The sequence below is a fragment of the Solanum verrucosum genome, unplaced genomic scaffold (assembly GCF_900185275.1).
Source record: "Solanum verrucosum unplaced genomic scaffold, falcon-dt-bn FXZP01000277.1, whole genome shotgun sequence".
Lineage (NCBI taxonomy): Eukaryota > Viridiplantae > Streptophyta > Magnoliopsida > Solanales > Solanaceae > Solanum > Solanum verrucosum.
The window spans coordinates 24,947-143,730 of record NW_026019945.1 but is presented as its reverse complement, the minus strand read 5'-3'; the positions used below and the strand labels follow the sequence as shown (position 1 = coordinate 143,730).

Here is a 118,784-nt window from a genome sequence, read left to right as displayed (position 1 = left end):
TATTGCACCCCATGCCGTACGGCAATTTCTTCAATTTTAGAAAAACAACGCCAGTACCACTATGTGGACTATCGAGTGACAAGTGCAATACATCTTTGATTCTTAATTTAATCTTCAAACATTTTGATAGAATGATTTTCTATCTTTAATCTTAAAATTTTTGAATTCGAATCATAAAAACTAAAGCTGTCTATACTAAAAAGTAATATACCTTGCAAAAGTGAAAATTCTTAATGCCAATCCAAATTATTAAAATTCCCAAAAATGAGTAGAGGACACCAAATGGAAAGACAAAAACATAAATTTCTTTATGCGTCGTCTGAACAGAGGACCATTTATATTTTGATTTAGACGGCTTTTGCTTTTCTGAATTTAATTTTCTAGAAACTAATAATGTATTGTGACTATTATTGGTCATCGAGTTAGGGAAACTGTCTTCATGTATCTTACAACTACTCTTTTCAAGCAAGTTAAATATTGTGAGATTAAAAAACACAGGTTAGGTGGATGATCCTGACAGTTTCTAATTCCTCATTGTTTTTCATTGTAATTAACACAATATATTTCCTTATTCAAATTTGAAATAAATGAAAACAAGGTATGAATGAGTGAATTAAATAATAATAATAATGGAGTTGAGTTTGGAGAATGGTCCTCATCAGCATGCATGATTATTCAAGTGGAAGAATATTGGTGAATTAGCGATTCTTAAAGAAAGATGATTCTAATATGATATATGTTGATTAACACGTTAAAATGAAATCAAACTTGATTCTTTTTTTTTTATTAAAACAGTAACATCATTAGTATAATCTCACAATTATATGAATATAAGAAAATAATCGTACGTAGACCTTATTACCTCTAACATTTTTCAATACAAGGAAAATATATAATGCATTCCATTGATTCTCATCGCATGATTTTGATATCTAAATATACAAATACAAATTAAAAATTTGAAATTAATGATATGAAAAATTAGCTCACTCACTAATCTTGTACAAAACTGAATAAAAACAATATGTATGTAAAAATCATTTCAACTTTTGCTTACGGTGACTGCAAAAGAAAACAAAAATGAAATAAAAAGAGGGAATGGAATAAAGTTCTTAAAGGCGGTGGGAAAGGACAAGAAAAAGAGAATATATGTTACTGATACACCAAAGGCACCATTATATATATAATTTTACTCAGAAAATGTCACTTTCTAAACAATTTAACTTTTGAATCTTTAATTGTTTAGATCATTCAAAAAAAATCTAAAATTTATTTTAGATGATACATTTATCATAATCAAATAATATCTCATAAATTAAGATAGAAGAGGGTGTGGTATTGGAAAAAAGAAAGCAGTAAATATATATAATTTTGATAAATTGGTGGGTTGACAAAGACTTGAAAGGAATATTGAGACTAGTGAGGCCAAATATTACGTGCGTCTTCTTTCCTAAGTTTGTGTTGTTTTCTTCTTTTTAGTTGTAAGTAACATCTCAACTTGTCCCTTGGTAGATATTTGAAGCAAATTAAGGCATAAATAATTAGAGGAGTTTTAACCTTATAATATTTAGCATATATATTTGGGGCCATGCATGCATCAGTTTATTAGTTAGTTGTTATAATATTGATAGAGGAAAGGAATTATAATAAAGGAACATTCTTCTTCACGTCGCCTAATTTGTGTTCGACGTACGCGTATATATATGAAACAAACAAAGAAAGGTGTTGATATCATGTGGAATGGGAGTTGGCATGAAGAAAATGTATACTATTAATTGATCAATCAATCATTTGTGCAGTTGAATGAAGATCTTATTAACGCATTTTAATTAATTAGTTTTATTTATTTATAGTGGTTTGTACGGAAGACCGATGATTGGATTACCCCTTATAATTAAAATTAAAATCAATAACCCTTAATTAAGGGAGCACATGCAATCTGATCTGTATTAATTAATAGTTCAACTTGGTCCTTAATTAATTCTGAGAGACTTGTTTGAAGAATTTTTGCTTTCCTCTAATTAACTTGTGTTGAAATTAAAGATTATTTCCATATTTACTACTGCTATTAATAATTTTGCACATGCCCAAGAAAATCTCTCTCAACACTAATTCTATTCAAACTCTCTTTTCTCTTCTTCACATAGTATATAATAACTAGGGAGTAGTTTAGTTTGTAACAAGGGAATACAAATGATAAATATAACGTGATTTGCAAATTTGATGTTATTGCAGCATGCATGTGTTTGAGTAATTAGTTTCACACACAAAAACAATCTATCATTTGTATTTAATTTCCAATCCAATTGCACTTGCATGGTGTAACAGGGTAATACATTTATGTATATTTAGTGAGTACATACTCCACTATATTTCGAAAGAATATTGAAATGGGACAAGTAAATAATTATAATGTGGAATATATAGGGTGATATATATACTAATTTAATTTACGTGCTCCGCCTACTTTCTTGTTACTTAAAAAAAAACGTACGTTTCATATTTGTGGGATGGGAAATCTCATAGTATGTTTTTACAGTCCTATAAACTAATAGAGTACAACAAATTAAGCTGAAAGGAGTAGTTGCTTTTCTTATTAGTAACTTTTCATCGACGGACCTCATAATGCTGCTTTCAACAAAACTTCATTAATGGGCTACACTAAACTCTAACAACAATTTCCTGGGCCTCACTCCATTTGCCATTTTGTTTCAACAAGTTAATGGGCCTATTTCACTACTACACTTCCAATTCCCTATTGAACGTCTTTCACATATAGCCACTCAAAAATTGTCTAATTACTCTCCATATATATAGTTTGATAATTACAATTCCTAGCTACATGTCATAGGGAGGAGAGAGGCGAGCGATACTGGGAGAGAGAGTATAGAGGTGAGCGAGAGAGGGCAAAGAGTGGGAGAGAGGTGAATTGTATATGTATATCAGTTAGATAATTGTATATTATATATATGTATTTGTATATATGGAAAGCGAGATTGGGAGGGGGAGGAGAGAGGCGAGCGAGATTGGAAGAGGGAGGAGAGAGGTGACCGAGATTGGGAGAGGAAGGAGAGAGGCGAACGAGAGAGAGCAGAGAGGTAAATTGTATATGTATATCGGTTAGATAATTGTATATTATACATATGCATTTGTATCTATGACAAGCGAGATTGGGAGAGGGAGGAGAGAGGCGAGCGAGAGAGGGCAAAGAGTGGGAGAGAGGTGAAATGTATATGTATATCGGTTAGATAATTGTATATTAAACATATGTATTTGTATTTTTTTGCGAATTATACATATACAAACGTGACTAATTATACAAACTCGAAGTCATCCCACGTAACTAATGTATAATGTTAGTCATGAGTGATAATTATAGCAAACTATAGCTATGATGAGTAATTAAGTAGTATAAATTTGCTTAACTGCGTAATTTTCCCTTCTCTATTTTCCTCTAATTTGGGATATGTTGGAAATATCGCAAGATTTTTTTATTTTTTTTTAAAAAAGGAAATATATTTCCATTTATCTTTACCTTAAAGTCAATTCCTCAGTTGCTTTGAGTAAATTAAAAGTCAACATTTTACTTCTAACAATTTTGACATTATGAACAATTACTTTTTTTTCTCCGTTTGAATTTCAATGTGGTTATCCAAATATGTTGTAAGAGGATTCGGAATGATTTTAGGTCACCAACCCTTTGAAATCTCAAATCATCCAAACTCATGAAAAAATCAATGATTCAATTCTAGCTCAAATTTTCCCATTTTTTTCCCTTTTCAGTATAATTCTTTTGTAAATGTTTTTTTCTTTTTTAATATTTATGGACTTTTTAGATTACAATTCAAAGATTATTTTTGAGCAAACTGACAGTTATATTTGTATAACTTATTTTTTTAAAAATAAAAATAAATACAAAATCTAAATGATGCCAAAAAAGACATTCACGGTAAAGCTTCCCATTTTGGCACTACCTTATTGACATGAATACATACCTACATGCTACAACAATTATAGCACACCCCAATTCCAAAATGTTTGAATCAGTTATATGAATTCTCATTTCTTTATTTAAGAACATATCATCGTTGTAATAAACAAAAATGGAAATTAAGTTAAAAATAATACTAATATAATATTACTACTACTACTAATAATAAAAGTTTCCCCAAAAGTCTAAAACAAATCTTCAGCCAACCGCTATCACCAATATTTTTTCTTTTATTAAAGTGCTCTAATTTTAGTTAAGTTTGTATTTACACCGCGCATATGAAAGTATTTTAAGACCACTTCCTTGTGTATTATAATTTAGGTTTATCATATCCGCTTTTAACACCTTCACTTACATCTACATATAGACGCATGACATATTCAAATCATCCCAAACAAGCTTCTCACATTTTATCCCAAATTGTGTTGCTTGCAACTGTTGGTACATATAATCATTTTTAATCTTATCTAATTTGGTATGTGCATACATCCATCTTTACATTAACATTTCTACATTACTCATCTTATGGATGTAGAGACTTTAACAAGCTCAACATTCGTTACCATATAACATACCATTGATCTAATTTCAACAATCCGATTATAATACTACAAATAATATATTCATCTATTATTTCATTCTCATGAAACAACAAGCATAAATATCTAAATAGATAAATATAAATAATTTTGGTCAAACAATGGTTATTACTATTTTCAAAGTTATTTGCAATATATATTGACATATTTTCGTGGAAGGCGAGTGGGTGAGCAACTTGAATTCAATACAAACCAACTCAATAAATTCATTTAATGTAAGTTAGAGCATAGTCGTAATAATTAATTTAAAGTTAGGTACAAAATGAATGCAGTATTAATTGCCATAATACGCACCTCGAAGCAATCAAAGTCATCAGATATAATATACACTTCAACAAATTAAAGGTCTTAGGTAAACTGACTTTTCAATCCTTCAATTCCAGTTACCCAATTATTCAAATGCGTAACCTTTTAGGATTCCTTAGTATTTACATCACATTTGCACACCAAAATTAACTTATGCTTTGAACTTAGATATATATAGCTCACCAACAATTTAAAATTGATATTATTCCAACAAATTTCTACCTAGTTACATTATGTATATCTAACTGACACACCTTAATTTAAAATTTGAAAATAATGCATGAAAACTCAGTTCAGCTGCGGGGCGGAACTAGCAGTTAGGAAACGAAATTAGAATTTAAAGTATATGGATTTTTTAATTTGCTATTTACCACATACTTTGTTTTAGTTATTCAGTTTGTGCATACCTAATTTCATCATAGGTGTTGAAAATTTATTACTGTATTTTTTTAAGGGAAAAAATAAATCTCTGAACTATCGTAAATGGTATGTAGATATCCTCCGTTTGGAATATTGGTGTCCCTGCCGTCCAAAGACTAGAGCATATATACTCTTCATACTAACCTACATACACGTGTCATAATCTTATCCATCGACCGATATTTATTAAATATTGAATCGACGAATAAGATTGTGTCACATGTCCCTATTTAGTCTTTCGTTAGAGTGAAAGGCATATATGCTCTAGTTTTTGGATGACAGAGGCACCAATGTCTCAAAAATATGACGGAGGATATTTGCATACCATTTACAATAATTCAAAGGTATATTTATCCTTTTTTCCTTTTTTAAATGAAAGACGTTCAACTTACTATATATATCTTCGGTGTATGTGACTCCGTCGATCTGCATTATGTATATATAAAATTAAATATTGTGGTATAATTGACTAAAAATCTGAATAAACAATTAGAATGTGGATGGTTTAGGATGAGACTGAATGATGGACGTACGTGCAGTTTTCATGAATAGTTGGATGTATTTAATGTCTTTGGGATGACTTTGTCACTATTCCTCCGTTTGCTTTTACTTATTTGCTTTTTTAAAAAATAAATTTTATTAATACTTATATTACTTTCAGGGAAAATTATCAAAAATGTCCTTAAACTATGTGAAAGAAATAAAAATGTCATCCGTTTTTAGTTTGGTCCAAAAATGTCCTTCCCATTAATATTTTGGTCCAAAAATACACTGACAGTCAATACTTTGGTCTAAAAATTCCCCTATAATTACTAAATGGGTCAAAAATGCCCTTTTCCGAATAAGTATATTATTTTTTCTTTTTAAACACATTTTCTTCTTCATTAAAATATTATTAAAGAGCCATGTTCTTGTTTTCTTTCTTTTAAAATCACTTTAACAAATAAAAATGCAGGAAGTATTTTTTTCTTCCTAATCTCATCTTATCAATTAAAATAGAATAACTTCATGTACTATTTCAACAGATAATATATTTCATATGTATAAGATCATAGTATATATCTTTAATTTATATTTATATAACGATAAAAAATAATTATAATAAAATAAGAAATATTTTGTTTTTTTTTTCTAAATTGAAGTAAGATAAACATTTGTTTATTTTAAAAATTATTATAAGAAAAAGAATGTGTTAAAAAAGAAAATAAATAATATATTTATTTGAAAAAATGAGCATTTTTTTTTACCTAAAATAACAATAAGGACATTTTTAGACCAAAGTATTGATGGGAAGGACATTTTTGACCAAACTACAAACGGAGGGCATTTTTGTTTCTTTTGCATAGTTTAAGGGCATTTTGACTCTTTTCTTTTACTTTTAACATATTAATTAAATTAATTGATTTTTTCTACCATCAATATTAATTACTTCTTACGTTCACTTTTACTTGTCATATTTTTTTTTTTAAAAAAAAATCATTTTTAGTTATCACTTTTGACATATCAAGAAAATACCATAATTTTTTTTCATGTTTTACCCTTAGCATTAAATATTTATTTTCCAAATTACTTTTCAAGACATTATTTAATAGAGGATAGTTTGGTATAATACATATATCACTAATTATTTTCTTAATAAGTTTGTCAAGTCAAACTGTGACAAGTAAAAGTGAACGGAGGTAGTACTAATTATTCAAGTCATTTTCTATGACTTAAAACTATACATCAATTAATATAAATATTATGATAATATATTCATATTAATTATTACTCACATCATTCCTATTTATATGTCATCATTTTAGATTTTACGTATCATTGTATATTTATTTAGTGTTCTCTTAATGTCGTATTTTAAATCAATAAATACGAATTAATTTAGTTTGATTAATTATTTTGACCAATAAATATGAAGTATTTACTTGATTTTTCTATGTTAATCAAATACGTATTTTCAAACCTAATACTCTAACTCTTCGGGGTAAAATAGAAAAAAATAGTGTCATTTATGCCTTGATAATGTGAAATGAAGTTGAACTTATGTTTTTTAGTTTGTACTTGAACAAACATTTTACTTGAAAAACATAGTCCATATATATTTCTCACAATCAGAGATAGATTTAAACTTTAAAATATGTAAAAATTTCATAATTAAATAAATATTTAAAATTTATGATAAAACAATAAGTTAGACTTTGATCGAACAAAGGGAAAAAAATGTGTGGCATTTAATTCCGGTCATAAATGATATCACTTTGACTGACGTTAGTCTTCAAGAAAAAAAGATTTAAAGTAAAGTAAAATTGGACACGAAACTCAAAGAATAATCACTTCTATTTTCGTCAATTTCACACCTAATAAAATGTCACCACACATATATATACGAGTTAAATTAAATTTTTGCCTATGGGTCTTTTAAGACAATTCTCTATTTTAGGTTACAATCAAAAAACTCTTTTTTAATAGTTAAAGTGAAAAATGTTATATCACGGTATAAAATTTTGTAAGCTATTGTAAATATGTTGTTCAATGTTATCCCGAAAGTAATTTTTCAAAAAACTATATTAAGGATAACAGTAAATGTTAAATTTAAAAAATGGATATATTATATAATTTCTCATACTTTTTCTATTTCATATTAAATGAATTTGAGAAGTAATATACACTTATAAAGAAAAACAATACATTCTAATCTTATTTTAAAATTTGCAATATGGACATTCCCATTTTAACAAGTCATTTTAGTGAACAATTTTATTTTTTTTAAAAAAATTAGTGTGATCCTCACATAGAAAAATACTTATAAAAGTATTAAAATAGGATGATGTCATGATCATGAGATTCTCCATGGAGATAACTCTAAAAAGTGAAGAAGTATTTTTATGTTAAAACTCTTAAAAGTCAAAGAGATTCATTAGGATTTACTCCATTATAATAAATGCAGAAATTCACGGCCTACTTAATAGTACACTTTTGACTGATTAGCTTAACTAAGACCAAATTTCATTTGGGAAATAAATCAATAAATGCAGCAATTTGTACAAAGTAGAAGAAAAAATAAAATGTGAAAAATATGAAAAAAAGGAGAAAAGATTTTAGATGATAAGAAATTAGAAGTTAGGGAGTAGGTGTGAGGTTTTAAAAGACGTAAGATTTGATATAATGTATTTAATGATCGTTAGGTGCAAAATTGAAAAAGAATAGTAAATGTGGCAATTAATTAGTTCAACCAAAGAAGCAATTAAGTCATCAGCTCTCAATGTAGTTGGATACCCCCATTTAATATTTTTTTTGAAGCAGAATGCTTTTATTATCCCACATCAATTGCAACTCCATTTATGTATTCTGACTTTAAGTTTCATCCACTCATAATTATGCTTTAACTTTTTTAACACTTCAACTCTTTTTTCTTTTTCCACAAATATCATACGCACTGAAAGTTTATTTTATATTTTATTTAACCATGTGATATTCAAAATTTAGGATTCAATGTCGTTGTATGTATAGAACCCTTTTTAAAAAGAAAGAAAAAACTTCCTATCAGAAATTTATCCATTTAAATAGCATTGTTTTATTGGCATATTCACTTCTTCTTTTTTCATATTGATTTCAACAATTAAGGAAGACATTTAAGAAAGTTACTACTTCATTCGTTCATGAGAAGCAACTACATTCACAAATAAAGTAATTAATATCGAATTTAATTGAAGGAATAGTAGTTTGGCTCTTTCTAAGAAATTAGGTATTTGTATTTAAAGTATGAAAGGTATATCATTGATAAAATCTCCATCAGCATTTATACTCTCTTTCAATAAACTAAAGTAAAATAGGACTACTTATTTAAGCTAGTAATAAAACTCTTTCAATATTACTCCAATTTAGGCCGTGCTAATTTAGAATTCTATTGTAATAAATTTGTCACCAAATGTCAATAAAAAATCACAAAGTCAAATCTTTTGAACAAGTCACAACTCAAGAAAACAAAAAGCAACTACTCGGTGTGAATAAATATTTACACTTATTGCAAAGATGTGTGATAATAGTTTCATTGTTATTGTAAGAATATGAATTGCATTTCTAAATTTGTCTTCAAATAAAAATTTGACCAATTAAAGCCTAAAGGGCCCATTCTTTGGTTGCATTAATGGTTAGAGTAGTAGATTAATGACAGAAACTTCATCGTTTTTATAACCCACAATTCACATTAATTACCAGCGCACCAATTTGATAAGTCCAACAACAATCGTACACTCAACTGCTTATTACTCCACTCAGGATCAATAAGTTTGGTCCATACCTGGTACTCTAATAGTATAAACTCAAAATTCTAACACATATCAACTATTACTATATGTTTGGGCCATACCTTGTGGTATAGATTCAAAATTTTCTAGTATAAATTGTAAATTCTAACTCCGATCAACTTTTACGATATGTTTGGTCCATACCCGGCCTCTTGTATAGATTCAAAATTCTAACTCAGACCAGACCGACTTTTACAGGAGAATAACAAGAACCCCTTCCCAGGCCGATTTTTTTTTTCTCATGTTATAGCAATAAAACAAGAAAATTTACACTGGAATATTGCCAAGCATATTATTAATCCAGACTTGTTAACAGATATAGGCAAATCAGTTTCTCATAATCGGCAACATTATCAGGAAAAAAAAGGGTATTCAATCAATTCTCCATTCATGACTTGACTGTTATGCCATCAGAAACATTGCCTAAATAACATTGACAATAGCACGCACCATTGCAACGTGAGCTGAGGACACGAATATACATACATATGCATATTGCCAAAAGACTGTACGCATGCATTTATCCTCAAAAAAGAGAGCGGGTAAGGAAGACAAGCCGAAGCTAAGAGGGAATTCATATACTACTACTCTGCCAAAGAAGGAACATACATGTATATACTATTCTATAACTTACAAGATTATATCTTCTCTTCTATCTTTACAAAGAAAAAATAAAATTGATTTCTTGGCTCTTCAATCTTTTCTTATATGGATATGTTGAGATCAATCCGAGGCTTTTTCATTGCTACAGGTAATGGAACGATGGTACGGCAACGAGGGCATTTAGGATCGTTCTTTGAAATTAGCACATAAAGCAGGCAACTAGGACATCCAGCAGCGAAAGAAGAGGATATGTGCTCTTGATTGATCTCTGTATCCTTGACTGAGGATGAGGAATTTGATGACATTGACACGGATATTGAACGCTTCCGGGTTGTTTCCTTCTCTGCCCTTTCCAGAGCAGATTTCACTTTTTCCAGGGTGCATACACTGTGATAACTTGATGATGATGGCGAAGAAGGAAGCAGCAGTTTTAGGTCTAAGTTTGGTTCATCAAAGAGGTTGAGCGGTTGCTTTGATGTAGGAGGGAAATTAAGGTCTTGAAGCTTTCCAACTGTTTGTTGCTTCTGTTCCAAAGTCTTTGATGTAGAATTGCACCTCTGTAAATATACTTTCCCTGACTGTTGTGCAAATGAATGTAAAATCAAATTAATATTAATTGAACAGATATTCAAATCAAATCTCTCAACCAAGCCTAACTCAGTTGTTGAGTCATTTTCACAGCCAACAACATAAAAAAAAAAAGGCTGATTGTTCGTCGCAATTAATACTGCAACCGTGTGATAATCAGGATCAGATAGACACGGTGAGTTATAACAAAGCAACTAATACCATCTGATTTAACGAATCACGGAAATTAAAACAAACAAACAAAAAGGGTTAGGGTTTAATATTAACCTTGAGGTCGAGGCGTTTTTCCCATCCAGAAGGAACCTGCAAATCAAGGTCTAATTCCTTAGAATCAAGTGAGCGGCAACCTCCGAGCAAGTCCATGGTAATTAAATTGGGTGATGAATCATTTAATGAGGCAGCAGTAGCAGCGTTCATAATCCTAACGAGAGAACTAACTTCAGCCGCCATTGATATTGATATTGATATTGATATGATAGAGAGTAAAAGAAAGGCAGAGTTGGAAAAGGGAGTTTTAAACAAACAAGTGAAATTGAGAGTTGGATTGATAAAATCTTTTCAGAAGAGTACTACTCACTCCTATATAAATATAATATAAAAATATAAATAAAATTGTTGATTGGCATTATGTGGATTAGTAATAAATGGGATTTGGAAGGAAGGAAAGGGCCGTCACCGTCAGTAATGGAGGCAATAAATGCAAAAATGGGACTCCGACTTTTCCCACCAGCTCTGCTTTTATTGCAAACATTTTTCTTCCTTAACACCTTTCTCCCTTTCATTAATTACAACCTCTTTTTTATTATTCTCTCCTTTTCTATTTATTTATTTCTCACCATTATACAATAGGAGTAATTATTCTCTTCAACTCTAATTTTTCAACATATTTTGATCAATTAACTACTTAATTTCTTTATATTCATCAAATGCATACTTTCACAATTAATAGCCTATTTGGATTGACTTAAAAAAAAATACTTAGCTTTTAAGTTGAATTTAAATAACTTTTAAGTCAAAAAAAAATACTTAGCTTTTAATTTTTAACTTATTTCAACCTTATCAAACACTTCCTAACTTATTTTAAATTATTTTTATATTTGTCAAACACATCAAAAGTCAAAAATGACTAAAAATATGTTTTACCAACTTTTAAACCAATTCAAATACCCTCTAATAACTTTCAAGGATAAAATAGAAAATATAATTTCATTTATGCATTGATTTTGTTAAATAATAAATACTGTTAAGAAACACATATTTTTAATAAAAACGACACATAAATAGAAACAATAAGAACTTTTTTGGTTTTTCTTCTTTTTACAAGTCCAAAATCTTTAAAATGTACTACTCTAATTTGATTATATCTTTTCATTTACCACCAAACTAATGTGTGTATGAGCTCGATAAAATTTAATACTGAAAATTTTCATTTTTAAGAATACATCATTCCCTAACAAAATAATTTCAAAAACTCAATCAACTAGGCCATTATTGAGACATTATACTGTCAAGAAAACAAAAGGGAAAATGGAATCGAAGAAAAAAGACATTGACATGGAAGCTATTATCCTTTAATATATATATATTGAAAAATCCTTTTTGCAAGAAAATTTGATCAAAATGATATTTTATCTATGTTATTTTACCTTTTTGAACATTTTTACTCTTTTAACTTTAATACCTTTTAACTAAAAAAATGGAAAAAAGATCAGTTTACTTTAAAATAAAAAAGATATTATAGACTTTCTAATTTTCTGGTCATTTAGCATTACCCGTATATATATATATATATATATATATATATATTTAGTTAAAATATATTTAAATTAAAAGGATAAAATATTTAAAAAGTTAAAATAACATAAAAAAACTATCGCCAAATTCTGATCAAATATTTTACCAAAAAGATTTTTCATATATATATATTGTCCGTACACTTTTATCTAGGGAGTTACAAGTAATTTTCGTTGGGATTCAAAAAAATCTTAATAAACGGTACATTAATTACACTACTTCACGTCCATGTATTTTAAAAAGTTGAAAGATGAAGCTCAATTTAAGGCTTTTTTTCATTTTTATAGGTTTAATTTGAACTTTTTGGTTCTTTCAGAAATAATAATTGATATGAGTATTTTATTTAATGTTTAGTATTAGATTTTAAAAAATAAGTTATCAATGATGAGGATAAAAAATAGAGAAGAATAATTATCTTTATATATATATATTTTGAAAATCTAGTTTTAGAATGCCAAAATAAATAAAAATAAATGAAGGAAGAAGAAGTTAATTCACCACATATAAATTATACTCCGTCCAATAATATTTGTCCATTATATTAAAAATAAATGTTCAACGATACTTGTCCACTTTATGAAATACATGAATAATTTTACACTTTGTTCCTAATTTACTCTTGTCATTAATTATAGTCATTTTCCCATTACATTTTTCAAGATATTGTATTTATTATATTCAAAGTGTGATATAGTAAAATTACCCTTCTATTTATAATTTCTTAAGAGGTGTGCCAAGTTAAAAGTGGACAATTATTATTGAATAGAGAGAGTAATCACATCGGTTGTTAATAATCTAGACGTACATCTATGACGATTAAAATGGTTAAGTACGACATTATAAAATTCATACTAAATTAAGAGTACACAGAACTAATGATTCTACATAGGGGTGTGCAAAAATCGATTTAACCAATAAACCGAACCGAAAAAACACTATTGATTTATTGATATTGAGTTATTGGGCTAACGATTTTTAAACGGTTCTGCAAAAAATTTTATTGGGTTATTGGTTTGGTTTCCTGTTTTATGATTTTTGTTAATGGTTAAACCGATAACCCAATAAGACTATACTAAATTTACTAATCTTATTGTTAATGGTTAAACGATTGTTACTTTCACACTTTTTCCTTTGAATGTGTCTAGTGTCTAAACTTGCAATAAAAATGATTGTTACTTTTATGATTATTACTTTCATGCCAAATGCTAGAAAAATCATATGGTTTATTTGAAAATTTTCTTATTGTGTATATAATATATATGAGTATTTTTTTATTGGTTAAATCGAAAATTGAACCGTTAAGTACCATAAACCGATCAGAAATATGTTATTGGTTTGATTATCGGTTTGACGTATTTACAAACTGAAAACCAATAAACCGAACCAATAACACTTAAAACTTAACCGAACCGACCGATGCGCACCCCTAATTCTACATCAACAAGACAACGAAAATTCAATAAAAACAGAATTGCGAGCCCCTACCTCAAGTCTCAAATAAATCGCTAATCTTTTCTATTTTGTGTTAAATAAATAAATTAAGTTGTTAACATGGGCAGCTAATTTTGATCTATTTCAAAACACACGTGTGGATGATCATGGGTTGCATATTGCAAATCGCTTCAACCCTCTTTGACTTGGTTTTGCGTGTGGCTCTCTACTTCTGACTTTTCTTTTTGTCAATTATGTACCCATTGGCCATTACTCATTCTGGGGTTCGGTTCTTCGGTTCAATTTTATCAAATTTTAATTTAATTTTTTATTTTTAGAAAAGTGTGAATCGTATTTCATATCAAATTAATTCAATTTGATTCGATTTAGTTCGGTATTTTTAATCGATTTTTCGGTACAAAAGAAAAATAAATTGAAGACAAAATCAAAGTGTAAGATACTTAAAAATTTAAAACTTTGTTAAGGATTGATGTGTCTCTCCGTGGAACACTTTATGCTAAATAAAAGAGACTATATTTATCTTTGTCAAGAACATTGTTTCTCCAACTACTTCTCGAGAAAAATAAGGACGAAGACGGGTTCCTTTACATAATGTACATTGATAAAAATATGTTTGGGTTCCTCTTGGTGATTAATATTTGAAGTTAACTATTGAATTGTAAATTTGTTGCTATTTTGATTGTTCATGAATGATTTAATTGTTAGTTGACTTTTTATTTTTAGTTAAGAAAATGCCCATATATATATATATATAAAAAAAAAAATTATTATTTTTAAAATTTTGAATTTTTTAAATAAAAGTTTGGCTCTTCAGTGCACCAACATTTTGAGACCCTTACACCAAATACTGAACCGAAGAATCGAACTTTAAAAAAAATAACAGCCACACTGAATCGAAAAATCAAAGAACCAAATTAGTTCGATTCAATTCAATTTTTCGATTTTCCAATATTGATGTCCACCCCTACTTACCAATATCTTGGGTGAATCTGTGTATATATAAATTTTAAATATTTGATGGTAACTTGGTTATTATTAATCCATCATGTTATTAGTATAAGTTTAACATAGTTATACTATATTTAGAAAATATTTTCATCTATAGTAATATATTTTTCTCACTTAACACTTATAATATATTACATAAAATAATTGATAAAACACATATAATACATGTTTAATGATAGATAATAGTACAATTTATCACACATTTCAATACACTTACAAATTACAATACACTATATCAATTTTTTACTAAACAAACATAATATATTTTAAAACACTATTAATATATCTATGTTGCATGCACAATTCACTTTTAATACATAGTGCAAATTTATTATATTATTGCTATAAATGATAATAAATAAATAAATAAAATTTATAAAAATCAATATTTATTTATTAAAAAGTAGTCACCCAAATAATTTTTCAATTTTATATCCTCAATTTACTTTTAACATCTTAAATATCCCAATGTATTCTTTCCCTTGAAATGACTCCCTCAATTATAATGAAAAGAAAAACATGTGACTCTCTTTGTATATGCACGGATGCTGCACCATGGCTACTGTTAGCTTAAGCCCTACTAGAATTGTAGAGTATTTGAATTCCAACTAATATATTTCACACTTGCAATATATTGCCATTTTTATTTATTTATTTTTCCTACAAAATATTTAATTTTGTACTTTTCATTATGTGGACGTTTCAGCTTTCGTTGAGAAAAAATCTACTAAAATTGAAAACAGATTTATAATTATAGGAGAAATTTTTATTGGATCTTTGAGAGTTAGGATTACTGATATTAAGAAGCTTAAAAATGATTACACATAACAAAAGCATGAATAATACTACAAACAGTTAAAACGAGACAAAGTACTAAATGGACTTATTAATTGGTAGAGGTCACCCAATATAATGTTGAAAAAAAGATGACAAATATGTACGATCAGAAAGTTGAACACTTTCAAAAGGATCGTCGGTGTGTCCTTTTTTCACTACCACATTTATCTATCTATAACTATAATATAAAATCCGATAATATCTCGATTAGGCTTTTTTCATTAACCATTAGTCTACATCTTTAAATATGAATATATTTTTTTAACATTAATTAGTACTGCGTAAAATCACTCGTTTTATGTATATATTGAACATCAGTATTTTATTTTGAATGGAGTATTAAATAGAGTTTATTGAAGGTTGAATAGTCATATGGAGAGTTGCATAATGCAGGTTCACCTTCCTTGTGTTGTGTCAATAAATCAAGAAATTAAATGGTGAGAGCTAATTTTTGGTACAAAAACTTCTTCTCCCATTACCTCTACGGATCAATTAATTAATTGAATACTCCTCCTATCTTTAAGATTTGCATTTAATGGATCATAGCATTTATGATTCAAAATATATGTGATCCCACTACCACTCACTTTGAACAAATTAAACTATTCTAATCCCATTTTCAATCTTATATTTTTATTTAATGTCTCTATTTTATAAGTATTGCTCTCAAAGTCTCTCTTCAGCAATTGTTTTTGTGTCTATATGAATTGTTCAATCATTAGGGGCCACGCTCTGCACCCTTCGTTCGGAAATTTCACTCAATATTCCACATTCAAATCACCAAGTGTTTTAACAATAATATGTTTGTTATATACTGTAGTATATAATTTATTCGACAAATAAATGTTCTCCTTCACATTGTTAAGTTTTGAAGGAATCATAGATCATTCAATATGGACTTCTTTTATCAAAATGAACAGTATATTCTTGCGACTTTTTCATTGTTTTGCTCCAATTCAATCAAATTCATGTTAAGGGTGTGATATTAATTTAGTGCAACATTTGGTATCTTATAAGAGAGGTTAATGATTGATTCCTTCATGTCAACGTTCTCAGTCGAGAGATCTCACTACATCAAACTTGTTTAATGCGATCGCAAACTACTGCATAATTTCCCCAATGCGTACTTAAAGGGTATATAGCGGGCTGTGGGAGTCTTTAAAAAAAAAGAGCAACTTTCACATATAGCAAACATAAAATTATATTTGTATCTTATAACTATAGTTTGCATAATTGCGCTCCATATCAAATTTTATGTTTGCTATGGAGTATCTGTATATTTCAGGATTCATTCGAAGCTATATACAATTTTATTTTCTAAATAAATTTTATAAAAGACTGTAAATTCTATTACAAAAAAGGAAGGCAGTTGCTTAACTCACGCAAAAAGATCTCTTTCCTTCTACGACTTCTTCATCAGTAGTGACTCCGTTGTAACTGGGTACAAGTTTGCCTAGAAATTTAACACCCTAAAAAATATTACATATACAGTTTTATTCAAATATACATATATACATAAGTATGACTTACTGTGTTTAAATATGACACAAATACAATTAGCGAATTGTATAAAATAAGATTTAATTCAATTTATCTATACAAGTTTTATAAATAAGATTATACATTATACAACACATTTCAATTGTATAATCGTTTATATTGTATATATAGTGAGATTATTGTACTTCTATTAATGGAGAAAGGTTGTATATTAAACCTAATGGCTAAAAAAATACAGATCTGTATAAATAAACATATAAAAAAGTACATACAGTCATTCTGTATAACACTAATTTTATCTGAATATAACATAAACATATTTTATATGGATATTATATATTATACAAAACATTAAAATTGTATAATTGTTGATATTGTATATATGGTAAAATTGTTATAATAACTACTGCTATTTATACAATAAGTTTGTATATTAAACCTAATGGATGTGCATATCTGTATAAACAAACAAATATAGGGTAAAATTTTACAGAGAAAATATAAGATTAATATACAATCGTAACATATACAAATTAATATTATACAAATACCTGAACTTCTTCATGTTCATCTTGCTCCAATGAGCCAGAAACAATTCTAATATGCAATTGCTTTATACAATAAGTTTGTATATTAACCTAATGGCTAATATACAATTGCTTTTCCTTTCCTCTTCTTACTTGAACTAGCATCGTACTGATCTTTGTCACCTCCCTCAACAATTTCAGATTGCTTTGATTTTGCACTAACTTCACCCAATCTGATTGGGTCATTCTTAAATTTGGATCTGATGTCTTTAATTTATTTGGATTTGGCTATTGAGCCTGCAACCTCTCCAAAATTCTTATTTAGACCCAAGGAAAATGTTCATCCATTGTATAAGTGAAAAATCTGTATGGATTATGATTTCATATGCAAGTTAAAGAACCAAGGAAAAAATTGGAAAAAAATAATTGATTTAGAGGTTTTGGCGGTACCTGAAATTTTTGAAATTGCGATTGAGAGCGTAGTAGTGAAGCTTTGAAATTCAAATTGATTTTGTGGAGAGAATTTAGGAGAAATTGAAGGGTATGGGAGAGAGGGAAGAGATGAAGTGAATTGTATAAAGGAAAAGACTTCCGTTTTTTTTTTTAATTTGTGGGACCATTAGTAGCAAGATATGCGAAACTGTAGCTACTCAAAGGAAATAAATGAAACAGTAGCTATATTATTTATTTTCAAATAATAGTTTGCCATTATGCACAATTCCCCCCAAAAAAACTCTATTAGTATTCGATCTCTAAGGAGGTTAAGGTCCAACTAATTTTTCGTGGTTTTTTTTAGGAACTTTCGCGTATAGTCACTCAAAAATAGCTTAATTACACTCCATAGCTATATTTTGCTAATTAAGATTTGTAGTTACATGTTATAGGGAGGAGAGTGATGAGCGAGACTGGGAGAGGGAGGAGAGAGGCAAGCGAGAGAGGGAAAAGAGTGGGAGAGAGGTGAATTGTATATATGTATATCAGTTAGATAATTGTATATTATACATATGTATTTGTATATTCTGGCGAGAGAGATTGGGAAAGGAAGGAGAGGGGCGAGTGAGATTGGGAAAGGGAGGAGACAGGTGAGCGAGATTGGGAGAGGGATGAGAGAAGCGAGCGTGATTAGGAAACGGAGGAGAGAGGCGAGCGAGAGGGCAAAGAATGGTAGAGAGGTGAATTGTATATGTATATCGGTTAAATAATTGTATATTATACATATGTATTTGTATATTCTGACGAGAGAGATTGGGAAAGGGAGGAGAGAGGCAAGTGAGATTGGGAGAGGGAAGAGAAAGGAGAGCGAGATTGGGAGAGAGAGGAGAGAGGCGAGCGAGAGAGGACAATAATTTGTATAATTCGCAGGTACATTGTATAATTCACGTGTTTTTATATAATAGGGTAATATAAAGTATGGAATTATACAAATATAATAAAACTTGAAATAACGAATTGATACAAACATAAACGTATGCCCACATAATTAATGTATAATGTTAGTCGGGAGTAGTAATTATAGCAAACTATAACTATAATGAGTAATTAAGTAATATAAGTTTGTTTAACCACATAATTTTTTATTTTTTTTTGAGCAACTTTCACATATAACAAACATAAAAATCATATTTGTATGTTTGTATGTTTGCTATGGAGCATCAGATTGTATAACTCGCTGGTAGGAACTTCAAATTTGTATAATTTCGTTGGCAGACCATTTGTATAAATCGCTAACCTCTCATTTGTATAAATCGCTGGCAGCCTCTCAATTCAATTTTATGTGTTTGTATATCTGCATAAAATTTGAATTTGTATACAATTGAGTCGAAATAAAATATTGGTATATCAAATCTCTCTCTCTCTCGCTTTATAGAACACAGATTATACATTGTAATTTGTATAATCTGTGTTTGTATAAAGCGAGAAAGAGAGAAAGGCAAAAGAGAACTGGGCAGGAAAAGATATGTATTTGTATAATTATAACTGTATATGACGAAAATATATGTATTCGTATTTGTATATACAGTTTTCTCTCGCTTTATACAAATACAAACGCATTTCATACATTTGTGTTTGTATAAAAGCGAGAGAGGTGAGAAAGAGACTGGCGAGAGTGGCAAGCGAGAAACCTAGGGAGAGAAGCGAATTACAATTGTTTGCTATGGGTTACAATTAAATCAAACTGTGGTTATAACATTTAATTTGAATTAATAGTTTGTTATTTTATACAATTTTCCCATTATTTAATTATGATACGTTAAATCTTTTGATATAAAATTTGTCATGAGTAAGTTTTGTAGCTTTGAAATTTGACTAATCTGAATTCACGCCTCAGATCAGACCAAACTTTTACATCCCTTTTATCACATAATTGTTTATTTTGTACTTGTACCGAACTATATTAATTGGGGTTCAAGTCAGTATAGTAGGAATGACTTCTAGGAAAATGTGGGTTTGCTACCCAAAATGGACTTTCGGCCCAAAGACAAAGGAAGAAGTTTATATTTCAAAGGGGAAAAAAGATAATGGTAGGAAAAATTACATAACCAAATTAACATATATAATTAATTATGCTTCAAAACTACAATTTAATTTAATTATAAATTACAATTATAGTTGACAAAAATGGTTATAAGGTGGGTTCCTATGTTTTTACATTTGTATCAAAACGAGTAAGTCTCTTCTTTCACCTTTTATATAAATTAAAACACACTCTCTCTTATCTAACCCACTAAATTATCTCCTAAAATCTCTCATATTCTCTTAAATGAATCAACTATATTAAAATTTAAAATTTGAAAATTTCAGATTCTCTCTCCTAATGGTGCATACCCAAATAAGTTAACCTCCATCAATTTTTTTTTTGTATTTGTATATTTTTTCCTGATTTTCCCATTATTTCATATTTTTCAATCACAATTTTGAAATATTTCAGTAAAATCAATATATACATTCAAATCTTGATAAACAATCTTCATAAAAAAGGATATCTAGAGATATACATTTGCATGCAACAAAATATGATGATCCTTGATTTTTTTTCGAGTCTTACTCAAGATTTTGGATGCAACAAATCATTCAAAAATGGAATTCAAAAGATGCACAGAAGCTATGGACGATCCAACAAGATGGGAAATATGTTGAGGTATTTTTAAAGAAATTGCATCTACAAGTAATGAATCAAAATCATATGTCAATCTTCTTCGACTTAAGGTATTTATATACTTATTTTTTTATGTCTGATTTGTATATGATTAAATTGGAATATAATTTATTTGTATTCCGTGGTGATTTGGCAGAACTAAGTAGTAGGTGAGTGTGAAGGCAATAAAAGACAAGTGTTTGGGCACTAGGCATTGGAGTTTTAAGCATATGATCACATTAGTCAAAATACAACAATTTTGATTGGAAACCGTACAATCATAAAATTTCTTTGATTTTAACTTCATCATATATACTCTGCAGGCTACACAATTACAACTTCCTCATAAAATGACAAGTTTTTATACATATATAGACGTTCAACATATATTTAACCATGCTTATATAATTAATATAGGTATGTGGTAAATTTACATGATCATGAATATTTGGTGTAAATATTAGCAGTAGTGGTGGCTCTCGTCAAAGATCATACATATATATATATATATATATATGAAAGCCTAGCTACTAGTGCAGTTGAGTAGTGAAGAAAACAATTGAGGAGCATGCATGATTTTGGATGTATAAGACAAATATATCTTTATAATTGAAATAAAAAAAATATACTAGTTGTTATGTATACAAACAATATATATACTTTGAAGAATGAATGTGGCCGGGTAGCATAAGATTGGTGCGTGTATGAATTTGAAATTCCTTTTGTCAAACACCCACCTAACTAAAATTACATGTTGCGACACGTACCCAACAATTCTATATTCTTTAAATTTGCAATTATACTACTGTATATATAGAGGCCAAGAGCATGACATTTTGCTGCGATGCTTTAATTTGGGTGAGACACACTTGCATAATGCACTCGTCATATCTACTTATAATATATAAAAAAAGAATACTTAATATTTTTCAGAATCTATCACTTCTTATTACGAGAGACTTGGTAAGACAAAAAAAGGTCAAATACTTTGTATATATATTATAGCAGAAGATGACTAACCCAGAACGTAAAGAAGTCAGTCGCAAGTTTTCAATAATATTAGGTTATAAATGCATTAAATGACTTTCATCTCAACCAAAATGGCTCACATTCATTGAAAAATTATGTTACATAAATATATAGAGCTAAAATAACGTTTTATATATATATATAAACTTTCACTTAAGAGATGTTTTCAACATCATGTCAAAAGTAGTATAATTTTAAAATTAGACTAAATTATTACACTTACAAATTTTCTAATCTTTTTATAAAATTTCGGACTCTGCCACAGCCCACATGTGGTAATGTTCTAGTCACCCAATTAGTTTAGGACGGAAATAGGATCTTATTTTAAGAAGGTAGTGTTTATATATATATATATATATATATATATATATATTATAACAGTAATGGAAAAGGCACTAATGTCAGCAAGCTGGTGACCTAAACCGGTAGCTAACACTCAATCTCTACAACTTGCAACGTATTATTAAATTTATTACACAAAATTAAACGATCGACTATATATTATCATGAATTAATTAATGTGATCAACCCTAGTGTATATATACTCCTGCTACAATATATATAAAAGTTTCCAAGAGAAATTAAAGTACTGGTCCTGCATCTTCAATAATCAATAATAATAATAATAATAATAATAATGTAAATGTGAGGGAATGCAACATGCTCCTTTTTCCTTATACTTGTCGAAATGCATGTCTCATGGCGCATGCGCGCACACCTAATTACAAAATAAATGGAGTACTAGTCTAGCTCCTATAATATACTAGTATATGTTTTTATTTTTTTGCCATTTTTGGTTAAAAACGATAAATTAAAGGTATCCAGGAAAAGTTAGAGAGGGTACAAGTTGTTAAAAAATCTGCTTAACAGTTAATTGTTGAAGGAATAAGTAGAGGACTAGGTCTGTCAATATATAGAACTAGGGGTGTACATGGTCGGGTTGATTCGGGTTTTTCAAATATCAAACCAAACTATTTGTGTCGGATTTTTAAATTTATAAACCAAACCAAACCAATAAAACTCGGGTTTTTCAACCTCGGGTTTTTTGGATTTTTTTGGGTTTTTCGGGTTGTTTCGGGTTTTTCCGATAAAGTATTCATACAAACATATAATTTACTTGTACTTCAAATATTTCTTTAGTTCTACCAAAATACAACTATCTAAGATGTTTCTTACAAATATAACACTATGATATGATTAATGACACTAAAATATCCAACAAAAATAATAATAATGAAATCGCGTAAAACAAATATTGCAAATTAACAAGTCATAATGAAAATGATCATAATTTAAAAGTACTAAATCATGCTAAAAATAAGTTTAATAAGTATTAGTTACATGACTAAATATTAAAGGAAATTAAAATTAGATTATGTATTTTAATTGTCTAAACCAATGTAAAACTAAAGAATAAATATTCAATATTATTGTCATTCTTAGTGTTGAATTGATTTTCTTTTTGCATTAGTATTAATTTGATTTTGATTTAAGCTTTATTATAATTACCAACATCTGTGGACTATAATCATTATTGGCTCATTATAATTCTAAGTTTCAAACTGGAAATAATATACTAAAAGATAAAAACTATGAAAAAGTATAAGAAATATTTTAAAATTATATCAAAGTAAATATTTTTATGTATAAAATAAAATTTTAAAATTATATATATAATGTCGGGTTGGTTTGGTCTCGGGTTGGTTTTTTTTAGTTAAAACCAAACCAACCCAAATATAGTTGAGTTTTTTTTTTTCAAAACCAAACCAAGTCAAACCAAACCACTAATCGAGTTTTTTTTTTTAAGTTGACTTGATTTGCAATTTGGTTCGATTTTCGATTCGATTTTGTACAATCCTATATAGAACAACAAAATTGGATATATATATGCACTGGGAAAATGGAAATCCTACCAAACTAATTAAGTGCGACCTTCAAAGTCTTTATGTGCTGAAATTATTTATTTATTTAATAATTGGTGTGTACTCATCTTGGTCTAATGGTAGGTAAGGTAACGAAGACTTATCTACTAATCAACATGAAATATAGATGACGTGTTCTTCTTTTGCATGATATCATGATATGGATTTCAAAGTATAAAGATTAATCAATGGCCATATCTTGGAAAAAACTTAGCTGCATCGACTGTTTACACCAAACTAATATTAATGTAATTTTCATTATTATGTGATTTAATGAAGTAAAACACATGTTAATTAATTAAGATTAAGTAAAATGAATTATAGATTTAAACACATGGCATGCATATATTGGATTGGTGTATACACCCGATGTGGATAAGTTTTACCCCATATCTGCTGTAATTTCTCCTTTTTGAGTTTTGACATATGTATGTACGCACGCTATTTAATGTCGTTGGATTTTCATTTAAATATTCACATTTATATATAAGTTACGAGAGAATTTATTTATTATTTTATAAATAAATTTTACATAAAATAATATATAAATTGCATAATCATAACTAATCTCTAGCTCTCTCTATATTTACTAGAAAAACACCAGCTACCAAACGACCTTATTAGTATGTTCTTAATTAGTCCTACAATTATTACATTGCATCTCTTCTGCTGTCAAAATAATGTATCGAAGTTGAAACTTTTTTTTTTTGGTAGAAAAGTATCGAAGTTGAACCGAAAGTGGGATGATATATACTTAATTGGAAAATGATATATGTATAAGAATGTCTATATATATAGTTTATTGTAAATTGTTTAGTGAGTATTGGTTGTGGTCCTATTTAATTAAAATTCTTTAACGTATATTAAAAAGAATTAGTTTGAGTTAGAAAATAAATTGGTAGCTACTTGTCGCATAGAAATTAATACCATGCATGTATATATGTCCAAGTTACAAGTGTTAGATATATCGATATATGTAGACCCCACCCCAACCAAACAATATTATCATATATAATGTTGTGATGTGTTGTGTATATATTTATAGGAGAAGATCATATAAATATAAAAAAGAGAGAAATATTGATCGATCGATGGGAAAAGGGAGAGCAGCATGCTGTGATAAGAGTAAGGTGAAGAAGGGAGCATGGAGTTGTGAAGAAGATCTCCGTCTCATAACTTTCATTCAGAAGCATGGTCACCAAAATTGGCGATCCCTCCCTAAACAAGCTGGTTATTCGATCTTCATATTCTTTCATTTCAATTTATTACCTAATAATATAATTAAACATGTTGGTATATTACATGCTTCAATACTAATTAATTAATTACGTACTGTACGTGTTTGTTGATTTTTGTAGGATTACTGAGATGCGGAAAGAGTTGTCGTTTGAGGTGGATTAATTACTTAAGACCTGACCTTAAGCGAGGAAATTTCACCCCTCAAGAAGAGGACACTATCATCAAATTGCACCAATCTTTTGGAAACAAGTAGGCTCGATCGACTTTTAACTTTCAACATATATATTATCAATCAATATAACTTACTAGCTAATACATCCCTCTAATTCATTTCAGGTGGTCAAAAATTGCTTCTCATTTGCCTGGAAGAACAGATAACGAGATTAAAAATGTATGGAATACACATTTGAAGAAACGACAACTCATACACAGTGAAGCAAAGTTAGATGATTCATCATGTGCCTATAATTCACCTTCATCAACTTCAGTATTGTCACATGCCAATACGATAATTCATGAGAAAGAAGAAGCAAAAAGATCTTGCTCTTCCTCCTATAATATTAATGCTTCTTCATCTAGTCTCTCCAACTTGAGCCAAGTTGAGATCATTTCAAGTCCAAATATTGTAGATATGGATTGGATATTCCAATTCAATGAGGAATCTAATAATTATCTTGAGTTGACAAGGGTGCTGCAAGATGATGGGATAATTGAAATCCCATTGGAATCATGTGATCATGTTGATATTTGGGACATGTTAGATATTATGGACCCTCCACTCCAAACTGGACAATGGACATGAATAAAGCATCTCAGCCACTTTTTGAAAATGAATGCCAAAACTGGTTCACGTACATACTTTGAAAATGAATTATTAGGTGTCGTGTGTCGTCTAAGCCACACTACTATACTACTACATCCAATTAATTAGTAGTAATTGTTACCATCAACGGCACTAATGCTATTAAAGCCCAACCTCTTACTAATAAGAAAATTTGTGTCTCATACAATTGTCTGAGACACAAAATAATTGTTTAGTATCTATTAGCTAGCTAGAGATTAATACACATCGATGAGTCTCTTCATGTTTTTATTTCTTTCGTTATGAACTAATAGTCCCCTGAAGCATATATAGGTTCAGAATTTTAAATTTAGGTTCAAATGTAATACTACTTGTATAATTGTATACTATAGAAAAATTAGTGTAATTTCACACCAGGTAGTGGTTGAAAAATCTGTTTTGTTTTTTCCTTTCTATTTTTAAAGTAATAATTACTAATAATTATACACTTGTTTATATGTAAGAGTTAATTAGTTAGAACGAAACTGATATGTACGAGTACGACTTAATTTTTACATTTGACAAACTCAGTGGATGAATCTATCTTTGAGTAATTTCGTTTTTTCCTTAATTTCTCTAACATAAAGAAAACTATATATAGAAATTTAGAAAAAAAAGCAAACACAACATCAATATGCATATATCTAACACAAATTCAAGTTACGTTGAGTGACCCTAATAGTAGTAAGAGTGACTAGCACGCTTTTTTTTTCTTCTTCTAGGAGTAATAATTATACTAAAAACTTTCTACATCCAAAATATATGTATACACAAGTGTACGTATACATGATATCGTTCATTTCCATATACATAGCAAATTATAGCTAACTAAACGATGATTACAAAAAAAATGTAATATTTTTGTTTGATGATCAAACAAGCAATAGATAAAACGAAGGGATATTAACTAAATTCTAGGAATGAAAATAAAAATTCCCCAACATGTCAATTAATGAAATGATCATCATATATCCTGACACTTAAATTGATCAATTAAGCCTACGTATAACCCAATTACTTCAATATGGATTGAACATTGACCTTGGTCACAAAGATATATATATATATATATATATATATATATCCTCAGAGAGTTGCATACAAGCCTTAGCTAAAATAGTCTACTTTTTCCTCATGCCTGTGGGATCAAAGCTAATTAGATTAAAATATCAATTCAAGCTATAATGTTGAAGCTCTAATTCATAAGTTGGGGTTGACATTATTTTCATCATTCAAAAAATTAACCAACCTGTGTTTAATTATCTTATAGTACTGTTCAATTTAAAGATATAGGGAAAATGATAATTGAGGGGCTGGGTCATTTAATTGACTAAATTAAGCATAAGATTGAATAAATAGTAAAGCAAGAATATAATTTATTTATGATTGTAATAAAAAAGTTATTTAAATATCATAAAACATATTCCATTATTTTATTTTCTCACAATGATTTCCTATGATATTGAATTGAAATTGTGTAGCTTTGAGTTACTAGTTGATTTATTTATTTTTTTAAAAAAGAGTTAGAGTACTAGTTGTTATGAAAAAGAAAAAAATAGGAGTATATGTTTACATATAAGGTAAAAATATATGACCAAAGTGAAAGGGGAAAAAAATGGGGGGACGAATTTGCGAATACGTTGCCTGAAGTTTATAGGACGCCGGCGGTATTACTGAGTTGATAGCTGCGGGAGGGAGAAGACATTGTATGAGTGATGGCGTCGGGGATATTAACAAGGTCTCTCTCTCTTCTCAAGTCTTCCACTTTCTTACCTTCCACAAAGCCCCAATTCATTTCTTCTGTAAGTTCCTCTCCCTCTTTCGTTGTGAATTTGTGTTTCTCGTTTTTGTTAAGTAAATATTACCAGTGTCTTTTCTGTATTCAGTAGCCGAGAAATTCATATCTACCTCCCAAAATTACTTACAACTTTACTCTACTTGCTCAATAAAATGAAATCACCTAGACTAGATTGTTAATTTCTGATGATAGTCATTTCCTCCTATCAGAAGAAAACATTCTACTCCCAAGCTGCACCAACCTATTTCTCTTACAAGCTGGTGGCTTCCCTTACATATCGCATGGCTTCATCAAGGGTGGCAACATTCTCAACACAATCTCTCTCCTCCAATGAACCTGTTGTTTCAGTTGACTGGCTCCACGAAAACCTCAAACAGCCTGATATAAAGGTTTTACTTGTTCCTCCTTCTTCCAGGGATGAATTCAAAACTTATTTAAGGCGGTGATGCTGTTCAATCTAGTCAATTAAGGGCAAAGCATTTCTCTTTCACTTCTTTTCCTATGCTTAGATTTTTCGTTTTCGTTTTTATTAAGGTACTGGATGCATCTTGGTACATGCCAAACGAGCAGAGAAACCCTCTTCAAGAGTATCAGGTGCTCACCCTGATTGATACCTATATAAATAAAACTACTTTATTCTCACTTGATGAAAAAACTAAATGGAACTAACTTTTTCTTCATTCAAATGCCTGCATTGCTTTTGTTGATTATATTCGTAGATGGAAAAATTTCATCCTCTACTAGACCCCTATGTGGTTTATAACTTTATTTGCTCAACTCTCTATCCTTCTATTTGAACAGGTTGCACATATTCCTGGAGCACTCTTCTTTGATGTAGATGGTATATCCGATCGTACTACAAATGTAAGACTTGTTCAAATTTATTTCTTCTTTTAAGAATAATTTGCTTCATAATGTAATCTTTCACATCATGTAACATCTAGTCTGGCGTCAGTGTCTCCACCACGCCTCCGTCCTTTTTTCATTTGAACTCATCTGGTTCTACAGTATCTATACCATAAGAGATGTTTCACCTAACCACACAACATGCTTTTGAGATTGATCACATCATCTTTCTGTCGTATAAAATGCTTTATTTCTTTGTTTATGTTATCAGTTGCCTCATATGCTGCCATCTGAAGAAGCATTTGCTGCTGCTGTATCTGCTCTTGGAATCGAGAACAAAGATGGGGTTGTTGTCTATGATGGGAAGGGCATCTTTAGTGCAGCTCGTGTATGGTGGTGAGTTAACTGATTACTGCAAAAGGCAGATATGCTCATTTTGTACGAAATGACTAACAAATTACAAAATGGATTATCAGGATGTTTAGAGTTTTTGGACATGACAGAGTTTGGGTTCTAGATGGTGGTTTGCCAAGATGGCGTGCCTCTGGATATGATGTCGAATCCAGTGCATCTGGTGATGCAATTTTGAAAGCTAGCGCTGCTAGTGAAGCAATAGAGAAAGTATATCAACGACAGGCGGTAAGTAAATGCTTATTTCCTGTGAGCTTCACTTACTTGTATATCTTAAAAACAGAAAATTGCTACAACAAAGTATCTTTCTATAACCTTGATAGCATGGCAGTGTTAAAGCAATAGGACTTGAATTTAGTGGTGGCAAGATCTTTGTGCAAAAATGCCCCCCTGGGGCTTTTGGTCCATTGGTACGAGCACAGAGTGTGATTTGTGAGTGAGTCGCGCGTCACTGAGTTCAAATTATAGTCCACAACCCTCAGGGATATCTCGGGTTAAAAAAAAAGGTCTCTGTAAGAACTTTAATGAGATAACTGTTTTCTTAAATATGGTTCTATCTTTGATAAGGAGAAATCCAATTGGCCAGGTCATGGTTTTTTTGAAAAGTAAAAGGGAAGTTGCTGCCTTTACATAAGAACAAATAAAGTTGAAAACGCTGAAGGCATTTATCCACTTGTTAAGTGGGATCACGGAAACTTTATGAAGGATTTGTTACCAAATGTAGATACGATGAGACAAAAGTTTCAACACAGGATTAAACGCGGCCACTGATTCTCTGTTGGTTATGTGGTAGAACCGTAGAAGTTCAATAAATCCTTTTTCTTTCATGTTTGTGGCGCACAGTGCCAAAAGGAGTTTCAAGGAACTTAAGGTTTAATTATGAGGTGAAGCACTACAAGCAATCAATTTGACAGTGTCCTCTTTCTTTTATCCTTTATTTATTTTTTATTTTTTTATGACAAGGGAAACCCGCAGCCGCTACCCTTTGGTGCGCACAGGGTAAAACCCCCTCTCCTATGCAATAGCTCGCAAACCACATAGGAGAGGTAACCCGCACTAGGCAAGCCCTATGTGACGAGCTCGACCCAGAAGGCAAACCCCTTGCTTTCGTTGGCAAGGGGTTTCGAACTTGAGACCTCCAACATGGAAGTCCCAAGCCCAAACCACTGGGCCACCCCAAAGGGTTTATGATGATTTGAGAGTTTCCCCCAACATGAATGCTTTATTGTTTCCCAGAGAGGTGGGATGTGTGAGCGAGGGAGGGATTGAGGTGTCTTATACTTAGGCATGCCACACTACATATGTCTTTTCAAGTACTTTTTCTACGGAGGAAATTAAGAGCCTCATTTTATTTATTTAATATCACCACAAACCTTCTATCTAATTTAATCCTGCTACTAATATGTATTACTTAATATTACCATAAGAACTTGTTGTTTGCAGGTTGCACCTATTACCTTTCAGACCAAATTTCAGCCACATCTCGTCTGGACCCTTGATCAGGTTGGTGTGCTTTCTCCTGCAGCTTTTGTCAGAAGCTTTGTAACCATATGCCTCTGAACTGGAGCTAATGGAATGGAAATCAATATTGAAGTTGTAGTCTCTTCACCAGCACTTAATCACATTAGTTCCTATCACGGTGCAATTTAAAACTGATGGCAGGTCTAGGAACAGATGGAGCATGCACAAAACTTACAAATTGTAATGTAGTGTGTTTCAAATTGCAAGCGTGCTCATTAATCCATGGATCTTTTGTACAACTATGTTCAGCCAACAAAAAGCACATCTACTTCCAAGGATGGAGCCATAGTGGTGGCTATGGCAGAACCCGATAGCGTTGGCTCAAACCTTATATTTATGTTAAAAGAATCATTTGATATGTACAAATAATTTATTCAGAACCCAGTAAACAAAACAAAAAATTCTAGCTCAGAAGTCGGAACCTATAAACTTGAAATCCTAGATCTGCCTTTGTCTACTTCCCTTGAATGAGATGTAAAACTCCACGAAGTTTGGAAGTAAATCTGGTCCATGGTTTTTGGAGGTTCTTTAGTGGATCTTTGTACAACACTTAGGTCTAATGGTTTTATAAGTGGGTGGTAGTCCAACTAACAATTTTTCTGCTGTCTGCTAGATTTTTCAAGTAGATTGAAGTTTCTGATTTACTTTCAACAGTAAACGAATGCAATTTTTTGTTGTCAATATACTTTCCCTAGTCAGCAATTGAATATGTGATTTTTTTTGTCAATGCTTCTACTTTTTGATGTGGAGTTGTAACGTTTATACTTTCAGGTTTGGAAGAACATTGAAGAGACAACATATCAACATATAGATGCTCGATCCAAAGCTAGGTACTTTAGTTTGTGGGAGAATTAATTCTTAATGATGCACTACTAGCTAAACTAATTTTTTTTCCAAATATTGTTTTGATGAGATGACACATGGGTCATTTGAGTAATACTATTAATTCTTGTTCCACAAACTTTAAGAAGTGCAACCTAGTTTACAACATTATTTATGACTTCAAGCTGATCATTTCTCTCAACAATTTGTTGAATATGCAAGTAATATTGGTTCTGCACCTTGTCAAATAATGTCGAGTAAATAGAGGGCATGAGTAATATCTTTTTGGCATGTCTTGTAAGAGGTTAGGAAGAGGTGTGTAGCATCACACTAGCATGTTCATGGTCAAGATGCTGATCTACCACATAGCCAATATAAGTTGGGGTAAGGACATAGCTGATATAGATCTGTACATGTACACTTATGCTCTATACTGAAATGAACCATAATGTTTGTTGGTTTTTTAGAAATAAGATAATGTATCTGTTGTTAGTATTATACAAAATGGATTCAAAATCCATTGTTCTAGTCAAGTACCGTGAGTTTGGTTATTTATACTGTTTTAATGTATGAATAGGATCTTCTAAAATTCATTCTACACAATTGAATTCATTCTGAAGTTCTGATTTTTGCTTGCCCCTTTTCAGGTTTGATGGTGTTGCACCAGAGCCTCGAAAAGGAATAAGAAGTGGTCATGTACCTGGGAGCAAGTGCATTCCTTTTTCCCAGGTAAAGGTTTATTATTATTAGTAAAAGAGATGCGATTTTTCAAAATTTCTCTCTACTAAAAGCCATTGTCTGCAGTAGAGGAATGGAATAGGATTTTGATTTAACTGGTTAGATTATTTGTTGAGGCATTTGATACCTTTTGATCTTATTTAGGTAGTTGACTTTAATCATTGGTACTCCAGATTATCCAACGCATGATATTGGAGGTGTCTCATGTTGATAGTGATTAAAAGCTATCACCCTTGACAATAATACCACAGTGACCGTGTGTAAGACCCTAAATAAGGATAATACTCCTGGTATAGAATTTGGGATTAACTTTATCCCACGTTTGGTTTGCATTATTTGTTAATTCTGATGTACTTTTACACTAGAATGGTGGGATTAGCATTCCCATATAGGTGATAGCTAATCCCATGGGATATCCCACCATTGTACCAAACGACCCCAACGGGTTTGCTAGATGTTCTCTCCATATCTTCCAAGGTTATTGTGAGCACATTGGGGTAACTGAATCCTACCTTCTGCTCATGCTTGAGTACAAGAATGCTTGAAAAATAAGCCATGCCTATCTTCATCCTCCTGAGGGGCACCTATTGCACATTGCACCTAATGCCTAAGTGTGTGCTTCCTTACATGTTCTTGTTTCTTTTTACCAACAAAAATATAGAGAGTGTTCTTTGTTTCTGAATGTTGATCTCTACTCTTTAATTCCTGGACTAAGCTCTGTATGAGTAGAGCTCTACTATTTGTTGAAGCCATTAATACAACCAAGGGTAATTATTCTGGCGTTAATTTTTAAAAAAAAATATTGATTCCTGCTCTGACTAATTCCTAGATTAAGCTCTGTAATCATATATTCATATCTGGTTCACTTTGGTGATTTCTTACAGATGCTTGATGGTTCTCAGACACTATTATCTAATGAAGAGCTCAAGAAAAAATTTGATCAGGAAGGTAAGAACAGCTTCCCCTTGCTTGATGGACTTGCACAGGGAGAGAAATGGTAAAGCATTTGCATATGTGTACATAATTGGATTTAGTACAGTCCCAAGTTTAAATGTAATGGTAAATTTGAAAAGGCGTCCCCTTTGAAATGAAGAGTTAATTTATATCATCCAACCTCATAATTTAGGCATCTTTGCATCTGGTCCTCTTTAACCATACTATAAATTATCCGACTTTCGCCATTGCGTGTATGATAACCTATTCTTCTATAGGTATCTCTTTGGACAAACCTATAGTAACTTCCTGTGGCACTGGAGTAACAGCTTGCATTCTTGCCTTGGTTAGTGAAACTCTCTGTTTCTCTCTTTCTTATGATCCATCCTTGTATGACTAATGTATGGCGCAGAGAGGATTTTGAAACTTTGTTCATCTTTGTAGGGCCTCCATCAACTTGGAAAGACAGATGTTCCAGTCTATGATGGTTCGTGGACAGAATGGGGAGGGCATCCAGATGTACCAGTCTCCACATCTGAAGCATAGATTCTACATGCTTTGAACAAGTGCTTCTACATATGACTTTACAAGGCCTACTTTGTCTGTTTAATTTCTTGTTGGTGAATATGACAGCAGGTGTTGTATCATGGAATAATGAAACAATATGATATTCAAAGTTAGTTATGACACATAAATATGTCCAGAGTCTCATAGGGCGGGAAGCCAAATGAGAGGGTCTGGAGACGAGTTGGCAATGGATTGTTATCCCGTCAGGACTTATTTGCAACGCTGTTGTGTTAGGACTTGGATGCTAGTAGTAGTAAGCAGGGGAAATCAGACTTGATTTTGAGAGAAAGAGATAGTGTGCCCAAAGAAAGGGGTCATTGGCCAGTTTAAAAGGTATTGTTTCCCAACTATTATTGGTCAAGTTGAAATTTGATGAGGAGTAGAATTTTTCTGATCTTTCATAAGCAACAAGCATGTGTTCCTAGCACCAATAACAAAATGAAGTGTGAAGGGATTGAGTATTTGTTTTTTCCAGACCACACTGAATTTTCTTTCTTTTCATTTTTTCGGTATCCATCCCCACTTACTATTCATTTATGAGGTATTGTTGCGCAGTTTGTGACTTGTGGTCTCATTATCTGTTGCGCAAACTAATAATGATTTTTGGATTAGCAATGTGAGTGTCGTGTCCCTTGTTCAATTTTCACTTGCACATACAATAATTTGATGACAACAAAAGTAGGTATGCAATGTATGAGAATTTACTAAACAATTAAGAAAATGAATGAATTAGCGAATCGGAATAGAAATCGTCATAGTTGCGAGTGGTCACTCACAACGTTTCAAGCAAAGAGATGCGCGCTTTCGTTCGAAAACCAAGTGCCACCGTTTCGTTAAACGTCTCTTTGACGTTTATATATATTTGTATTTGAATGCCCTACAATAGTAGTAATAAATAACATTTGTAGACTTACTTATACCCCCAATTAATCAACTGCTTGTCAATGGCTGACGCCGATGATAACCGCATATTGAAGGACAGTAATAATAATGATTTAAAGGCCAATAGTATTCTGGAAGAAGAAATTGAGGAGGGTGGTGCATCCAAAACACAAGTGGGGAATGAGGATGGTGCATCCAAAACACAAGTGGGGAATGAGGATGGTTTGAAGTCGACATGTACTGATGAAGAAGAAGACGTGAGTTATGATGATAAGGAAGCAATAGAAGACCTTATTTCAAAGCTTCACATTAATGGAGATCAATTACCTACTATAGGGAAGAATGTTTCAAGCCCACTAAATAACTTGAGATGCCGAGGCCGCTCCACCTTACTGTTGTTTTATCGTCTTTGGAGAGATCACCTAGTCAAGAAACCTCCTCTCTAGTTATTGTATATTAATTATCCTATATGTATGTATATTCCGTTATTGTGTAATGAAACTAGTATCTTCTTTTATGTATGTTCTTTTATATAGAAGTATATGTCGTTTGTTTGTTTAAAGAAGAAACATGTGATCGCGTGGCCTAATGGATAAGGCGCTCGCCTCCGGAGCGGGAGATTGTGGGTTCGAGTCCCATCGTGATCGGATCTTGTTTTTTGGTTTATTAGTTAGTAGACAACTATATTCTTTATAGGCAAATTAGTTACAAGCTTTATGGAGGTGTGAAGAACATCGATCTCTTTGAACGGGGGACGCTTGGGCCAAGGAGAAGAAACAAACACTATACTATGAATAGATCCTTCAGCCTCAACAACTTCTTCTTCTTCTACCCATTGTTAAGCAGTTTTTATAAGAGACCCGCAACACCAACAAACAAGAAGCATAGATTCCTTCCAATTGGTCACGTCACGGCAAATTAACCTTCCGTCCTCAAATCATTTAACCAGGGATTTCTATTTGCAAGTGTAAGATGGCAGTATTGTTTCTTGTAAATCTGAATAAACACTACATCTCCTTCCGTGTACCAAAAAACCAATGGCTGGCTCGAATAGAATCTCCTAATTGTGGAGAGGCAAAGAGGGCATATATAAGCTCCAATACAGAAAGAGAAATCAACAACTAATAGTTATTTCAAATTATCAACCATAGAAGATTCTCTTATCACAAGAGAAAGTACCTCAATGAGGCCCAGAAAGTGCTTATTACAGTTTGATCCACCACCTTTTACAAGACTCTACAGATCCAAACTCGCTCCAGATTAAAATCCAGAGATGAAAGCTAACAGAATGTGCAAAAAAAAAGGAGCATATATGGCTTAGGCGTCATCCAGGGCAAGCACCCCAGGAAGTGGTTTCCCCTCCAGAAGCTCCAAGCTAGCACCCCCACCAGTTGATATGTGGCTCATCTTCTCTGCAAGTCCTACCTTCTCCACAGCAGCTACAGAATCACCACCACCTATGATGGTGGTCACTCCCTTTCCGCTAAGCTCTGCCAGTTTCTTTGCAATAGCCTGGCAACAAAATGAACATTAGATGCAGTTGATCACCAATGTCAAAAGTGAAACATCTCAAAGCATCACTAGAAATATTCCTAGTAGAATAACAACTCCTAAATCTCTATCAGCTCAGCTTAAGAAAATCTCCATTTTATACCTCCGTTCCAGCAGCAAACTTGTCAAATTCAAACACACCCATTGGTCCATTCCAAATGATAGTCTTGGTGGTATCCAAGGCACTGCCAAAGGACTTGATGGCATCAGGTCCAATATCTAATCCCATCCAGCCATCAGGAATTTCAGAGGCTGGAACAATCTGAAAGTGCCAAAGAAAACCAAGTCAGCCAAGACCCTAAAACAGATATTGCTACAAAAAGAATTCATCTTCCAAATCAGGAAAGCAGTTAAACATATATTACAGTTAGTTCTTACTTTTCAAGATAGAAATGACCTAGTAAAACATTTATACAGATGAGGGTTGTACCTTGCTGTTCGCATCAGCAGCAAACTTGTCCGCAATCACTACATCAGTGGGAAGCAATAGAGATACCCCTTTTGTCTTTGCCTTCTCCATGAGAGATGTTGCCAAGTCAAGCTTGTCCTCCTCCACTAGTGATGATCCAACAGCATAACCTTGGGCCTTGTAGAAAGTAAAGATCATTCCTCCACCGAGCAATAACACATCAACCTTCTCCAAGAGTGACTCTATAACACCAATCTTACTTGATACTTTTGAACCACCAACAATAGCAGCAAATGGCTTCTGTGGATTTGACACAGCTCCAACTAAATAGTCAAGTTCCTACAAGCATTGATGATGCAGGGTAAGACACTACAACAAAAATATAAAGGCAACCACAATACGGTGAAAGAGTTTATGAGAGTATCATAACTGCTGAATCACAATTAACCATCCATACATGCAACACAATTAAGCAACCCTTGAACTAATAATTCTTCCTAGAACTATGCATAACTCCTCTATATTTTGAAAATGCTTTCCTATTTGACAGCCTGAAATCTTAGGTTAGTACCTTTTGCATAAGGAATCCAGCAACAGCTGGTTTCAAGACCTTAGCAACCCCTTCCGTGGAAGCATGGGCTCTATGAGCAGTCCCAAATGCATCATTGACGTACAAATCTGCAAGAGATGCCAACTTCTTGGCAAACTCGGGGTCATTCTTCTCCTCTTCTTTGTAAAATCGCACATTCTCCAGAAGCACAACTCCTCCTTCCGGTAGTTCAGCCACCAAGTTCTCAACTTCTGGGCCAATTGAATCATTTGCCATCTTGACCTGAGCAAAATCAGCAAATAATATCTTTCTTAAATTGAACTAGAAGAAAGAATGAGTCAACAGAGAATAATATGAGAACAACATACAGACCTCGATTCCCAATAGTTCTGAAAGTCTAGGCACAAGTGGCTTTAAGCTGTACTTTGGAGTGACACCTTTAGGGCGACCCTGAGAAAAAACTGACAATCAGAGAAAACGCAGATATGGGGGAAAAAGCACAAATAATTTACACTTGTGCGGAGAATTTCCTCAGCCATGCAAAGACAATGAGTAATAAACCCTAGATAGAATTTTCAACAAGTGAAATTCCAGAGTTAACAAAAACAGAGAAACAAAACTAGTTTCTCAATCTTCTGAAGCTATCAGATCTCCTCATCGAGGAAGACATACATCCAGAACACCATTTATGCTTGGTATTGTGCTGTGCAGCATATCTCTTCTATATGTATGTTTATAGTTCCACTTTGGATACTCAGACAGATCCCGCCCAACCCCTTCTAACTCAACTTCAAAAGTTCTTTAGCTTACTCATCTCATTGTCAAAAGCAGTATATGAAACCACAAAACTTAATCAGTAGATGCTGATTTAGCCAGAGTTCTAATCTCTTACTCTAACTTTACATATGCTCTTCCGTAAGACATAGTAGTTAGCTCCCAAAAAAGAAAGAAGCAATTAAACCACAGTAGAAAGAGCCATTTAACACAATGAAAATGCACAAGAGCAGAACAAATGCATGTTTAAAAATGTAAACCAACGGTCAAGCAAAATCTATCCTGGACTTGATGAAAATAATGAAAGAAAGAGGGCGAGGATATCGAAATGATAGCTAAGATTTAGAAAAGAGAGGGTGAAACTTACCAGATGAGAGGCAAGGATGACTCTGGCACCATTTTGCATCAAGTACTTGATGGTAGGTACAGCAGCTCGGATTCTGGTGTCATCAGTGATGTTGAAGTTATCATCCAATGGAACGTTGAGATCAACTCGGACGAATACTCTCTTCCCTTTCAGATCTGCTTCTTTCAGTGATCCGACACTCTTCTTCACCGCCATTCTTCAATCTGAAAAACACTATCTGTCTGTATTAACACACCAGACAGTCATCATTTAATAGAAAAAATCAGAGCTGATGATCAGAAACTCACCGTTAATTTCGTCGGAGAATTCAATGCTATGATCGGTGCGATGTCTACAAGTGATTGGAATGGTCGAGGATGGTGTAAATAGGGGATATCCTCGCGCGTTCTTCGCACTCGCTTTCCTTTCCGTGGCGCACATTGCTTTAGGGCAATATTATGGGCTTGGGCCACTAGTTTCCATTTCTATTTGTGTCTTTAATTTTTGTCCTTTTAAATTAAAAAACAAAATAAAATTGGCTGAAAATAAATAAAGAATTAAGGAAAAAGATTATTCAGTTTCAGAACATTTTATATCTTAAAAAAGTTTACAATCTAAACTTAAGTTTGAATCTATAAAATTATGCCTCAAGGGGCAAAAGTTCATGTAGGTTAAAGACAAAAAATCTCTAAAATTATACCTTTCAAATTAGATATTGAGGTGGGAGTTTCAACTTGTCTTTTTTCTATTGAATGAAAAAAAACAGGCATGAAACGTCTAGATCCAACATGCATATATTCGTGATGGTTGGTAGGTTGAAGCTTAAAAAAATACTAGTTGAACTGGTCCTCCATTTGATTCTCATTATTATGATAGTGTTATCATAGGCATAGCTAGGACTGTTTATCTTCAATTCTTTCTCCCAAAGAGGCTTTAATCTTTCCCTTTGATCATCAAGTTAAAGGAATTCACTTTCTTAATTCCAATTCAGTAACACTTGTAATCATTGGAAGGTGTTATACGTCCAACTTCCGTCTAAAAATATATTGAAAAAGTTGCACAGTAATAATGTAAATCCAAATTTGATCAATTCAATTTTCACAAGTTAAAACTTGTCACATGATAAGTCCGCGGACTGAACTGCACTGTATGCTTGCCCTTTTCTGCTCCTTGTTTAATTTTTCATCACAGTTTTCTTTTCATCAAAATTAATGTCCAATAAAACGACCGGTTTTCTCATAGTAGTAATTTAAATATGTGCTGAATCAATCAATGAACAACAAATATGTCATGAGCAGGAGGTGTCAAGTGAATATTAACACGCAACATTAGTTTGTTCAGATAACAAACTTCTTACATCTAAACAAGTTGAACCAAATCTGTTGAAAGACATGAAAGTTGTAGCTGTCTATAACTGATTGATATACACACACGCCCTTTATTTAGACAAAGAAAATAGCTGGGGAAAAAAGGACCTTATATGGCAAGTATCACCTGAAAAATCTACAACATCAACTCAATGTTTCCCAACTGATTAAGTTAAGTTGACCGAAAAAAGAATTTAGTACAAATTGTTTTACACTGCAACAGGGGCGTCAGCTTCATCTAGAGCAATGACACCAGGGAGCACCTTTCCTTCAAGTAGCTCCAAACTGGCACCACCACCAGTGGAGATGTGGCTCATCACGCTAGCCACTCCAACTTTCTCAACCGCTGCAACAGAGTCTCCACCTCCAATGATAGTGGTCACTCCTTTCCCACTTAAGTCTGCTAGCTTCTTTGCAATTGCCTATCACCACAATAGCATGCTTGTTACTATTTACTCTTCAGTTACAGAAACAACTCTATCGAAATGTACCAGAAAAATTAGAATAATAAATTCACACACTAAATGACATATCAAACCAGCTTACTCCTCTTCCTTTCAAATTTAAAAAACATGTAAAACCAGCTTTATTCCCTTTCCGTTTCTTTTATAGAACTCAGCATACGGTAAAACAAATATGAAGAGAAGAATGACAATTGGTACCTCCGTTCCAGTAGCAAACTTGTCAAATTCAAACACCCCCATAGGTCCATTCCAGATCACTGTTTTTGTGGTATCCAAAGCATCGTTGAAAGTCTTGATAGAGTCAGGTCCAATGTCTAGCCCCATCCAACCATCTGGGATAGCAGATGCCGGCACAATCTGGAATAACCAAAACAAAATTGTATTTTCAACACAATCCATAAGTAACAAATTCTGATACTAAGTGTCAATTACAGTACAGATGCAAGATCCAATCTAAAGAATCTCAAGAGATGAAAGTTCTCAGGTTAGATAGGTTTATACGAGAAAAGCTTAGAATGCAAACCTTGCTGTTGGCATCAGGAGCAAATTTATCTGCAATCACAACATCAGATGGTAACAAGAGACTGACTCCTTTTGCCTTGGCCTTTTCCAGGAGTGATGTTGCAAGCTCTAGTTTGTCTTCCTCAACCAAGGAGGAACCAACTGAAAGACCCTGAGCCTTGTAGAAGGTAAAGATCATTCCTCCACCCAAAAGCAATATATCACATTTCTCCAGAAGTGATTCAATCACTCCAATCTTGGATGAAACCTTTGAACCACCCACAATAGCAGCAAATGGCCTCTTTGGAGTTGAAACTGCCCCAACTAAATAGTCCAATTCCTGAAACAGATAAAGGAACAGTTAGACCAATAAATTTGCTAATGAGTGCAGTTTGCAATAGATTTGTTTTAAGTTTGTCAAAGAAAACAATATGCAAGGAAGTGACAATCAAGTAAGCCTGACCTTTTGTAAAAGGAAACCTGCAACAGAAGGCTTCAAAAATTTAGTAACTCCCTCTGTAGAGGCATGTGCTCTGTGAGCTGTACCAAAGGCATCATTCACATAAAGATCTGCCAATGATGCAAGTTTCTTTGCAAACTCAGGTTCATTCTTCTCTTCCTCCTTGTAGAATCTTACATTCTCAAGAAGAAGAACACCGCCCTCTGGAAGTGAATCAACCAACTTCTCAACTTCTGGACCAATGCAATCATCAGCCTTTACAACCTGTTAGTAAATTAAAGCATACATGGAGTCAATTAGATCATCACAAACTATTACTTTTGCCTTAATTATTTCTTTTTATCTTCTTGTATATCAAAAGCATTAAAATTGTAAGAGGATGTACCTGGATTCCAAGTAGTTCAGATAGCCTAGGGACAAGCGGTGCTAAGCTGTATTTAGGAGTGACTCCCTTTGGCCTTCCCAAGTGAGTGGAGAGAATAACTTTAGCCCCATTGGCAATCAAGTGTTTGATGGTAGGGATGGCAGCTCTAATCCTAGTGTCATCAGTAATGTTCTGTGCATCATCAAGTGGGACATTCAAATCAGCCCTGACGAAGACTTTCTTGCCCTTCAAATCGGAAGAGCTAAGGTCTCCAACGCTCTTCTTGGCCATGGAGACAACGGCCCTAACAGGGTTGGAGGAGGCCTTGAGAGATCGGAGCTTGGTTGCGACGTGGTTGGTGAAGAGAGGATCAGCGACAGCGCCGGCGAAACCGAGGCGGCGGAGAGGAGTTTTGAGGAGGAAGCGAGCAGAGGAATGGGTGGTAGACCTGTTGGTGGTAGAGGATGATGATGTGGTGGGAATGCCGCAGAAAGTGTGGGAAGCAGTAGCTGATGCCATATCTCTTTCTCTTTTGTGTTTGTGGCCGCAGACAGAGAGTGGCGAAGAGAGATGTATTATAAGTAGTAATACAAGAGGTTGGAAATGGGCGTCAAAAGGATTTTTCTTATCGTTGCGTTTGGGGTTGAGGTTTAATTTTCTCCCCAAACATATCTTCATTCTTTCCTTCCCCCACCACAAAATTCAACTCACTATATTACTCCTTTAACTCAAGTGTTTTTTTTTTTTTTTAACTAGTATGGATCGGATTGAATATTAACTAGGGTAATGCTAAGGACTTGTTTGACCATACGATATGAAATAATTTAAGCTTTACTTTACTCGTTTTCTAATACTTAATCGATAATATGTTTATTATTCTTCAAGTTCACCAATAGGAAATCATCATGACAAATTTATTTGTGGAATAGTGAATCCATCTCACAGATTATTCAATTTCACGTCAGTTGATTATTGAAAATCAATATAGATCCACAACCACAACAATATATTAATGTCATAGAGGAAAAATGTTTTTTTTTTTTTTTTTTGGAATATTACGTGCTTCATTCTATACCGCAACACAACATATAATGTAAAGCAAGTAAGGGTCGGAAAAAGAAGAATAGGATGAGGATGAAGGGACTTGTTTTTTGTCGTCCGAATTCCGGCATAACTCATTTGACGATTTACCGAAATGGCGACGACAGGAAAGGGGGTCGTCGTCACCTAAAAATTAGAGCTTTAAGGGAATACGAGCAAGCAGTTAAGGACAAAGATCTTTCTCGAGCTCTCGGCTACTTGAGAGAAGACTCGTCAATCGGTAAGTTGGATTGGTCCCCGATCGAAAGAGACTGGCAGGTTTTAGATACATGCTTGAATGCCGATGATATGAGGCTTGTTGGAAGTGCTTATGCTTTTCTCAAGGACAAAGGTCTCTTGCCTAATTTCGCCAAATACAACACTATTGGTAAAGTAAAACCTTAACTTCTCTTCCTTCGAATGCAAACACTCCACTTGTCTACATTTCCCTGTAATCACTCTACACTATTGGTTAATCAAGGATAGTAATTTTATGCTTCTTTCGTTTGTAATGAGACGACTGTTTGTGTTACTGAATAATGGATTGTGGATGATTGAACCTCAATCAAAATGATGTTGCTTGTTCTACCGCAGTTATTCATCTAAATTGGAATTTGGATGTAACTGCTTACCGGAAGCAGTGGTGCAAAACTAAATGATAGTCTGACTAGCATTTGTTGATATGCATGTGCTTGTTAAGCCAGACTTCTGGATGAAGCCCATATCTTTTTATCCTTTCACCCTTTTCTGTCCTAGAAAACAACACAGACAATTCTGAATAGGCCATGGAAAAGCAGGTGACGTTAACGTTAGCTATTTACAGAATCCCCATTTCTAATTAAGTGTGAGAATATTTCATCATTGTCTTATTGATGAAGTGCTTTATCTATTCTATTTCTACATTGCCATTTTCGAGTCAATTTCCTGAAACTTGCTGATTTCATGTCATCTATGTGTGAAACACACATTTGCTGGTTCCTAGAGTGAATCTTTTTCCGTATTTAAAGATATACCTTACCTTATCAAAAAAGGAAAAACAAACAGAATTCCATGTTGGAGCTGTACGCATAGGGAGAGAGAGAGAGAGAGAGTCATATATGTGTGGATATTGCCTTCAACTACTTCACTAAACTATAAAGCTGAAACCCTACTTCTGTATATTCAGTTTTTGCTGCACAAAAATCATTTCATCATTGGTTATCCCACATTCCAAAAGAGTTCACGTTAATATCATCGTTTTTGCAATATTCTTTGTCACAAATCCTGACAACAGTGCCTATATCTGCAGTTTTGGAAGGGCCACGGGATGTCACACCAACCGTCTTAAAGTCTTCAACTGGTTTAGATGGTCAGTGCTAATCCATGTCAGCTCTCTGAAGCACCTAAATTGTTTCAACTTGCATATTTACATGGAATATTCACAGAATAAGTTTCTTTTTCTGACTTTCTTAAGGAGAAAATGTACTGATTTAGTAACATGTTTTTTAACTCTTCTGTAGTTCAGTGACCAAACTTTCGCCAAAGAAGTGGGGTCTTTCTGGAACATCTAGCTTTCTTTTGGCAACATCGTTTGCTGGAGTCACGTTTCTGCTGAACCAAGGAATAGATATTAGGCCTAACATTGCTGCAGTTTTGGGGCTTGCCATGCTAGATGCTATATTACTTGGTGGTTCCTGCTTAGCACAAATCTCCAGCTTCTGGCCTCCCTACAAGCGTCGAATTTGTGTTCATGAAGCAGGCCATCTCCTTGTTGGTAAACCATGTTTCTGCAAACATTTGATGAATTTACTGCAATAGAATGAAAGAACTTCAGAAATTTGATTCATCCATCTTCCAGAGATTAAGTTAGGATAATCTGTACTTCTGAATATTAAAGTTTCGATGCGATGACTTGCCATAGATATCATCAGCTTGTTTACCCAACATCAACTGCTTAGAATATCAGTCTTGGCCTTTCTATTACTATCAGCACTTATTGTCTGTAACATTCGAAGGAATGTAAAGTTGTAAGCCTAACCTACCTCTTATAGTAATTCATTTATCCACTGATATGACTGCAGCATACCTAATGGGTTGTCCAATTCGTGGTGTAATTTTAGACCCAATTGTTGCAATGCAGATGGGCATTCAAGGACAGGTATGTCACTGTAGATCCTTCTTATTGTCTCTCTTGTTCAGAGTGTAATGCTGGATCACTTGTTAAAATAACGGCCAACAAAGACCGTTTTACATAGATAACTGTTTTTACCATTCTCCTTAAGTCTTTAAGGCGAGCAGATGGGAATTCAAGACATCTGTTTCTGTCTGAACATGCACAAAGAGTATTCTATTAGATGCCACACACTGTACAACAATTTTATCCATGACATTATACAACATTTTCTTATTTTCCAGACCCCACTTGTGGGATTACACTTGGTATGCTGTTGTTGCTTCTAGAAGCTTCCAAATTTATACCCTTTGAGAGGACCAGTTGTAGAACAAGTATCGGCTATGTGTTAGCATAGACTCTTGCAGTTGTCTTGTCAGTATTTTTCTATTGAAGAATAGGGGTTGAACGGCGTATAAATAAATTTTTTTCTACATGGCAGAGTGTAACATAATTATGTAGGTGTCCCTTATATTTTCCTTTTCCTCAGTAGTGGCTGTCCTTGTTCTGTGAGAAGAATTTACAATTAAAATAGTGAGTTCTTTCTTGTTTTCTTGGAAATCAAAGTTGTCCTCCACACGTAAGGTTGTGGACCCATTTTAGAACTATTTGAACAGTTAAAATTTGCTCATTTTGGCTTGTGATCTTCTTCTATTTTTCTTTCATGCAGGCAGGAACACAATTTTGGGATGAAAAACTTGAAAATGAGCTTGCTGAAGGCCAGTTAAGTGGTACCACATTTGACAGGTGGATTTCCTAGCCAGTCATTTTGCTTACATTTGTTCCGTGGACGAAATACATTTCTATGCTGGAACCAGCTCTCTGGATTTTCTGCAAGCCATATATTTAGTTCTTTGCTCGATGTCTCGTCAAATTTCCATTAAAAAGGAGATCAAGAAACCTTTTTTGACTATTTTGTTTGCTGCAGTTTCTTGCACCAAGGTAATTAAAAATAAAATTGTCAGGTACTGCATGGTTCTATTTGCTGGGATTGCAGCTGAAGCTCTTATTTATGGAGAGGCTGAAGGTGGAGAAAATGATGAAAATCTCTTCCGAAGCATCAGTGTTCTTCTGGAACCCCCACTCTCTGTGGCACAGGTCTTTCTCTGGTTAAAGTTGTTTGCTTGTCTAGTAACTCTTTGCTTTTATAATGCAACATTCAAGTTTTTCAACAGATGTCAAATCAAGCAAGGTGGTCGCTGTTGCAATCTTATAATCTTCTGAAATGGCACAAACATGCACATCGAGCTGCTGTAAAAGCTATTGAGAATGGATGCAGTCTGAGCATAGTCATTAAAAAAATTGAGGAAGCCATGTCTCTGAAAAAATAAAGCTTGGACTGCAGAAATATTGTACTAGAAGAGGTGATATTTAACCCTTATTCATGTGCAAAGTCAGGATACTACTTGCTCATAAATGAATGTAAACTAAGAATCATTTTTTGGACAATTAAATGCTGGGTGTGCTGAGACATTTAGCTGTGAGGAGATAGGAGATTCCTAGTGTGCTGAGGCACTTGGCTAAGCATATATTATACTGCTATGAAATGCCTCAACTGGAGCTAGCAGAAAAGGGATTGAAGGTTCTTGGGCCCATAAATATGCCTGACCTTTGATCTTGCAGCGTGATAGTTCCTCAAAAGGAGCTTATTTTTCTATGATTTTTTAGGTGAGCAACTTTTTGCTGCGAGCTTAGGAGCAGAATGTTAAAGTTAGGGAACAGAGAGAATCCTGCATCTAGCATCCTTTGATAAAGATTTTACATGTAATTATATAAGTAGCTTATTTATGTTGTGTAATAAAGGAAAAGTCTCATTGTAATTCGAGTGTAAACTATTAAGCAGTCCAGCAATGACCTCTTTGAACTTGTGTTTGCTGAAAAGAATAGAGGGAGGGAAGATATTTATCTTTTCGACCCAACATACTGCTGCTACTAACGACTCTGCACAATTTCAAGGCAACAGCCAAATGAAGAGGCTGCTAGGTTCTTTCCTGGCAACCTCAGCTATGAATGAGCTGTGATGGTTATATTATGTCTTGCATTCTTACAATTGAACTATCCATTGCCGTTTTTTTCTAAAAGAAACAATGCATATAATTCTGCCTGATGACGGGATTGTGAATAATAGGAAAGCTAGAACGAGATGAAGGTGCAAACGCGAAGTTTGCTCCAGGGTGCAGTGCTGATTTTATGACATGCGTCCTCCTACTGGACAACATTTCTTTTAATTAATACCAACTAACTTAACAATGGTTCCATATTCCCTTTCTCCAACCCGCTGCAGATGTCTGTTGATTGTGTAGCCCAGGAAATCTTGACTTAAAACTTGCTGGGTATCTGTCTTTATTGAATGGTACACAAAAACAAAAACAAAGTACTAACATAATTTGCTGTCCAATTGCTTAAACTGCTAATAAGCTCGTTTCCAATAGCCTAGTATATTTATTTATATGTATGGCAATGGACACTAGCCAGAAATAATACTAGAGTTTTTCAACAAGTTCCTTGCTGCGACTGCACTGTAATTGCTCCCATGTGCTGTTTAACCACAATGCCTAATAAGTATAGTTGATAAACTCAAAGCTTACTGGGAGGAACTCCTACTGGTGCATTTCTTGATTTCTTCTCCACTGTTCGAGAGAGCTCTTTAACTGCATCTTTAGGTAGATGTCGAGGTCTGCTAAGCCAGAGTCCTCCATCGACAGGCATGATGGTTCCGTTGATGTATTTGCCTATATACACAGGAAGCATAAACAAGAAAAAAGGAGATTACAACAAGCAAGAAGCAATTTGTGGGTTTCTAATTTGAAGTCTTGATTTAGCAAAAACTGCAGGTAGAGTGGATGTTCCACATTGCTGCACTAAATGAATGCACGATTCGGGAATTATGCATGCTCTTCAGGGAAAAAAGTATGTTTTCCAGTAATGTAATGAGCTTTCTTCAATTGCACTGTGTATAAACATTTTAAAACCAATACAATTGAGGAGGCATAGCAGTAATAACAGGTTTGCGAACAATGTAAGCACTACAAAGTATGGCACACTCTTATCTCACAGTAAAAACAGAAGATTGTTGAACAAGTTCCCTAGAAGCCAACAACAAGAGAGCACAACCTGTTTTAAGTACAGGATAAGCAATGGTTGCTCTCTCTCTCTCTCCTTTTCATTGGAAGCAGGAGCAGGTTCAGGATGTGTAACGGCGGGTTTGAAGCCGACATCACTGCATCATTTGCTTTATTGAAGCAGCATGCAAGGTCCTTCCGATTACCAATACTAATGAATTTTCACATACATATTCTAGGTCGGCTCTAAAAGCAATGTATTCAGATGTGAACTTCTGCACACATACTCAAGACCAGAGCTAAAAGCAATTTGGTTTAAATATGGAATTTAACATACATTTTTCAAGGTCGAAGATAAGAGCAATTGGTTCAAATATGAATTTCCATTAAAAAATATTCAAGATTGGAGTCAAAAGCAGGGGATTTATCCAGGCCCAAAGCATAAACACTAGGTCCACACTGATTGGCAGCACATATTGCCCGGAAGAACAATGTAGAAGTGGTAGTTGGAGTCAAGTCAGTCTGAACCTCCAGTGAGAGAAAAAGAGTGGAAAAGTGAGTCCTCATTTGCAAATTCAACCCAGTATAAGGAACAGGAAGAGAGATGCCACAAGTGGATAGCAAGAACTGACAATAACTGTTCATAGCAAGAAACTGACACTAACTGGTCACATTAGTAGAGAACTTAGACATGCACCTGGTGATGAGGCAAGAGCAGGGAGTAGAAGTGGAAAATGTCTGTCACCTAATTTGAACCATGTCACTAATGACAAGATGCATCTATCTCAATTTATATTTAATATCTTAAAATTTAACCAGATCATTTATGTGCAAGGCTAAAAAGCATCAGATACCAACCAGCATCTGACGCAAGGTACAGAGCAGCCATGGCAATATCATATTTCTCCCCAAGTTTGTACAAAGGCATGTATTCTTTGCTCTTATTGCTTATCTCTTCCGGTCCAAGTTTACGCATGCCAGCAGTATCACCTATAGGGCCTGGTGCAATACCATTGACCCTAATATCATAGTCCGTGCCCCATTCTAGAGCCAAATTTCTAGTGACTGCATCAACAGCAGCCTGTACAGAGAGATGATGTGAATGGGAGTTATAAATAACACAATAAAAATGAACACAAACTATGCTTGAAGCAAAAGTTCCAAACCTTGGCAGCAGCTACATGGATTTGATACCAAGATGCAGTGTAATGCAGAGTAGCACTGATGTTCAGTATCATTCCACCAGACGTCGAACTCCTCCCAGGTCCCCCTTTCTTGATATAGTTAAGTGCCTCATGGCACATAGTGAATGTACCAACAGAATCAATATCTAGTACTGCAAAAGCCATCATGATCATACAAAAAGAATCAGTATGTAATCTGTGAAAGCCTTCCCCTCACTTCAAATTTAAGAGAGGAAAGTGACTTGCTATACACTTTTACTACAAGCACTCCCCTCACTCAACCTTCTTTCCATAACCTCCTCAAGAAGCTTCCATAAGCCCAAGAGATCAATGGAGAAACAAACAATAAACTTTCCTCTTCTACTCTTGTTTTAGGAAAATATAGTAAGACAAGCTGACAACACAGAAGGTCTTAAAAGGAATTTTTCACTCATGACAAGGCAGTTTCTTTAACCAAGCTCTCAGCCTTTGAACCTTGAATCACCTTCAATATAGAGACTAGCCATTTTGAAGAAGCAGGTTAGAATATAATTGAGCAGATTCTAACGATTTCTAAGTCAAGCTACCCACTAGAAGAGAATATCTCCTACAACATCAAGGGTTAAACATTCGGAATGGCTATGATTATGTGAAGATCTTAAGAAAGCTGTTATGACTGTAATAAATAGTTGTTATCAAATCATGTCTGTTTTTCCTCTTCTTCCTACATCCTACTTGAATGGTAGTGGAGTGTTAAAACATACGAAACTGAATCTTATGAAACAAACCTGTCCTGAAGCCATTAGGAGACAAATCCTCAGGAGACACAAGGAAATTGCCAGCTGCAGCATTAACAAGAATGTCGAGCTTCCCAAACTGTTTGACAGTTAACTCTACAACTCTTTTTGCATCTTCTTGCTTGCGGACGTCCCCCTGCAAGCCAATTGCCTAGGGGATGTGCAAAGGAAAGTTAGACAAGTGAAGGAGAGGAGAGGAGCGGAGTAGAGCAGATCAGTGTTGAAAATAAAAGTGGTAGTCTCTAGTTGCCCCTTTGATGTTTGATGGTACATGGACTATAGCACCAAAAGAAGCGGTAACATGTTGTTAAGGGTTTCATGATGTTGGCAAAAAGGGGATCGCAGCTGTACAGGTATATTCAGAAGCAGGGATGAACAGATAGGTTTAATTTAGGGTAAATCAAAATGAGAATCATGTAAAATTTTGTGCATGTGATCAACGACCTAATTATAATAATTAGCATGTATGGATAAAAGTGGAGGAGGAAAAGTAGTTACCGGAATACCAAAGGATTGAAGGTAGGAGACGGCGGAGTCGAGGACGGCCTTGCGGCGTCCCATGATGGCAACGGAGGCACCATGTTTGCCGAACTGAGTGGAGATCTCAAGGCCGATGCCGGAACCGCCTCCGGTCAATAGTGCTACTTTCCCTTTGAGTATGTCTGATTTGAAAGGAGACACGCACTCCATTTCTCCTCTTTATTTCAATTCAATCTAAGTAAAACATCTCTTTGTGTCAGTGGTGTGGGCATATATAAGGTCTGTAGTTGTGGTCAACGCCACACAATAATGTACGGGAGTATTGTTTTTATCGACTATTTTTATTAGGTATAAACAAACAAAAATCCCAATGTCTTTCAACCATAATTTTATTATACAGCAACCATTTTTAATATTCCGTCCAACTGCTCTTTTTGGTTTCAACTAAATGATACTACTTTGCACATCATGCTCTTCACTGCCTTCCTTAATTAGGATTGAACAACCTTGAGGACGAGGTTGCTGCTACTTGTTCAATGGTTTTCAGTCTAATGGTTATACAATACTGACCTGCCTTTTTACAACTCTACTTATGGACAAATCCAAAGTAATACTGGTGGTTCCTATTGAGCATCAGCACCAATGGCATTTTTACAGCTCCCTCTCTCTACATTTACATCTAATAACATGCACTTGTTTTGACCCAAAATTTAGAGTTTCAATAGGATCATCACTTTTTGATACCCAACTGTGAACTTTCCCTTCCTCGGTAGCAGAAGATTAGCAGCATTATTTCTTCACTACAGGACAGACAGACGTGCAAAATGGGCCGTGAATTTTTCAATTGTGAAATGATTAGAATGCAAAAAGGGTTATTGTTAATGAATAAAAGATTTATTTTCTTGTTTTTCCAGAACAAGATACGCAAATATAAGTAGAGCAATTGTTTATATAAATGCCCAAGCATAACGCTTGTTGCTTCAACAAAATAAATTAATTTCCACATAAACAAGTGGAAGGTAGGTAGACAACTATTATTTAGTTGCCTTTTGACCGGTAGTTTTGTTCTGGGAAGCAGACGACAATAACCGTAATCGGCTGGCAATTTCTGTAAAAGAGGGCCTAGATGCAGGATTTGGGGCCCAGCATTGCTCCATCAAGCACCTCCATTCTGAATCACAGTAGTTAGGAATTGTTGGCCTAAGAGTATTGTTCACAATACCTCCTGCATACGAGGAAGAATGTATCAGAATGACTAGCCTGATCAAATAGCAGATCCACAAAAAGAATACAACCACTGAATCGCACTAAAGATCAACATTTATATAAAAGGTTCAAACGGGGACATAAGTTGCAAACAAGATTATGTAAAATCTAGAATGTATCAAAATGACTAACCTGATCAAAATAGCAAACTGACAGAAGAATAGAACTGGTGAATAGCATTAAGGGTCAACATCATATTAAAAAAAGGTTTAAACCAGGGAATAAGTTGCAAACAAGATTGTGCATAATGGTATCGACATCCAGCTTTGCCTTTGCCATTTGTTAATCCTCTGATGCTTCTAGCACTTAAGCAATTGCTTTCGGCCCTCAGGAATCACCGAATGAAAACCAAATAAATCTAAGAACAATGGGCCTTAGATTTGCCAAAATTAGACAGTAATGCATGAAAATCTGCCTGGTTGATTCAAAGTATTTGTAGCTTATCGAGTCAAGCAAGCAACACAGCAACAACCACATGCTGCAAACCATACAAACATGCCAATTTAGGAGGAACTTTAGTCTCACGGATCATCTTAGCCGGCCATTCATCTACTTTGTATCCTTGAACTTGCAACATTTTGGGGGCAGGCATAGCTGTATTCCTGAGCGAACTCTGGACGATTATGAAACGCATGGATACAAGTTATGCCTTGGAATGAAAGACAATTCCAAATCCGCTTTGACCTATAAACAAGGAAGCTACTTATAACAGGATTTAACAGAGAACCTCCCATCTTTACTGGCTGTCCAGTGTATGAGTCCTCCCTATCCTCAATGTTGAAGTGTGTGACCATCTCATCTAAAAGCTTAAGTTGTTCGATCCCAGGACCTCTGCCTGCTCTGGTACCATGTTGAAGTGTGTGACCATCTCATCTAAAAGCTTAAGTTGTTAGAGAGAACACACTTTTATTAGTTAATTATATTCTGAACACTCAACAATCACCACTGAAGTCAATTTTTGCAGCAGCGGGTTAACATCTTCAATCTCTCAATCATTAGACTGACTCCTAAACTGCAACTTTTATCCATTGTCAGAAGAGCAATTACCAATACTGCAATCCTTGTGTTCACGAGAGAAAAATTCTGGAAAAAGATCTTATAGTGTCATATCCTCCAACCATTTTTCACTTAATAGTTTAATCTTTTCTGCATTGCCCATTTTTCATTAAGTATTCTCATGTGACTCTTTCCAGAACCCTCTTATTTGCTGCTACACTGCAACACCATTAGGAGCTATCACTGGATTGGAACAACAGTCTCAATCCGTTACATAATTTGAGATTATCACTCCAAAAGCCACATGCACAATACAACAACAACAACATACCCAGTGAAATCCCACTAGGTGGGGTCTGGGGAGGGTAGAGTGTACGCAGACCTTGCCACTACCTCGTGGAGGTAGAGAGGCTGTTTCCGAAAGACCCTCAGCTCAAGTACATCAAATCCAAGTTAAAGGCGAGGTAAACAGTGTATAAAACATACCATCCAATAAGAAAGATAGTGAATAATCAACAGAGGAGACAATAGCCTCAATAGAACAATGAGAGAAGTGAAACGCAATAAACAACATAAGGCTATAGGTATCACATACAAGAACTGCAAGTGCAAGGCTAAGACTACTACACACGCTAACAACCCATACCCTCGCAAGAAAGGACAACACGCTAGCCCTACTAACCTTCAACCTTAATACGCGACCTCCACTCCTTCCTATCTAGAGTCATGTCTTCAGTAATGTGAAGTTGAGCCAAGTCCTGTCTAATCACCTGTCCCCAATACTTCTTAGGCCTACCTCTACCCCTCCGCGTACCCTCTACAACCAGCCCCGGTCCTCACTGGGGCGTCTTCGCACCGTCTCTTCACATGTCCAAACCATCTCAGTCTCACTTCCCTCAACTTGTCCACCACAGAGGCCACTCCCACTTTCTCCCGGATAACTTCATTCCTAATCTTATCACTCCTAGTGTGCCCACACATCCATCTCAACATCCTCATCTCCGCAACCTGCATTTTCTGAACATGTGAGTTCTTGACTGGTCAACACTCCGCTCCGTACAACAAGGCCGGTCTAACTACCACTCTGTAGAACTTACCTTTAAGTCTAGGTGGAATTTTCTTATCACACAAGACTCCAGATGCATTCCTCCATTTCATCCAAGCAACCCCAATGCGGTGTGTGACATCATCGTCGATGTCGCCACTTCCTTGGATTACAGACCCAAGATACTTAAAACTTTCTTTCTTAGGGATGATCTGTGTGGCAAGTCTTACTTCCATATCTGCCTCCTCCAACGCATCACTGAATTTGCACCCCAAATATTCTGTTTTGGTCCTACTCAACTTGAACCCTTTGGACTCAAGCATTTGTCTCCACACCTCCAACCTCGCATTAACTCTATCCCGCGTCTCATCAATCAATACTATGTCGTCCGCAAATAACATACACCACGGAACCTTCTCCTGAATAGACCGCGTCAACTCATCCATCACCAAAGCAAATAGAAAAGGGCTAAGGACTGATCCTTGGTGCAACCCCATCTCAACTGGGAAAAGTTCTGAGTCACCTCCAACTGTTCTAACCCGAGTCTTGGCTCCACCGTACATGTCCTTTATCGCCCTAATATATATCATCGGGACACCTTTTGCTTCCAAGCACCTCCAGAGGACACTCCTCGGTACTTTGTCATAGGCCTTTTCAAGGTCAATGAACACCATATGTAGGTCTCTCTTCCTCTCTCTATATTTTTCTACCAGTCTTCGCATAAGATGAATGGCTTCGATCGTCGACCGTCCCGGCATGAATCCAAACTGATTCTCAGAAATGGACACCCCTCTTCTCACCCTCATCTCCACCACTCTCTCCCAAATCTTCATAGTATGGCTTAGCAATTTGATACCCCTGTAGTTGTTACAGTTCTGGATATCACCCTTGTTTTTATACAACGGAACCATCGTACTCCACCTCCACTCATCAGGCATCTTTGCTGTCTTAAAAATAACATTAAACAGCCCAGTCAACCACTCTATACCTGCCTTGTCCGTGCTCTTCCAAAACTCCACCGGAATCTCATCGGGTCCGGTCGCTCTTCCCCTGCTCATCCTACTAATAGCACGTATAACCTCCTCGATCCTAAAACACCTGCAGTACCCAAAGTCCCGAAGTCTTTCCGAGTGTGCCAACTCACCCAACACAATGTCTCCGCCCCCTTCTTCATTTAAAAGTTTGTGAAAGTATCTTCGCCATCTCTGCTTGATGGAGGTCTCATCCACCAATACTTTGCCTTCCGCATCCTTGATACACTTCACTTGGTCCAAGTCGCGAGCCTTCCTCTCTCTTGCTTTTGCGAGCCTATACAATTTCTTATCCCCACCTTTGTCCCCCAGCTCGACATACAAGCGTTCGAAAGCTGCCGTCTTAGCCTTCGTAACTGCTAACTTAGCTTCTGTCTTTGTCGTCTTATAGACTTTCTTAAGCGTCCGCTTCTCTTCCTCGTCTACGCACTCTACCAACTTTGTGTATGCAGCCTTCTTCGCTTCCACTTTGCCTTGGACTTCCCCATTCCACCACCAATCTCCTTTATGGCCACCAAATTTACCCCTTGACACCCCTAACACCTTTGAAGCAACTTCCCTAATGCAACTAGCTGTTTTATTCCACATGGTGTCCGCATCCCCGCTACCACTCCAAGCCCCCATCCCACTCAACTTCTCACCCATCTCCCGCGAAAGGTCAGGGGTCAAGCCACCCCATTTAATCCTCGGTCGATCAGATACAATCTTCTTCCTCCTATCCCTCTTAATTTCCAGATCCATCACCAAAAGCTTGTGTTGAGTAGAACAATTTTCACTTGGGATAACCTTGCAGTCCTTAACGAGGCCTCTATCACCCTTCCTAATGAGTAGGTAATCTATCTGAGTCTTAGCTACCGAGCTACGAAAGGTAACCAAGTGGTTCTCCTTCTTCGGAAAGCATGAATTAGCAATCACCAACTCGAAAGCCTTAGCAAAATCCAGAAGCGAAGTACCACCCCCATTTCTCTCCCCAAAACCAAAGCCTCCATGAACATCATCAAAGCCATTAGAAGTTGCCCCGATATGGCCATTAAAATCTTCACCAATGACAATTTTCTCGGTGGTCGGTATACCTCTAACTACCTCATCCAAATCCTCATAAAAGAGCTTTTTGGCCTCCTCTCCCAAGCCCACTTGAGGTGCATAAGCACTAATAACACTCAAAGTACAACCTCCAATGACTAGCTTAATCAACATCAACCTATCATTGATCCTCCTAACCTCCACCACTTGCTCCCTCAAATCCCCGTCTACTAAAATACCCACTCCATTTCTATCCCTAGAACCTCCTGAGTACCACAACTTAAACCCATCGACATCCCGAGCCTTGGAACCTACCCATCTAGTCTCTTGGACACAAGCTATATTTATCTTGCTCTTCTTGAGAATTTTCACTAACTCTAAGGACTTCCCCGTTAGCGAACCTATGTTCCAAGATCCTACCCTCAATTTATGGGAACCCGTAACCCCCTTACCACTATTCTCCCTCGTCCTCGGCCTCAACCGAAGACATGACTCAAAACCACCATCAAATACCAAATCCACTTGAAAGCTACTGAATCTACTGTAAAATCTACACAGGAATACACTTCAAACAGAAAAAAAAAAAAATCTGCCACAGGTGTATACTCTAACAGACCAGATAGCAACTAAACTATAAGATCAAGTCTAGTGTATTCTCCAAAAGACACGATAGCACAACTATACTATACACTGAAGCACTGATCTGAACTACAAAAAAACAAGCAAGAACTGATCTGAAATATAAAGGATGGAGCCCTGATCTGAGCTAAAATGCTAATCAGAAACAGCCAAAAAAATTGAAACAATCCAAATAATTAGAGTGTATTGCACACTGCACAATCAGGTAACCCTAAAATCTACTCCTATGCTCTTCAAATAATTGAAATTAGGGTGTGATTACCTACCAAGCAATACTAAAATACCTAACAAGAAGGGTTTCAATGTAGAAAACAAGATCACAAAATCTGCAAAAAAAGGATCGATAGAACCTGGTCGGTGAAGATGGAGGGCTTCGGTGGTCTTTGGGTTTTTTCCGGCCAGATCTGGTCGGACTCACCTGTGACTGCCTTGCCTGCGCCGGAGTTGGCTGTTCGCCGCTCGCTGCTCAGAGCAGTTGGAGGTCCTGTTTGTTGTTTTCGTCCTCACTGGAACAACGGAGGACAGAGAAAGAAGCTCACCGGTCGGAACTGGTCCTCGCGATGCTTCTGGCCGGCGTCGCCTTTGCTTGCTGGCGAGAAGAACGGATTGGCGGCGGCGCCCGGTTTCCGGCAGGTTTTCGCGGCTGCTCGCTGACCGGCGTTGGTCGGTGCTTCGCCTGAGGGATCGGTGAAGAAGAAGAAGAAGAAGGACGTTGGTGCAGTAGAAAAGCCACATGCACAATAAGCTTCTTTTTTTTTTTTTCAAGCAACGTAAAGTTGTATTCCTCAGCAATGTGGGTATGCTGTCAACCATCAAAAAATCACAGTGCAAGTAATCATTATTACAGAGAGCCTAGGAAGTCTACTAGCTGTTCTACCTCATCTATACCCTCTTCTTTACACCAAAGATATAAAGTATTAAAGCAGTTTTCTTTTACTTTCTGCATTGGATTAGTAATATTCTCAAAACATCTATAATTTCTTTCCTTCCAGACTGACCACCATATGCAAGAAGGGACTAGGCTCCACCATTTTTTCTGTTTTTTACTCCCTCCTCTCCTCATCCAGCAGGTTAGAAGATCTGCCGTATGCTCAGGCATCACCCATGGTTTTTGGAGGAGATTAAGAAACATATGCCACACTTGAGAAGTCACTATACAATGAAGAAACAGATGACTTTTTGTTTCCTCCTTTCACCTTCAGACAATCTCAAAACCTCTCTTTTTCAGTTTCTCCTGAGTCAAGACATGCTCTTCTACATACCTTCCATGTGAAAAACTTGATTTTCGTAGGGATATTAGATTTCCATATTTGTTTCCCAAGGTCCAGGGATGTTCCCAGGCTGTGAGGACAATTTTTTTCTGTACAATCTTCCAACTGAAAATTTCCCATCCCTATCATGCACAATAAGTTTTTATTGTTATGTCTTGGATACTTTACTCCCATTCCCCTCTCTCTTCATCTTTCATAATAGTGGACCATTTGACTAAATGTATTTTCCCCCTTCCAGAATTTTCTTCCCATAAGAAATTACTCTTCAACATGTTTCATCTCTTCTCCACCTTTGTTGGGACTGGAATAAGAGATATAACATATGTTTGAATACCACCCCATACATTATTTAATTTTTTGAAATTGTCATCCCATACATTATTTATCAAAGTCAATCTCCCACCAAATGACAAGTACTGCCTTTTCCAAGATGCTTACTTCTATTCCATAAGATTTTCCTTATTCAGTACAATGAATCTAAACAAATAGAATCTTGACATGTATTCTCTTGATATTGTAATAGGCCTCCTCAAATTTAAAGTGAGAAATCAACTTGAGTTTGCTTATTATGAAAACATAAAAGTTGACACCAAAATCTTGCTGGAAAAGAGAACTGTTACTATTCTCAAAAAAAAAAAAAAGATCTTGCTGGAATAGCGCACAATCATCAAAAAGAAAAATAGTGTGCGAAATTTTTTCCTCAAGAAAGACATTGATAACTGCACAATGAAAAAAGTGTTTCTTGCACTATAAACCGAAAGGAATTCTTAATCATAAAAAAGAAATATGGTTTTGTAAATCTACCCAACGTTATTAGCACAACTTGAATTGGCAGAACAACAAGACATTCAATGTTTAACTTGGGGCAAAAGTAGAGCTGTTTGCTGGAGAGATAGGAACACTAGAATGATAACTAGAGGCATCGCCTAAGCAATTGCTAGTGAGGAGCTTATGCACAAATAGTTGCCGGAGAGATGACTGACGGATATACAAATTGGTTCAAGACACTATAACCCAGCTCATAATAGTCAAGATCCAACTTCCTACTTAGCATGCTGATTTGCAACCAAAAAGAAAAGTAGTTTCTGCGCTGATATACAAATTGGTTTAAGACCTATCCTAGTTCATAACACGCCAATTTGACAGAAGCTAAAACTTCAACATGGAAAAGTAAAGAGCTGACCTATAATAGCTCCATAATGCATATTGGCATAAGGTTCCTCTCCAGTGAGAATCTCCCACAGGACAATACCAAAAGAAAACACGTCAACCTGTTGAATAGTCAAGAGCAAAGAAGATCGTTCAAAGTTCCCATAAGCAGATAAGTACCTAAATGTAGGAAGTACAAATGCCAACTCTCTAACTATTTATCCATGAAAAAGGTAGAAAACATCAGAAAAGACTATTGAGACTTCCCATGATACTATCAAGTCCACAAGGATTGAAATGGAGACAAGGATGCGGTCATATTAAGAGCAATTAAGGAGGAAATGACTTCCATCCTTAAAGCAAGACAAACAAACTGTTATTGCTTTAGCATTTTCTATTGTTTAAGTAAAATATCAAAATTAACACAGGAGAACGGCTATCATTTTATAAAGCGATAAAATTGTGAAATTGCACAGGGATTGTTTTTTCCAAGGACCAAGAAGTGAAATAGTACAGCACATACAGTTTTGAACTTAAGCGGTCCTCGAAATCCCATAGTAATCTGTGCAGGCTTCTCATTCGTTAAAAAAGATATGCCTCTTCCTTGAAATGAGGGGTATCTCTGAATTATAAAAGATACTACTCCATCTGGAATTATCTCGAAGGCTTTCGGAATTTGTGGTCTAAAAAAAAGACTTAGACATTTATGTGGATATAAATCGCCTCATTAAGGTAAAACTGAAATTTTAAAATTCAGTAGTTTCTAATTATAAAAAGGTATTGGATAGAGTAAAAGGGAAGTGTGCCACATAAATAGGGACAGACGGAGTACAAGTTAAAGATTAAAAAAGAAAACGCCTGGTTCAACACAGCCAGACTTGAAATTCTCAGTTTCCTAAAGTGAGATAAATAGAGAAATATGATATGGCATCTTACTTTTTCAGAAACTTTGCTGCTGCTACCATTTAGCAACTCTGGAGCCATCCATGGTAGCGTTCCTCTCACACCACCAGAAACCAAGGTGTTCCGCTTTATCTTTGACAAACCAAAATCACCTACCTAACAAGTCCATCACAACAATATCAGATACTGATTTTACAGTTGCTGCCTTGCTGGTAGATACTTTATTAGGAAATCTTAACTCGAACATTTTTTTGGGATAGATAATTCAATATCATTAGAAAAAAAGAAAAAAAGAAAAAAAAAAGGTTAAGAACATGTAATCAAAAACTAATACTATCACGATTAGACCTTGCAGATTGGTCGTGATGGATCTTTCAAATTCACCAGCAAATTGTCACATTTCAGATCAAAATGCACAATATTCTTAGAATGCAAGTACTCCATACCAAATGCCGCATCCATTGCTATTATGAGTCGTTTACGACGATCAAGATGCCTGTAAAAGGTGAGTATAATATCATAACAGGGGAACAAGGCTCAAAATAGGAGAGTGAATACTAATTTGCGTGTTCATGGAGAAACTAACGATCCAGGTATTGATTTGTTTGGAATGAGTGAAAAACATCTAAGAGCTAATACTAGTGGGGTTCTACCTATCTTTGCGGATCAAAACATGTCTTAGTGAACCATCAGCCATGTACTCCGCCACAGTAGCTAGTGTACCCCCTGGTCCATCTTGCACCACACCATAAAATGCCACAACATTTGGGTGGTGAAGCTTTGACAAAATCTCAGCTTCTCTCCAGAACTCTATGGCCTGGAAAGTGGGAAGATATAAGTAGCTAATCAAATAGAGTTTAACGCATGCTTTAGGCACTAGACCTATGAAGAGAAAGAAGGGGAGACCCGCTTGGATCAGTAGTAGTTAAGAAAGGTTACCAGTCTCTCTAGTTCCGATAATTGCCCAGTGAAGCAACTCTTCTTTATCCGCTTAATGGCAACATCTGTTCCCCTCCATTTTCCATGATACACTGTGCCAAATGTACCTGAACCAAGTTCTTTCAGTTCCTCAAGGTCTTCATTCTTAATGATCTGCAAGTAAGCCACGTGAAAATGAGGACTATTGGAACTCCTTTGTCCACTCCCCCTTTTCTTTAGTACAAATTATGAAGCTTAGGCTTCTTAAGCAAAGAGTTCATGGAAATGAATTGCTAGCATGTATGACTTAGCAGATCCTACACCTACTTGTCTTCCCAGTTTATAGTGGTATGTTTGACAGTGGGAAATAAGAGGGCCAGTAAAGCGATGGTAGGATATCCAAGAGACCATATCAATTCAGAATCTGAGCAATAGGAAAGGAATGAAAATTCAATGAATTTGAAGCTTCTCCCTAGCACATGAAAAGCTTCCAGCTGCTGACTACCCAAACGTTCATCCTAGCAAATGTACAGAATATTCGTAGTTAGACATATCACTGCTCTCCCACAGTGGAAAGTACATTATATTCCCTTCCTTTCCTCCCTTCAGGATTACCTAAACTCATTTCCTTTCTCAGCCTTTTAACTTCAATAACAATATCTAGTTCTTTCCTAAACTGCACCTTCTTGCATGTAATAGCATGCAACTGAACGGAAAGGTAAGTCGTCCCCTGCCTCTCCTCCCTTACTGAGAACCCAGAAATCTTTCATCTCCCAGCCTTTTTACTCCAGGAACATATCTATTTCCTTCCCTGAATCCACAATTGCCAGCATTTAAACTACACCAGACTGGTGCAAATAGAAAATTCCAGCACAAGAAATTAGATCCAAACCTACAACTGTTAGTAGTTTTCATCACAATAACCACCCTACAGGTTGCAAGAGCCGCATAAATTAGGCATTTCTTATGTGCCTCGCTAATATATAGATTTAAGAATGAAAAATTTGAAAGATTACCTGCAGAGAGTTGATGTCAATTTCTGCAAGTGTACGACCTAGAGGCAGTCCAACATTTTTAAACCCATCCTAAAGAGAAGAAGAGATTTAAGAATTCTTAGGCAAGCAATATAAACTAAGAAAGGCTCTATTAAATAGCATATTGGCAGAGAAACGCACCTCAGAATCGATGTCTAACACCTTAGATTTATCCATCATAACATCATCATGGATGTCCTCGCTAACTTCTGTCTGGGTTGCACCAAACCCTAATTGAAGTTGACTATCAACATCACCAAGTGCATGAGGCAGCTCTTTGGGACCATCCCCACCACTATCTCTTTGCGGATCCAAGTTGATTGTTGAAGGAGGCTCTTCATCAACTTTCTGGAGACTGGGTGAGAATGTAATGTGATCTTGGTCAATTAGCGAAATATCTTTCCTAACAAATTCATCCCCTGCCAATTTTTGAAAAAATGACCAGTGCTTTGGTTCCTCATTTTGCATGTTTAAACTCATACCAGCTCCATCCTGCTGCACTGGAGAAATATCGGATGAACTATTAGAAAGTATAGCTTTTGCAAATATATCAGATAGGATATCACGAGGGAACCGGTCATTAATATCAATCAAGATATCTCCTTGCTCAGTCCTGGGTAACACAACAGATGGTTCCCCTTGAAGAACACACACTCTGTAATTCCCTGTCCAATCTGAAGGTTGAGATTTCTCGTTAGAGTTACTGCCATCCCTATCGCCCTGATGAATTTTAAGATGAATATCCCCCCCATCTTCATGGTGATTCTCAGCATCCACATGGGGCAGTGGGTTTGGCCTTGATCCTCTATCCTCTGTCTGCTTGACTAAGAAGTTCGTATACTTATTGTCCGTGCATACTGTTTGATGATTAGCTACGGGAACCTGATCCACATGCACAACATTTTTCATATTTGCAGCATTTGGAATAACCTGCTTCAAATTCAGAGGCACTCCAAGATCATGTGCTGCAGTTTGAGGAGCACAGCATAATGACTTTTCAGTAGAAACAAGCTGCTCGTTCATGTTCCGATTTTGCATTTTGTCAATGGATTCTTTAAGAATTTCTTGTTGTGCAAAATCTGCACGTGAATGAGTTGCAAGAAACTGTGAATTGTGTGAATCATCCGACTTTGATAACCTGCTGAGCAACTCTACCTCCCCTCTTGGAATTTGCATAGAACAGAAACCCCTCTGAGTTGGTGGAACAGGATCAGAGAAGCTTAAATCTGTTGAATCAACTGCTAAAGTGACAGACTCAGGAACAAAAGCTTTATTATACATAGCAGGTCCATATTGTTTTGCTTGTGTTTGGGAGCCTTGACCTTCAATATTATTTATGAAATGAGAATTAGAATTGAAACCAAATTGGAACTGCTGCTGCTTACTGTTATCACAATTTTCCTTCTGCCCATAATGAATGCGTAAATCAATGTCATAAGCACTGGAGGGGATAGGGACATTAGGATTAGCAGATTTAGTGATCAATGATGAGTCATCAAAACCAGCTGAAGGTAAGTTACTCGCACCAATAAACCCCATAACAGATCTACTCGAGTCCTCAATGTTGTTTCCATCCAACTCAGCTAAGTTGTTTGAAGAAGAACCTAGATAATGCAAAGTTGAGCTATTTCTTGATCCCATTTCCAAGCCATTGATTGCCACTACATACTGAAATTCAGAATCAGCATCTGAATTCGTTAAACTAGAATGAGCATCATCCAAGTCAGAGATGGAAAACAGGAAAATCCTAAGTTTTTTTGAAATATCTCCATCTTCTAGGACATTGCACTCCTCCAACATATTCTGCAAATCCTCGTCACAGGACACAGTAACCAAAGCATCAAAATCCTCTCCAGGTAGTTGATATTTTACAATATGAGTTAGATCATATATTGCAACAGCTTTATGCCACAATACTTTCCATGTAATATCCTTCCTGATGCAGATAACCCGTGTTTCCCCACCAACATACCTGAGTTTCCCATCACTAGGCCGAGGTAATATTTTACCGCCAAAGCTACACATTGCCTTAAGCTTTGCCACAGAATCATCACATATTCCAGATGAGGTATACATAAGAGAACCAAAACTATTATAATCTGATGATACTTGTTGCACTGATACCACTGACCCATTGTAATTTTTGTCATCATGTAAGGAAGAGTTGTGTTTCTCAAATTCTTTTGGACCTTTTTCAACCATCGCTAGCATGGAAGTGTCTGAACCATCTTCACATACAGTATGACTGATGCCTAAGATGCCTTTTAGCTCCAAGTGACCTTGTGGAAAACTAGGATCACCCGAAGTACTGGGAACATAATTTTTGCCGGGATTAACACGATCACGCATGAACTCAAGTACAAACTCTTCTCCTGTTTGTAGAGAGAAATTAAGCACAGGCTTAGCCTCGGAACAATTATTGTTTGGAGCCTTTAAATTATGATGTGTATGATCTGGAGGGTCCATTGTAAGAACCTGAGGCTCAGGTTGAAATTCTGCATTTGACTGTTGAGCAGAAGCAAAGTGAATACAGTTCTGATGGTTTGATTGTTCCATAGCATATTAAACCACAGCCCCTATAACTTCAACCACAATGGTAACAGATATGGATGCCAGACTACTTAGCTACGTCTTTAAAGGATCACCATGAACCTAAATGCAAATATCAAACACTTTGCTTAGAACAAGTTTATCCAAAGCTTCCCAAGAAATATGCAGTGGAAGGGATGGACATTCCTAGCTACTGAAATACATTGCTCTAACAAGATTCGAATCTCAATTATTTCATGAAAGGAAACTTCTCTTTCAAGCGACAAACCCTCTAAGTACACTTGTTAATGCTGTGCACAAAAGGAATAAAAGAATTGTATATGAGGAGATTTGGTGTTACTAACAGATATCAAAGAAATTATTAACAGAGTAGAAACTTGTGAAAGTTAAGAAGAAGTGGAGTTTTCTTACATAAGCTTTTTCAGTGATAACTCATACAGATATTCCCCGTTTAGCTTGTGCTTTAGATGTTTTCAGTTTTTCTAATTTACTTGAGGGTAGGGTATGGTATGGTATGTATGTCATTCAATTCGTGCACATAGCCCATACCCTCCAATAATTTAAAAAATTTACGTTCACATTGCAGTGAAGAATAAGTTTGAAGAGATAAGTCCTAAATCTTAGTGCAGAAGGTTGTTGCGATTATTGTGTCAGAAAACTGGATTGTGTTGAAGAAGTTGTTATAAGTATTCAAGAGGATGTAGCAAATGCATAGTCTGGAGACAAACCTTTGAAGCGAAGAATATAATAATGCGATCCAAACTCAAAACCTGAAAGGGGAAAACTCATCATCATTCATGTGTTGCATAAATGGAAGTCAGTCCAGACAAAAAAAGAATTAAGGAAATACTCAGCGCCATTTTGACATTTGAATATCTACTCTACTCAACTCTCATCTCACTCATTACACTATACTACTACATCTCTTCCCATCTCTGTCCCTATCTCTATCTATTCTTCATTCACCACTGCACTGACTGACGGCATCATTCCAAATTTGCCTCAAACCCCTAACCTCTTCTTTTAAATTATTAATAATTAATTATTTCCTTTTTATTTTCTCTTTCTAATCTAATACTCAAATCTATTCTTTTCTGAATAAAACAATAATTTTATAATATATGATTATTCAGGGCAAGTCATTTAAATATAAAAAAATAAAACTAGTACTATTTAAACTAGACAAATATAATATTTGTATTTTCAATATACTCCATCTATCCAATAATACTCGTTCATTATTGACTTTGTACATTTTTAAAGAATTTTACCATATCACTCGTTTGAAAATAATAAATATAATATCTTAAAAAATTATTATAATTAATTAAGAACTAAATATAAAATTGATTTCAGCGGTAGGATAATATTTCTTTGTTTATTGGATACTGGAATTCGTGCATCTTTAACTCATCACTCATTTATTAGCTCCACTCCCAATTCCCATTTGGACTGATTTTTAATTCTTAGATCCACCTATTGTTGTGCAGCTTCATAAGTAAGTAATAAATATTTCACAGTTCATTTAAAATTTATATAAGAGAATTGAAAAGATAAAATAAAGTTGGGGATTTTTAAAATGTCTCTAGACCTTCTTTTTATTTATTACAGTATAATATTATATTATATATATAAATATAAAGCAAAAGCTCTATTTGAACATACAGTAGGTAAATCAATTGAACCTCCTTCCCACATTGTAATAGCATTTTCTGAGCATAATAGTAAATGAAATTATATTTTAGAGCGGTACAAATAAATACATAGAAGGAAAATTTACATAACAATGTAAGACTGGATGGAATATTGTACATTGGAGTGGTGGTGCTGTTGCAAATATTTACTTTCTATATTTTTACGCAACCATTCAAGGATTTGGTGAAATAGTTGGAGTTGCACGAGCTCACAAAATATTACAACTACCTGCTGCTTCCCTGAAAATACAAACCACCTTCATCAGACATTTGGTCAGTCAATCAGAAATAGTCTTATAACTAATGAATGCCTACTTTTTTAAATCTTCATAACGGCTCAGTGCTTCCTCAAATCTAAGCCACATAGGACCAGTCTCCTGCAGGTTCACGTTCTGGGGTCCAGCAAGATAAGCCTGGACAAGAAACTGGAGACTCCTTTCTCTAACAGTAAAAGTAATCAAATCAAATCGATCAATTATATATTAGTGGTAATCCATAGTTCCAATTCAGTAAGAGAGGACTTACCTTCCCTCGTACTCTGATAGCCAAGCCACATAGGCTGCGCCAAAGTACATGGAAACAAATGGCTTTGTAAGATCCTCAACTGACTCCACTTTGTAAGTCTTGTATCCCAGGTCCCTAGTTTTCACGTTTGGAAGACGCATTAGTACTAAAACTATTTTATCTCTTACTTCAACTGTCAATTCAGTTAAGCAACTCTGACCGAATAGATTTTGCAAGTTTAAAATTAGTGAAACTTAGCCAAAGTGAGCATAGGTTACCATATTGCAAAAGAATTAAGAAAAGCAAAGTAAAATACACCAGACCAAACCAAAATGACATTTTATTACAGGAAGGTATTGGTCTCATACTTGTAAAGCCAGCGTGCCGTGGGATAGTCAATTCCCATTAATCCAGTACGCTGTCCAATTCCCTCAACAAAACGCATGGTCACGATCTCAGAAACAGCACATAGGACAGTCTGCAATAACAAGGAAATAACCTCATTACGCTTCCTCTTTATACCAAGTGGTGGAAGAGGAAGAACAACCACAAGCATTCTTCTAGCAATCCTTTTAGATGGTCGAAAAAATAATTCCTTTAGATTGTAAACTAACAAATACGATATACTAAAATCGCCAGGTGTGGCATGAAATTTGAAATTTCTTTCTATCAACAAATCTCTCTAGAGTTATAAAGGTGATTACGGTTTTACATCCAATTTTTCCTGTTTAATAGTCCAAAATTGAGCTTAACCGCTGTCTTTTACGTTCGTAGATATCTCTTCATTCTCTGCAGAGCTTTTACGAAAAATAACATTGTATCGTTTTTAACTTTAATCACTTCAGTAGCTTCTTGCTCAAAAGAGATGTACCCACTTACAGGTTTCAGTCCTCTTGTGCTAAAGTATTTTGAAACAATTACTTCTGCAACTGCCTGCAACAAGATAGGTATGTCAGAAATTCGGATAATTTAGAAATTAAGAACTTGCAGAAAATTAATATCCAAACAACTCTAGTAATGAGTTAAGTTAAGGAACCTGTTTCCATCAAAACTCAAAAGCTATACGTTAACCCTTCAACAGATGCAACAGGCATACAAAGTTCCCAAAAGGAAAACACTCAAAATAGAAGTAAAATGGAGTTTACAAGCTGCAATTAGTATGGATAGTTTAAGCTGGAAAACACAGCTAGTTTTAACAATTGAAGCAAATGGCATAATCTCCGAGACTGGAAGCATCCAACGACTCTTACTAGACTTTACAGTTCTACACATACTGACCGTGCATTCTTACCCTCAGTTCTACCCGAGAAAGATATGGTCTCTTTTCAGTATCATGAGAAAACCGTACATGGCCTCTTTTCTCCCCTGACTTGCTCCACTCCTTGCTCACGCAGGGATGATTCCACATTTCTTCCATGTCTTCTGCGGAAGTTCTAGAGTCCCAAGTTGTATTTACTGGACCTTCACCAAATGAAAAATATATATAAGAGATTGTTACCCTGCAGAAACAATTGAGTGGTACTTTTGGTTGACACAGGACAGAGAAAATATCATAATAATAGTTACAGAATTTGAGACACAGTGTTATACGCTACAGCCAATTAGTATCACCCAGGTCACGGAGGATGAATTTCACATTAACCAAAAGATATGCAGAGTAATTCACTCTAACCAAAATATATACGGAACTATAGATCCCACTTAATATACTAACTAGCTATGTAATGAAATTCGTCCAACAGCTAGACCTTTCTCTGATCTAAAGATATAGATTCTCAATTCCTAATTGTTGTGACGCGTAAAATAGAATATTAAAAAATAATCATAAGCAAAATACTGGAAAGAAAAGAGTAGACAAGGAATGTACAAGTTTATCCTAACACTTCTTTAATATTTCTCATGAAGTCTACTTAAAACTCTCTCAACTCCTCATATTACGAGAGAACTCTCCCCACCACTCATTTACATTTTTTTACTTTTGAATATTATGGCTAACAACGGTAAAGGTAAGGTCTGCGTACATTCTACCCTCCCCAAACCCCACTTGTGGTACTACACTGGGTACGCTGTTGTTGTTGTTAATCCCATGGCTAACAATGAGGAAAGGGTGGCTATCTATAGGTGATTCCTTCACCAGTTCGAATTGTCAACTTGATCACTTGGGTGTGAGGTATTGACATTGAAATCAAGTCACAAACTAACTTCAGATTATCGTCATCTTACTCAAAGGTCTATCAAATTGTAAACTTTCTCAAAGTTGCAACCAAGCAACTAACCAAATGCTAATAGAAAAAATTATACATATTTTTCTGACAAATCCCCACCTTGATTTGAATTTTCTAACACAATAGAGTACTCCACCTTGGATAACATCGACTAAGCAATTTCAACAAGGTTAAGATCTCACTTTCCATCCATTGTAACCCTACAAATGATTAGGTACATAGGAGAACGCATTGCAAACTCACAAATGGCTACGGATACAGGTGAACTTGACTCACATCCATGATCCACCAGAACCCCCATGCTAGGGCATACAAGAGAACTCACATAATCACACCTTATTCAGTGTCAACATTCTGAACTTATGGAGACACAATAAAAATGTACAAATAAGTGTGTACCATACCTCTATGTGGACAAAGTGCCTCTAGGTTTGGAAACAATTTGTTACACTGTGGAGGATCAAGTAATACTTTTGATCATAGAATGATAGTCAAAATACAATAATACATGAAGAGAAGTAGAAACACGGAAAGTTACATGGTTCATCTAGTTATGCCTACGTTAAAGGGGGAGGAGGAAAAATCTCACCATAATTAAAGTGTGTTTATAGAGCACACAAATTAGAGATCTCACTCTAATCTATCCATGAAATAAACTCAAAAGAATACCTGAAAAATTCACTTCATGTCTTAAGGCACTGAATGAACTGATATGGAGAATGTAATCAAGCTTCATGCCCTTCCCATCACATTTAAGTGATGCTAGCTATTTCTTAACATCAATGATCAACTATCTTTCAGATAACATAAAATATTCGTCCATAAGTGTCGCATGATGACCATGCTAATTTTTTATTATTCTCTATAGCTGTAGAATCTCCAAGCATACAAAGTGTTGCATGACAAATATGCTAATTTTCTTCTCTTTAAGTCTCTTATAGCCATTAAAAGATTGTCATACACTGAATTGGAAAAATATACTAATTTTTCACATGCTTAAGGCACTGAATGAAGTGATAGAGAGAATGTAATCAGGCTTCACGCCCTTCCCACAACATTTAAGCTATCATACTGTACATTCTCACATAAATGGTTATACACGCTTTGCAAGAAAACACACACACATACACACACACACACACACACACACATATATATAGAGAGAGAGAGAAAAAAAATGAATGTTTTATTAGTTATGCTCACACAACCTTTCTTTTCAGGAACTCCAGTAGCAGATGCTGTAGGGGGCAAAGGATTGACGTCAAAGATTTTCCTACAAAAGTCAATTGTAGTATAGCATATATTAGGAACAATACATAATCCATTTACTTATTAACAAATGGCAGTATGGACAAATCAAAAGCATCTACTCAGTTCATGTAAATTGTCAAGAAGATAGTCATCTAATCATGTTGCATAATAACACAATCATATACCTACAGTAGTACTTAACCTTCTCATAAACCTAAGGTGCCTAATAAGAGTATGCCTACCCTACACTAGTATTTAACCTTCTCATGAACCTAAGATGCCTAATAAGAGTATGCCTACCCTACACTAGTATTTGCCTTCTCATGAACCTAAGGAGCGTAATAAGAGTATGCCTTCACTTTGTCACTAGTTTTCAGATGACCCTTTTGACCATGAGCATGACTTTCCCTGCTGCTTACTATGACAAAAATGGTGATCATCAGTGTTATCAATCAAGAAAACTGATGAAAGATTCGTAAATTTCTCACGCATAAGATGGTGTCACAGGCTGCCCCTTTTACCAAGATTGCATCGTCATCAAGGATTGACAGGTAATCAAACTCTAGAGATGGCTCATGAAGGCTTGAGACTAGAGAGATGCTCCCATCATATCCTTGCTATTTTAACTCCTAATTTTCAAATAGCACTCTCTGGAATACCACGTTATCAGAAGCTAGACATGATAAGCAGACTGTTCATATGAGATTACAACAATTCTAACTTCATTTCCACTTGACTCTAACCCAACCTTATTTGATTTGTACAACAGATTCTTTATATCTTTCGAATTGAAGATCAAGTCTCTGTGTAAGACTCATCAGGATGTCACAATATACAAGGACCTCCATTTGAAATACTCACAAGACTTTACAGTATTCTTCCAAATTAGTCCAGCAATGAAGATTTTGATCAGGCCACTTCCTCAAACTATGCCTTCCTCTGGTCTGGTAAGACCTGATGTTCTTCTAATAGGGAGGTTTATGAACCCTAGTAGACCTTGATTTCTCTCTGGAAGAAAATATGTTTAAAGTGGTACCTGAGTATCAGATGAGATTATACTATTTTGTGCATTGAAGTCCTAAGTTGGCATCATGTTGGGTCATTTGGTATCATATGTAGAGAGTTGTGGACAATACTAGAGCTGACTGAACTCAAGAAATTAGTTCACTGAGAAACTTCTGTAAATAGTATATTCAATTCTTTTAGTATTAACCACAAGCAATAAAATTACAGAATGTCAATAGATGATAAAGACCATAATTGTTTTTCTCAGAAAAGGTATATACCTATGGCAGCATTCTTCTGCATAACAACTTACTTATTATGATATAAAGCTCACTACATTAAACCATATAGTACCACAAGGGTGCACTCTCCTGTCCTTGATTCCATTTTAACTCAGAAAAAATAATGATCAAACTGAAATGATATCATGGCATGTGAACAACTACCTCGATGGTAGGGTCTCTTTGACGGAGAGATAACTTCTCCAAAATGGTAAAGTGGACTTGTGAGTTGCCTTCTTAGTACCACCCTTGTAAGCTCTCACCATGAACTCTTCACTTCTCTCTCTGCTCATAAAGCTCCACAGTTAGGCATTTGGGTACAAGATCTTTAGGATTCCTTAGCACTAATACATGGAATTGAAAGAAGATACTACAAGAACAAATAACCATATGAACTTACTTTTGTTCATAATTTGATAACCACTTAAGATATACATTTACAAAAGGCTTGTAAAGAAGTTTTGAATCCATTGTCACCTCATATGTTCGGTAACCCAAATCACTGAAACAAATTGTAACTTAATCTTATTTCAATCAAAAAAGAAAAAGAAGACATGTCCACAGTTTTTGGTAACATCTGCATAATTCCCCAGAATCTCAAGAAGAGAAAAGAAAATCAAATACCTCACCAACCAGTCTGCGGTTTTTGGCAAAATCTGCATAATTCCCATAGTAATCTCTTTTGACTTTTTATTGTACCGTGTTGCAAGAAGCTGCCGGTCACTTTCAAGCTCAGCAATAGCGCAAAGCATATCCTGAAAATATGGGAAGGACACTCATAGGAGAAGTACGGAAAAAATGTTGATAATTTCTAAACTCAATTGATTCATCCTCTGACTGAGCAACCTAACAATAATTGCAGGTTGAGACAAAGAAAGGTCCTAGTGAAGAAAATCATGTACTTGTAAAAAGTTCCAGACGTGGACTCCAAGGAATGCAACTTGTGCAAAGCGTGTAGTGGTAGAAAATTAGCAACATAGCATACACCCAAAACTCTCCATCAAATATATATGTTTCAGAACTCCATGCGGTGAACAAGAAGTAGTGGCATTCAAGTTTGAGGAGAAAACAAGGGCATCCACAAGTTAACAGGAGCTCCAAGATCAAAATTTACAAAAAAGCAATAAGGATCCAGTTGAAGAGGAAATTGGAAGAAAAAAAAAGCTGCGAGTGTTTCGGTTGTTGATGATTAAAAAGGTCTGATGTACTAAATGATGAGAGTTTGATGTTATGTTTAGATGGCTCGTCAATTTATCTCATCCACATTTAAACTATCATAACCCCTTGAAAATAGGGAATGTATGTAGTGACTCGCTATCCCCTCCAATTGAACAGAACAATAGTTTGAAGAATTAAATACATACCGAATCAATCTGGGATAGAAAATGCCTTCGGACAATAATACCTGCTACTGCCTGGAGGAATAATATATATATACTAATTGTCAAAATTAAAATAGGTTTTGCAGGCAAGAGAGGAGAGAAGAATAGTTTTGTGTAAACAACCAACCTTCATTTCTGTTTGTGTTAGATAAGGCTGACCATCAGGATCACGTGAGAGGTGGACTTTTGATCCCTTAGTTTCTCCGGCGTTAAGCCATTCGGCTCTAACTTCTGGATCGAGCCACATAGCTTCCAGATCAAGAGGATCGACACAATCATCCCAGTATTTGAAGCTAACCGAAGCCATTAATTATCCAACAATGTAGGATGATCTGCACGTAAGAATGAAAAATATTAATAGAAAGTCGTTGCAAATCAAGACATCTTCAATGAAAAAAGCAGAGAAAAAGGTAGAGTACCAGATGAGGATCGGAGGAAGAGAGGAGAGCCTCTTTGCCTCCGATCAATGACAATTAAATTTGATTTTTCCCTCTTCCCTCTATGTACGTAACGTAGGAAAAGAGGGCTCGGGTCGGGTCATCTAAGTTTGTTAGTTAGTTAGTTAGACGGACTCTCACATATATTTCACTTGCTTACACGTGTTTAGGAATGTTTCCCACACTGTTAAATGTGCCTAAAGTGTACAGATGTAAATTTGTTGGATTTGAAATATTTTATTTTAAACTTATTAAAATGGAAAGAGAGGAAAGAGAGAAGATGTCACACCCACAAAGATTTAAATTCTTATATTAATTTTTCTGTTTTCTTCTCATAAAGTTGTCCTCACAAAGTGTTTGTATTTGTTCATATATGAAATTATTTTTTGATAAAATTTAACCCGAGAAATACATATATGTAAGATGTAATTGAATCTGTTGACTAACCATTTGAATGGAAGATGTATATTATTTGGGTTATTGTTGGTGATATTTTTATTTATCTTGATATATTTATTATTTTTTTAATCAAATTCTAAAAATCTATATATTTATATGTGTATATATAAAGTTAAGAATAGAAAAGGTAACGTAACACATCCAGAAAAACACAATAATCTCTTTTCTCATTTTATTAGTAACCTTCATCTATTTTGTTTTTATTTATGTGCTAGGTTAAAAAACTCAAAAGTAAACTTATTTAACTCTATTAATGATATCAATCATGCTACAATAAAAAATCTGTACATAAAATAATAACTTATGACTTTAATTTGTTGGAAGTCATCCAAGTATATATTAATCAAATGTTTTCCTCAATGAAATCAATTATGCATCTGACAATATATGTGAGTATATACATATTGTGAATAAATATCTCTTCTAACTATATTATACTAGGTAATTTGCCCACGCTTCGCGCGGTCATAAGTAATAATTGCATTGAACTTGCAAATAATCCTTTACTAATATCCATATATTAAAAATAATGAAAAAAATAGGTTCTTAAAATATTAGCAATATTCCAACATGAATTTGATTATTTGTCATTATCACATTACTCAAGAACCTCTAATGAATGAATTATTTAGAAAATAATAAATCATTGGTTCTTTAATCAACATTAAAAGGAAAATAAAGAAGAAAATAAGAATATATATACAAAGGCATTTCGTAAGAAAAGGAACACATTTAAGTTGCATAAATTATACAATTGTGATATATGTCTCAGGGGAAAATTCAACAATTTGTTAACAGATTCAAAAAAAAATTACGCTTGAACATGAAAGCAATTATAACTTTTGAACTTGCATAATGAATTTCTTCAATTGATAAGTGAGAAACTTCATATCTATGTAAAAATAGATAATATGACAATAACTTTGCAGAAATATAAACAACAGAGTTTAAAACATGTACTCAAAAACAACAATTAATATCATAAGCATAAATTAATGACTGTAAAAAAAATACCAAGATATGTAAAAATAGAATGAAATAGAAAGGAAAAAGTTACCTCTCCTATGTGGTTTGTGAGCTATTGCATAGAGCGGGGGTTTTACCTTGTGCGCACCCAAAGGGTAGCGGCTGCGGGTTTCTCTTGTCATAAAAAAAAGATAGAAAGGAAAAATTGAGTCCACTGCAGGGTCCCCTTAAGAAAATTATTCCCCTCTAATACCTGAGGTTTAAAGAATTAAATCCTCTCAAGATGGAACGATTTTATTCACCAACATATTGATACAAAACAATTGTGTCAGTAAGCCACTCAACAGGAGCAAAGTACACGAATATTTAATTGTGCAGAAGAAGAAGAAGAAGTTCAGAATTTTCGTTGTGTTAAAATGAGAGGAAATCCCTCTATTTATAGACAAAAAAGGATAGTGTGAACAAATGTTTATTGTGTCTTATCAGAACGGTCACAACTCTTTGGGAAAGTCACAACCCTTCGTAAAGGTCACAACCTTTCATAAATGTCACAACCTTTCATAAAAGTCGCAACTCTTCATAAAAGTTACAATTTTTCTTAAAAGTTTCAGAAAGATCGCAACCTTTCATAAAAGTTGCAATTCTTTTTCATAAAAGTCACAACTTTTCATAAAAATCACAACTTTTCATGAAAGGGGAAGGCTAGTTTTGGAAATAAGATAAATTAAAAAGGAGTCATGATTTATGGTAGCGCCACGTAGGCGGGCCTAGGGTTCTCTCTTATATATATATATGATTGAGTAAAATAATTGGTATTTTATCATCAGTGGAAGGTGGTATTTCTATCCTTGACGACCACAAACATGCATGCATAAGCGCATCAGCTGGTACTGGAGCTGAGTTACAACCTTCTTCATGGATAGATATATATATATATATGTATGTATGCGTGGGGGGGGGGGGGGGGGGGCCTTGCCAATTAATTTAGGTTTGGCTTTATAATTGGCATCACTAGGTTTGCTTGCATTTGTCTGTTTGGTGGTTCATGATGAGGAGTTTGGTATTGTTGAGGATTTAATTTAACATTTGCTAGCGCCTAGGCGCCTAGCAGAGCACATACACTCCCTGCTCTGATTTTGAGCTACATTTGCACATTATATTCTCAATCACACTTTGAAATAGCGTTCCCTGGTTAATTTTATCTAACAACCAACATACCAATATCTACACCTGAACAAGTTGAAGATGCAATTGATATCTGTAGTTGGGCAATAAAATTCATCTATTAAAGCAATTCCAACATAACAAACATTTAGTTGGAAATATAAAAAGCAGAGATACTTATCGTAATCTTGTAGTATCACATAATCATGAACATTATTTATTCTTTTGGACCCTTTTGTTTTTATTCTGCAGTAATCGAGTGTTGGACCTCATAGAGCACGTGGCATTGGTTGTAGCAACCAAATGAAATACAGGAATAACAGCCAGAAGATGTTGCAAAATTTAGTGCAAATAAGTCCTTTTATTTGACATGGCTATGGAGTTTTGGTTTTCATCGCAGAGTGCAATTTAGTTCAAGTACCTCATGATACAGGTTACTGTAGCAACTCTTTTTTTTTTGGATGAATCAACCACCAGAGAGACAAATAATAGAATATGGAAGTTAGCTTGAGATTCTTACATTGTTAGACAAGTGTCATGAAATAACATTGGCTTCTCCATTTTTTACTTCTCCGGGGGCTCGTCCCATGTACAAGTCTTTAATTTATCCAAGAAATCCAAATCAAGTCAACAATAACTTTGCATTTAGAGTAGTCATTTCCTCGCGTATTTTGTACATGAATTTGTTCATGAAAACTGAAAACAGTTCAAACAACAAACAATAACATTACACAGCACAGTAGCAACTGGGGAAAACCATCAGCATTTCTGGCTCCAATCACTCATTTGACCAATTTGGACAATACTATTTTCAGTCAAGTACTCAACAAATTCATCTATAAGATATGGCCAAGCTCCTTCAGCATCATAATTTGATAATGCAGGGTCCACATTCTGCATTGATAATTACAAATGTCAATTTAGGTAATATATACTGATGTAAAACTTTAACATGAAGACAGCCGCGAGAGATGGAAGATGGGGAGGTGGTAATAATGGATGTATGGTGGGTGAGTTCAAAAGCTAATACTCTAAAGTAGATGAAGAGTAACTTACCCTTGCAAATTCCAGGAGCTGAGACCAAGTATCCCGTGAAATAGCCTTGTTATGCCTTGCCTGAATTATGTGGGGAAGATCAAAGTAGGGAGTAGAGGTGAGTTATAGCATCCTCTTTAAGCAGACGATCACTTCTAAGAACAGATCAGATTAAGTTTGTGGTAATAAAGACCAAAGATAGATACAGAAGCAGAAACAAAGGGAAAGAGAGAAATCATTTGGAGACATGCATTTCAACAGAATCCAGTGAACAACAAAACTCAGCACTTCCTGTCCTTTCAACTACCTGCAAAAACTGACACCAATGCTCAACCAATGGCCACTCCTTTTCAGCAAACAGCAATTGCCACATCCCAATAGCCGTGTCCAAGGCCAAAGATTTCTGACCCTGAAATTTAAGAAGACGAGGTTCTTATCTAAACAAATGACACTGTACTCCTACTCCCTTTCAATTACAAAAGCAAACTGGAGAAACTTCAGAAATTCTCCTCCCAAAACACCACAATTTAATAATTTAGACATCAGGCTAAATACTGAGAGCTTCCTGGTCGAAGAAAGCAGTAGGTAGAACTAATATAAAGCAACGAAGAGCAGAACAGAAAAACAGGTGCTGCAAATTGGATTTGAGATTTTTCATTTTGCAGTTTTGATCATCCCAGCTATCTGTTACAGAGTTGTTTTAACTTTATACAGTTTCTTGAGAATTGGTAAACAAACTTTATACAGTTTCTTATGCGAAGGACTGCAAACATGAGCATTTTTTGTAAACATCTCTGACTGACCAATGTTTGTTTTCCATTTTCCCCTTTACCATCATTGAGATAAAGAGAAAAATTCACAGGCAACACTATTTCTCATATATATTAACCCTGCAGTTCTCATCTACCAGGATATACCTCATTGCATATCACATCACCCGGGATTGAAATATGTTTTTCCTTTTGAGAATGGTAAACATATGTTAAACTAGAGTAAACATCTTCACAATGCAAAACCAGAAGGGTGTTAAAATGACCACAGGTATGGGGCACATTTGCTTATCTTAGATACATATCCAGGTTCTCTATCCAAAAACATTGGAGAAACAATTTATGGATAATCCATCCAGGGCTCCAATTACTAACTTTAGATGACATAAAAAAACAACTATCGCACCCAAGGGTGTGGCCTAGTGGTCAATGAAGTGATTGGAAGTCATGAGGTCTCAAGTGGACAGAGTTAACTGGTACACCTATTGCTGGAGGGAGATGCCAGATATCCTGTGGAATTAGTCGAGGTACACAGAAGTTGACGTGGACACCATGGTCATTTAAAAAAATAACTATCAATATCTGTCTTCTGAATTCTGCTAATAATTTTAAGTTATTCATCCAAGAAGTCAAGGAAATGTTAGTGGAGTAATCAAACCTTTATACTTTTTCTTGGTTTATTAGCAAAACACAAGCTTTAACATTGACCAAAAAGTCATTATTCTCCCATGCTTTGTCTTGGGCTAGCATGCATTGACATGTCATCCACTGATAACATTTAAAACTTTCAAGGCAGTTTCCAAAGAAGTAGATCTCATATTGGGTCTTTTCTCACCAAAAAAGGAAAAAAGAAAATAAACAACTGTTAAAGCAATGTGTGGTTAATAACAATTTTCCTTTGGAATTCAAAACTATTGGAGAATAGTGACAGCCCTAGAAAAAGGTAGTTTGATTTGTTTAAGATTCTCTTATGCGTCTGAACCCGCATCAAGAGTTAAAAGCAATCATACCTAAAGATGCTTGGAACAAGCTAAGACACCAAGTAGCTTTTGAATACGGCTATTCAGACTAAGTGGTATACAGGCTTAATTATCTCCAGTACTGTGGTACAAAATTGAGAAACTTAGATTGGATCTTGGTTTTAACTGAAAAGAGAAAAGAGAAAAGAAAAGAAAACACTTCAAAATGGTCATTAAACAAGTGACTTGTTGCTGTTTCATAGATACCATTGTCAATATTACTGGTATTTAACAAAATGAAATGAATGCACAAAAGAGGGATTTAAAAAAAGGAAAGGAAGCCTAAATATTCTTAACTCAAACGAGCAAAAACTCAAACGGCCTTTGAATTAGCAACGGGAAGGTGAGGGATCAGCAAGACAAACCTTCTCCTTTGCCCAGCTGAAAGCAAAGTTGTAAATCTCACGGAATTTATCTGAACAAAGTAAAATAAAAAAATTAAAAGTCAGAAACCTCTCATCTGATTAAACAAAATAAGATCAAACGTTCAAAGAGCTTGTATCTAGATTTAGAGTTGATATAAGAAACTATCAAAACAAGGCAAAAACTTCTTTGACAACATAAAGAAAATTCCATGTCATCACATACGTTCATCTTTCATCTCTGATCGCATAAATGGCAATTTCTCTCTGAGCTTTTCCAATGAATCTATTCTGCCATTCAGGAGACAGCTTCATTAGATCAAACATGACAGCGTAAAAGAGATAATACTATAGAAGTCAACAAGTCTTAACCTAGGCTTACCCGAGAGATTGTAATCCACCAATGAACTCCTGCTTGGAGAATTCACACATGGTTGCAGCTTTCATGTGCCATGAAAGAACCAACTGTAGTTGAATTCAATCTTTAATGTCAATCAAATATCAGGCAACTCCTAAATGTCTTTTCCCTTTTCCCTTAATCTTTCTCTGCTTTTATTACTCCCTCTGTCCCAATTTATGTGACTTACTTTCTTTTTTAGTCTGTTCCAAAAAGAATGACACATTTCTATATTAAGTAACAATTTAACTATAAAATGTTTATTTTACCCTTAATAAAATGATTTACATGCCACACAAATTTCTATCATTCATTATGGACCACAAGTTTAAAAGTTTTCCTTTCTTTCTTAAACTCCGTGCCGAGTCAAACTACCTCACATAAAATGGGACGGAGGGAGTACTTGTTTGGAATAAGCAGGAAAATTATTCTACGATGATTCTTGTTATTATTATTATTTTACTTTTTTTAGTTTTTTTTCTTTTTTTTTTTTTAATTATTACAATTATTATTGTTGTTGTTATTATTTTCAGACTTTTAAGATGCTTGCATAAATTATAACAATACGGAAATTCAAAGCATGTTTGTTAAGTGAAAAATCGCCATTTTAATTTATTTATTTTTACAGCTGTGATGTCCGGGACAGCCTGCACGTACCCCAGCTAATTTCACGAGATACATGTCACCTCCCACCAACATGTACTAGAGTTTGTACTAGGTCTGTGCACCAAAGCTAGGACAAATGGGAAATAATCACCTAGTGTTTTTGTCTCTACTGGGATTTGAACCTGAGACGTCATGGTTCTCAACCCACTACATTGACCACTAAGTCATACCCTTGCGTGAGATCATCATCTTGATTCAAAAAACATAATTGGCTGTTTGGCTTCAATGTTATGCCATTCTTTTGGTTGTGAATTCGTCCGAAAACAGGAACAAGTACCGGGTTTGATTAAGTCAAGGTTAATTGCATCACCAAGAAATTTAAAAGCCATATGTAACCACTCTATGAGTTTGGCCATAGATTTTGGAAATTTATTTTCAGCAATTTGTTTGACCATGAAATGTGATCAGATTTTCAAATCTGGTCTTCAAATATTTATTCCAAGCAAAATACATGTCCAAACACTACTTCAAAAACTCAAAATTTCAAGTTTCAACTTCAAATTCTATGGTCAAATGGGATTGGTAGTTTCTTCAATGCAGTTACTTATTCACACAAATTCTACTGATAAACATCTTCTTTGAGCCAAATTCTCCCTACAAAATGAAACCTTAAAGGGGAATAGAGAGATAGAAATAGAAAAGCAGACAAGAGGGTAAAGTTAATAGTGCATACCATAACTATATCTTGAGGATCAACCTGACAATAAATCAAAAGAGTAAAAATTTACTCAAACATAATAAGAAATTTAGTTAACAGAAAATGGGTAGGAGAAGCTAAAAGTGCAGTATAACTACACATCATTAATACAACTTAAAATTTAGAGCAAGTTTGAATGGAAAATTTATACAACCAACTTGAAACCACAAACATTATAAAAGGGGCCTTTTTTTTTAATTTAAAGCTCCACCATGATGGTGGTGCGTGAGGCTTCGGCCCTTGACTCATTAGATTAACCAACTAGACTAACCCACCTGCATGTCATTGCAGAGGAGGCTAATCCCATCAGCCAAAATCATGTCAGCATACGGGTCTGCCAAAGAAAAGAATGTCCATCAAGAAAATGATGATTGGTAAGCAATGCAAGGCGAAACACAAACCAGATGTTCCGTGATAGTCATAAAAGATGCATGTGGATGCAAATAGTCTACTTTAAATTTCCAGTAACACTCTAAGCTGTTTTTGTTTACAACCATACAACTTTATATATAGCAAATAGTGTCCATTTTCCAAATATGTTTTTAAGATTGTTTAGTGAGGGTCAGAATCTACCTATTTGATTGATAGTCACAAGGCTAAAAATGCTTTCCATAATTTCTACACCTGGGAACATATACAAAATCCACATAGAAGGCAACACATTCCCAACAAAAAGAACACCAATCCCTCTCTGCTGCTCAACTTTCCACTAACCCACACCCCTCCGCTTCTTCTCAGTGCAAACCCTCCTCTTTTTTCTTTTTTTTAATCAGGTAGACAGTTATATTAATCAAAAGCCAAAAGTAGTCGTATACTTCCAGTATACCAAAAATAAAGAACCTACAAAACAATATGGTTCTCTACAAAAGACACCTAATTATTCTCTATACATCCCAGAACCATATGGGTGCAGCAAAAATAAACGAGGGATCTGAGGCTGCTACTCCACTGCCCAAAGCTCATTTCTACTCCTTCGAAAGCCCCATCTCCCTCTCTCCAGATGATCCACATCAACTGCAAGCCCTTCTCTTATTCCTGACGCGAGCATCAACTCATTGTCCCCTTCTTCAGCCCCAAGCACCCCCAAAAACCAACACCCACTTCCTCTTTCCTCTTCCATTGCAAGCACATCCTGACAGCTTCTTCAATATCCCCTTCCCAATTGTTTCCAACAAGGAGAACCCGTCCACCTTTACTGATGACATCCTCTTCCTTTTTCGCCTTCTTTAACCACAAAGAACCTATTGTGCTCCTCCCATTGGCAGCCACAAAAGGAAACTTATGCGTGATACGCAGATCCATGTACTTCAGGAGTATGGTGGGCTTCAACAATGGCTTGTAAAGTGATCCAAACAAACGCGGTCGATTCATTTAATCTCAACTTTTGAGGAGTTGGATTAATATCAGCATTGTCGTATATTGGATGTTGATATTAGTTACTTTCTTAGAGGGAAACTCATGATATTAATTATCTTAATTGCAATATAATTAGATAATATAGATGAATGATAGAATATCATATTCAAACATAAATTGAAGGAACTATAACACTCATAACTATCTTAGACAGTCATGAGTTGAGCTCTAACTATTGGGATTGAAGTTTGATACGTGGTGGGTTGAATTTGGGCTGCTACATGGATTGAGTTTGGGCTAGCTTTTGTCATGGGTTAAGATGAGTTGTGCCCAAATATAACCCATTTGTAACGTAGCACATGGCCAACCCATTAAAACTTGGGTGGGGCATGAGTTTGGGCTGAATTTGACGCCCCTAGAGACTAGCAAGCATGGCTGTGTTACATGACTAGCAAGCATGGCCGTGTTACATGTCACGTTATGCTACTTAGTCTGGCTTCTAAAGCAGATGCAGAACCCTGATATCAAGATAATAATAATAATAATAATAAGACATCCAAGGACTTCTCTCCGTAGGATATTCTTTTTTTTGAATTAGCTAAACAGGGTCATCATTCATTATTTTCAAGAACTTACACATTTTCCTTTACTTAATATTTTGCAACTCAAACACATTTTCCTTTACTTAATATTTTGTAACTCAAACACATTTTTAATAATATTTATGGGACTTCCAGTATTTTCACTCATTGACATGACCGGGTACACATGCAAAAACTAATATTGAATAAAAGAAGAAAGTTAAATCAGAATAGCTCAAATCTTTTGGTTCTTGATATAGCATATCACGACTACGTAATATCAAAAGAGCAAATTATAAATTGCAAAACCAAAAAAGTGGTATCTAGTTAAGGAATAGGTATGATACTAAACTTGCCTTTGTATCTATTGTAAAGCTCCTCCAACCGCCTTGTATCAGCAGATGACTTGACTTGTGACTGGCTGTAAAATACATCAAATGCTCCTTCAAGATTCCAATCACTGACCTTCAGAGCCTGAAGAGCAACTTTCTCACTGTGTACAAATATGATGATGGAGAGTTATCACTGGGTACTACACAAACATCGCAACCTAATCCACAGAACTTTTGGAAATTAAAAACTTTAAACTGCTCAAGCATAAACGACTTTGATGTTCCCCATGGAATCCAGTGACAAGAGAGGGGACATATGGTGAATAAACACTTCCAGAATTTAGATATTTAGAGTTAACAGAATTAGGAAAATGACACTCCTCCAACACAAATCAAACTCTTAAACTTCAAAATTAATTAAAAACTATGTACGGTTTTCAATATGAGCTGAAAAGTTCAAGTGTGGCGTTGCACAAATTTATGAACTAAGTTGAAGGATGAAATTCATAACTTATAAAATCCAGGGCAAAAAAGAATAACATCAAGGAACTTTATCTTGTCTTATGTTGACTAATTAAATGATGCTAAAACCTTTCTTGGCGTTCCAAATTTATATCTAGGATTTGTAAAAACACTAAATGATTTCCTCCGGGCAGTCCAAGTATTGGCGGACAAATTTACCTGATACCTTGCACCTAAGCGGTTGATAAAACAGGTTGAAAACCATGAGGTCTCAGGTTCAAATCCAATACAGAAGCATTAGGTGATTTTTTCTTATTTTTCCAAGCTTTGATAGACAGAGTTATTTGGCACCTTTTGCTGGTGGGAGGGGGGAGGTATATTCCATGGAATTAGTTGAGGTGCGCGCAAGGTGGCTCGCACACCCGATTATTTAAAAGTTACATGATACCTTTACTGGTAGAAAGTAGTTGTACCCCATGGAATTAGTTGAAGTGCAGGAGTTGGGCCGACAACACGGTGTATCATTATAGAGCTAGTAAACATCATTGATTCCTTAAAGTTAATCCTTTTGCAATTTGTTACTTAAGGGTCATTTGGTAGCTGACTTTAGTAATGCATGTATTAGTTATACATGAATTAATTATGAGGAAATTTATGTACTCCCTACTCCGTAATATTTTATGCAGGAATTAGTTATGCAAAGTTCAGTTTTCCATGTATAGTTATTTCATCTTCTATTCTACATAAAATTATACATACATTTCCCCATAACTTCCATATGTATTAGTTATGCATGTTTCTAAATTGCAAACCAAATACCGGATTAATTTTAAACATAGTCCTAACCAACTACCAAACATGGTACTACTTATGTAGGATCTTATACATGTATAATATTTCTCCTAACCAACTACCAAACAACCGCAAAGTTAATATCCATAAGTTGTTAGGGTTGAATTCTCATTCCTCACTCCTCCCAAATGATTGATTGTATTGAGAATGGTTAATTAGTGATGAACTTGCACTCTTATTTTACTTAAATTCAGTTCTTAGATACATTGATGTTCAAACAAAGATTTAGTGTGCTCTTGCATTTTAATCAGCTCTTTTCACCGTCGGAAAGGACCGATTTCTGGGTGTTACTGTTTCACACCGCCAGCAATTACTAGATGCTGGTTTCATATATAACTTACCTAACTTACTTTTGTGTCTAGACTATTAGCTGAGTCATATTTGCCTACAAGTTCATGTCTTCAACATTAAAAAAAACAAGAGACATTTCCAGCTATGGGCACTAAGAGAACAAAGGAAATTTTCATCTAAATGATTCATTATGTTCATTTGAAATGATGTCATCGCTAAAATACTTGGGTGCCAAAAGTTTGCAAGATTTTATACAGGTTCATGATCTTTAGAGTTAAATGAGTTGCCCTCGCATTTGGAAAGTTTCAGAAATGAAACAAACAAGATTTGTTTCAGCGATATTATATCTAATACAACCAATGGTCCATAGTATAAGTAACCACAATGAAGGAGCCTAAAAAATAGCTTACTAACCAGGAGTTGCAACCAACTATGATACTTCAACTATGATGACAACGTTATCATATCCACAGTGTCTGTTTTCTAGAGATTCCATTAGATCTCTTGTTCCTTGAGCACAACACCAGACACATATCTTGTTTAAGATAAGCCAACAATAGTTGACCTGCCTCCATAACTTTACCATTCTCAAAAAAAAAGATACTCAAGTCATGATTTCTCATAGGGAATGTTGCCATTAGAACTTAATTTTGAGCATAAATCTTGGGCCGTGTTATTTAGCAGAGCAGGAAGTTGATGGTAGGAATCTCATGTACGGAACAATGAATTTTTTAAAATTTCCACGATAGAGTTTGAACATCAGAATCTATCAGCATAGAATATGGAATATGATCTACAAAAGTTGGTTGTGCGAAGTTTGTTGTATGATTTTGGTATCTTTTGTTTGCTCCGCAAGGTAAACAGAAACAAACATGATAATCTTCAATTGCACAAAAATTGTGGCAAGAACTAGTAAGAATTGTGCCTCAAACAAACTACAAGCACTATAAGCAAATGTGCTAAAAGACACTGCAAGCCAGCTTCCAACAGAGTCTATAGAGTTGTAAACCTACAATCACGTGTTTTTGCTTATCACCTTTTCTTCCTTAACAGGTTTATATGATTGATAAATGAATTTCCTTGATTAGACAAAAGAAACCATGAAGTATGAAGTTGAGCTTATGTAGGCAACGGAGTCAGAAGTCAGCTGTGAAATTAGAGCAGAGAAGTTAGCGAAACAAGATACTTAGCATTTTCAAAAGATACCTTGCCCCAGTTATGGTCATAAACTGCTGAACTTTGTCCCGGCGCCCTATTCCTAGCTTATTCTGCTAAGCAAATGAGAAAATAAGGAGACTCGCAATTGGACTCAGTTAAATCAAATGAAAAGACATGATAAAGCAGCACTGCTTTCGATTACTTGGAGGAGAACTCCAATAATTATCAAAACTGAACAGAAGTCGAACAAACAGCTAGCACTGACCATCTTTTCTGGGGCGGATGGAAGAAAGCCAACGATCGATAACTTGCTCCCGCAAACTGGGAGAGCTTCTGTTGCTAGGGTTTCGTCGGTGTTCCAATCTCCCCCTCTATGCTCGACGCCCGCTACTTACGTTTTTATTTTTCCTTTTATTATTAAGTAAAAGCCAGAAAAAAAGGAGGATCAGGTCCACGAGTCTAAGGTGTGAGGAAGCCGGATTTGGACACCAATCTAATGTTGCGAGGATCTAGCTTTGATTAGTCAAACAAAAGTCTTAACCATATCAAATGTTTATTCAATCAAAAATTTCTTATCAAAAATAATTTAATTATCAGCTATTACCTAAAATGGTCATCCGACCAAATTTTATTGTAGGTAGGAATGTACACAAGGCAGGCATGTTGGTTCGATTTTTCGGGAAAGGGTCGTATTTGTCCTTATACTCTTTGAAAATGGTCATAGTTATCTTTATTTTATTTTTATTTTTTGATATATTTGTCCTTATCATTCAACTTTGAACACATATTTAACATCAGTTAAGTATCATGTCACCACTTGTATTGTCCTATGTGGCACTTGCATGGCTCCACATGTATATATTTTTATTATAATAAAAAATTTACTTTTTATTTTGTATTCTATTCGACCCATTTAGTAAAATTCGACTCAACCAATGTGAAGACCCATTAACCCTAACTTCAATATACATCTTCTTGCATCACTTTGTCCATCAATACGTCATCACTTTGCCCATCAAAACATCAGAGACAACTTAGATCGAAGGCTTCTTAGAGTAACAGAATTTCAAAACTTCTTAGAATTTTGGATTTAGGGTGTATAAATGTGGGTAGTGATTTTCCAACTGAACTTGAAAAGATGATCCTGTTGAAGTACTTGTATAGAAGTTTAGGAGAAAATGACTTTAATCCCATCTTCAATTGGCAGCATCCGTCAATCGAAAACTTTTGTTACAATGTGATTAAGAGGAGAAGTTGCAATACCTGATAGTTGTTGGAGTCTGATAAATTTGAGGCATTTGCATATAAACGATCATTCTTCTTTAGGTGCCTCTATAGAAATTTCGCTGAATCTGATAAACGACCTGCAAAATAAAAAAAAAATCTCAGGTTTTGGGTACTTGCAAAATTTTCTTCTGAAAAAATAAGCAGTCTTTGAAGTAAGGTTTCACACAATTCACCACAATGACATTTCTTCATCGAATTTCAACCACTATTAATACAATATCTAGAGTACAAAACTGGATTGTGCAATCTTAATAATCTAGAGTAGGGGCGGAGCTAGATTTTTGTCTAATGGGTGTCAAAATATAAGAAATAAAATCGTGTAGAAGCCAAGGAGTGTCAATATGTAATATATATACATAAAAAAAATAATTCTAACTACATAATGTAATTTTCCGACGAAGGGATGTCAATCGACACCTTTTAACTACACGTGGCTCCGCCAACGATCTAGAGTACAAAACTGAACAAAAATGTGAAGACCTCAATCGCATTGCTCAATGTTTTTCAAGTATAAATTGATCTTTTTTAATATTGGAGGCTAACATTTTGTTATCTGAGTTGTATCTATATCATCGATGTTTTGATGGATAAAGTGATGTAAGAGAATGTGTATTGGAGTTAAGGTTAATGGGTCTTCACATCATTTGGGTCGGATTTTAGTAAATGAGTCTGATAGAATACTAAATAGAAAGTAAAATATTTTAATTATAATAAAAATATATTCATGTAGGTGTCAATATAAGATAATTAAAGTGGTGATATGATATTTAATTGTTCAAGGGAAAATATGTGCCCAAAGTTTGATAGTAAGGACAAATATATCAAAAAAGTATAAGGAAGGATAAATATGACCCTTTTATAAGAGTACAAGGACAAATATAATCCTTTTCCGTTGATTTTTTATTAAAAAAAAATATTGGATCAATTATGTCATTTATTAATTGAGATAAGTGTCAAAAACACACCTAAGCTATTTTTTATTTGAGTTCATACCTAAACTATCACTTATTAGTTTGAGAAACACACCTAAGTGGCGTGTAATACACATTTTTTTCAGAAAAAACCTTGATACATGATATTCCACATCGATAAAATATTCACTTTGACAAAAATTAAATAATAAACTATTAATATTAATTAAAAATTAAAAATTAAAGTATATATTACTATCCCCAAATGATTTTATTTTTAAAAAAAAATTAACTTATTTTTCTTATCCCACTCAACCTCCCCCCCTTGACAATCCCCCATCCTTTTATTTTTATGATTTCTTTTATAATTTTTTTTAAAAAAAATCATACTTCACCCTCTCCCCCTCCCTCAAACCACCCACTCATTCCCCAAGATAAATTGATATTACTTTATTTTAAAAAAAAAAAAATTCTACCCCACCCCATTTAACCCTCCGCTCTTATTTTTTTATAACATTTTTCTCTTTTTATGTTAGATATGTACATATATTTTAATTTTTTTTCTAATTGTGTACCGAATATAACATAAATAATATTTTTTTTAAAGTCTGCGGCGGCAAGTAAGAAATACTTTCCTAAAAAGATATGTATATATCTAACACAAAACGAAAAAAAAAATGGAAGCGGAGGGTTAGGTGAAGTGGGGTAGAATTATTATTTTTTTAAATAAAATAATATCTAAATTATTATTTGACGGGGAGGGGGGGGGGGGGGGGAGTTGAAGTAAAACAAATTAAATACTTTTATAAAAGAATTTTAAACAAAAAAAACTAAAAAATGGGGGGGGGGGGGGGGGCGGGGAGTAAGTGATGGAGCGAGATAAGAAAAATATTTTACATTTTATTTTATAGAAAAAATATTATTTTTCTGGGATAATAATTCTTTACTTTAATTTTAACTAATACTAATAATTTATTTAATTTTTGTTGAGGTGGAATGTTTGTCCATGTGGAGTGTGATGTGACATTTTTTAAGAAAATAAAAGAGAGTGTGTAGTACACACACCATGGATAGAATGTAATAAAAGAGAGGGATGTGTTTTTCAAATTAATAAGTGATAATTTAAGCATGAAACTTTCACTCTCAATAATTTAGTTATGAAATTAAAAAAAAGATAGTTTAGATGTGTATTTTTGATACTTATGTCTTTATTAATTTTATACACACGATTACACATATTTCGATAGACATTTGTTAAAACAAATATAAAAAAAATGTAAATAAGTCAAATCTGAATAAATTTACACGAAATTGTTGTTCACTAATTCTTTTTGCTTTTTGTTTCTTTTCGTGTGAGAACAAAATTAATAAGATTTGGTTTTATTTTGATTATGTATTAAGTACTATGGTACATTTTCTTAAAAGAGTATTCAGTTTGTCTTTATAATTTTAGATCCTAATACCATCTCCAATCGCACTCTATTTTACTCTCCATTCTTTATATTTGGAGAGTAAAATAGAGATATGGGTCTCCAACCACTCTCTAAAAAACTCTCTATTCTTTATTTATAGAGAGATGAACAGTAGTTCTCCAATTTTCTCTATTTAACTTTTTCATTATTTTAATATTATTTCTACTATTTGTAACTAACATATTATTTTTCATATAAGGCTATTAATTAAATTTCTAATATTCGTAATTCTTTTTAAGTATAATACAATATTTAAAAAATATATTATTTAGTATATACTACTTTCATCCTAAATTAACAATGTTTTAAATATATTTTTTCAATTTTCATCACTTTAAGAGATAATTTGATATTATTATTGATTTTCACTATGAAGAATGCACAAAATTTAAATGATAAAATGAAAATTTTAATTTTAAAATACAATACATGACATAATAATTTAAATACAAGATAACAATATAATACATAGCATAAAGATTTTTAAAATCACAACAATAATTTAATAATCTAATAGGTCGTTTTCAGATTTAACAATATTCGAAAAAAAGATAGTGTATGATCTAGAGAATTGTTGTGTTTGTGATTGCGGTTGTGCTTGTTGATTTCTTTTTTCAATTTTCCGTAGCTATTCTTTAAAATTTAGAATAAAATATAATTTTATACTAAATAAAGAATTTTTTTTAAATAATAATTTTATATTACATGAAAATTATATAGAATGATTGTTTTGAAAAAAGAAAGAACGAGTTTATATTATGAAATAAGAAAATGAAATAGCAATAGAAATAATAATATAATATTGAGGAGAGAAAAAAATATTATTTTTTAGAGAGAAATAGAGAATTGAATTGGAGTTGTTGTCTGAAAAAATAGAGAATTATATATTTGGATTTGGGATCTCAATTTATATTTTGATTTAAAATTAGTACTTGTTTATCTATGTAAAGTTTTAATTTTAATTTTAAATCTTAAATTCTTTAAAAAGTAGAATACAAATTTTAATTTTAAATCTTAGATTCTTTAAAAAGTAGACTTTTGTATTGTAATTTTAATAATCTTAAAAAATATGAAATCTGACCCGTAAATTTATATGTTGTTAAAAATGATCCATTATTTTAGATTTTATGTACAAACATTGCATTTGTCAACGAGAATAGATTGTTCTTACAATGCAAATGATTATATTAGGAATAACTAGTTACTATTGTTTTTTTTTTTGAAGTGATGCATATTTTTTAAATTATGTGTATTTAAAAGCTTGTAATAATATATATATTTATAAATAAACAGTTACTTATAATTGAAACATGAAAATACCAATTAATTAATGTGAAGTCTTTAAGATATTTTGATACTTATATATAAAATACTATGATTCGTTTATCGGTAAGGCAGTGTAAAGTTAAAAATATTTTGATAGGAGTTGTTGTATTTATAAATTGGAAAAGGGTCATATTTGCCCTCGTACTCTTAAAAAAGGGTTATATTTACCCTTCGTCATACTTTTTTGATATATTTGCTCTTACCATCTAACTTTGGGTACATATTTGCCCTTATACAATTAACTTATCATGTCACCATTTTTATTAATCCACGTGGCGCCTACATGGCTCCATGTGTATATACTTTTATTATAATTAAATTAAAAAATATCTTTTTATTTAGTATTATATCCGACCCATTTAGTGAAATCCGACCCAACTAATGTGAAAATCCATCAGCCCTAATTTCATTACCCATTAATCCTAATTTTATACCCATCATCTTGGGTCATATTAGATGAACGGTTCATATAGTAAGAAAAGGCATTCATGTCTTGATTGAGAGAGAAAGATCCAACAATAGGTAAGATTTCTATCCTTAAATCATCTCTTTATCTTTTTTATATAGTATTAGCTACTGCTAATTAAAAATCCACAAAAGAACAAACAAAAATCAAAATCCAAATCGAAGAACATTTCTTTTCCAAAATTTCATTAGAAAAATGTCAGAGGTAAGGGAGGCAAAGGATTGGGCAAAGGAGGAGCCAAGAGGCACATGAAAGTGTTGAGAGTCAATATACAGGGAATTACAAAGCCAGCTATTCGAAGACTCGCTTGTAGAGGTGGTGTGAAGTGTATTTCTGGGTTGATTTACGAAGAAACTCGTGGGGTTCTTAAGATATGCATTATCTATGTTTTCATGGGTAAAGTGACGTGAGAGAATGGGTACGGGTATCGGGTTAATGGGTCTTCACATTGGTTGAGTCAGGTTTTACTAAATGGGTCAGATATAATACTGAATAAAAACTATTTTTTTTATTATAATAAAAGTATATACACATGGAGCCATGTAAGCGTCGCCACGTAGACTAATAAAAATGGTGACATGATAAGTGAACTGTATAAAGACAAATATGTACCCAAAGTTAGATGGTAAGAGCAAATGTATCAAAAAAATATGACGAAGGATAAATATGACAATTTTCTAAGAGTACAAGGGCAAATATGACCCTTTTCTGTTTATAAATATAAATTAGAAGATTTTCATGTTTTTATAAAAAATAAAAATAAAAAAATGCAATTTTTAAAATTAAAACTATATGTAAATAATAAAATAAAAAATTAATTTGGATGAGAAATGAGATTTGTGTTTTCATTTTATTGGTGGGCAGCAAAGAAAGGACAATAGCGTAAAAAGGCACATTAGCAATTCAAACCCGTGGAAAGCCCTCTCTTCATCTCCTATTCATGTAAGCATAAAGCACTTGTTCAATTGAATTTCTCAGATCTGAGCGACAGTTCAGCGCAACTCATACAACTTCAAACAAGGAGCTTTCATGGTACATTATACTAATCTCTTTCATTTGTGAGAGTTTTGGTTTTGTTACTACTGATATATTATTATGTAAATTGATGTGTTTTAGGGTAAACTGAACTCTCAGAAACATAAATCCATCCAAAACGGTGCTTCTTTCAATTTCCTCGACTCTTATCTCATTTTTAGTTTTACTTTTTTTCCCCTAAAAAAAAAAGGGCTTATTTGAAGCTGCTTTATCTACAGGTGGAGTTAGAGAACTTAAGATTTACGAAGAGGCAGATAAGATAAAATTCCAATGCCGTGATTCTCTCAGCAGTCGGTGCAAGTAAGCCTACTAGCTACTGGTCTTGTATTAAATGATTTACCCTTCGGTTTCTCGATAGCATATACCGAATATCAGCCATGGTTTGTTTTGTTCGGTTCATTGGTGGGGACGGGTACCTAATATGTTGGGTCCCTGCTTTAAAAAAAAGAGAGTCTATTTTCCGAATTACAAAATTGCATCACATTTGAAACTTTTGTGGAATGCAAACTATATATACAGACTCTAAACTCATTAAACAGTGGTTTCATCTATTAATCTACCTAAAAAAAATTTAAAGTTAGACATTTCTTAAATTGGCTCAATGGTTGAGCAGATAGGATCCAAAATTTTTGATACAGCAAAAATATATGGTTCTGAGCCTGCTATGAAAAAAGCATTAAGAGCTTAAAACGAGCATTTTCTTATTTGAGAATCTGTTTCCTCCATTGAAATGACAAAAAATCAGTATTTCGGTCAAACTGAAATACCAAAATCTTAAAGCCAAAAACTGAAGTTTTAAAAAACCAATACTTTAAGATTGACTGAAGAAAATTGATTTGGTTTGGTCCAATTTTTCAGGTTTTATGCCCACCTTTACCATTAGTACTTGAAAGCCAACAAAAAGAATTATCTTTTTTGTTTTTACGTATATGTGACCATCTCATGTTCTTAGGGGAAAGTCTGGTGTGCTTAGCATGAGTGATGTGCAGACCAGTCAGAAGAGCTTGAAGGTTGGTCCTATTTCGTTTCCTTTTTTATTTTTTGTTAATAAGTTGCATATCTAGGCAGATGGATTATATATTTTGTTAGTAATTCACATGTATTTTATCTCGTAGTTCACAATTTTCACAACCATTCAAGGAACACATCCAAAAACCACACATCTTATTTAAAGTGTTATGATTTTGTTATGAAAAAACCAATAACTTAGTGATTTTTGTTAAATAACAACACCTCTGGTAAAAGACTACTGTGGTGACAATTGATTTTTTAAAAAAGGTACTGTGGTGACATATGGTGATAGATTGCGGTCCTCATAAAATGCACCTATAGCCTAGACGCCTGTCTTGTCAAGGCTCACTGGTCACAATTAAGCACTGGAACTAGATACAAAACAAGCTGAGTGTTTTGCCTCGCTTAGGCAGTGCTTCAGTTCCGTCACTGAGACACTAAGATGTGTGTCTTATCACCATGTGCCTTAACTGGAAATGTGAAGCACTGAACATATATATTTCTCTATGATTTTCCAAATTCCTTTTTTCCTATAGTTTTCTTATTTGTTTATAGTTGTCATTCTTGAATAGTGGAATTACATGTATATCTTCTATTTCTATTTGTGCCATTTTCACTTTATCCGCTGTTTGAGCATAAAGCCTCAACACTTGTGCACTTCTTTTTTCTCGCGATTCTCCTTTGATAATATTGCTAAGGATTGGTTCGAGTTCCACACAAGGTTCTATAGTTAATAGTAAGTGTTGGCATTAAAACAAACCACCTTACTTATTTAGACTTCTCTAAGTGTGCATAGGAATTCACCTCTCTGTACTTTGTATTTTGATGCATCTGACAGTGCATAAGTCATAGATTATATTGTATCCTGTGAGTGTTATGCCTAAACTCGTTAACAGATTTCATGTGATGGTAAAATAAATCAATTCATCATACCTCAAAATCTTGATTTCTTACTTTCTTTTTGTCCATCCATCTTCATTTTTTCAACAGAGTGATATTAAGAACGAAGAGAAGATAAAAGAAAAATGCATCACTTCTGGTAAGTTCAGGGAATTTGTTTGGTAAAGTTACTAATTTTCATGTTTCAGAACCGTTCTCAGTATGCACTCATTGTATTTGCAGTTAAGATATTTGTCAAAAGAAAAGTATTGACTGATATCAGCAATATCAGGGGCAACTCTTTGAGAACCAAATCATATAATAGTTCCAAACTGGTGTAAGTGATTAATTTACATCCTGTCAAGTCTCACCTGACAGAGGTTTTCTTGTGTTTTGTGTTGTAGTCCTTAGTTATACTTTTACAGGAAAGTTGTGATAGGGCAAACTAAAATTCTTATGGATTTATATGCTTTCAGCAAATGGGAATCTGTGAATGGTTCTCCTAGTTCATTTTTTCTGTTCTCACATTAGATCTGGATATGAAATGGCAATGATGCTTCTTCAGGAGGCCACTGTAAGCATGCACACAACTGTGGTTAACGAGTCAGCAGACACCATGCAATGAGATAAAAGGTTTATGACATGATGATTAGTGTGTATGGAGTAATTTTTGTGAGGTAAATTGTATCCGTCATTTTGGAATCGTTGAGAGAAGAAAAGAAAATACATTGGCTTCATGCGGCATGTCTAATTTCTTTTTTTGATGAAGTAAATAATTGTATTAATAATGGGGAAATCCCATGTATACAAGTAGTCTAAAATATAGTATTCTTCCCAATGGAAGACACCCAATCTTCTAAACATGCTGGAACCTCATAATTACACCAAAAAGAAACTAGAAATGAAAGGGTATTTATAAAGTGTTCATAGGCACTCTATGTTGTCAAAAGATCTCGTGTTTGTTTCCTTCGATAGGACCCACATGAATTCTAGTGGCAACATCCCATGGTCTCGATTTTTGCCTCCACCCAAGAGGTTGGCTCCAAAATTTTGTCAAGTCTTGATCTTAATTTTCAGTTCTCCGCCTTATCCTCATGAAATATATCTTATTAAAGGAAGACCAATAAGAAAATGGTTATCAATGAACTTCGAGAACTCCTAGTTGCACTTGACATCTACAACCCATCCTTTCCTTTGTGAGCCCAATAGTATTTGAGTTCCCCCTCTAACATCCATGAACTATCTCATTCCATATAAAAGTGGACTACTCCCAAAATGTCTCCTTCGACTCCTCCCACTAGCTCATATACTCCCTTAAGGCCCCAAACATCCCCTGTTCCCATGTTTTTAATGCAAGATGTTATTATGAATTCTCATTTTCTTACCTCTGTTACTTCCAACTTTCTCTCTTCCAGCAGAAGTTGTATGACCTTGACATTCTCATGAGTCAAACAACCTCCTACCTGACCCACCTTATCCCCAACACACTTCTTGCAATAAATACTGATATAACCATCATTTTAGTTTTCTATAAGCATTGTAAGTTTGACCCTCATTCCTCTCATATTCCAAGATATAGTGTAAGATCCATAAACTGTCATTTTATCCTTCCTACCGTTTTAATAATGACCTTTTTATTTAGGTCATTCATTCCTCTTATGTTCCAAGATATAATTTTACGATCCATTTTTATCCTTGCCCCCATATCGCCTCTCCATCCTTCCCTTCTTCCCCCTTATACCTTCTCTCATGCACCACATTGTTACCTCTTCGTGAGGTTCCACCACCTCATTTCCCTCCCACCATCCTATTCTTGTTTCCATATCGTTTGCTCTTCTAAACTCCTGTTCAGTGTCATTTAAAAGTTCTATGACTTTGTCCTCATTTCCCTTAAACAAATCACCTTACTATTCTTGTTTCTCAGTACTGTCTTCCCCTATTCGTATAATTTTGTGTTCCCATCAAGGCTGCATCATTGATTCACTCCCTTTGACCCAACTAGTCCCATCTTGATCAATAACAACACCACTAAAGTTATGCTCCTTGATTTTCGACTTGGCTAGAGATTAGCCCACAGATTCTTCGTCCAACGTACACATGCAGTTTATTTGCCATTCTTCCCTTTGTGTTTTAGCTGACCACTTCAACCTATTCTCCATGCCAATAACCTTATCCAATGGTATTTTCATGTTTTTGTCATACTTTTCACATTCTTCATCTACTTCAGTTTCGATTTTGGAGTGCCTCTCAACCCTATACAAACCCGCAGTTCTTCCTCCCTCTCTCACACACTACTTCCCTCCCTCTCTCCCTCTCCTCGTACTCCTTTCTTCCGCCCCTTCCTATTCAACAGGAAAGGCCTCAGTGTGTGGCTCTTTAATTTGGTTTGTTCTTTGCAAGGTTAATGCACACTTAATAAGATCTTCCTAAAAACGTTAGATTAATTCATCTTGCTCTTGTGATAATAGTGTTATTCTTCTTTCTTAGCATTTTCCTTTCTTGTTTTCTTTTTCTTTTGGCCCCAAAACTGTAATCCTGGACTTCTTTGATTAATCATTGTAGTCAATGTAGGAATATCAAAAATATTATAATTTGAACTTTCTGTGGTTTATAATCTCTAATCGCTTCCACTTGGTTGAGCTTAGTTTGGCATGATCTGATTCCATCTACTGATATTTTGATGCTTTACTTTCATTTTTGTTTGTGATTCATGATGACTATCTTTTCCTCTTTTAGATCTTTTATGTCCCTAGATGCTTAAATTATCTTAACACAATTGTGTAATATGTGCTTATACTTGCCTTTAGGGATTCAAATGATAAATGGTCAAGAATAGCAAACAATTCATCAAGAAACTTTATCATGGTATGCAAACATAACAATATTTTATATGAACTTTTTATTTCTTGTTTAGCCATTTGATGTCTTCTTCTAATCATCAAGTTTTAAAAATTTAGTCATGTAGGGAAAGTAGTTTATGACGGGATTCTTTATCTATATTTGTAATTTTATTTAAACAATAATAGGAAATAAAAAGGAGTCATCCACGATGTGGCTTTTCATCAGGAATCGACATTGAGCCATTTTGCATTTATCCTAGTTATTGATGAGCTTATTTGCTTTATATGGGATGAGGTCCCATGGTGTAAGTTATTTATAAATGATATTGTGTTAATTGAAGAAAGTAACAAAGGTATAAACCAAAAGTTTGAACTATGGAGAAACACTCAATAGAGTAAGGATTTTAGAACTAGTAAAAGTTAGATTAAATATATGCATTGCAATTAGCTAGCATAAGAAAGATTAAGTTGAGGTGACAATAGATGAGTTGTGGTGCATATACAAACAATTTATATATCTAGAGTCGATGGTTCAAGTGAAACATATGATAGATAGATGCTACACATAATCAAAATAGGATGGCTAAACAGTTGAAAAACCAACAATGTTGTATGATAGTGAATACTTGGTCTTTGAAGTCTAGCATATCCACAATTTGAGTGTTCTAGAGATGTGGATGCTAAGATGGATATGTAATCGTACAAGATTAAAAATGATCATATTCGACAAAAAGTGCAAGTAGCACACAGAGGATAAAATGAGAGAATGTCTCCTAGATGGATGTCTTGTCCTATGCTGACCTCCAGATGCACCGGTCATGGGTGTGAAACCATGACAAGTACAGTTGTTAATAGTGTAGGCTTAAATCACATGGAAGGAAGTTGTCCCGAATGTCTTTTAGTCTCTTGGAATCCAAGTAGACCTTGCGAGGAACGTAAAGAAATGGAAGAAAAACATCAATATAGGCAATACCAATTTGTTACGAATAAGTTTGAGACATGCTAGTACACTTACTCATTTTTTTCCATAATCGTGGTGTTTGGGCCAGGTTGCGCGCACATCAACTAATTCCATGGTGTACCTTCTATCTCTATCAACATAGATACTGGGTAGCTCTGTCCACAAAGGCTTGGATAGATGGGAGGAAATCACCTAGTGCCTTCGCTGGATTTGAACTTGACACGTCATGTGTGAGAGTGGGTTACAATCCCACATTGGTTGTGGACTGGACTAGTGACCCTTATAAGGACTTAGGAAAATCTCCCCTTATGAGCTAGCTTTTGGGGTTGAGACCAAGTTAGGCCCAAGGGACATATCTTACTTGGTGTCAAAGCCATGTCCATCCGTGTCTGGCCCATGTTAGATTGTCCACGCTTCAGTTGACGGGTTGGGCATGTGGTATTTGAGTGTCTTAGAGTCTCATATTGGTTGGGGGTGGACTAGTGGTCTCCTTATATGGACTTGGGCAAACCTCCCTCATGACCTAGATTTTGGGGTTGAGTTTCGCCTAAGGGCCTTATCAAAGTTCTTAACCCACTTCATTGGCCATTATACCACAACTTTTTTTGCTAGTACATAATTTACGTCCAATGTCTTCGAGGAGTCCTTTAGTCTAGCTAAGAAATTTATATATGGTAGAAAATATAGAGAACTTCTAGTATTAGAGAGGCTAACATTCATATAGCCAGCTCCAACTTGCTTGGAATTAAGTGCATATTGTTATTTTTGTTGTATCTGAAGGACACAAATTTTGTTTCTGGTCCTTCGGGAAGTGAGGGTCTGAACTTTTGATGTTGTTGAACAAGAACCCTATCATCATCTCCTTATCTTTTCTTTGCTTTTGATAATAGCTATGGCTAGTAAGACATGAACAAAACTTTGTTGTTAGGATCTCTTTATGCACATTTATTTCTGTGACTATGAGACCTATCTCAAGTGGTAAGGTCTAGACTCTAGCCCCACCAACCCAAACCTCTTGAGATTACTCCCCTTAAAATTAACTGTGTAGTTATTGATTTTGTGTATATGGGTAATTTTATTATTTGCAGTTTGAACTTGTAATCATAATATTGTAGCAGACATAAGCTGGTCCTGGTGAGTGGTGATATTACAGCATCTAAACAATTAAACCATTTTTGTTTAAGACATTCTCCATTAAGGGCAGAAATGCAGAAGAACGGTGTAGTCTTTCACTGGAGAAGAGCACAAAGTCTAAGTAGGTGTAAATGCTTACCATTTTTAAAAAAAGTCTTAAGTAGATGTAAAAAAAATCGATTTGAACCTATCTATGCTTGTGATTTGTGAATATCACATGTCTATCTTTTTCTTTAACCTGCTTGTGATGATCTCTAAAAAGGTAATTAGGTATTTTGGTATCACTAATTTTTTCTGCTCAGGTTCTTGTGATTTTTCTTAGCTTGCACTAGGTGCTGAATAGATTGTTGTTTTTTCGTACAAACTAGGGAAATGTGAGGACAAACTTGAATGGAGCTACTGGTGACGAGGAAATCTCGACACGGGGTGAGAATTTTGTCCCAAAAGGATAAAGAAAAAGAATTGTCTGTCACAAAATAATGTGTTGCCTTTTTGTGTATGGGTAGCACCATTCAAAGATACAAAAGCCTCCTTTGAAGGACCTAAGACCAAAATTCAAGGCCGTAAATCAGTTACCATTGGAATCAGGTATTTTGGCATCTTAAACATAGTTATATATGCTCTGGCTTCCATGATGAAAGTAATATTAACTCTCTGTAGTTGTATAAGTTTTATCCCTTTCTGTTTGATTTATTGAGGCCAACTAGAAGGAATGCTCTACCGCCATCAAGGTGTTTAGCTTGTTCCATTTATCTTTCATTAATGTTTTCTTAGCTCATTACTTGACACATTTGTGTTATTTTCATGAAGGAGGTCTTTACCGATACTACAGCAGGTGAACGTTGATGATACAAACAATAAAGAGAAGGTTGTTGTTACATATTTATACTTTTGACTCAATCATGTGCTGCGAGGTTTGGCATAAGAAAAAAGTCTTGTCAATGTAAACTGGTTTAGTCTTTCACCGGAAAAGAGTGAGAAGGTTAAGTAAATTTAAGAAGACTGTTTGAACTTGTCTAAGTTTGTGACTATCAGGCAACCCTCTTTCTCTTTTTAACCTGCTTGTGATGATAGATCTTTAAAAAAGATGCTTAGGTATTTGAAGTGTTAATTTTTTATGCTTAGGTTCTTATCTTTCTTAGATAGCAGTAGGTGCTGAAAAGATTGTTTTTTTTTGTTTGTAAAAAATAGGGAAACTTGAGGCGACACCTGAGTGGAGTTACTGGTGTCAAGCAAATTTTGACAGAGGGTGAGAATTTTTCCACTAATAGGATAAAGAAAAATAATTGTCAGTTACAAAATAATGTGTTTCCTTTGTGTATGGGTAGCACCATTCAAAGCTATGAAAGCCCCCTTTGATGGGCCAAAGACAAAAACTCAAGGCCGTAAATCAGTTACCATTGGAATCAGGTATTTTGGTATCTTCAACATAGTTATATGTGCCCTGACTTCTATGATGAAATTACTATTAACTGTCTATAGTTGTATTAAAGTTTAATCCTTTCTGTTTGGTTTATTGAGGACAACTGGAAGGAATGCTCTACCGCCATCAAGGTTTTTAAAATCTCCCGTATATATTTCATTAACGTTTTCTAACCTCATGACTTGCCTTTTACTTGACACATTTATGTTATTTTCATGAAGGAGATCTTTACCAGTACCAGTGCAGGTGAACACCAAGGGTACCCACAATAAAGCGAAGGTTGTCATTAAATATTTATACTTTTGTCTTAAGTTTTTGTCATGCGCTGCTAGACTGGAATCTTTGGCATCAGAAAAATGTTTTCTTAATGTAAAAATTGTGTACTTGTTCAGGAAAATTCCAAAGAGTTGGAGAAAGGCAAAGGAATAAATGGTGTTCCAGGTTAGATGCTCTACTTTGAGTATGTGATTTTCAGTAACATTAACTACCATAACTTCACTGATGAATGCTATGCTTCCTATCTATTTTCAGTTTCGGCAAAGCTTAAGGCCGCAGGGGATGTTTTACCACAGCTGAGCAACCACAACAACATCCGGAGTAATCGAGTTAGTGATGCCTCGGCAAGAATGTAAGTTCTTTTACTGATCAACTTCCTATACAACTTAATTTTTTTACCATTATTAGTTTGGACTTGAATGTGATGTTAGTCCACCAAAATCCATATATGAAAGAGATGCTCAAGTTTCAGCAGAAAAAATAATCTTCTTCTATCTCAACTTGTATCTAAGCTTTTCTGGTTGCACTTTACTATTTTTCTGGTGAAGAATTGGAAATCTGTCTATAGCATGTACCATGTGAGGTATATGTGCTTCAAGAAGAGAAGATGGGGAAGGGGAACAAAATAAGTACTTTGCTGAAAAGGTCTGAAGCAGCAAGTAATATACTCTTTAAGGGAGGCATCATGTCTCTAGGAAATCATGAAGCCAATACATATTTTGGTGATGCATATACTATTTGAGCAATTAAATAATTAATATGAGCATGTATGCCAAACTTCTCATACAGTTATGGGGAGATTATTATGCAAGGATAGTTTATACGCTGATTAAAAATGAAGAAATTGTTATGTTGTGATCGATAATGAAGAATTGTTATTCATGAATTACTTTAAAAGGTTTTTGTTCTTGTCTTTAAGTAGTTTAATCCTCAGATTGCTAATACATGTATTCTTTTTTGGCATTCTATCCCTCATAAATTTCATGAACTATACCACCAAGACTCACACAAAATAGCAATTCAAAAAAAGGGGTGTAAACTCTTGATTAAACACATATACTATCTAGCCATCAGTAGTGTAGGAAGGGTCCTAAGGGTTGCAAGTGAAGCTATTTGCTTTTACAGAATCGCTTAGCAAAAGAACAAAGTTGATTATTTGCTAAATCTAAAGCTTAAACTTGTCGAGCTGGAAATACAAGTAACACAATTACAATTAAGTTAAAATTGATAATACAAAAGAACCGACTGCTTGCTCTTACTCTGGTGACTATAAGTCTATAATACTGTGCTCTATTTGTTAATTTCTCTGCAGCAACATTTTTCATATTACTTCGTTTCAAAAAGAATGGCCTAGTTTGACTTGGAACGGAGTTTAAGAAAAGAAAGAAACTTTTTAATCTTGTGGTTCTAAATTAAAGTTATGTCAAATGTACCAAAATGTCCTTTAATCTTGTGGCCTTAAACATGCCAGGTGGAAAGTTGAAGTTAAAGTGTTGACAAAAAAGGAAAGGGGTCATTCTTTTTGAAACAGACTAAAAAGGAAATGAGGCCATTCTTTTTTAAACAGAGGGAGTAACATACTAGTGCTTAAAATTCTGTCTTGCTCCTTAAAGATTATAGTACTTTGCTGGTTGAGCTCTTAGGTAAATGTTGTAAATTGTAAATTTTATTGATTAAAGCCCTTTGAGTAAGAAGTATAGGTTAATAAGGCATGGTTTCTCAAGTCATCATAGGTTGAGGTATGAGCTTGCCGTTTTTTAATTGAATTGGAATAAATGACGCTATGTTCTTAATTACTTTGTGGCGTATCTCTCATCAGGGCTCCGAAGGGTCATGCTAAGGTGGAAATTGGAGCATTAAGAAAAAAATCAGTCAAGGTAAATGGTGCATTTGTCATGTTTCACCCTCTTCTCCTTCCTCTATCTCTAGCAGGAAATGATACCATGAATAGTAAATTGTGTTCATCATTGTTGAATACCGTCTGGAATGCCAAATTTTGCAATCCAACAAAAATAATTATCCTTCTCTTTTGCATTTTAGTAGCTACTTTTCCATGCTCTAACTTTAGAAAGAGTGTGACTCCATTAATCTTTTTGTAGCAATTTTACCATTTATATCTTTCAAAATTTACTTTAACTTAAGAAATTAATAATACTTTCATTTTGTTGTATATGACCTTATTGGAAGGGCATGGATAAGAAGTTATTTGCCTTGTCCATTATATTAGTAGTTCTGGAAGAAAATATTAGGTCTCGAATTGCAAGTTCCTCCTGTTGGAACAAAGCAATTTTTCATATTAGATCAAATTGTCCGGACTTAAGTGGTTTCCTTTTCTTATCCAATATATCAATCATTATAATACAAAGTTATATATAACTTATTTTATTTTCTATAGTAGTACTTTTAGTTTGTAGTATCACGTTAAATTTCTTAGTAAAACAAGTGGAGGCAATTATTTCAAAATAACTACTGGAGCTTTTGACTCTCAAAGTCCAATTGCTGATGTCTGTTTCCATAGGATAATCTCATTTCTTTGTGTTCTCTTGGATGTTCCAGACAGTTCTGAAAAGTACTGCCAGCGGTCTCAATTCACAAACATTTTCAAAGTCAAACTCCATGTCAAATTTGCACAAATGCACCTCTCGAGTTGCAATTCCATATAAAAGGCTGGAGGATGTTAGTACCTCTTCCCTGTCAAAATATGCAACATCAGATATTTCAGCTGAGCAACTTCATCAAAAGGAAGTTGCTTCTAGTAGTAATGGCAGCTTAGATACACCTGAATGTTCAATTGCCAGGAGGAAATCTGATCGTACGAAGTCTTTTACGTGTTTACTGATGGCAAGGTCAAAGGTTGGTGTAAAATCTATGTTCTTTCAGATCATTCATTTCTTCTGTTCTCTTTTTATCCATATTAGACTGCTGACATGAGAGTGGACAGCTTCTCAAGGAGCAACGTGGAAGTGTTAAGCTGGAAAATTTGTCAAACATTTACGATAATTGCAATCATCTTGAAGTTACTGAATATGTTGATGACATCTATCTGTATTATTGGGTTATAGAGGTGAGCTAATAATATACTTTCATCTGTCTCATTTGAACTAACAACACAAGTTTCCCTCTATTCTTCCAAAGAAAGACATGTTTTTTGTATTTTTGACCTCCAATTGCTTAAGCTGATTCTTACTGCAGACTCAGAATCAGCCTATCAAAAACTACATTGATATTCAGAAGGAAATAACACCCCAAATGCGTGGCATATTGATCAACTGGCTTATTGAAGTATGTCTTGGTTATTCTGCATCTATGCATTTTCGTTTTGCTTGTGCATACTTCCTTGATATCACTTTCAGGGTTTTACTTGTCTCGTCTAGGTTCATTTGAAATTTGATTTGATGCAAGAAGCTCTATTTCTTATGGTTACACTACTGGACTACTACTTATCATTAGTGAGGGTCAAGAAGAATGATCTGCAGCTAGTTGGCCTTACTTCACTGTTTTTGGCATCAAAATATGAAGACCTTTGGCATCCGAGGGTAAATGTTTATGCATTTACTTCTTTATAGGATTTCTCTTTAGGTATATCAAGGAGTTAATTGCGATCAATATGTGGCTCAAATGTTTTCTATGAATAACACATTTAGTAGGTAACGTTCTGATTGAAATATGTAACTGCTCTTTCACCTCAAAATTCCAATTGCTACAGATCATGGACTTACTAAGCATCTCTGGAGAGTCATATACTAGAGATCAAATGCTGGAAATGGTGAGCATGCATCTTCTTTAGTTTCAACATTTTTGTGATTTTCTTTTCTTCTTTTTTTTTTTTTTTGGAGGGGGGGGGGAGTCTATTGTAACATGGGCTTTTAGCTATGTTGCTGCACCCGTTGACATTTGTTGTGAAGAGTTCGAGCAGCATAGGCTTTTAGTGGTATTTGACAGTGTTGTCAAGATAGGGGGGTAAGGTCTGCGTACACTCTACCCTCCACTTGTGGGATTACACTAGGTTTGTTGTTATTGTCATTTGACAGTTTTGCACATCTTCTTTTACAGGAGAAGGATATCTTAAGGAAATTGAAGTTTCGCCTTAATGCAGCAACTCCTTATGTCTTCATGCTAAGGCTTCTTAAGGCTGCTCAAGCAGACACAAGGGTAGGGAAAAACTTTTAGAATGAGTAATAACAGAATTCCCTCCTCTCAAGTTGGTGATCAGTTCAATGTCAATCATATTTGAAAATGGACAGATTCCCCCACCCCTGGCTAGCTTTTCCTCAAATCCCAGTTAATATTTCTGCATATGTGCTGAATGTTATTCGGGTGACCTATAAATTTCCTCAATCAAGCAACTAACATGTTTCTAAATTTATGAAAATCTTCTGCTAGTTTGAACATTTGGCCTTTTACCTCATCGAGCTGTGCTTGGTTGAATATGAGGCTTTGAACTACAAGCCATCTATGCTTTGTGCATCAGCTATTTATGTGGCAAGATGTACGATGCAAGTGATGCCAGCCTGGACACCACTGCTGGGAGTGCATGCACGTTACCAAGAATCCCAACTCAGGCAAATTTCTGCATAGTATTTGTGGCTCTTTTCTCTTTGCTCGTTGTCATCTACTGATACATAAATTCTTTGAATGTTCAGACAGTGTGCGGAAATGATCTTGCGGTTTCACAAATCTGCAACAACTGCCTTGCTGAAAGTCACACATGAGAAATATATGTGTTCCAGCAACAGCAAAGTTGCATCAATAAGACCTTTGGAGAGTCTCCCTTAAGACTATATGAATTGTAGGGACATTTCTTTGAAATCTAAGCTGCAAATGAAATGTTGAGACTCGATTCTTGTGCGTTGAAAAGAAAGGATTGATTGCTTATGCAATCCCTCTGTTATATCTGCTGATTTTAGTAGTGCAAGTACATCTCTTTCTGATTTCATTTTTTTTTTTTTTGAAATTATAGATCTTCAGCATATGCAATCCTTCCATTCTGTTCGTCTAAGTCAAAAAGCACACATTTTACACGGAAGAGCATTATGTATTCATTTTGTCATAATTTTGTGAGATAGTGGTATATCTCAGTAGATGGGCATTTGTCGACTTGCGTGATTTCAATACGACAATATTGTATTCAAGTGCAAAAATGTTATTGAATAACTGAAATCACTAATTCAATAATTACTCCCATCTTTGTGGTAGAACTGGCCAACCCCACCCATAGAAGTGCAAAACCAAGATAATTTTGAAGCAGGAGATTGTGCAATGTCAATATTTGTCTTCGTAATTGAGATGAATGCTGGTGTGATTTTTACTATTGGAGAAAACGGAAACGGTCCCATCCACTCTGCCATCTCGTTTTTTGTTTGGATTTTTACAAAATTGCTCACAAACTCCATATTTTTGCGGGTTAAAACTTGTATAATCGTGTAGAAGTGTGTGTAAATACATTTTGTACGTTATTAGACATTTTTATGCAAATTTGATAAAAGTGTATAATATTAAAATTATAAACCAAATATATAGATACTAATGTATGCATGTTTCACCACCATTGAGGACCTGTTAGAGAATAGGAAAATGTAGCTGTGGAAATCAGTATGAGTAGGTGTTATCTATGGACAAGTAAGCAAGAAATCTTGAACAAGGGAGGGAGTTTGGTTATCCAAAGAGACCTTGACAGAATGATAGAACTGAAGGAGGAGACGAAAATGAAGATGGCCAATGAAAATGTAGGTTTAGGACTTGGGAGTGGCAGGAGAAGTAGTGACCAAGTCCAAAATGGAAGCAGCTCTTCTGAGTTGCGGAGATAAACTGAAGCTAAGTGATCAACTTCGTGCTCACAGATTGTGTCAAATGGATCCAACTTATAGGTGGAAGTACCCATGAAAGCCTTGCTTCCCAAGGACGGGAGGGACAAGTACAGCTATCAAGTTCCATCAAATCAAGATGACATGCTCGAAATCAGTAGCAGACATATGCTGAAGTGTCCGTGTTCACACACCACAGAGTATGCATAGTAACACCAAAAAATTACAAGAAAGGTCATGATATTAACCTGTTTGCACTATAAAACAGAAATGGTTGTGGATGCACTGGCTAAGGAGAGCACGAAATCTAAGGGGTTGAGACCTCTTAATTGTAATCAGTAATTAGTTTTGAATCCCCAAGGTAGTTAAGAGTTATAGGTTCATGAATAATTGCCTTCACAGTATTGGCCATCCCCATTGAACTGAAACCATCGTCCTTGATGTAAAATTGATGCAACACTTTGCTCATTTTCCAAAACAAATCCTTGCAAGCACTTGGAACTACGCTGCCCTCTCTTTGCAAAACCAATTTCAGGAGTTCTTTCCTTTGCATTTCAACTCTGTGACTCAATCCTTCAATGGCTGCTTCCTCACTTATTCTGCCATTTCCATGAGTGACGCTCAAGGTTACAGCATTTAGTTTTCCATCCTTCGACTCTCTCTGCAAAAAAATAAATTAAGAGGTCAAGAAACTTAGGGAATGACGAACCAGCACAGGATTTTTTTAGTGCAAAATGATTAAGCATGTATATACCTCAAAACTCCTGATATCATTAAGAAGACGTCCGCAAGTGCTCACTAACTTGAATAAACTGTGGTATTCAGGATGTTTCACAACATCATCTGGGAGTTTGGGCCCAACAAAATAAAGTGCCGGAAGGACAATTGGTCCTAGGGCAAATGATACATAACCGTTGGCCATATATTTGTCCAATGTTGGCACCGACATATCTCTAGCCCATTCAGCTTCTCTTAACATAGCATTCAGTAGATTCAACCACTGCAAACATAATTTTATCTTAACTCATAAATAAATAATAATAAAAAAATCAACTGCAAGAATTTTCTACTTGATTTTCCAAACACAAATTGAAATTAGACATAAGCACTTGTAAACAAACGATATTGTGTGAATCTTCAGATATAGAAAGGACCCAATAGCTCTCATTGCAGAGGGATATTGTTTATGTGACAGAAAGAGCATCTTGAAGTCGACCCTATATGGTAACTTATGGTGATAGTAGAACTGCTGTCAACGAAATCTGGATGATGCATGGTTGAAGGTAAATATGCTCTGAACAGCAAGGCAGCTATGCCAAAGGTACAGTAACCGTGTATGCCTAACAAACACATCATCAAAGAATTCTCTTCCCAGCACGAGTAGTGGGGCATTTAGAAAATAGAATAAAGCATGACTAATAGATTAATGAAGGTCCACTTCTTAAGCTCACTGCTGAAGAGAAGGGGTTGATGCCATCATGTTATAAATGCAATAGGTGGTATTAGTCTGGGAAAGTTATAAAGGCCAACAAAAGTTATCCTTGAATACATATGTTGTTGAATTCATGAGTCGGACCAAGTTTTACAAGTTGACAACCAGTCAGGTAAAATTGTAAATGTTAAGGGAAGCGAAGTCTACTGAAGAAAGATGATACTGCATTAAGTGGCATACTTTCATCTTTCACACTGCTTCTTCTAGCAGTTTTTTCTTAGGCCTAACCACATCAACCTCCCTTTTACATACTCAAAGTCCAGGAGATCTCCCTCTAAGTTAAAATTTGCAATAACCTCCCTCCTACTACAATTTTCATTGTGAAATTCCACGTACGTTGGTAAAGAGTTGGACTGACGGTCATACCAACTCTTTTTTTAAAATATTTCAAAAAAAGAGTTGGTTTGACCGTTGGATTTGAGTAATCGGACCAACCACTTCAAAATACCCAGTTGTCCTTATTTAATCTTTATATCCCATTCGATTAACTCTGCCATTTATTTTGAAAAATAGTACCTTGGGATCAGCTCATCGTGTCAGATGCATTTGATTCATGAGTCATGACAGATTATAAACATAATGAACAGGAAATATTTAAAATATACATTCTTAAAACTACACAAAACAGGACTACTTATTAAGAAATCATACATTTGTGAAAACATATGTATATTTATAACTTACTTTATGAAATAGTTATTCAGGTGGTAAATCAAATATGCAAGTGTTAAAGAGTCTTTTTCTCTATTTATACACTCCTCTAAAGATTACTCCGTCTATTCCTTAAGACCTTAACACTTGACCCAGTTGCTATCATATGGTCGACAATACTCTTCCTTGTCTTTTATGATATTAATTATCCTTTGATCAGTTTAAGTTAAGAAGAATATAGTTAGTTTACGTGGTTCTATATTTGAAATATTTGTTTTCAAAAGATAGACAAACCAACGTCTGAAGGTAGACCAAAATTTAACCAAGTCAACCATACGAATTCTAGTATTATAGGACAAAGGAGTATAAGATTGTAAGGGCAAAGTAATTTAACATCATCAATTACCAAGATCCAAGAGTGAGCTGGTAGATATATATTTGAAACTAATTGGAGCTCAGTGTGGTTGAACGTCAGGGGTATTTGGGGGCCGAAAGGTGGATGAAGGGTAGTTTTGTACCAATCAAATAGTTGAGGGGCATTTTAGGCCCTTCTTTGTTTTTGTTTTTACACTTCAATTTGGCATGTCATACCCCACATAGTAAATTTCTTCCCTACAATCCCTATGCAGAAAAAATAAAAAACCTCAATTGGCATGCCATGTTGTAAACAGTGTAGAATATGTGGGAGAATTATGAAATATGAATGTCAGAGTGCAAAATCTCTATTAGTTATCAAAAAATGCAAAGAGACTTTTTTGGATAAAGAGACTAACAATATCAGTTATGTGTCTTGTCACACTACGTGCTTGCCACTTTGATGCTTTGTCTCCAATCTCACTAATAGTACTGTGAAGCGCCGAAAATATAATGCCTACTCTCTCCGAACAGCAGTCAGTGCTAACATCTACATCCCACCTACCAAAAAGACCAAGGCATTTGAATAAAAAGACACAGATGAAATCACCAAGGAATATTAAGAACAAAGGAAATATGAACGAAAACATGTACTTCTTAAACAACAAAATTAGATTGTTCAATTCTTCCATAGAACCTCCTACATCAAAGAAATCATCAATCACTGTAGTAAGTACACCATTCTTGGCCCATGACATGCGGGCATCAGATAGTTCAGGTTGAAAAATTGTGGCTGCAGCAGAAAAGTAGCAGTATGCAGATCTCTCTCTGGCGAACTTCAGCTTGTCCAATCTGTTTTGCATTAACCACCTGATATCACATAACACTTAAATCTGCACATCACGAAAGCTATAGCAAGAAGAAATCTCTTTGCATTTTGATATCATAACTTTTTCAACAGGATAGAGTGGCAAGCAATGAGGAAAACAAAATCAGAAAACTTATGAGCCAAAGGTTACATTTGAGTTGAAATCAACTTCCACTTTTGTCATGTACAGAAGTTATTGTTGAAAGACAAGAAGTCAAACAAGGAAAGAAAAAACATTTGGGAGCAGTAGTATTTGCTTTAAGTTTTTCCCGTTTTCTTCAATAAATATACCACCTCTGATCTAACTATCATAAAACAACTCAGGGACAACTGGCTCCACCTAGTTATCAAGGTTCAAAGAGATACGAACCTCTCAAGTTGTTTTAATTCGTTGCGGTGGATAGATTGGCAAAGGTTGAAGTCTTCTACCGCCAGGGTTAAGAAATCTTTGTTGCCAAAATTTGATGAACTGTCCCCAAAATGCGATGAAAAAGAGTAATTGACGAGAAGGAGCACAAGATAACCAAAAACTCACAAAATCAGTCCTCAAAAATTTGAAGAAGTTACCTATATGAAGTTTTTAGGACTCTTGTATTATCTACATCATAGTGCTTTATATTTCTCCTGTTGGCTACCCGTTCTAAGTTCGCATGAGAAGGAAACTTAAGAACATCATCCACCTAAAAATAAGCAACACTAGCAGTTGGCCCTAGATCAAAGAGACTATAACAATAGTATGAGCTAAACACAATGCAACTTATGGCAAGTACCTGTTCATGGATCTGTTTGGTGAGTCCGTTTGGAGGATAAAACTCACCTGATAGTCTCTGTATCAATGATTGTAAGGATGATGAGTTCAATTTCTTTGAAACTGGTTGGTCTGTAGCAATAATCATTTCTAAAGCTTGATATAAATCCAACATAGTATATATGTCATTCAAATGCCCACTACATTGCTCTTGCTCCAGAAACTGAGCTACAGGATCTATAATGTAGACAAACTCGTCAAAACTATTTGAACAACAAAAAACATTATAAGAGAACAAACTGATATGATTACAAACGAGTGAAGTACCAGAGGAGATATTATATCCATATCCGCGCAATATCCGGAATGCCATGGAACAAGTGCCAGCACTTGTGAAGATTTCGTCCTCCCCCTGCAGCCAGCATCTTTTTTGTTTTGTGGCTAATGTCATGACTTGTAAAAATAAAAACTTACATATGTGTAGGCTTGGAGAGAGTCAATCTAACAGGACTAATTTTTTTCTACAAGCCCAAGGGTATCTGTGGTTTTAAAGGTTACCTGTACGTTTCATCCAATACATTCTGAATTTCCACAGCAAAATGCCGACAAATTCCTAGTTTTTTGAGATTATCGACCATACAAAGGCGTGCATGTATATTTATTGGATAGATAGTTGGAACTGTGAGAAAGATAGGCATTAGACAAGTTGCTTCAACATGCCATCCTAACTTTCACAAATAAATAAATGTGCAAATCTTTTACCAGCATTCCCAAACTTTTTCAATGCACCGCGAAGGTAATCGAGGCAACCAGAATCATGAAGGTGAATAAGAGAAGCAGCTGTAGTAGATGGTGAATTGAATAGTGAACCATTCTTCCTCTGATATTTCATAACCATTTTCCAGTCTTGAAGTTCTCCCATTCCCTCTGACACATAAGCGAGGTAAGCATTAAGCTCCAATGAGCTGCTGTCATACGACCTAACATGAAGAAGGAATCTTCAATGAAAATATGGATAAGCTGAGGTCAATATGAATCAGAACCCAATAATGTTTTCTTTCTTGAAGACTTTAATTTTCTCATTGAAGCATAGTAAGTTAGTCACGAGAATCTATATGATACCCAAGTTTGAACGATTCAGTTACCCTCTCAAATTGCACTATATTTTTAATAACTTAGCTAGGCCCCAACCACATAAATGCTACATCAGATTTATATAACTAGACTAGAGTAGGAACCACATTTAGCTCATACAGAAATAATCTAGAATATACCTTGTGAGCTGGATAGCCCTTTTATGAAGCAGTTCATTAAAGACTCTTGATTCTAAATGAAGCTTCAAAGATAAGTGTTGAGCATATTCAAGCATGCCAGGGAATATGACATCAAATCCAATTGGAGAATATTGGTCCTTGTCAGTAGCGGAAGCAAAATTTAACTCGATAAAACGTAAACCTACAACAACAATATGCAGCAGTGTGAAGAAGATAAAGGGGAGAGGGGAGTTTTAGGTAAAGAAGATTATAATCCATACCCTTGCTAATTAATTGTTCACCAATACCCCATCTTTTAAGCGCAAGCACACAAGCCAAAGTAGAGGAAAGAACATCTTTAAGTAAGAGGGGTTGGTGATGCGGAAGGCCCCATGATCCATCTTCAAGTTGATTATGCAACACCCAGTGTAGGCACTCAGGGAAACATGGGACTTTAGCAGAATGTGGAGAAGGGACCATTGCAACCCAGGCAGTATCGTATGAAGAAACGGAAAATTCAACTTTATGGAACAGTTTCCTAATTCTTTCTTTGGTCGCCTCATTGCACTGCATTAATTCAATTTAGTTTTACTACAGGATTAATCATCTGAATTCAGAACCAAACCAATATATATTAATAGCTAGCACAGATTAGGGGAATCATACTTGAAGAGCAAAATCCGGTCCTCGGGTGGCATCAACTACACAAGCTGCTAAAACAAAGAAATGGACATTAAGAGAGAGAGAGCATATATAATCACTTCCAACGTCGTAGGACTTACCGGTGGAATGGGAATGCTGGGTGAAACTCAAACCCCCATCCAGGCGGCGACTGGGAATAGTGTTGGTTGTGAGTGTATTTGTGTCACGAATCGTTTGATGCTTAACAACTACATATATATATATATATATATATATATCCAAAATTAAGTGGGAAGAAAAAAAAAAAAAAACTTGTTGATCAGTTCATGAGTAGAAGAGCGCAAACCTGAAAGATAAGAAGAGGAGGAGGAGGAGGCGGCAGGAAAAATAAAGGTAGCAGACATGATTCTGCCAGGTGCTGTTGCTGTTTGCTAAAAGAGGAGGAGATTATATATACTCCATCACTTTATTACAAACGGAAACGGTATATAACAAGCATTGTGCTCCCGCATCTTACACTGGTTACAAGACAAGTTTTTTTTCCTTTTTTGTCACCACCTTATTTTTTGTTTTTCTCTCATACCCTTTTTCCTCCTACAAATAAAATAGTACATCACTTAAATGCATTATTAAGGGTCTTTTGAATTAATTTATTTTTAGGTATTTTTTAATTTCAAGTTTTGAAAGTGTTAGAAAAAGCTGTAAAAGTGTTTTTAAGCATTTACTTTTCGATCAAAAAAATTTAAAAATCAAAAGTAAGATAAATAATTTTTTATAAATTCATCCAAACACCCCTAAGTTTTTTAAGCTTCTATTTTTAATTGTTTAGAAAGTTGAATTTTTTTTCTCATCATTTAGGTTCTGGACTCTCCCTTTCTCGTTACATTATTTATTTTCTCATACTCTTTTTTATTATTAATAATATAGTTGGGTAGTAATTTAAATGACTTTTGATAATATTTACTCTGGCAAATGTACCACGGAAAAAGTCATTTATAGAGTTGTAACAATACAATTAAGGAAAGAATTATCGAAATGCGCAATTTAGTTTATCATGTTTTCTAAAATTTTCTATCATTTGAAAAAATTACAAAAATTATTATTCTTTTCTATTCGCAATCGGAGTGCGATATATTGAGACATGTATATTTTGTATCAACAAAAATAATGTATCGGAATGTTGAGCGATGTATCGGGAATGTTGTGTCTTGTATAAGCAAAAGTAATATATCAGAATGCGATGTAGCGAAAGTTGAGTGATGTGTCTAAAATTGGGACGTGATGTATCAGTACGTTGAGTGATGTATCCGAAAATGAGACACGATGTATTGGGACGTTGAGTGATGTATCCAAAATCCTTAAATTTTAAGAAGTATCGAAATTTGAGTGATGTATCCGAAATCGGGACGCAATGTATCAGGACGTTGAATGATGTATCCAAAATCAAGACGTAATGTATTGAGACATTGAGTGATGTATCCGAAATCCTTAAATTTTAAGAGATTTTTGTAATTTGAAAAAAAGTAGGAATATAATGTAATTAGCTCTTAAACGTTAAAATTATGGAGTTTGTGTAAAATATACATTAATTAAACAGGGGATAAAGTAATGCTGAAATTATCTATGCTAATAATATTTCTTATCTACTACTATTTACTTTGATGTATTCAAGGACGAATCTGTCTTTAATTGCCCAATCGACACATATGAAAGAATCAATCTTGAATTTATTGGATCTTTAACAATTTACATGTGAGGATTGGTCATTAATATTTCTAGAAAGTCTTTTTAATGAAATTAATGAAAACAATTATATACCTAGTAAAATTACATAAGTAGTTTTAAGTCAAAATAATTTTTAAATATTTTTATAATGTATATTTAAGCATTTGTTTATAAGTCAAAAAAATAATTCATAAGTCAAAATTCTTTTAACTTATAAATTTTGTTTTATAAGCTCATTCATATATATTTTTAGTAGTTTTGTAAAGACAATACTTTTGATTTAATGGATAACTCAATATTTTTCTTTCCTTTTTTTAAGCACATCTTTTTCTCTGTCTTGAAAAATCATATATCATATATCATATATATAAATAAAAGAGAATTTTAGGTCCGCCTAAGTGGCGCCACCACAAAGAAGAATTCCCTTTGAATTTATTTATTTCCTAAACTAGTCTTCCCTTTCATGAATAGTTGTGACTTTTACGAAAAGTTGTGAATTTTAGAAAAGTTGCAACTTTTATGAATAGTTGTAACTTTTACGAAAAGTCGTAATTTTTACGAAAAATTATGACTTTTATGAAGAGTTGTGACTTTTATGAAAGGTTGTGACATTCTGAAGGGTTGTATTCCAAAGAGTTGTGACATTTTCGATAATGCACAATAAACATTTGTTCACACTATCATTTATTGTATATAAATAGAGGGATTTCCTGCCACTATTATTTGTAGGTTTTTTCCGCTATAGGATAGTTGAATTCAAATACATGAATTAAGCTTCTTATGAAGTTTGTTTCATTCTTCAAAGTTTTCTTCCTCCTATTTCATAAAGCTTAATATTTACTATAAGTCATAGTGATTCATGTAACTATGACAATTTCTTTTTGCTATTTTGGTGACTTTTTTTAAAATATGCTAAAAATTTCAGCAAGGATATTGAAAATTGATCTTCACTTTTATCCCTTTCTACATGTTTCTTCATATAAACAAAGAAAATTGATTTTAATTGCAACGCGACATTACTGCTCTTGCACCTCTCAGTCCAAAACTCATAACGCTGCTGAAATGGTTGAATTCATTACATTTGGTTCTTTAATAAACAAAACTTTTATTTTTACCACTATTATTTGTAGGTTTTTTTCGCTATTGGGGAGTCGAATTCAAATACATTATTCAAGCTTCTTATGAAGTGTGTTTCATTCCTCAAAGTTTTCTTCCTCATATTTCGTGGAACTTAATCTTTTACTGTAAGTCATAGTGATTCATGTATATTGCAATTTCTTTTTGCTATTTTGGTGACTTTTTTTTTAACTCTGTTAAAAATTCTTGTGAGGATGATTGAAAATTTATCTTCTCTTTTGTCCCTTTCTAAAGGTTTCTTCATATACTTTTTGGGAAAATTGATTGTGGGTTGTGCTATATTTGATAGCGCACAACAACAAATATGTGAAAACTAATACGGAACCAATGATGAAGTTTGTTAAAAGAACCAAACAGATCGCTCTCTAGAGTTAGTATATTATTTGATTGTTTTTTCTTAGGTACAAGCATTTTGTACGTCATTGCACTCTTCCTAGAGTATTAGTATAGAGACAATTAGTCCACTACTTTTACCTCAAGTTAACTAATTTGTCATATTTCTCCGTCTCTTCTTTTTAGGCATAATAAGAGATCAAGATTTCTTGAAACTAACAAATGTTCAAAATACACTATAACAAAAATAATTTTTATCGGCAATAAATATGCACATTAACGAAGAGTGCTAGAATCTTTACCGACATTAATTAATTGTCATTACATTCAATGTTGCTATGGACTTTAGGGACATATATATAGAGTACCAATTGCCTCGGAAAATTCATATTTAGCGACAATTAAGCTATTAATTGTTGTTAAAAATAATTTTTGTTGTAGTGGTAACTCTTTCTTTTGATTAAGTTTTTTGTTTTTTTTTTTATAATGAAGTAATAACTCTTTCTTTTAGCTTCTTTCAATTTAATTTGTCAAATGTAAACTTGGATACGGCTCGACATACTATCTTTTTGAAATATATGTTGAGCAACATACCTTTTTCTTCTTGATTGTTTGGAAAGTAAGGTCGTCTTTATTATTATTTGTGGATATATATTTGTGAGTTCAAGTGCTCACAAAATTATCCTGTAAAATTTTAATATGTTATGTGTCAAGATTTTGATTTAGAATATCCAGTTGTTAACAATTACATTTAGATGTCACTTACTGCTTGGTTGATAATTGCATTAATTCTTTGTAACTGCATACTATAATCATAACAATAACTATGGTTCAATTCCAAATAAGTTGGGGCTGGTGATATGAAACCTAAGCAATAATAATGACTATTCTGAGATAATGAGAAAAAACATTTATGATACTAACAATTTTAGTGTCATTTTAAACATACATGATACGACATACTATAATAAAAAAGAGAATGATGGAGGTTCATAAGAAAGGAGCCGAAATATTTTCATTTGAATTTAGTTATTATGTTCTTGACAATATAGTGTATGTATCGAAAACACGAATGTTACCAAATGATCATGTGTAAGCTCAATAAAATAGTTCAATTCGCACGAATAATTTACCTAGTCATATAATAAGCCACAAAATAAACTAGCTTCGTGATCACCAACCTATACAAAGTACTCTTCGAGTGTTTAGATTGAGTTTTTAAAATAAATTAGTTTAGTATACAATTTTTTGTATGTGTGATTCACATTAATCAATAAATTATATATAAGAAAAGTAAAAACATATTTTTAAGAAAATAATTGATAATAAAATAAATGTTATATTAAAAGGTTCAAAAGTTATTTTTTAAAAATGTGAACCTCTTTTAAAATATTTTTAATTCTTTTATTTTGTTTATCATAAGTTAAATAAGCTTTAAATAATATAAATTATTGATTTTAAAGTCTTTAATATTACGACTTTTAATTTATTAGTTTCAATAAGGAACGATGTAAAATGCAAAATTTAGTTAAAGTTCAAAGTACTAAATATTAGGACTTAGGAGTTCTTACCTATTATAAATAAAAGTAAAAATTTAATAGGTATAATTTTAATTAATTTCAAAGTCTTAAATATCATTATAATAATTTTGTTAAAGAATGACAAAAGTCCCACATCGGTGGTTAATGAGATGGGTGGATTCCTTATAAGGCTTTAACAATCCTCCTTCCTTTGAGTTAACTTTTGGGGTGTGAGTTAGGCCCAAGACCTAATTTAACATGGTATCAGAGCAGGGCCCATCTCACCCGATGTTGGGGCCCCCAAAATCAAAAATTGCCCATGCACCAGATGCTAAGCACTGGGCGTGAGGTGGGGTGTTAAAGAATGACAAAAGTCCCACATCGGTGGTTAATGAGATGAGTGGACTCCTTATAAGGCTTGGACAATCCTCCTCCCTTTGAGCTATCTTTTGGGGGCGTGAGTTAGGCCCAAGACCTAATTTAACATAATTAAATGACAATTATTTGAAATTTTTTTAGTAAATAACAATTTTATCTATTGTAAAGTTTTTTAACGAAGAGTTCAAATCAATCAACATTTTTAAAATCTTTGTGGTTCTCCTCCAAATTTTTGCCTATTTTTTTAATGTTGATTTTGTCCACAATTTTATGTATGACATGTTCAATCGTCTTTCTATGTATTTAATAAATAATAAAAATAATAACTCCATGTAGCAGAAGGTGAGAAGAACACCCTGTTCTATTCAATAGGAATATTATTGCAGTTAAACTAAGAACACCTTGACATATGATTTTACAAGAAAAGTAAATTTGTACTATAAAGAAGGTATATGTATATCATTTACGATAATTCGGGGGTATATTCGTCTTTTTTCCTTAAATCAATGTTAAAAGGCGAAATGGTCTAGGGGACCCTTAACTTGTATGTGTTTATATTATAGACTCTTTTACTTAATTATTTATCGACTAAACCCTTGACTTAATCAAAAGAAGATTTTTAAACCCCACTTATCATGTGTGTAGTTCACTCGCCCTCAAATGAATGATATGTCAAATCCATGTCACCTAAATTAATGACATGTCATAATTATCCTTATTAACTATTTTTAAAAATTATTATCCAAAATTATTTGATAAAAAGATAAAATAATATATTTTTAAATTTATTCTTTAAAATAAAGTTTGAAACTCCGTACATCATCTCCTCATTCCCACAAACAACCAAAATCTAAAGCCACCATCGCCGTCGCCGATGTGGCTCTTGCCGCCTGCCGGCGACCACCTTTACTCTCTCTTACTCGTCTTTATCTCCACTGCACACCCTTATCATTTTCATTTCCTCCTTCAAGAATGTGTCAATGCCAAAATTCGTTAAAGAAGATGACAAGAACGTGGAGAAGAAAGAAAAAGGGGTCAAGCAGGGATAGAGATGATTGAAAATGGAGGTAGAGTGGGTGAAGAAGGAGTTTTTTAATTGATTTTTTTTTAAAGTTCTATTATTTTATTCTTTCAATATTTTTAAAACTTAAATAGGATAGTCACTCGCCTTCACGTGCGTGAATTCACACACTTTTGCCAACTCATCCATTTTGATGCCACATAAAATTGGTGTCTTGGTCAATGGTCGAGGAGTTTAATAAATTGTGTTTTATTGAATTTTAAAAGTTTAATTAATAAAAGGTTAAGTAAAATGATCTACAATATAAACTCGTTCAAGTACATAACTCCATAAGACCATTTCACCATGTTAAAAGATAGGCAAAAGTTGGAAGGAAGACAAAAAATACACTAATATTACAAACATAAAAAAATATTAGTGCTATATGTGAACATTAAAAAATGACCTAAATCTTAATCCAAAAAACAAGAGATTATTTTTAGTTTTTTCTCATATATATCCAAGACCAAGCAAGAGGTCAATTGGGCCGTTTGAA

The 118,784-nt window shown here is 34.4% G+C and overlaps 12 protein-coding genes and 1 non-coding gene across 16 annotated transcripts; 5 read left to right on the top strand and 8 right to left on the bottom strand.

Moving 5' to 3' along the window:
* Positions 1-10,176: 10,176 nt before the first annotated feature.
* LOC125806967 (uncharacterized) lies at positions 10,177-11,322 on the bottom strand. Its single transcript, XM_049486718.1, has 2 exons — positions 11,079-11,322; positions 10,177-10,801 (listed from the first exon to the last, which is right to left on the bottom strand). The coding sequence occupies exons 1-2, from the start codon at positions 11,259-11,261 to the stop codon at positions 10,325-10,327; spliced, it is 660 nt and encodes a 219-aa protein (XP_049342675.1). The 5' UTR covers positions 11,262-11,322; the 3' UTR covers positions 10,177-10,324.
* A 13,785-nt stretch (positions 11,323-25,107) lies between these two features.
* LOC125807257 (transcription factor MYB63-like) lies at positions 25,108-26,057 on the top strand. The gene is made up of 3 exons (XM_049486974.1): positions 25,108-25,246; positions 25,375-25,504; positions 25,592-26,057. The coding sequence occupies exons 1-3, from the start codon at positions 25,108-25,110 to the stop codon at positions 26,055-26,057; spliced, it is 735 nt and encodes a 244-aa protein (XP_049342931.1).
* A 1,707-nt stretch (positions 26,058-27,764) lies between these two features.
* On the top strand, positions 27,765-33,862 carry LOC125840798 (thiosulfate/3-mercaptopyruvate sulfurtransferase 1, mitochondrial-like). The gene is made up of 12 exons (XM_049519772.1): positions 27,765-27,898; positions 28,104-28,283; positions 28,429-28,488; positions 28,696-28,758; positions 29,012-29,136; positions 29,217-29,379; positions 30,595-30,654; positions 31,444-31,502; positions 32,142-32,223; positions 33,117-33,180; positions 33,444-33,511; positions 33,610-33,862. Exons 1-12 carry the CDS (start codon positions 27,812-27,814, stop codon positions 33,709-33,711), a joined length of 1,113 nt encoding a protein of 370 aa, XP_049375729.1. The 5' UTR covers positions 27,765-27,811; the 3' UTR covers positions 33,712-33,862.
* A 1,326-nt stretch (positions 33,863-35,188) lies between these two features.
* Positions 35,189-35,261, top strand: TRNAR-CCG (transfer RNA arginine (anticodon CCG)). Its single transcript has one exon. It is a non-coding gene; the product is annotated as a tRNA-Arg (tRNA).
* Positions 35,262-35,757: 496 nt separating this feature from the next.
* On the bottom strand, positions 35,758-38,708 carry LOC125839145 (phosphoglycerate kinase, cytosolic). The gene is made up of 7 exons (XM_049518126.1): positions 38,553-38,708; positions 38,266-38,468; positions 37,497-37,574; positions 37,146-37,406; positions 36,596-36,913; positions 36,269-36,427; positions 35,758-36,126 (listed from the first exon to the last, which is right to left on the bottom strand). Exons 2-7 carry the CDS (start codon positions 38,458-38,460, stop codon positions 35,932-35,934), a joined length of 1,206 nt encoding a protein of 401 aa, XP_049374083.1. The 5' UTR covers positions 38,461-38,468; positions 38,553-38,708; the 3' UTR covers positions 35,758-35,931.
* Positions 38,709-39,774: 1,066 nt separating this feature from the next.
* On the bottom strand, positions 39,775-42,131 carry LOC125809452 (phosphoglycerate kinase, chloroplastic). The gene is made up of 5 exons (XM_049489087.1): positions 41,422-42,131; positions 41,040-41,300; positions 40,599-40,916; positions 40,274-40,432; positions 39,775-40,033 (listed from the first exon to the last, which is right to left on the bottom strand). The coding sequence occupies exons 1-5, from the start codon at positions 42,076-42,078 to the stop codon at positions 39,821-39,823; spliced, it is 1,608 nt and encodes a 535-aa protein (XP_049345044.1). The 5' UTR covers positions 42,079-42,131; the 3' UTR covers positions 39,775-39,820.
* Positions 42,132-42,512: 381 nt separating this feature from the next.
* Positions 42,513-46,561, top strand: LOC125808207 (uncharacterized). Of its 2 annotated transcripts, XM_049487932.1 has the most exons (7): positions 42,513-42,868; positions 43,769-43,828; positions 43,985-44,233; positions 44,541-44,617; positions 45,300-45,376; positions 45,595-45,727; positions 45,805-46,561. In XM_049487932.1, exons 1-7 carry the CDS (start codon positions 42,529-42,531, stop codon positions 45,958-45,960), a joined length of 1,092 nt encoding a protein of 363 aa, XP_049343889.1. In that variant the 5' UTR covers positions 42,513-42,528; the 3' UTR covers positions 45,961-46,561. The 2 variants fall into 2 exon arrangements, with proteins under 2 accessions (XP_049343889.1, XP_049343897.1); XM_049487940.1 differs by lacking the exon at positions 43,769-43,828 and having other exon boundaries at positions 42,528-42,868.
* A 414-nt stretch (positions 46,562-46,975) lies between these two features.
* On the bottom strand, positions 46,976-50,436 carry LOC125840302 (peroxisomal 2,4-dienoyl-CoA reductase [(3E)-enoyl-CoA-producing]). Its single transcript, XM_049519267.1, has 5 exons — positions 50,150-50,436; positions 49,643-49,802; positions 48,858-49,027; positions 48,550-48,772; positions 46,976-47,361 (listed from the first exon to the last, which is right to left on the bottom strand). Exons 1-5 carry the CDS (start codon positions 50,339-50,341, stop codon positions 47,207-47,209), a joined length of 900 nt encoding a protein of 299 aa, XP_049375224.1. The 5' UTR covers positions 50,342-50,436; the 3' UTR covers positions 46,976-47,206.
* A 722-nt stretch (positions 50,437-51,158) lies between these two features.
* On the bottom strand, positions 51,159-63,888 carry LOC125808815 (uncharacterized). 2 transcript variants are annotated; one of them, XM_049488479.1, is made up of 8 exons: positions 61,548-63,888; positions 61,389-61,457; positions 60,394-60,546; positions 60,108-60,271; positions 59,803-59,950; positions 59,488-59,610; positions 58,586-58,673; positions 51,159-51,356 (listed from the first exon to the last, which is right to left on the bottom strand). In XM_049488479.1, exons 1-8 carry the CDS (start codon positions 63,870-63,872, stop codon positions 51,166-51,168), a joined length of 3,261 nt encoding a protein of 1,086 aa, XP_049344436.1. In that variant the 5' UTR covers positions 63,873-63,888; the 3' UTR covers positions 51,159-51,165. The 2 variants fall into 2 exon arrangements, with proteins under 2 accessions (XP_049344436.1, XP_049344444.1); XM_049488487.1 differs by lacking the exon at positions 51,159-51,356 and adding an exon at positions 57,535-57,703.
* Positions 63,889-65,781: 1,893 nt separating this feature from the next.
* Positions 65,782-72,647, bottom strand: LOC125808797 (uncharacterized). Of its 2 annotated transcripts, none has more exons than XM_049488461.1 (12): positions 72,426-72,647; positions 72,281-72,331; positions 71,541-71,671; positions 71,317-71,418; positions 71,082-71,201; positions 69,588-69,652; positions 67,446-67,615; positions 67,034-67,087; positions 66,523-66,632; positions 66,176-66,289; positions 65,966-66,091; positions 65,782-65,890 (listed from the first exon to the last, which is right to left on the bottom strand). In XM_049488461.1, exons 1-12 carry the CDS (start codon positions 72,603-72,605, stop codon positions 65,860-65,862), a joined length of 1,254 nt encoding a protein of 417 aa, XP_049344418.1. In that variant the 5' UTR covers positions 72,606-72,647; the 3' UTR covers positions 65,782-65,859. The 2 variants fall into 2 exon arrangements, with proteins under 2 accessions (XP_049344418.1, XP_049344425.1); XM_049488468.1 differs by having other exon boundaries at positions 67,446-67,609.
* A 3,299-nt stretch (positions 72,648-75,946) lies between these two features.
* Positions 75,947-85,827, bottom strand: LOC125839492 (uncharacterized). Its single transcript, XM_049518469.1, has 11 exons — positions 85,568-85,827; positions 85,351-85,412; positions 82,564-82,700; positions 80,546-80,604; positions 80,247-80,270; positions 78,893-78,975; positions 78,737-78,801; positions 78,514-78,563; positions 76,667-76,768; positions 76,381-76,440; positions 75,947-76,218 (listed from the first exon to the last, which is right to left on the bottom strand). The coding sequence occupies exons 1-11, from the start codon at positions 85,568-85,570 to the stop codon at positions 76,084-76,086; spliced, it is 780 nt and encodes a 259-aa protein (XP_049374426.1). The 5' UTR covers positions 85,571-85,827; the 3' UTR covers positions 75,947-76,083.
* A 5,849-nt stretch (positions 85,828-91,676) lies between these two features.
* Positions 91,677-105,322, top strand: LOC125840211 (putative cyclin-B3-1). The gene is made up of 26 exons (XM_049519177.1): positions 91,677-91,796; positions 91,881-91,920; positions 92,018-92,099; positions 92,752-92,809; positions 93,801-93,849; positions 93,933-94,026; positions 96,497-96,554; positions 98,993-99,050; positions 99,131-99,212; positions 99,323-99,355; positions 99,435-99,492; positions 99,816-99,873; positions 99,953-100,034; positions 100,146-100,178; positions 100,269-100,326; positions 100,440-100,488; positions 100,579-100,675; positions 102,143-102,200; positions 102,880-103,176; positions 103,265-103,387; positions 103,516-103,605; positions 103,698-103,859; positions 104,030-104,089; positions 104,377-104,475; positions 104,707-104,885; positions 104,967-105,322. Exons 1-26 carry the CDS (start codon positions 91,794-91,796, stop codon positions 105,097-105,099), a joined length of 2,193 nt encoding a protein of 730 aa, XP_049375134.1. The 5' UTR covers positions 91,677-91,793; the 3' UTR covers positions 105,100-105,322.
* Positions 105,323-106,430: 1,108 nt separating this feature from the next.
* On the bottom strand, positions 106,431-112,539 carry LOC125807247 (ent-kaurene synthase, chloroplastic). The gene is made up of 15 exons (XM_049486965.1): positions 112,482-112,539; positions 112,276-112,383; positions 112,160-112,203; positions 111,775-112,060; positions 111,515-111,695; positions 111,003-111,220; positions 110,799-110,919; positions 110,568-110,665; positions 110,263-110,477; positions 110,060-110,172; positions 109,863-109,961; positions 109,279-109,494; positions 109,044-109,185; positions 106,882-107,127; positions 106,431-106,788 (listed from the first exon to the last, which is right to left on the bottom strand). Exons 1-15 carry the CDS (start codon positions 112,537-112,539, stop codon positions 106,453-106,455), a joined length of 2,481 nt encoding a protein of 826 aa, XP_049342922.1. The 3' UTR covers positions 106,431-106,452.
* Between the last annotated feature and the right edge of the window lie 6,245 nt (positions 112,540-118,784).

What these genes read in the sequence shown, in the direction of transcription:
- LOC125840798 (XM_049519772.1), top strand. Translation starts at nt 27,812, where the DNA reads ATGGCGTCGGGGATATTAACAAGGTCTCTCTCTCTTCTCAAGTCTTCC. An exon ending in AAGTATATCAACGACAGGCG is followed by an intron (nt 29,380 to 30,594) that starts GTAAGTAAATGC and finishes TGTTGTTTGCAG; the next exon opens with GTTGCACCTATTACCTTTCA. An exon ending in GAAAAAATTTGATCAGGAAG is followed by an intron (nt 33,181 to 33,443) that starts GTAAGAACAGCT and finishes ATTCTTCTATAG; the next exon opens with GTATCTCTTTGGACAAACCT.
- LOC125808815 (XM_049488479.1), bottom strand. Translation starts at nt 63,872, where the DNA reads ATGGACCCTCCAGATCATACACATCATAATTTAAAGGCTCCAAACAAT. An exon ending in TTGACATCAACTCTCTGCAG is followed by an intron (nt 60,547 to 61,388) that starts GTAATCTTTCAA and finishes GCTTACTTGCAG; the next exon opens with ATCATTAAGAATGAAGACCT. An exon ending in CATCACGACCAATCTGCAAG is followed by an intron (nt 59,611 to 59,802) that starts GTCTAATCGTGA and finishes TGGACTTGTTAG; the next exon opens with GTAGGTGATTTTGGTTTGTC.
- LOC125806967 (XM_049486718.1), bottom strand. Translation starts at nt 11,261, where the DNA reads ATGGCGGCTGAAGTTAGTTCTCTCGTTAGGATTATGAACGCTGCTACT. An exon ending in AAAAACGCCTCGACCTCAAG is followed by an intron (nt 10,802 to 11,078) that starts GTTAATATTAAA and finishes TTTGCACAACAG; the next exon opens with TCAGGGAAAGTATATTTACA.
- LOC125839492 (XM_049518469.1), bottom strand. An exon ending in ATCCTCAAGATATAGTTATG is followed by an intron (nt 78,976 to 80,246) that starts GTATGCACTATT and finishes ATTCAACTACAG; the next exon opens with TTGGTTCTTTCATGGCACAT. An exon ending in ATTGGTGTCAGTTTTTGCAG is followed by an intron (nt 76,441 to 76,666) that starts GTAGTTGAAAGG and finishes CACATAATTCAG; the next exon opens with GCAAGGCATAACAAGGCTAT.
- LOC125840302 (XM_049519267.1), bottom strand. Translation starts at nt 50,341, where the DNA reads ATGGAGTGCGTGTCTCCTTTCAAATCAGACATACTCAAAGGGAAAGTA. An exon ending in TTCAATCCTTTGGTATTCCG is followed by an intron (nt 49,803 to 50,149) that starts GTAACTACTTTT and finishes CACATCCCCTAG; the next exon opens with GCAATTGGCTTGCAGGGGGA. An exon ending in TCCATGTAGCTGCTGCCAAG is followed by an intron (nt 48,773 to 48,857) that starts GTTTGGAACTTT and finishes CTCTCTGTACAG; the next exon opens with GCTGCTGTTGATGCAGTCAC.
- LOC125807247 (XM_049486965.1), bottom strand. Translation starts at nt 112,539, where the DNA reads ATGTCTGCTACCTTTATTTTTCCTGCCGCCTCCTCCTCCTCCTCTTCT. An exon ending in GACCGGATTTTGCTCTTCAA is followed by an intron (nt 112,061 to 112,159) that starts GTATGATTCCCC and finishes GAATTAATGCAG; the next exon opens with TGCAATGAGGCGACCAAAGA. An exon ending in ATGATATCAGGAGTTTTGAG is followed by an intron (nt 106,789 to 106,881) that starts GTATATACATGC and finishes ATTTTTTTGCAG; the next exon opens with AGAGAGTCGAAGGATGGAAA.
- LOC125839145 (XM_049518126.1), bottom strand. Translation starts at nt 38,460, where the DNA reads ATGGCGGTGAAGAAGAGTGTCGGATCACTGAAAGAAGCAGATCTGAAA. An exon ending in CAGAACTATTGGGAATCGAG is followed by an intron (nt 37,407 to 37,496) that starts GTCTGTATGTTG and finishes GATTTTGCTCAG; the next exon opens with GTCAAGATGGCAAATGATTC. An exon ending in AGTTTGCTGCTGGAACGGAG is followed by an intron (nt 36,127 to 36,268) that starts GTATAAAATGGA and finishes TTTTGTTGCCAG; the next exon opens with GCTATTGCAAAGAAACTGGC.
- LOC125809452 (XM_049489087.1), bottom strand. Translation starts at nt 42,078, where the DNA reads ATGAAGATATGTTTGGGGAGAAAATTAAACCTCAACCCCAAACGCAAC. An exon ending in CAGGTTTCCTTTTACAAAAG is followed by an intron (nt 40,917 to 41,039) that starts GTCAGGCTTACT and finishes TATCTGTTTCAG; the next exon opens with GAATTGGACTATTTAGTTGG. An exon ending in CTCCTGATGCCAACAGCAAG is followed by an intron (nt 40,433 to 40,598) that starts GTTTGCATTCTA and finishes TGGTTATTCCAG; the next exon opens with ATTGTGCCGGCATCTGCTAT.
- LOC125840211 (XM_049519177.1), top strand. An exon ending in CAAGCAAATTTTGACAGAGG is followed by an intron (nt 99,874 to 99,952) that starts GTGAGAATTTTT and finishes GTGTATGGGTAG; the next exon opens with CACCATTCAAAGCTATGAAA. An exon ending in TCAGTTACCATTGGAATCAG is followed by an intron (nt 100,035 to 100,145) that starts GTATTTTGGTAT and finishes TGGTTTATTGAG; the next exon opens with GACAACTGGAAGGAATGCTC.
- LOC125808207 (XM_049487932.1), top strand. Translation starts at nt 42,529, where the DNA reads ATGAGGATGAAGGGACTTGTTTTTTGTCGTCCGAATTCCGGCATAACT. An exon ending in AGCAGGCCATCTCCTTGTTG is followed by an intron (nt 44,234 to 44,540) that starts GTAAACCATGTT and finishes ATATGACTGCAG; the next exon opens with CATACCTAATGGGTTGTCCA. An exon ending in AGTGGTACCACATTTGACAG is followed by an intron (nt 45,377 to 45,594) that starts GTGGATTTCCTA and finishes TAAAATTGTCAG; the next exon opens with GTACTGCATGGTTCTATTTG.
- LOC125807257 (XM_049486974.1), top strand. Translation starts at nt 25,108, where the DNA reads ATGGGAAAAGGGAGAGCAGCATGCTGTGATAAGAGTAAGGTGAAGAAG. An exon ending in ATCCCTCCCTAAACAAGCTG is followed by an intron (nt 25,247 to 25,374) that starts GTTATTCGATCT and finishes TGATTTTTGTAG; the next exon opens with GATTACTGAGATGCGGAAAG. An exon ending in CACCAATCTTTTGGAAACAA is followed by an intron (nt 25,505 to 25,591) that starts GTAGGCTCGATC and finishes AATTCATTTCAG; the next exon opens with GTGGTCAAAAATTGCTTCTC.
- LOC125808797 (XM_049488461.1), bottom strand. Translation starts at nt 72,605, where the DNA reads ATGGCTTCGGTTAGCTTCAAATACTGGGATGATTGTGTCGATCCTCTT. An exon ending in TTCTATCCCAGATTGATTCG is followed by an intron (nt 71,672 to 72,280) that starts GTATGTATTTAA and finishes CCATATTTTCAG; the next exon opens with GATATGCTTTGCGCTATTGC. An exon ending in AAAGAGACCCTACCATCGAG is followed by an intron (nt 69,653 to 71,081) that starts GTAGTTGTTCAC and finishes TGACTTTTGTAG; the next exon opens with GAAAATCTTTGACGTCAATC.